Consider the following 127,291-nt stretch of genomic DNA (forward strand, 5'->3'; position numbering starts at 1 on the left):
TATCAAGCCCTACAAGACAATTGAAGCAATACACTGGGGTTGTTGTTTTTAACATTTGCCCCACACAATTGGAAATTCTGCTTGCTTTGCCCTAAGCTTGCCTAGTTCTTACTGTGAGACTTATCAATGAACCAGTGACAAGGACTTTTGTTTTTCTTCTGGCTTGTTGCATACTTTGATGCTAATTAGAGCTGAGAAGCATGACAATCCAAGGTTACCCAACTGGCTTCTGTGCCTAAAGAGGACTATGTCAGACCTTCCCCAATCCGATCCCTTAGGGAAAAAAAGATTTTGACTCTATTTGGTTAAAGCAAAGGGTTATTTTACTAAGAGTGTTGGTTGCAGTAATGTCAATCCAACTCTGAAATTACCATGCTCGCTGAATACAAAAATAAGGTGTAGGTTTGCCCCCAGCCCACCCCTCCCCTTGTGACCAATACATTTCCAGCCAACCGAAGCTTGCCAAGGTATTTTGAGAACTCTGAGGAGTTGGGGGGTGTAATCTGCATATTTCTCAGGGTGCCTGGCTGTGGGATGCTGGTACAAACAGGATCCAGCTTCTCTGGTCCTTCTCACCTGTCATTCCCCCCTCCTGATTCCCTATCATGTACACACAAAGCTTTATTGCCCTTTCATCCTTTCCCCTTTCAACTTTCCTTCCCCTTTTTATGGCAAGATGCCTGTTAAGCCCACAAGCCAAGCCAAACAGATCTGACAGTCTAGAATCTGGGTCTCCCCAATCCCCATCTAGCATCTTAACCATATCACAACAGTGACTTTCTTGACTGAAGGAATATCAACCTTCAAAATAACCAAGTAGAAAACTGCATCACAATTTGGTGCCAAAAGAATATTTTCTACATAAGTGATATATCTGGAGGATATTCCTGCAACAGTATGCAGTTGAAGAAAAGACCTTGACTATAAAAAGTTGAGCTGAGTTTCGTTTCTTGTGACATGTTTTCTTGACAAAAAGTTTCTATCCAGGCTGCTTTTATAACTTTCTGGCTTAGTCTGAAGTCTGGGATTTCATGATGCTCTCTCATTCAAGTACATGTAGCAACCATTTAGTAAACATTCAAAGTTGCAATAGCACCGAAAAAAATAACTTACAACTTGTCTTCACATTTAACAACTGTTGTAGCATCCCCACAGTCACATGATCAAAATTTGGGCCCTTGACAACCGGCATGTATTTACATTCTAATGATTGTTAGAACCATCTGTACTTCCTTGAATTCTTTGCAGGAAGAACAGGGTATAAAGACAAATGGCTAGGGATTCTGGGATTAGAATTAGTGTTTCTCAACCTCAGCAACTTTCAGAAACTTGTGTGGACTTTAACTCCCAGATTCTTCAGCCAGTCTGCTGCATTCTTCTGCAATAAAATAATATAAACTCAAAAATAAAATTTCCGCACCTGTGACAATTTGGGCTGAGAGATTGTAATTGATCCAAAGACTGGAACTCAGGACAATGTTGGGGGTGTGTGAAACATGGAATGAACTGTTGCCATTTATATACCTTCCCCTATACACTTTTATAAAGCTATAGTAAAGAATGAAAATTGTTTGTGCTGGACTCCTTTGAATTTGCAGATCTCTTTCTGCTTTCATCTTCATTGTGATTGCTCTGGTTTTCTCAAGATTTTAACATTTTAGATATCATAAAAGATGAAAATGGGTAAAAATTTGTAGGCAGTTAGAGGTCATCTAGTGCCTTTTAGCATCTTCTGTGCACAAATGGTTATCCAACTGCATACAGCAAACTAACATGTCTGGCTGAATGCTTGTTGTTGTTAGCTGCGAAGTCGTGTCCGACCCATCGCGACCCTATGGATGATGTTCCTCCAGGCCTTCCTGTCCTCTACCATCTTCTGGAGTCCATTTAAGCTCACGCCTACTGCTTCTGTGACTCCATCCAGCCACCTCATTCTTTGTCGTCCCCTTCTTCTATTGCCCTCAATCTTTCCCAGCATTAGGCTCTTCTCCAGTGAGTCTTTCCTTCTCATTAGGTGGCCAAAGTATTTGAGTTTTAGCTTCATGATCTGGCCTTCTAAAGAGCAGTCAGGGTTGATCTCTAGGACTGACCGGTTTGATCGCCTTGCAGTCCAAGGGACTCACAGGAGTCTTCTCCAGCACCAAGGTTCAAAGGCCTCAATTCTTTGGTGCTCAGCCTTTTTTATGGTCCAGCTTTCACTGCCATACATTGCAACTGGGAAGACCATAGCCTTGACTATACGCACTTTTGTTGACAGGGTGATGTCTCTGCTTTTTAGTGTGCTGTCTAGATTTGCCATGGCTTTCCTCCCGAGGAGCAAGCGTCTTTTAATTTCTTGGCTGAATGCTACATTTGACCATCTCTCCTTGTTATCTAGGTTTGTTATGTAAAAAGGATTTTCTGTTTGATGAAGTACTCGATATATTTTCATAAAGGTAAAGGTAAAGGTTCCCCCGCACATGCGTGCTAGTCATTTCCAACTCTAGGGGCCGGTGCCCATCTCTGTTTCAAAGCCGAAGAGCCAGCGTTTGTCCGAGGACGTCTCCGTGGTCATATATTTTCATAAAGCAACCTAAACTATGCATCTACTCACATTTCCCACCTCAGTGAGAACCAGGATTTTTACCTGCCGCTGTAAAGTGGTAGGTGGCTATGGTGACTGCTGCTTTTGTCTCCTGTAATTTGAGACTCAAAAACATTAAGAAGAGGACACCATTTTCTCACATCTGCTGTATATTTTCAGTAGACCAGATCACTATTTTCTGATCACATTCTCTGATACAGTAATTCATGTTAGTTATTCTCTTGGAACAAATCCATTTCTATGTTTCTCTGCTGGAAACTAATTCAGATATGAAGTCAGGTGTTTATTTTGAAATGGCATCTCAAGAGTCACTTGACTGAAACCAAACTTTAAGCAATATGAGGACAAAAACCCCCAGCAACAATTGCTTTTGTTTAATGACAAGGTGGACCTTGGAACAATGTTCTTGGAGAATTTCCGGCTGAATGACTAAGTCAGTTTTAGGAGATGTGTTAGATATCTCTTGTCGTGCACATGACGAGTGCACTTTGTTGACCTACAGTTTTTCGATGCCTTCAATAAACTGTGAACTGGAAACTATAATTTCTTGCGACTAAAGCTGGAAGAAATATAAATATACTTCTGGAGAGTTTGTGAAGAGTAGATATAGATAAGTTATAAATCAGGAAGGTTATCACTTGTCTCTCTGCCATAATATGCACTCTGTCTCCTTTGATGGTAGCCATTTTACCTCCTCAGAACAAATTTGCTTAACAGCCAACTAAATGTGCATTTTTATGCTTAAATGCCTCTCTAAGCAGAAACACATAGAAGAAAAGATTCAGAAGACTGTATGTAAACAATAGTAGAGCACACGTGTCTATTCAGTCTGTAAGGCAGGTGGAATTATGGTAGGATAATTTTCAAGGATTTTGCTTTATGGTTCTTTATCTTTAAACCATTTGTGGATTGAACAGCTTTTCAAACTGAGTGCTGTCTTTGGTCAAGTTGGATGTAGTGTCTTCCTGGTTCGCTTGTAACAGTGGCATTATCTTTAATGAATCAACTCCTTAAAGCAGCCACAATTTTTGTACAGTCTGTTGAATGAACCTTTATTGTCAAAGTACAACCATGTATACATTGAGATTGGCTGAGCCTGTACATGGTAGAGTGGAAAAAATCAGTCTGTTTGAATAAATAGCAGAGAGTTGGTGTGATTGTGCAAGGTCCAAAGTACTTACAAATATTTTTTGAAACATGCATAGCCTTAATAATATATTACACTCTAATAATAAATTTCAGCTATAGAGTACAGTATGGGTTGGGAATTTTACCGAACTACAATTTATAGGGTGATTGTTGGCTGAACTGATAAGAATTATACTGTAGTTCAGCAACAGTGGGAGTTCCCTATTTCCATGCAAAAGCTCCAGGTGATCAGAGAAGCTCACTACCTACCTACCGTATTTCTCCAAAAATAAGCCCTAGCTTGATTTTTTTACATTTGTGCCTAATATAAGCCCTACCCCCAAAATAAGCCCTAGTTTTGGGGCAAGGCACATGAATAAAAATCAAGCTAGGGCAGAGGTGGAGCGGTGGAGCTGCCCATGCATCTGGCACCCACTTACCTTAGGAGCACTGCAGCCAGGCCTTCCATGCCACAACACCTGTCACACTGTTGCTTGAGTTCTGCAGCTGCTTGTGACTGCATGCCACATGGCGCATCACGCCGTTGCTGCCGCTCACAACAAAACACCATGAGGCTCATTGCACCAATCGCACCATTGCTGTCGTTTGTGGCAGGTGCCCACGAGGCTCATTGCGACTATCATGAGTGGTGCCAGCAGTGTGATCGATGCATCGAGGCGCATGGCCTCCTGCTGTGAGTGGCAGCAGTGGCGCAATATGCCATGTGGTGTGCAGCCACAGAAGAACTCAGGCAGCAGTGCAACAGGTGTCAGGGCCTGGGAAGCCTGGCTGTGGCAGTCCTAAGGTACGCAGGTAAGACATTCCTTGAAAATAAGACCTGGTGTCTCTTTTGGAGTAAAAAAAAAAGGATGAATCTTATTTTCGGGAACATGGTAGATGTTTATAGTATGTAGGCAATAACTGAGTAAGGACTTGTAATTAGGAGCCCACAGATATTGCTTTTTTCATTGCAAATCACTGAACAAGATTTTAGTATTCTGGAACTCTCCTTCAAATAGAGTATTAAATAAACCATCAAATAAAATATGAGATAATTAAAACAATGGTCTTGGACACTGTAGCAAATCTCCACTCTACAATTGTTAGAGTTCTGGAGGACTGTTGAACAAATTTAATTAGGTCCTTACCCACTTGGATGTTCTACATATGTGTTTGGATTGGAATTCATGCATGATCATAATTTTTGCTGATAATTTCCTACTCCAAAAAGTTGAGGTCAGTATTTGTGGACCTATTATTTTCAATTTGGTCCCTGCTAATGCGAGGGAGGGGGAAGGAGAGGGAGTTTTGAAGTTATTAAGGTGGTGGACGTTTTGGATTGTAAGTGTTCATGCATTTTAAAAGGTTCTTGATTTTAATAAAAAGCTTGGTTAAAAAAACCAGTGAGGTCCACATTATGGATTTTAGAAAAGCTGATTTTAATAAACTAAGAGAAATAGCAAGTAGATACCACAGGAAGAATATCTTAGCGACAATAAGAAGCTGTAGCAATCTAGAAGTTCTTGAAAAGGAAATTAAAACTAATATAGTTTCAAAGAGGAAAGGAATGAGGTGAAGAATTCTTGGACACCTGACAATTATCTGTCAGGAGTCCTGGAGAATTGGGGAAGTGCCAGACAAATGGACAAGAGTAAATGTATTCCCCACCTCTTCAAGGGAAAAAAAGAATTCCAGAAATAATTGACCAATGGATTTCAAAACCTGGAAAGATGTTAGAGCAGATAATAAATCAGAACATTTGTAAGCTTCTAAAGTGCTAAATGTCAGCATGGCTTTCTCAAAGATAGGTTATGTGAAATAAATTTTGTCTCCTGCTTCGACAAGATCATTATTTTAGTGCTGTTGATATAATCTATTTCAACTTCAGCAAAGGTTTTGACATTTTTCATTGACAAGTTGTTAAAATGTGGTTGGATGACCCTACAGTATGCTGGATGCACAACCAACTGATTAACCAGACTCAGAGACTCAGCATTAGACTATGTCAAACTGGAAAGTATTAATCAATAGAGTTTATTCGAATCTGTCTTAAGATCAGTATTATGAAAGTTTTATTAATAAGCTGAATAATAGGATTAATGGGCTGCTTATCAAATTTGAAGATGACATTAGATTGGGAGATCTGACAAATATCTGATATGCAGTTGTTGTACTTCTCTGTCTATTGGTGATATGTATAGTGTATTTTTAAATGATTTAAGAATTTTTTAATAATCATTGTCTATATTTTATGACTGCTTTTATATTGCAGTTTAATCTTATTGTTATATGCTGCCCAGAGTCACTTCTGGTGGGATGGGTGGTTATTTTATTTGACAGACAAACAAACAAAAATGTCCTTCAAAAGAAAGAAATGTAAATTACATTTAGGGAAGAAAAATATAAGTCTGATATATAAGATGAGGTATTCATTACTTGGAAGCATGCCATAATGGAGAGGAGCTGGCAGTATGAGAGAGCTGCTAGAAAGGCTAATGCACTTTCTAGAGATGCAAAGAGTGTCCAAAAAAGATGATATAAAGACATGACCTAGGAACACAGGCTGATGGAACTTGGGATATTTAGCTTGGGGAAAAGAAAATGAGGGCAGTCATGATATCAGTCTTCAAGCACGTGACAAGTGATTATAAAAAAAGTGGAACTAGTTTCCACTGACATAGAAATTAGGACCAGAAATAATGGGTACAGCTTATAGTTGCCTAGATTTCATTTAAATATAATGAAAATGTGTTTCTTTTACAATAATGCAACAATATTTGCAAAGCTGATGCAACAATAGGTTCTCCATCTCAGAAGAAGAAGAGACTGGATAAATGACTTTTGAGGATATGTTAATTGATTGTTCTACATGTTGCAGAGGACTGGACTAGACCAGGGGTAGGCAACCTTGGCTCTTTTATGACTCATGGACTTCAACTCCCAGAATTCCTGAGCCAGCCATGCATGTACCCCTGGACTAGACAATCCTTGTGGTCTTTCCAAATCAATGGTTCTATCATTCTATGGTCTCCAGTCAGAATGCCAGCATGCCTGGGGATGGGTAGTGAGAGTTATAGTTCAATATGAGTGGTAAATACAAATGAGTAATACAAAAATATTTGCATCAAAGGCTTCAAGGAAAAATCAATTACTTTGTTCTCCCACTAAAATATGCACATTTGTTCTTTCAAGACAACATACCTCCATGAATTCTTATCTGTTCTGGAGTTAAAAATCATTTATTCTTTTATAGTCAAATGTTTAATATTTATTGATTATTACCAGTAGTTCAATTGCTATAGAATTTCCTGTAGGCGTTGGCAGTGCTTCCCTACTGCTGCTGGTGGTGCTGCTGGTGCAGAAAAGAATCCTAGGTGAGATGTGGCTCACCTTCCCCAATCTCTACATGGGAAAGCAAGACAAAAATAGCAGAGAAAAGCAACTAGTCTGCAACTCAGTGCACAAAGCCAGTTTGACTTCTTCTTTATGGCCCTGGTGAATAGCCTAACTCTATCAGAAAAGAGAAAGTTGTGTTTGTGTGTGTGTGTATGTGTGTGCGTGCTTGCTTGCTTGCTTTGCTACTATAGTTTCTGAGAAAGATGATTCAACCATGTTGCCTCCTTTTGGTGCGTATTAAATAAAGGAAAGGCAAGAGGGAGGGAAAAGCTTGGGAGTGGTAAGCAAGTACCTGTAGAAGTGCTGATTGCCTTTGGATGCAATGTGTGCTTGGATGGTTATTTGGTAAGGGATGTATGGATTTTTTTTCCCTGTTGGCTGAGGCAAGCACACTTTTCATGGCATTATATTATTCTATGTATAAAGAAACTTCTTTTACATGAAGTTTCTACTATTGCCAGATCTTTTGTAGTGATGAAATTAGTTCTTATCTTTGAACTTTACAATTATAGCAATGAAATCATTGGCAGAAGTATTGTATACCTGTACATTTTATGAGTTAAAATGTACCATAAATATAGTAACAGGGTGCATATAAAAGTATAAATGCCCTTTAGGAAAAAGCAGAGGTTTCTTTCTATCTAGATGGGAGTCAGTGTCTTTGATAGATTGATGGCAGGACTTAAAAAAAGGTTGAGAGCACTATTATAGTAAATTGAATATAAAATTGTAGATCAAGTATCATTTATGGATCCTTAGAGCAAAATAGTTTTTTTTAATGTCAAAAATCTCATAGTGAGATCATTACATTCTCATGAAATGTAATGATTTGTTGAGTTTACGGGCATTGATTTTTTTTTAATTAAGAAATATTGTCAGTCAACTAGTGTAAGAACACACAATGATTCCTGTACTTATAAACTTTCTCCTCCCACATTCTAGATCACTACTAAGAATTAGTAATAATTTTAAATATAAATTTAGTAGGCTTGTAATATTCTACAGAAGTAAACTTTTTCATTGGTTGTATGGCTTCCTATTAAAATCCATCTAGACAACAATCCAGTCATCACCTGTGATGGTAGATGTAATATCCATTACCATATGGCTCTCCAGTGGCATCTTATCAGTCCTTTTCTGGCTAGTTGTCACATTAGCTCCAAGATATTTTGAAGAAGGGGAAAATAGTGTCACAGGTAAGTTGGTTATAGGCTCCACCATGTCAATTACAGAGAAGAAAGTGGATGAATTGAGCACTCTGGGAATTGAACTAAAACACAGCTGTTTCTTCACGGTTCTTGTAGACTCAGTGTCAAAGAACTCTGTGTTGTATTTTTCTAAATCCCCTCTGATGAAACTGACACAAGGCTGGTCACTAAATCTGCTTTGGAGCAATAAATGGATATGCCTTGACATATACGAACAGATTTCAAAGCAAAGCCCAAGACTAATGGCCAATTAGAAGCGTTCCCTTTGGATGTAGGTTTGCCCACATGATCATATCAAATGAAACTTTAGAAGTTATAGCTTCCTCCAAGAGACTCTCTGTCTTCTAACAAGTGAAGGGTTGACAGTCTAAGACATGTTATGATTCAGTTCATAAAAGAAGATGTCACAGGCCCAGCGATTGATCTGAATAAGACAACTGTCTTTTCAAACTCAGAGTAAGTTTGGAAGTTATTTCTATATATGATAATTTATGTTTGTATGATTATGTTTTTATGCCACTGTTCAGGAGCAGGTAAAGGATTACTACCATCTTTCTATTATAAAGGCCAAAGTCAGGAAATCAGGGGTTTTTCCTCTGTCCTAGTCCTATTAGACCTCTCAGCAGCTTTTGATACCATCGACCATGGTATCTTACTGCGGCGCCTCAGGGGGTTGGGATTGGGGGGCACTGTTTTACAGTGGTTCTCCTCCTACCTCCTGGGTTGTTCGCAGTCGGTATTGGCAGGAGGGCAGAGGTCGGCCTCGAGGCCTCTCATTTGTGGAGTTCCTCAGGGGTCAGTCCTCTCGCCCCTCCTCTTCAATATCTATATGAAGCCACTGGGTGAGATTATCCATGGTTTTGGGGTGAGGTATCATCAGTATGCTGATGATACCCAGCTTTTCATCTCTATCCCAAACCAACCCAGTGATGCCCTCGACATGATGTCCTGCTGCCTGGAGGCGGTTCGGGTCTGGATGGGGAGGAACAGGCTTCGACTTAATCCCAACAAGACCGAGTGGTTGTACATACCGGCATCTCGGGCAATCCAGCCTATTCCATCTTTAACTATGGGGGGTGAGGTGTTACCCCCTGTTGATAGGGCCCGCAACTTGGGCGTCCTCCTTGACTCACAGCTAAGTTTGGAAGATCACATAAGAGCTGTGGCCAGGGGGGCTTTTGCCCAGGTTCGCCTGGTGCGCCAGTTGCGGCCCTATCTGGACTGAGATGCCCTACGTACAGTCACTCATGCGCTCGTGACCTCTCGAATAGACTACTGCAATGCTCTCTACATGGGGCTGCCCTTGAGGACCATTCAGAGGCTTCAGCTGGTGCAGAATGCAGCCGCACGAGTTGTGATGGGGGTCTCCCGATACTCCCATGTAACACCTCTTCTCCGTGAGCTGCATTGGTTCCCAGTTGTTCTCCGGGTGAGATTCAAGGTGCTGGTGATGACCTATAAAGCCCTAAATGGCATGGGTCCGGATTATTTACGGGAGCACCTGCTGCCGGCGTCAATTTCCCATCACCCCGTGTGCTCCCACAGAGAGGGTCTCCTTATGGTGCCATCGGTCAGGGAGTGCCGGCTGGCGGCCCCCAGGGAGAGAGCATTCTCTGTGGGCGCGCCTGCCCTCTGGAATCAGCTGCCTGTGGAGCTCCAGATGGCTCTCGACCTTCACTCTTTTCGCCGTGACCTGAAAACCTGGTTATTCAAGCTTGCCGGCCTGGACTGAGGGATTGGGGTTTTAAATTTTCATAATTTAATTTATTTTGTTTGGGGCTAAATTTAATTTAATTTATTTTTAACTTTTGTATGTTATATTTTAATTGCCGTGCACACTGCCCTGAGTCCCTCGGGAGAAGAGCGGTATATAAATCTAATAAATAAATAAATAAATAAATAAATAAATAAATAAATAAATAAATAAATAAATAAATAAATATACAGGGGTATGGCATGGGTTGGAAAGGGTGCATGAAGGTGCACAAGAGGTGCTCTATGGGTTGGAGAGAGTGTACATGGTTAAAATGCCAGTGGAGGTTTGTGGTGCTAGTCAGGAAGGGTGTGTGTGTGGTAGTCATGTTTGAGATATGCTGTATGCTGTATGGGTTGGGGACAGCATGCAAGAATGTGTGAATGTCTGGTATGGAACAAACCCAGAGGGGTGGGAATATTTCATTGCCTTGAGGAAAGCTATCAGTAAGCATTAGAAATAACAATCATGTGACTATGGCTGAGTAGTGGCACTGAAGCAGTAGCAATGTGAAGGTGCTGAAGCAGCCGCAACTTTTTGAAATTTCATTTCCATGAAAGTAATGAGTCCTAGCATTCTGTAAGCTCATTTGAGATACTGTACCTTGATTCAGTAATTGTTGCCTATATGCACCACTTTGTCCAGTTGAAAATTATAAACAGAGTGTATATACAGTAGGTTGGAAAAGCAGTACAAGTGGGAGAAAACTCTCACAAACACAAACCCTAACCCTTTTACTCTATGAGCCCAATCACATTGCTATGAAGTTCAAAGGCAATAATTTGATTAAGCCAACTGATAATTTACAAAATAATAACAAACTATGTAGCTTTCAAGGCAAGGCAAATAAACCAGGAAAGAAATGGTATGTAGCAGAATTATTGATAAGCCTTGAACTCTAGCCTCATTTTGTCCTCTTGCATTTTTTTTACAGCTTGAATTTGCTTGATTAAGAGTCGGTGGAAATACAGAAGCTTGATATTCATTAAATCATGATATAGCAAAGAAGTTACTTTTATGGATATGGCAAGTGAAGATAGAACAGAGAAACTGAAGAAGTAATCTGAGCTGCATAAATCTAGATGGGCATTCAGTGGCAGCCTTCATTTTGCTGTCACCAAATTTTGTGCATTTATTTGCTGCCATATACAGTATTAGTTGTCTGGATGTTTGCAAACTTAATATGGTATGCCTATTGTCTTCCACCTCATTCCTTCAAAAGTAGGAATGAGAAGGGAAGCAAAAAGACAAAGAGAGATCCACTTCCAGCACATACAATTACTGGCGAAGCAGTAGCTAATTCAAGAGCCATAGTAGAAGAGGAGATGATAGTGGTGGTAGTGGCTGCCCCCCTCCCTTTCATATGTGACAGCTCCTGTGCTTGGGCTGCAAAATCCAAACAACCTTCAGAGATGACAGCGAGAAGTTAAGAAAACTCTTAACTCTTGCTGCTCTCTTAGTGCTCATTTAGTATTTTTTTCAGGCCAGATATAGTAACCCTATGCTATAGTTTTGCCATATCTAGCCCACCCATTGTATACATAATCTATAAGGTTAGTTGTAAAAGGTAAAGGTAAAGGTTCCTCCACACATGCGTGCTAGTCGTTTCCAACTCTAGGGGCCGGTGCTCATCTCTGTTTCAAAGCTGAAGAGCCAGTGCTTGTCCGAGGACGTCTCCATGGTCAGGTGGCCGGCATGACTAGATGCCAAAGGCTCACGGAACGCTGTTACCTTCCCACCATAGTGGTCCCTATTTTTCTACTTGCATTTTTACGTTCTTTCGAACTGCTAGGTTGGCAGAAGCTGGGACGAGTAACAGGCGCTCACTCTGTTACGCAGCACTCGGGATTCGACCTGCCAAACTGCCGATCTTCTGATAGACAAGCTCAGCGTCCTAACCCACTGAGCCACCGCGTCCCTTAAGGTTAGTTGTACCTAAACCTAAAACAGTTTTAGTCTTAAAATAAAAAAACAGAGAACGGTAAAATATTAGTAGAAGACACTGTTTCCCTTAAAGGGTAGACCTCATTTCCCTCCTGAGTCATGCAGAAATTCTGTGTCGCAAGTTGAGTCACTTAAGTTAACACTTGAAAAAGAACTTTCAAAAGGAGAAAATACTTCCTACTATTTTGCAAAGTAAAAAAATCATAACCCATGGAATGATGCACTTACCATACAGTACTTCAATTAAAAAAAATTCGCTTTGGAAAGCGACAGGACAGAGTTTTTAAGAAATGCTGAACTGCAAAATCTAAAAAGATGATGTCAATAACCATCACTGTTTTTTAAAAAAATGGATCTCAATGATCTATCATTCTCTAATGGCAGAACAATGGCGGAACAATGATCTGTCATTCTCTAATGGGGCAAAAAAGTCAAGAAGTGGTTGTGACTATGCAATGGAAGCCCTGTCCTCTTTTATTTGTGCTGCAGAGCCTCAGCTTTTGGCATCTTATGGTGGGAAGTGGGGCTTATTTAACGGATGGTTCTCATGAGACTCCAATTTCTGTGGTTTGGAAAGGTTGGAATGAAGCTTTTCTGAGGGCCACATTCTTTTGGAGGTTATCTATCTATCTATCTATCTATCTATCTATCTATCTATCTATCTATCTATCTATCTATCTATCTATCTATCTATCATATATTAACTTTCTTCCCTTTCTCCCTCTCTTCTTCCTTCCTTGACATCAGATATAGAGTTCTAACAATGACTGTAAATCCTTGAGGGCTAATGACTTCACTGGCAGTCCACAGTTCTGCTTTCTTAGGTCTCTCATAACCCTGGCTTGGTGCCATTAGCCCTTGTAGCTCAACCCTCCCACTCCACCCTTCTCCCTGACCCTTGGCAGCTCTCCCAGCTATAAAGGACAACTGGACGAGAGGATCATAAGCACAGGTGGAATTCCCCTAGAGAGGGGGCAGGCCTGACTTCCACTGTAGAAGCACTCTCCTGCATACTTGTTAATTTTCTTTTAAAAGTGAATGGTTGCACTCAAGGTGCAAGAAAGCAGGGTGCTATGCAGGCAACAAGTGTGAACTTTTTAAGACTGCACTTTATCCTAGTGTGTTGTGCAAACCAGGCAGTGTATGTGGTTTATGTTACCGGATACCATGTAAGCCCAGAAAATTGGGATAATTTCATATATCCAGAGTCCAGCTAACTGTGAAGAGGTACACCATACAAACACAGTTAAAATATAAACAGCAGATAGAAAGGGCTGGATTCAGTTCATGACTACAGTAGAAGTGGATTTTAAAACTGCTTATTGATATGATTCTGATCTGGACTGAGGTCACCCTCACTTTCTATTTACACTTTAAAAACATTTGCTTTTATACTTAACTAAAAGGAGGAAGATGCCGAATTTAAAATGACTACCTACTCATGATTTTGGTTATTGTTTTATCATTTGTGTTCTTTTAATTTGTTTTGGTCTATTTGCTATGAGAGTGAAGCTATTCATTATGGCCTGTTAACCATAATTTATAGCTTAGTGTCTTATGTGAATCGATCCATATTGGCTTAATCAACAATTTTAGGTTAATGATTAAATTGAACTACTATACATCCCACTAAACTCTTCAGTTAGCCTATGGTTTTGTTTTAACCGTGGCTTGCTGAAAAAGCTGTAGTGGTTGGGTTCCTATAAAGCTAAAGTGTAAATCATTGTTTAAAAGCCATAAAAACTGGGTTTATACAAAAATGAGCAGGCCATAATGCTTAGTGTTCTGTGTGAATGTAGCACAGGTAGTCATTGGTTAATGACCATTTGTTCAGTGACCATTTGAAGTTACAGGAGTGCTGAACAAGGAGACTGATTTGGCTGGTCTGTGAAGTTGTTGTCATTGCAGCATCCCCACAGTCATGTGTTTCCAATTTGGGTGCTTGACAATCAGCTAGTAAGTAGTTGGTTGCAACATCTCACAGTCAGGTGATTACCATTTACAACCTTCACTTCCAGCTTCTGACAAGCAAAGTTAATGGAGAAGCTAGATTTGCAAATGTGATCATATTACTGTGGGATACCTCAATGTATGGGGTTTGTTTAATGACCATAACTGGAATTGCCAGAGCTGCCGTTGTAACTCAGTGCAGTCGCGTCATGTCACACTTTACAGTGGCCTTGCTTAGCAACAGAGTTCCCGGTCTCAACTACTGTCATTAACCAAACACTACCTGTATATTGGTCAAACAATTCCTTTTAAACTAATATAATCCAATCCAGTCTTTGTCAGCTTACCAACAGGAACACGTAGTTTTGCTGTTATTAATATACAGTATGTTGTATATAAAGAATTTCTTTGAGATGCAGGGCATTACTGTTAGTCCTTGAGTTATGCTAGCAATTGCAGCCAGAGTTTTTGTCGCCAATGTTGTCATAAAGTGTGATGCCACATAAGTGCATTGCTTAGTGATGGCAGCAAATATGTGAACAACTGGTTCTCTGTGTGGATGCCACTTCTGGAAGTCCATTCTGGGCCTGGGCAACAAAAAATTAGCTACCGGTTCTGCCGAAGTGGTGCAAACCGGTTGAATTCCACCACTGCCCCTGTGGCCATCGTTAACTGAATCCCGCCAGTCATTAGCCAAAGACCCACTCTGATCCAAGTGATTTCCGGCTTGCTCCCTCCTCGTCCTGAGTCTTGGTTCTTCCAAGGGAATACTTCCCCTTCAGTTCTCCCCAACAGCATATTCCTCTCCCTATCTGTGCCATCTTGGCCACCCTACATCTTGCCTTGCAAGACAGTAAGCCACCCCCAGAACTGCATGGCTCTGGGATTACTTGCTGCACTGGGGCTCAAGGACATTGTGTGAGCTACAGGTCTGGAGCTGCAGGAAACCCCTGATCTGCAGCCCTATTTCAAAACTCCAGATACCCCAACCCAGCGCACCAAAACTTCAGATACCCCAACCCAACATGGAGTGAAGCCCCAGCTGCCCCAGGAAACCCCAGCTGCCCTAGCCCCAGTGCTTTTTTTGTAAAAGAAAAAGGTGCCGGAACTCACACATGTCATACAATCTGCCTTGCCTACCCTACAAGGTTCCATCCAAAAAAGGTGCCAGAACTCCGTTCTGAGCGTTCTATGAGAAAAAAAGCCCTGCCTAGCCCAATATCAAGGAAATCACCTCACCCAATCTTGGGAAGGAGGCTTTGCACGGCCTCTTTTTTGCAGCTGCTGCACAAAGGGCCAGGCCGCCCTTGTTTGGTTAATGGTGGGAGCAAGAAGGTGGTGAAGGTCAGCTAAGGTAGCAGTGTACGGGGCGGAAGAGGCACTGGAGTGCAGGGAGCCTAAAAGCAGAGTTGGAGAGGGAGATAGATGGGGGTAGGACAGGAGAGATGCCCTTGTAGTTGTGAGTGTGGGAGGATTGCCAAATGCCTGAAATTTGATCTCCCGACTGTATGGTTTGTTGCAACAACTGCAACTTCAGGGACTAGGTGTAAGCAGAAATTGTTCCATGCTGCATAACTTTAAACAGTCACTGAATGAACTGTTGTAATTTAAGAACTACAGGAAACGTCGTTTTGAAAAGAAATAGGTTTAGTTTAGCATCATTTTTTTAAGCAACTCATCCCTAGGTTAGTTATCTATTCTGTAACCTTTCAGAGTATCACTATCAAACAGGCTGACTAGACAGAAGTTGCACTGATCCTCTCATTTTTTTTTTTATTTTCCCCCTTTTGGAATATGGGGAACGTTTAACTGCTTCTCCCTAAGAAAAAGAAAACAGACTGAATGGCCAGACAGCTAGTTTGAGGAAACCACTTTGGAGACATATGTTGAAGTCTGGATAATTACTGAACAGCTTTATAGATCTTGAATTCAGTAGGGAGTTGGACTCGGTGACCTCCTAGCTCAGGGGTAGGCAACCTCGGCTCTTTTATGACTCATGGACTTCAACTCCCAGAATTCCTGAGCCAGCTTGCTGGCTCAGGAATTCTGGGAGTTGAAGTCCATGAGTCATAAAAGAGCCGAGGTTGCCTACCCCTGTCCTAGCTCTTTCCGAGTTGATGAGTCTATGAACTAACTGCATTGGCTTGCTTCTTGCTAGAGGAAGAAGGACTTCCTTCTTATGAGAAAAGACAGGAAAAAATGTCTCTTCTATTCTCTTCTGAATTGGTCATTGGTTCTGAATGACAAACTATACACAAAACTCCAAAGAGGTCATTTTTCGTTTCAGTTTTATCCTAGCGTGATTACCCTTAAACAGTAATATCTATTTCCAATCTTTTCTTCATATTCACCAACATGCCCTGAGTCCTTCGGGAAAGGGCGGTATATAAATCCAATAAAATAAATAAATAAATATAGTCTTATAACTCATAAATAAACCTCTCTTAAACATTAACAATAGTGTCAACTCAGAAATTCTCAGTATGCCATACAATGTGTCCTGACTGATTGCCATGCTGTGTATATCCAACTTTCAAGTACAAATAGGCCACAATGTGAGTTGCTCAACAGCAACAATGGCAACAGCTTTCAGGTAGGGTTTATTGTGAGAAACAGGATGTTGGAGAAAAAGGACTATTCTTTCGCCACAGAAAGAGGGCATGAAATCCCAACTGCAGCTCTATAGACCTTTGACAATCATTTAGAGATTGACACTGCTCCACATTTTCAGATAGTTTCCCCTTTGTTCAGCAAACTGGTGAAACTCTGTGCATGCACAACGTGAATGTAAAAATAGGCTTTGCATTTCTCCTTATAAAGTGTAAAAAAACGTCTACCAGGTGATTTTTCTACTTGGTCATGAAGATATTTGACTTTGAAACCTTGTTGCATGTCTGTCCCAAGATTTGTTTTTATTTCATATATTTTTTAATATCAAAAGCAATAATTCTCCAAGGAAGTCACCAGTCTTTAGAGATTAAGTTGATCGTGTGATTTCTACTTGCTCTTTTCAGCTGCCGTATAACATTAAAAAAAGCGTAAGACTTAATGCTTTCCTTAATATTACTTTCCATATTCCTCCATAGTTGCTATGGGGATGTCATGTGATCGTGACTAAAAGGGAAAGTGATCTAAGAGGAAACTGTGTCCCTATCTAGCTGTTATTCATGCTAATTAAAAGGCAGAATACTACTTTCATGGCAACTGGCATAGAAACAGCTTTTGAGTTTTTTTCTTTTTTACTCTTTGACTCTGCTGTTTGTTTGTTTTTTAACTGATATCCAAGCTTCAATTCTTAACAAAGTACTTATGTTCACTTTATGCTGCTTCCATTACTCCTTGATTCTTAGGTTACATCCCAGGAACAGGGAGGCTCTTCCAGATGTTTTTAAAAGATTCCTTAGTAAGCATTTGTAATGACTGATAATCTGCCCCAATTGTAAGAAATATCCAGCTACGTGGAAGGGAAAATTGTGAATGTAAATTAGGTTAGACAGTGTTCACTACTGTATCCATTAACAGCATAGGAATGGTTGTGCAGAGTCCTGTCTTATTCTTCCATTTCTCCCAGGGCGATGAAAACAGTTAATTGTTACTTTCCAAATTATACACTGGACTGTACTAATGGCTGTATATAAACCAGTTTTCTCTCATTAACAATCTCTGACCAGAAGAAAGGTGCAATTACAGCATAGGGGTGCCCACCAGGAGGTCAAGTAGAAGCCTAATTCCCTCCCCCTTATTTTTTGTTCACCAGCAAGAAGCTCTTACATATTTGCCTCTTCCTCCACTTACTCCCTCCAAATTCTTCCTACATTTCCAACCATTCTAGCTTCCATTCTTGCTAATTATCACTTCATGGTCTTAAAACCGCTCCTTTGAAGGATCCAGACACCCAGAATTTTTTCAGTCCTCTTGGCATATTCATATTTCCCTTTATATACTGGTAGTTCTTGACTTACCACTGCAATTGAGCCCAAAATTTAAGCGGGACATTTCGTTAAGTGAATTTTGCCCCATTTTACCATCTTTCTTACCATAATTCTTAAGTGAATCACTGCAGTTAACATGGTTGTTAAGTGAATCTGGCTTCCCCACTGATTTCACATGTCAGAAGGTCGCAAAAGCTTACTATCCCGATGGTATTTTTCAGAAACCACATATTTGAAACAGGACTTTTTCTAAATAGTTATTGAACATCTTCCATTTGTGTTCATCTTGGGGTTCCAAAAGTAACAATGGGGTTTCCTCTGCCCTACCACCCACACACTCTCTTTTAAATTGAAGGTGTCTGGGGATGGAATGTAACCAGATTCTAACAGTAAAATTAAACTGATTTAAAATAGTAATCATTAACTCTATTTAATTTTCTCCTACTTTTTAAACATTTTTCTGTATCCTGCTTCCTTTTGGAAGGTGACCTCTGTTATGTTATACAAAAGATCCCCCAGGTTTTCTACATTCATGAGCTACAATGAGAGGGGCAGGAGGGGGGAGGGAGGGAGGGAGAGAGAGAGAGAGAGAGAGAGAGAGAGAGAGAGAGAGAGAGAGAGAGAGAGAGAGAGAGAGAGAGAGAAATAGGAGAAAAGCCTATCTTTCCTCAATCTGACATCGTAGAAATATATTGGATCTGAATCCCCATGTCTCCCAGGCAGCCTGTTTGGCTGAAGAAAGTTGGGGTTCAAAAAACCGGGAAAGTTGCTTGCGTGTATGAGGATCAATAGCAACAGAAGTATTAATTTGCATTCCCAAAACAAACAGGTGAGGAAGAGTTTTACCATCTCCTTTGCTGATTACATAAATGCTTTAGTCATGTACAGCAGCAGGTATAACAACTGCTGAAGTAACTCTGCATCTTTTGAAACCACAGAATCTGTTGGACTTTTCCCCTTGATTGAACTTTTCTGCCCTCAGTTTCAGCTCTGTGTGGGAGATGTTATCTTTCACAGGACTGGAGTTTTTCACCTGAGTGTAAACCCAGGTTTATAAATGGTAGGTTACTTTCTCAACTGCCATCACTGGACACAAATGCTCAGCTATTGACTACTCAATTGAGAAGTCAGCCTTGGCATTTTTCTACAAAGATTTCATTCTGAGCTATAGCAACAGGCTGAAATGAAAGTTGCTTCTCCTTCTGGTGCTATCACTCAAAGCTTGTCTCTGCAGATAGGAATCAGTATAAGCCACATATGCCAAAGACAAGCCTAGGCTGATCCTGTTTGTGCCGTTTGACCTTTAAAATATTGCAGCAGCACTAGACAAAGTACTATATGAGAAATGCCATCTTTTTCAACAGCAAACATTTCAAAAACACAGAAACACCTGCATTTCTTAAAAAAAAAAAGCAAGTGAAACTTGATGTGGTGTTAGTCACTTGGTTTGCCCTATATGACTTGTGGGATTGAGGTTTTAAATTGAATTTTTTGACTCAGAGTGGGATTATAGATTTAATCCATCACCTCTACTATCAGGAGATCAGCACTGTCCCCTTACCCCACATTTTGAAATGACAATAGGAGGAAACAACTCCTTTGACAGCAAAAGCAGACTTCCTCATTCTTATTTATTTGCTTATTTATTAGACTTACATCTCACTTTTCCAAAGAACTCCATGCTTTTACAGATGACCATTGTTATGTACTGAGCTTGTGGTATTACACCACGTGACTTAACGGCTCTCCTGAAACCTAGACAGACCGTCTCCGGCCCTGTAATTGGTCAACCTTGGCGGGAAGCATGGGTTCCATTGTATTTGCTGCTGCTATGGGGTTTGACTGTATATATATAGTGGCTGGGCTCGGCCCGGGTTAAGCTCTGTCATGATTAATAAAGGATGTGTTGCTTTATGAACAACTGTCTGTATTCATTCCTGCTCACCCGAGCCTCCTGCTCACCCGAGCCCACGACATAACAACCATCTGATCTGTTATTTTCCTGCAACAGCATCTTTGTAGAGTAGCTTGACAGGGATGCTACCCAATTTGCAAGTACCATCCTATTTTCATAGGATGTTCACATTGCTGCCACCAACCATTCTGCCAGGTTCCTCTCCAGCACTTATGCATAGGCTGATCGGCATCTTCTCACCAGCCTTCAATTGTAAGGTTTACTACAATTGTAAAAACTGTTTAATTTGATCAATTTAGTGCAGGATGAGAATGGCTGAGAAAAAACAAACCCTTTAGTAAATCCCATGAACTCTGACTAGGTAAATGGTCCAACTCAGTATTTTAGAACCTCAGAGACTTTAAGATTTGTGGACTTCAATTCCCAGAATTCCCTGGACAACATCGACTGAGGAGGAACTCTAGGAATTGTTCCACACATCTTGAAGTCCCTGAGGTTGAGAAATATTGGTCTAGATAACAACTATGTAGCTTGGACTAAGTAAAAATTGCTTCCTCAAAATCACCCAATGGGCTTCTAAGGTTGAAGGTGAATTTGAACCTAGATCTTAAGAATTGTAGCCCAATACTTTAATCACTGTCTCACATGATTTCAATTCCATGTTCCCCTTGGGGATGAATCCTTAAAAAAATCACTATAATATTTTTTATTTAGATCTCAGTTACAACATATTTTTTTAAAAAGATTTCCCTAGAAAAATGAATAGTTTATTGTGTATGATATCACTTATAGAAATGTTGTTATAGTTGGTATTATAATAATACAGTATAAAATGCAGTAGTTATCTAGCCATATGTGATGGAAATTTGCACATGTTCCATAGTTAATGGCATCCTGTCAATTGTTTTAGGGTTGGCTGGCATCAAAATCTCTTTTGAGCTTCACTATCAAGACATTGGTGCTTTACTGTTTGTGTTGTATGCTATGAATATTATATTGTTTTAATTTTCTACTGCAGTAATTTTATTGCTTTATATTTCTATATTGTACCATGTGCATTTTAGTTGCCATTGTTCATAAGTCCCGATGAACCTGAATGGATGTCAACATCAGTTACATCTAAAATTGCTTGTATTTAATATAATTTACTTCAAATTTTATTTTAACAAATATTAAAATAAAAATACTATAAGATATGAGAAACAGAGTGATGGAGAAATAAAAGGGGATATTGCTTGATTCGTTGATTTGCCTCGGATCATAATGATGAATTAGTAATGAATTACTGTCCCATTCTGAAGGAACTTTATAGAGAAAATATATCTATGTGGTCACTAAGAATCAACAAGAACTGGATGGCACCTATTCATTCAAATTCAGACTGAAGGAACTAAATAGAAGGTAAAGCAAGGATCTCTTTGGATTGAGATTTGATATGTAAGATTGTAATGTTCCGGAAGTACTTTCTATGAACTCTGGGAGTAACTTCCTCTTCATAGCACTAGTCACAATATAGCATTAGCTGCTTAACTGTAGAATTGTATAGATAGAAGATGGCGATTATCTCAGGAATAGCCTTAATGTGTATGAAAGAAGATAAAAGGACAAAGAAAGCATTTCATAGAGGTGATTTTACAGCAGCCTTCCTTTATTTAGCAACCTGTAGAGAGGAAGGGACTACAGCTCCCAAAATTCGCAAACCAGTGTGGATGAAGCAGGGCAAAAAAGGCAGTGTTTCCTCTTAGATATTGAAAAGCTGTTTAAAACAACTTGGAAAAGGAATATTTTAAAAGCAGGAATAATAGACGAACCATGTTCTTCTCTGGTACTGACCTATAGTCACAAGTGGGGAATTGGCGGTTCTCCAGGTGCTGTTCAGTTTTTTAATTTTAATTTTATTTATGACCAAGGACCAATTGTATCAGGCACAATTCATTCAAGATAAAAAGTAAAAGTAATATTAAAATGGATTACTCTAACAATGTGGTAGGCTATGAATAATTGTTCTAAGACCCAACAACAACAAAAATAAATACTCCTTGTTAACAAATTAGAACTAAACTCCCAGCCACCTTGCAGGAATAGCAGGTGAGCAAAATGAGGTTAACCCTTTTGCCGATTTCTGTTGACAGGTCCACAAATAGAAAGGATAAGTTCTGACTTGATCCACCCAGACTAGCAGAGGTTTTGTGAATTATGAAACAGTGACTCCCTCTCTTCTGGATAAGATCAAGGATGTCCTTGAAATGGGTGTCATTAGATCTTTTCTCTAAAATTATGAAAAGCAGAATGTTAAGTTTGGCTAAAGCTGTTGAACTACAGCTCTCTGCAGCTCCAAAGAGCATGGAAAATGATGTGTTAGCAATATCCAGGAGGGTAGACTTCTCAATAATCACACTAGTTTTATTTCTGCGTAGGATTGGATTTACCATGACTCTTCTACAATACAACTTAAATGATGCTAGGAGATTGCAAAAGTTATCCCACCAGGAACTGTGTAGGAAACAAAAAATGTTTATATTGTAAAGATAGATTGCTCCCCTACCACTTGCAGTTCCTTGAAAATACACTATCTGGACTTGCTGCAAAGATAGGATTACTTTGACACTTGCAATCTAGGAGTTAGCCCATCCATCATAATAAAGACAACCACTGTTTCCAGTGAGGGGACCTTTTGGCACTGCAAATACAGTATTTTGAGGAAGAACGGCTGGTGTGCATGGAGTGGGTGGATGGGTTTTCCCTGTTGCTTTGATTCTCTAGCTTGCTGAGTTCATTTGCATGATCGTTTCATGCTACTGTTGGTGAGTGTTTATGTCTGCAATAATTTAATGCCACTGCTGGGTGAATTGACAATGTGTTATCAGTATAGAAAAATGATTTCATACAGGCTACTGCTGTGTTATTGTAAGGCAGACTGGCATGCTGCCTACAGTTTTCTGGAAAGTTTGATTTTTTAATAATAAAAAGAAAGATCAAATTCCATTACAGTTAGGAAGAAAAAAATTATGAATGAAAAGGGGCTCAGATTTGTTTTCATCCCCCTAACATTTCAGATTTTAGTCTATGGACTTTTGGAAATTTGCTTTTTGCACATTTCTATGCCCTGGTCTTTCCATACTGATCTCTCATGATTACAAAGTCCAATGGGAATTTCACAGATGGATCAAAAAAGGAATACAATGACCCAAAACTTGAGCTTCATTTTTCTAAGAGATCTCACGACATGAACTGCTGAGATCATCATCACCCTTGGACTGCAGAAATGAAGTGAGGCACATGCTGACTGTTGCAACCAACCTGAAATGAAGGGCCTCTGAAGAACTGCCCTTTTTGCCAGGAAGAACACAATGAGAAGAGGAAGATCAACTGGACAAAGAAGAGGCATTTGCAGGATACTTGCCTTGCTTCATTGCTATTTGAAAGACTATGTAACTACCAATTCTCTGGGACTAGAGAATTGAAAAAATTTAGGCAAGAAAAAACAAATGCACAGATATAGAACAGGTGGTACCTGGGTCAATAGTAGTAACTATGATAAGGATCATGGAGTCCTAGTGGACAATTACTTAAATATGAACCAGCAGTGTGCTGCAGCTGTCAAAAAAGCCAACGCAATCCTAGGCTGCATTAACAGAGTGATAGAATCAAGATCATGTGAAGTGTTGGTACTACTTTATAATGCCTTGAGTAAGACAACACTTGGAATACTGCATCCGGTTTTGGTCAAAACAATATAAAGAAGATGTTGAGACTCTAGGCTAAAACATATAAAGAACAGTTGCTGGAGTTGAGTATATCTATTTTAATGAAAAGAAGGACTAGGGATGACATGATGACAGTGTTCCAATACTTGAGGGGCTGCCACAAAGAAGAAGGGATCAACCAGAGGTGGGATTCAGCCAGTTGTTCTGTACCAGCCTGCTACCGGCCCTGCAGAAAGGCAACCCCTTTATAAACGGCAAGAGGCTGGAATGACGTCTGCCAAATTTATTACTACTGCTCTTCCAAGAAAGCTCACCTGCTGCTGAATTCCATGACCTTTTTTTTCTTTACTCAAGGCTTTTAGTTTTGATGTTACTGCTGTCTGTATTTTTTTGATCATTTAAAATTTCAGAGCCACTTCACAGAATCAAGAACTGGAAGGGATCATTTTTTATTTTTTTATTTTATTTTAATTCCATTTATATCCCGCCCTTCTCCGAAGACTCAGGGCGGCTTACAAGCTTAGTAGTAGCCTTCATTCTATGTATATGCCTGCTTATTAGGGCTTTCACACACACACCCAAGCGGCATTATTACAAAGTCAGCTTAATTGCCCCCAACAATCTGGGTCCTCATTTTACCTACCTCGGAAGGATGGAAGGCTGAGTCAACCTTGAGCCTGGTGGGATGCGAACCTGCACTAATTGCAGGCAGCTGGTGTTACTTATAGATCACTGAGTTCAATCCCTGCTCAGGATAGGGATTCAAATTAAGACATTCCTGGGAGATGTGTTTGGATTCACTTGAACACAACGCTATCACTTCTTTTGGTAACTGACTCTTAATAGTAGGGATTTTCCCCCGATGTTAAATTGGAACCTGTCTTCTTGTAATTGAAGTCTGTTTATACATGTTTTGCACTCTGAAACAATAAAAACAGGTCTTGACTTTCTTCTGTGGTCCAGGTGTTGAAATGCTCTACCATGTCCTTCCTTCTCTTTTTTCAATGCTGAATATGCTAAGCTCCTTCAGTCTCGGGTTCCGGTCTCCTGATCATCCTCAACATCAAAAGTTCCATTGTTATGATCCTTTCTTAAAGGGGGTACCCAAACTAGGCACAATATTTGAGGGGGGAGAAAATCTAATGAATGCCCCTATATAGAGGAACGATTCTTTCCTGTGATTGGAAGTGACACCCCTTTTTATTTAAAAAAAATGCTGTATTTTGCCAAACTCTGGAAGTTCACTGAATTGGAATATACAATACTAAATTTTAAACTTTTCTTAAAATGGCACTTTAAATGTTTTTAATGTTTTTTAAACAAAGTTTTTGCATTCCTATGGAGCTGTCAATTATAGTGCAAACAAGGAAAGTGAATACTGAAGACAACCAGAAGAAACATTTTTGGATTAGGAATCCTTAGTGTACCTCAAGCTCCCATGTCCTTGAAGGTTTGCCTAAATGCTTCAGTGATACTGAAAGAAGGATTGTGTAGGTGAGACTAGCATTTTGAAAGGGACTGTGTGATGTAATCTTTGAGGGCTATATGAGTATAATGGTGTATTGCATTTCCAGTTACTACTAGTGAGGTAGGTAAACTTCACTTCATTATAGGAAGTAAAACTTTTAAAGCTCACTAAGAGCTTTACAATCCCTTTTTGAGTTTAATTTTAGGAAAGATGGATAGTCAGGAATTGTTTTATCTGGCAAATAAAACTGTATTCTCTCAAGTAATCATTGATTTGATTATATGCTAACAAGTTGTTTTTAACAGCTAGTGACCACAATGACAGATTTTGTTCCAAATGATCCATCCCTAATCTAGTACACTCATCATCACTATAACTAAGCCCATACACTTTGTTGCTGGTCATCCTTCTACCTTTCCCAGCATTAGAGCCTTTTCCAGATACCTGGGTCTTTGCATATGTCCAAAGTAAGTTAATTTGAGCCTGGTCATTTGTGCCTTTAATGACAATGCTGGGTTGATTTGTTTTCTTGGCTGTTCACAATATTCTCAGAAGTCTTTTCCAACACCAAAATTCAACAGTGTCAATATTCTTCCTATCCTACTTCCTAAAGTTCAGTATTTATTTATTTATTTATTTATTTATTTATTTATTTATTTATTTATTTATTTATTTATTTATTATTAATTCAATTTGTATACCGCCCTATTCCCGAAGGACTCAGGGCGGTTTACAGGGCAAAATTTAAAAACAATGCAGTATAAAATTAAGTTAAAATAAAATTAAATTAAATATGGCCCCAAGAATTAAAATCCCAATTTAAAATCATTCCATATATTTTCTAATGGGTTATATTCTTAATTTCTTGTAATTTCCTGTTAAGCATTAACCCTCCAATATTACTCACATGCTCCCAGGTTCGGCTTATGGTCACTCATTCTCTTGGGAAACAAATATTCACCTTCATTCACTCGTTCACATACTCACAGCCCTGGAAAATTGCCATGCTCAAATCATTTTCAACTGAACACTCTGGCACGACTGGTTCTTTAGAATACACGGAGCAATACTTGTTTTGAGTTGTTCTATGCTCTGGTTGGTGTCAGCTTTGATGGTGAAGAATATGTAAGATACATCCAAATGTTTTCAGGAAGCAAAATAATTTTGTCTGGTGAATCATATCTTTTTTAATTTGTTTTAACTTTTGTATTGATTTTCTTTTAAATATCCTGTAAACCGCCCTGAGTCCTTCGGGAAAGGGCGGTATATAAATCTAAATAAATAAATAAATAAATATGATCAGGAGACCAAATAGCATGTACCTGCCCTTTCACCCTGCCAGAAGATGATGAAACTGATAGTTTAATGCACTTAAGAGAGCGCTGAACTGATTTGACCAAAGACAGAAAGCAAGACCTGTTTTGAAATTTAATGCCGAAATACATGTTCACTAGGATACATCAGTGTTTCTCAACCTCAAGTTTAAGATATGTGGACTTCCTTTCCTAAGATTCCCCATCCAGCACACTGGATGGCGAATTCTGGGAGTTGAGGTCCATACTTAATAAAGTTGCTGAGGCTGAGAAACACATGACAAATACATGATACAAGAGTAGAGGTGTATATTAGTGAAGGAGAAAGGCTAAGGTGGGGGAGGGGGGAGAGAGAGATGATTTGGAAACTTGTTAGAGAAAGACACCACCTACACTTTAAGAAATCTTTGCTGTGTAGGTGGAAGTTCTGAAATGAGTCTTGTCTAAAGGATGGTTCTGGGGATACCTTTTATCATGAAGATAATAACAAAAGAAGGGAAACGAAATCAGCAAAGACAATGGCTAAGGTTGCTTCAATCCTTCAAAGTCCCTTGTTTTATAGGAAAAAGGAAAGGACTGCCTGCTCTTCCAAGCTCTCAGATTGAAAGTGGGTTAACCAAAGCAGACCAAATGATCAATTCATGGTTCCAATGCAAGCCAAAGACCAAATGGAACTTTTATTCTAGTCCAGTGGAGGCGAATCTATGGCACAAGTGCCAGAGGTGGCACTCAGAGCCGCTCTGTGGGCATGCGCGCCGTCGCCCCAGCCCCGTCTCCCCCCTGCAGACCCCTCCTCACCAGCAGCCCCCTCAGACAAGTCGCCCCCAGGTGTGGCCCGCACGGAACAATGTAGCCAATCACATGGCAGTTGGGCAGCAGGGACAAGACTCCACCCTCATGCCCCATTGCATGCAGATGATGCTGTGGGGTGCAGGCAGAGGGCGTGGCCACCATAGCGCTGCAGGCCCACCTGGGCAATCTGTGGCGGGCCGTGGAGGTGGTGGGTGGACCTGCGGGCAGGCGGGGTGGGGGCGGGCCGGGGGAATGGGCCAGTTTTGGGGCACTTGGTCTCTAAAAGTTTCGCCATCACTGTTCTAGTCAATGATATTTTATCATTCACCAGCTGTTCCTGTTGTATTTTAAAAAAAATATATTTGAACTACTTGGACACTTTGTCATACATCTAGTCTTGTTTACAACTTAATCAAGTCAGACTAGTTCAAAGCCCTGTAGGACATAACCAAGCTACATTTTAGGGTCTCTTCCCAGTTAGCAGCTTTTTCAATCTATCTGATGTATGTACCTGTAGTGAAAAGTACACTTGGGCCACCATTCATACTTCACATGTCTTTTCCTCTACAATGATGAATGTTCACACAGGAAAATGTAAATCATAAAGCAAGCTCCAGAAGACATCCACCCTTTGTTTAAGAGCTTTTCTGCATGATCACTTCCAGACAAGAGCTGCATCACCAGGAATTTATTTATTAAGCTCAGACCTCCCCAACTCTTATTAGCTGCCACAAGATTCTTAGGCAGGCCTCTGCATCAGCTGAGTTTTGCTAACTTTTAAGATGAAAAGCACACAGATAGAACCAGCTGGCCATGCCTTTTCCCAAAGTACTCCATTCCATCCCCCCTTGAAATAGGCTGCATGCAGCTATTTTCAGGGAAGCCTCCTAAACACTGGAGATCCTTCACATTTGCTGATAATTACCCTTGTAATCTGTAGTGCGACTTTGGTTATATAAAAATCAGTTAATAATGAAGAGTTTGTTGATAATCGTTTTGGCTCACTCTGTTTTAGCCCAAATTTTCTCTAAGAAGCTCAGTTTGATAAACATGAGACCTTCTCAGATACTTTATGAGGTAGAATATGACCAAAGAGAATGTCATTGGACTATTGGTTTTCCCAACCACAGTTTACTGAATACATTTCACATATAGATTAAGATATAAACCATGTTTTACTAACCACAATGTCTCAGCTTATGAAATCATGGAATTGGGTGGAGCTGGGAGGGACCACTTGTTGGGTAGCTCAATTCTCTGTAATACACAGGAAAATCAATTAAACCATCCTTGAGAGGTAGTTTGTTTAGTCTTAAAAACCAGAGGTAGAATGTTCTACTGTTCTACAGATTTTACCATCAGGAAGTTTTCCCTTATATTCATATTCCTTATATGTACAGTAGATAGCTGCAACATATACTTATTATTCATATACTTCCCTAGGCCAAAGCCAAACAAAAGCTGAAGATCCAACACATGATTTTGTGATATGGGAATTGACGCATGCTTGCTAGGAACTTGGTCAGATGAAGTTGAGAATAATGTATGGAAAAAGAATATAATGTGGTTTTGCCAGCTACCAAGAAGATATATTCTAGCCAATCAGATTTATGGTCAGTCTTGGCATGGCTCACTTGGCACCCAGATGTTTCTTATTAAATTTTACAGTGGTTCTCCTCCTACCTCTCAGGCCGTTCGCAGACGGTGTTGGCAGGAGGGCAGAGATCAACCCCTAGGCCCCTTAGTTGTGGGGTGCCTCAGGGGTTGGTGCTCTCGCCCCTCCTGTTCAACATCTATATGAAGCCGCTGGGTGAGATCATCCGTGGTTTTGGGGTGAGGTATCATCAATATGCCGATGATACCCAGCTCTTTATCTCCACCCGAACCAAGCCAGTGATGCCCTCGATGTGATGTCCCGTTGCCTGGAAGCGGTACGGATTTGGATGGGGAAGAACAGGCTCCAGCTCAACCCGGCCAAGACTGAGTGGCTTTACGTACCGGCATCTCGACTTGTCCAAGAGGTTCCATCTTTGGTTATGGGAGGAGAGGTGTTGCCTCCCGTTGATAGGGCGCGCAATTTAGGCGTCCACCTGGACTCACGACTCAGTTTTGAAGATCATATTGGAGTCGTGGCCAGGGGGGCATTTGCCCAGGTTCGCTTGGTGTGCCAGTTGCGCCCCTATCTGGACCGAGATGCCCTACGTACGGTCACTCATGCACTCGTTACCTCTCGGATAGATTACTGCAATGCTCTCTACATGGGGCTGCCCTTGAAGACCACCCGGAGGCTTCAGCTGGTGCAGAATTCGGCCGCGCGGGTAGTGATGGGAGCATCCCGATACTCCCATATTACACCCCTCCTGCGTGAGCTGCATTGGCTACCAGTTGTCTTCCGGGCGAGATTTAAGGTGCTGGTACTTACCTTTAAAGCCCTACATGGCTTAGGCCCGGGATATTTGCAGGACCATCTGCTACCGGGGACGACTTCCCATCGCCCAGTGCGCTCACTCCTCAGGGTGCCGTCGGCCAGACAATGTCGGCTGGCGACCCCCAGGGGGAGGGCCTTCTCTGTGGGAGCACCAGCCCTTTGGAACCAACTCCCCCTTGAGCTTCGGATGGCCCCGGACCTCCGGTCCTTTCGCCGCGACCTCAAAACTTTTTTCTTCCATCAGGCTGACCTGGATTGATGATGGGTTTTTAAATATGTTTTAATTTTTAACTGTGTAGTTAATTTATTTTGGGGCTGTTATTTAATTCTTTTTTAATTTTTGTATTGTTGTTTTTTATTGTTGTTAGCCGCCCTGAGTCCTTTGGGAGATAGGGCGGCATATAAGTCCCAAAAATAAATAAATAAATAAATACTTCAATATAAAAAGGTAAAACATAGTAATATTGATTTAAATCTATCAACATGTAGCATTCTAAGTGTTTTCTATTTTTTGAGCTATAGAGAAATATGCTCTATAAGTCTATAACATCTTAAATGAAAAACGCAAGAATTTAAATTATACTAAAGACACAGAACAGGCAAAGTGGGAGAGTGACCAAAATAAAGCAGGCAATCAGGACACGAGATTTCTCCCTTGCTTTTATTAGACATCTTTCCCTTTATTTTACCTTTTCTCCTCATTGATTCTTATGAGAAAGAAAAAAACCCCTATGCCTGTTTCAGAACTGACATCATTTCCCCCCTGTTTCCATAATGACTCTGGACATACCAAATCTGTAGATCCATAACCTCTCCCAGCACATCCATAGAATGCTCCCAGATTGCCTTTCTGGTCTCTTTTATACCACTCAATTAGAGAAGCTTGAATCTCTATAGGTTTAGGACAGTGTGCTTTTTAAAAGCACAGTCAACTTTTCCCTTAAGGAGATCTAAAAATACCTGTGGCCCTTGTGAGAGCCCCTAGGAATTACAGAATTGCATCCTTAATATATATATATAAAACTATTGCTATTATGACAGTCAGTTTATTTATTTATTTATTTATTTTAAATTCCATTTATATCCCGCCCTTCTCCGAAGACTCAGGGCGGCTTACAAGCTTAGCAGTTGGTGTACAGGTTAAGGTACCAGGTTAGAAATCGGTCCAAGCACAGGCATGAAGCCAGTTTGGTAATCTTGGGCCAAACATTCCTTCTTAGCCCTATGAAGTAGACACTGACAAACTATACTGAAATCTTGCCAAGGAAACTGCAGGGACTTGTCCAGCCAATCTTTAGGAGTCAACAATGAGGCACCTCTCCCACAAAATTGCTATTACAGGTAGTCGTTGTTTTGTGACTGCCTCATTTAGCAACTATTCAGTTACAGTGCTGGTGAAAAAAATTACTTTATGATCAGTCTTTATATTTCTGACCTTTACAGGTCTCTAAAACAAAGGAAAGCCAAGTCACGAAAGCATAGTCCCGTTTGCATTAAGAAACAATTTCAGTTAACCATTGAGTTGATGTGGTCCCAACTGTGGTCACTGAACAAGGACTATCCGTATAATTGACTAAAAATGTAAGGTTATGTTTTAAAGTCCTTTGTTGACAGTAAATTCACCGAATGCAGTGAGACTCCCTTTGAACAAACAGGTAAAGCATTGGAACATAAACTGTATACTGTATCTTTTGATGGATGTCATTCTGCAATAATAAATGTATCGGTTTTAAGGTTGAAACACCATAACATTTTCTTATTATTTTTATATTGCCTATTTATGGGCTGTTTTCCTCAGTGAGTGCCAGTCTGATGTAGTGGTTAAGGCATAAGACTAGAAATCAGGGTACTGAGTTCTAGTCCTACCTTAGATACAAAGCCAGCTGGGTGTCCTCTGACTAGTCAGTTTCTTTTAGCTCTAGGAAGGACAAAGTGGCAAACCACTTCTGAAAAACCTTGCCAAGAAAACTGCAGGGACTTAGCCAGGCCCTCTTCAAAGATTGAACATGAATGGGAAAAAAGTGCATTGCACAATGTCAGCAAGCATCTTATATTTAATACAAAGGATTGGTTTTTTTGCTGCTAATGGAAGAACTACTTCTAATTTTAAACAGGCTATTTCACCCAGAGGGTGAAGTTTTTTTTTTAATTTGTTAAGAAACAGGCATGGCATTTTACCTGTCTCTGTGTGTCTGTGTATAAAAAAAAATACTATTTGCTACTTTCTTCTGCAATAGTTTAATAAATTCAAATTTATTTAAGATAACATTAATGAAGCAATAGTAAAAAAATATCAGGGGACCTTAGCAACAAAGAAATATCCCGTGGCATAGCTTAATAGCTAGAGTTCATTTAGTGCAAATCTGTAAGTAGTAATGACAAGGACGATGACTTTCTATATCCACATATAATTACGTTCACATAGGAACTAGGGAAAGAACTGGAAAAAGTGCAAGACTAAACAAAGCCATCTTACATCTACACAAACGTGCGTACTGATGTAAACATTTGCAAAGATCAAACATCGATTGCAGAGTGGTACACTTCCTTTTTTAACAGTGGCCACCTTTTTTTCCTGCTGTCTTACGAAGGTATTCGGAGCTTTTAATAAACGAAAGGCTCAAGCTGTCCTCCTGATTGGCTGCTCTTCCTGGGACAACGGCCAATCATAATAAGACTAGAGCGCCTGTGCGTCTGCGCGGGACGATTTGAATTTTTCTGAATGCTTCCTGTCAGTTACGATGGATGCCGTCTGCTCGGAGGCCACCATGGACCTCTCAATTCGCGCACGGTGAGTAACTGGAAGGGCGAAGCGAACTCGCCTCCCGCGGATTTTTGGCCGAATCTCTTCCATACTCGTTTCATACTCCTGCGACGGTCAGCCAGACTAGCAATATTTTGCCTCCCTAGTATTTTACGCAGACTCAAGAGGCGGGTTATAATTATGATGGCGGCGAGGGACTTATCTTTCTCATGGGAATTGCCCTGTGCAGGTTCATACGTGCTGCTATTAAATGTAGCATGCAAGTGAAAGGAAGTACTGAAGCACAGGGGGGATATCAGCAATTTCATACCGTTCTTTTGTTTCGGTATGATAAGCAGTGCTGGGAGAGCAACCCTGAACACATTTTTAGCTGAGGTACCAAGTTTTTGATCATCCCTGGGGATAGTAGTGCTTTGCTCTTAGTTGTGAGATAACTGGGGTTAGTTTATTTGGGGAAAAAGGAAGCCTGTAATAGTTTGGGTTTTGTTTACCTGGGCTTTGGCTTTTTTTTCCTTACTGTTATCTGCAGTTTCTTTTCCTGCAGTGCACACACACCCAACATTATGGCATATATTTATTTATTTATTTATTTTAATTCCATTTATATCCCTCCCTTCTCCGAAGACTCAGGGCGGCTTACAAGCTTAGCAGTAGCCTTCATTCTATGTATATGCCTGCTTATTAGGGCTTTCACACACACCCCAAGCGGCATTATTACAAAGTCATAAGTTATAATAATTGTTTGCTTGTTAACATTATGTTAATATTGTCCTATTGAGCCAAAAGGTTATTTTAAGAAGTAATATGTAATTTCATTTCAATAGCAACCTTGACGATATAGTTGCTATTTGATTCTATATGGGAGGATTCTGATGTGGAAATAGATTTCACTAGTGGAAGTTGATTAATCAGCTTCTTTTTTCAACTCCCTCATTTGAGGTTGTTTTTTTTTTTGCTTTGGTCTTCATTACTTTCAAAGGAAGTGTGCTGTTTTGTAGTCAGAAATATTTTAGGAAATCATAATTGGAGCTGGATGTCTGTTATTTATACATAATTATTATCATTGACCAGGATTGTGTCTTTTTCTGACTTTTGTATTTAACAGACTGCTATGCAGGGTTTTTTTAATACAGCAGTTATGATCTAAAACAAATTTAAGGGGCTGCAATCTTATATGTACTTCAAGTCAGCTGTGCACTGTGCAGCATATTGTACAGCATAGAAAGACTATTAGATTTTGGTTGGTACATTCTGACATTGGCCCTGATAATAAATGCAACATCCCACTCTACAGGAAATTTGTTTTAGAAGAGCTACTCACTGCAGATTAGCTAACTATCACTTTAGTTTCCTCTCTTTTTTAGAAGGGTGAAAATAATTAGGTTTAATTATTCTGTGAAAAGGCTTGGTGATGGAGACAAGCTTACGTTTACTTAAATTGGAAATAAATCTTATGAAACTAGTGGGGTATAGAGAAGACTTTAAAAAGTGCTTTATGGAGACTACACTTAAATTTTCACATATGCAGCCATTCATCCTAAAACATGTTCTTCCTATCAGCAAAACTTTTACATGTATTTTATTACTTTTTAATTCATAATAAAAGAAAACAAGCAGGTATAATCAATAAATGTTGTTAGTTGTGAAGTCGTGTCCGACCCATTGTAACCCTATGGACAACTTTCCTCCAGGCCTTCCTGTCCTCTACCATCTTCTGGAGTCCATTTAAGGTCACGCCTACTGCTTCAGTGACTCCATCCAGCCACCTCATTCTCTGTCGGCCCCTTCTTCTATTGCCCTCAATCTTTCTCAGCATTAGGCTCTTCTCCAGTGAGTCCTTCCTTCTCATTAGGTGGCCAAAGTATTTGAGTTTCAACTTCAGGATCTGGCCTTCTAAAGAGCAGTCAGGGTTGATCTCCTCTAGGACTGACCAGTTTGATCGCCTTGCAGTCCAGGGGACTCGCAGGAGTCTTCTTCAGCACCATAGTTCAAATGCTTCAATTCTGTGGCGCTCAGCCTTTCTTATGGTCCAACTTTCACAGCCATACAAGCCTTGACTATACGTACTTTTGTTGGCAGGGTGCTGTCTCTGCTTTTTAGTATGCTGTCTAGTTTTTCCATAGCATTCCTCCCCAGGAGCAAGCGTCTTAATTTCTTTTTTTATTTTATTTTATTAAAGAGTTTTACAAAAACAAAATTTTACAATATATCCCCAAATCCCTCCCACCCCAAACCCACCCACTTCCCCCCCCACTTCCCAGAGCTAAATACAGGATTATAGTTACAATAATATTCTAAATAAAAATTATGCATAATATACAATTAACCAAATTCATAATGTGCTTTAACTCCCCTTTAACATAACTACAAACAAAGTACCAATAACAATATCCCACTAAAATCTACTCATAAGCTAAATGGAACATTTTAGTCCCATATTTGTTCTGAATATAATTTATCCATCTCCTCCAAACTGAAATATATCTTTCCTGTGAATGATATTTCAAATAAGCAGAAATCTTAGACATTTCTGCAAGATTTGAAACTTTAAACACCCATTCTTCTATAGTGGGCAAACTATCCTTCTTCCAATATTGTCCCACCAGTAACCGTGCTGCTGTTATCATGTTCAACATCAAGTTAGTTTCTTTAACATCACAATCTACAACAATACCCAATAAAAACAATTGCGGAGAAAACTTTATCTTTCTCTTAAAAATCTTTTGAATGTTCCACCAAATTTTGATCCAAAAAGCTTTTATATTTCTACAAGTCCACCACATGTGAAAATAGGTAGCTTCTAAACTACCACATCTCTAACATTTAGACTGTAAATTAGGATACATGTTGGACAACTTGGGATCCAGATGCCATTTATAAAACATTTTATAAAAATTTTCTCTTAAGTTTTGAGCCTGAGTAAATTTAACATTTCTAACCCAAATTATCTCCCAGGTGTCCAACGAAATTGGTTCCTGAAGAGCATTATATATCCTCTTTATATGTGCACAATTTAAATCTCTAATTTGTTTTACTAAATTTTGATCTATAATTGTGATGCCAACCTTTTGATCTGACTTCCACCTAACTTTCATTTGGGTATATTGAAACCAAGAGTAACTTATGTTTTCTTGTCTTAACTCCTCTAATGATTTAAGTTGCCAATCAGTCCCTTGCAATCTAAGTAGTTCCTTATAAGAAACCATATCCATACTCTCTCCCATAGATACGCCCTCTATCGCGTGTCCAGGAATTCCCCAAATCGGTATTTTATAATTTAACTTATAATAATACTTTTTCCAGACACGCAATAAAGCACTTCTAAGAATATGGGATTTAAAAGCCCTGTCCACCTTCTTATCGTAAAGCAAATATGCATGCCATCCATATACCAAATCCCATCCCTCAAGATGAAGTATTCTCTTGTTAGTTAAATTAAGCCAATCACTAACCCACGTCAAGGCAACCGCATCATAATACAATTTCAAATTCGGCGCCTTGAGTCCCCCTCTTTCCCTAGCATCTTGTAAAATCTTAAATTTAACTCTTGGTTTTTTCCCCGCCCAAATAAATTTATTAATACCCTTCTGCCATTGATCAAGTTTGGCATCCTTTTTCAATATAGGTATCATTTGAAACAAAAAGAGAAACTTTGGTAGAACATTCATTTTAACAACTGCAATTCTTCCCAGTAATGATAATTGTAATTTTTTCCAATTATTTAAGTCCCTTTGTACCTTCGACCATAGTGTTTCATAATTATTCTTATACAATTTTACATTTGAGGCTGCAATATATACTCCTAAATATTTAACCTTCTTCACTATTTCAAAACCTGTTAATTTAAATAACATATCCCTTTCACTCATAGATAAGTTCTTAGATAATATCTTAGTCTTATTACTATTCACCTTAAACCCAGAAACCTTACCATACTGAGTTATAATTTCCATCAAATCTATAACCGACTGTAACGGTTGGGATATTGTCACAACCAAGTCATCAGCAAAAGCTCTCAATCTATAATCATTCTGTTTTATTTTAATTCCCTTTATCATAGAGGACTCTTGAATTTTGATTAATAAAATCTCTAATGTTAAAACAAACAATAATGGTGATAGGGGGCAACCCTGTCTTGTACCTTTTTCAATTTTAGAGGTCTCTGTTAATCCCCCGTTAACTATAATTTGTGCAGTTTGTTGTTCATATATAACTTTAATAGCATGTAGAAAACCTTCTCCAAAATTCATCTCCTCAACAACTCTTAATAAAAATTGCCAATTCAATTGGTCAAAGGCTTTCTCTGCATCCAAAAATATCAATGCTGCGGGGACTTGGTTGTTCTTATCCAAGTATTCAAGCAGGTTAACAATTTGTCTTACATTATATTTCATATACCTCCCAGATATAAATCCCGATTGATCACTATGAATCATTTGTTTCAAAACTTGCATTAATCTATTGGCCAATACTTTAGCAAAAATCTTATAATCTGTATTTAAAAGCGATATAGGTCTATAATTTTTAGGTTGAGTAAGGTCTTGATCCTCCTTTGGAATCAACGATACAAAAGCTGTCTTAATTTCTTGTCTGCAGTCCCTATCTGCCCAGGAAAATAAAATTTGTCATTACCTCTATTTCTTCCCCATCTATTTGCCAGGAATTGAGATGGCCAGATGCCATGATCTTGGTTTTCTTAATGTTGAGTTTCAAGCCAACTTTTGCACTCTCCTTATTCACCTGCAACAAGAGGCTCTTTAGTTCCTCTTCACTTTCTGCCATTAGAGTAGTATCATCTGCATATCTTAGGCTGTTGATATTTCCCCTGGCAATCTTAATTCCAACTTTTGATTTATCTAGCCCTGCATTTCTCATGATGTGCTCTGCATATAAGTTAAATAGGTAGGGCGACAGAATATAGCCTTGCTGGACTCCTTTCCCAATTTTGAACCAATCAGTGGTTCCGTGTCCAGTTCTCACTGTTGCTTCTTGACCTGCATAAATCAATAAATATACGCATAAAAAAAGAAAAATAGAAATAATTAAAGCATAAAGAAAAGCACACACATACAAACACAAAGAAAGTTAATACTGTACATATAAAAATATATACAGAGGTGCAAAAACCTAACCCCCTCAAATCCTGGTGTCTTATTTTCAAATAGCTCTTAGTGTTTATTAGTTACTCACTCCCCTAAATAAAATTCATTCATTCAGTTATTTTATTGCTCAGGATTTTATATTCTTATTTGTTTTTAGCTGTTTATAGTTGCTTTGTAATTTTCTATTTTATATATCTTTATATTGTTCACTTTTAGTACTTAAGCGATGTACTCACTCCACATTGGTCTTGCTGTATTGAAGTTTTAATTTTGTCTTATTTTTGTCCTGGACCACATAAATAAAGATTTGTTTTACTGTAGAGTTTTCCTGGGAGGAATGAGTGAAGAATGTCAGGAGTGTTGGGAAAATGTAATCCCAGCAAGGTCACCCAAAGTATGAAGGTCATTCCAGCTGCCTAGTTAAGGGAAGCAGGGACGTGGGGGAGATCCTAGAAGTGGATGATCATTTTGGTAGCAAGGGCAAAGGGGTCACCTCTTACTGCCTGGAAGAGAGATAAACCACTTTTATATTTTATCAAGAAAACCATATAGATAAGATAAAGTGATTGATGATGTACTGAATAATGGGCCTCTAACTTGGATCACTTTTGACATGTTACTGAGGTTCTTTTGGAATACTAATGGTGTTTATGATGCAGCTACATGAAAGCTTTTGAGGAGTTTAGTTCCTGATGTTGCCGTGTAGGAAAAGAAAATTGAAGCCACAAAGAAAGAATTACAATGGAGACATGAAATGCAAGAGGCATTAACTCAATACAGTGAAAGATGAGTCAACTACTAGTTAACATCTTAGACATCAGTGAACTGAAATGGATTTTCAAGCAGAATATCATAGTGTTTATCATTCAGGACATGAAAAAAAAGGAACGGTGATGCTTTTATAGTCAGGAAGGATATAGCAAGGACAATACTTGGGTGTGATTCTACAAGGTGATAGAACAGCTCAGTTATAATAGCAAAGTCGTGTCCAGGTGGGATGACTATGGAACATCATAAACTGTCAGAACAAAAGATGGAAATCACCAAGAAAAGAGAAGGCAAAGCCAATGGAGACAAAGATCTAGAAAGGAATTTAACAAAAGAATTAGAGCTTTTAGAAGACACAAGCAGTATTACAACAGCATCTGAAAAGACATCAGGGATGAAAACAGACATGGAAAAAATCAGAAAAGATTTCCAAATAATCTCTGAATTCTGAAGGAGGTTCCAACCTCAATTTGGTATGCTAAAGAATGCAACAGGCAGATAATCAGGAGTCTTGTAATACAAGGGTCCCCAACGTCCTGGTCTGTGGAGTGCTACCGGTCCAGGGTCCATTGGGAACTGAGCTGCGTAAGCAGCGGGCGAGCATGCAAAGCTTTATTTGTGCATGTATGGGATTAGATTGTGTGTGGGAAACCATCCCCTCCCCACCACCACTGCCTTTGCCTGTCCACAGAGCCAGAAAGGTTGGGGACTGCTGTTGTTGCATCTTTTCCAATTATCCAATTTTGTTTAAAAATATAAGCTATTGTGAGTTGTATTTCACTTCAGCTAGGTCAGGGGTGTCAAACTCAATTTCATTGAGGGCCGCATCAGCATTGTGGTTGCCCTCAGGGGGCCGGGTGGGTATGGCCAGGGTGGGCGTGGCCTACTGGGTGGGCATGGCTAGAGTGCGTATGGCCTACTGGGTGGGCGTTGCCAGCTCTACATCGTTCGCATCAAGGGTCCCTATGGGGGCCTGGGTAGGAGTGGGACAGATCTGAGGGTCTCTGGCAGAAGGAGGGTCTCTGGGCCAGGGCCAAGGCAATGGGGGCCGTTTCCTCACTGTTTCCAGGATGGCTTCGCGGGCCGCATGAAACCACTTTGCGGGCCGGATCTGGCCCCCGGGCCTTGTGTTTGACATGTCTGAGCTAGGTTAAGGATTTAAACTGAGTCGAGGAGAAGGAAGAGGATAGGTGAAATTAAATTAAGAGTTTTTGGGTAAATCATAGCTCTGCGTTCACAGAAGAAAAATGATGCTTTTAAAGAAAAGAACACCATCCCTACTGTGAAACATGTAGGACATTTCATAAAGTTATGGGAGTTCTTTTTTGCCTCCTGCAATGGGTGCCTTGAATGTCTGCCGGCCATGACATTATGAGAGAAGCTCTTTCTGGTTGCAAGTCCTAGGCCCTCTAGCACAGAGGTCACCAACGTTTTGTGTGCCAGGGACCGGTTCCGTGGAGAGAGGTTTTTCCACGGACTAGAGTGTGTGTGTTTTTGTGTACTGCCTGCATCCCGTGGATTGGGGCTTTGCTTGTTTGAGCAGACCGGTTGCTGGCATGCTGCGGCTCGGTACTGGTCCAAGGACCGGGGGTTGGGGACCCCTGTTCTAGCACAATAATGAGTCAAAATATCTAAGGGAACCCAAGAATGATTAAAAGCAAAGAGCATTATTTTGTTTTCAAGTGGCCTGCTATGAGTTTAGATCTGAATCCAATGGAAGTACAGTGGAAAGAGCTGAAACCCTAGTTGAGAGAAGAACCCATTAAATCTAAAATTTCTGAAGCAGCTTGAACAAGAGCAGGACAAACTGCTAGTTGAGAAGAGTAAAATTCTTATGCAGAGCTACAGAAAGCTCTTATGATTGCAATATTTGATTCAAAACGATGAAATATTCAGGTAGGGTACCAACAATTATGGTCATGCTAGTTTCATTTGCTTTATTATTTAGATAAATATATTGAATCATACTTCAAAAGCAAGGTATCTGCTCTATGGACTATGTGATGAAAATGGTGGATGCCATGTTCGCCCAGGTTCGTCTGGTGCGCTAGTTGCGACCCTATCTGGACCTGGATGCCTTGCGTACAGTCACCCATGCACTTGTGACCTCTCGTCTAGACTACTGCAATGCTCTTTACATGGGGCTGCCCTTGAGAACCACTCGGAAGCTTCAGCTGGTACAGAGTGCAGCTGCACGGGTTCTTTTGGGGGTCTCCCGATACTCCCATATTACATCTCTGCTCCGTGAGCTGCACTGGCTTCCAGTTGCCTTCCGAGTGAAATTCAAGGTGCTGGTAATGACATACAAAGCCCTACATGGCATGGGTCCGGATTACCTATGGGAGCACCTACTGCCGGCGTCAACGTCCCTCCGTCCTGTACGTTCCCACAGAGAGGGCCTCCTCAGGGTACCTCCGGTCAGAGAATGTCGGCTGGTGACCTCCAGGGGGAGAGCATTCTCTGTGGGTGCACCAATCCTTTGGAACCGCTTACCAGCTGAACTCCGGATGGCCCCCAACCTTCGCTCCTTCCGGCGTGATCTAAAAACTTATCTATTCAAACAAGCCGGCCTGGCCTGATGGATTTGGGTTTTAAAATTATTTAACTAATGTATTCTTATTTTATTGCCCTGTACACCGCCCTGAGTCCTTCAGGAGAAGGGCGGTATATAAATCAAATAAATAAATAAATAAATAAATAAATAAATAAATAAATAAATATTTGTGTTGAATTTTAGGCAAATTGGGATTGCTTAGGAAAAAGGGAAGGGGCACCAATACTTTTGGCCTCATCTGTATACAAGAGATAGCACTTGGTAGAATAGCAGTGAAGACCTTGGAAAAGATATTCAGATGCCATAAAGGCTAAATCATACAGTCAGTAGTTTCTCCTACAATGGGTCTACGGAAGCAAAAGTTGGAGTTCAAAATAGCAGGATAGAAATAGTATTGACAGTTCTGAAATTTTGTGTTGGAGAAAACACCATGGCTAGTCAAAACAACAAAAACAGAAACGGATCATAGAACCAAGCAATCCAGAGTTCTCACTCCAGAAACAAATGACCAAATTATCCTATTTTGGATGCATATATGAAAACCTATCTCTCTGAAGACGTCTATAATGTTGTAAAAGGTGAAAGGAAAGAGAAGCTGATCAACAGCGTGGTGGATGAACTCAGTTACAGTGATGATGCATGCACTTTTGGAAGACTTGAAGGACCAGGTTAAGGACAGATTGTCACTCAGAAATAACACTAATGTGATGGCAAATACTGATTCATGCTTCAACAGATTCCATGTTTTCAGGAAGTAATTCAGCAAGATTTTTACAGAGGTGCTTTTCATTTCTGAGTGTGATTTTTATTATTTTTATCTTGCATTTGTCAATATTTTTATATTTTTCTGATAGTAAACCGTCTTTGGATTCTGGTGGTATATTTTATGTATTTGTATTTATCGCGTGACACATTCAAATCACATTTTGATTAAATACATTTTAATCGAGATGTAATCTGGTGGTATATATACCGGTATCAGAGAAATAAATAAAATGTCTTCAGCCTTAGGAATATTATAACAATGCCATCTTAAAAAAAATGAAACTTATAGTCATCAGTTAGCAGGTTTCTCTTTCTCATTGACAGAAAGAATAAGCATTATGGGAGCTGTAGTTCAGCATATCGGGAACCACATCTTACTGATTTTAGGGAAAGTTGTTTTTTTTCTAATATTTTTAAACTTCTGTACTGTAATTACAAAAGCTGATATGACATCGTTTTTTTCACAGAATGTTTGAAGCTCATATACAGAACTACAGTGGCAATGATCCACTTGATCCCTGGTACAGGTTGGTCTTTTCTTTGTCTTTACTCTTTAATATAGATCCTTAAATTACTATAAGATACTAATTAACTCACTTTGGTTTTAGATATTTTCAGTGGGTAGAAGGAATGTCAGAAGCAGAAGGAAAGCAAAATTGCCTGTCATCTTTACTGGAGAGGCTTGTGAAAACATTTCTAAGTGATAAGAGGTATCGTCATGACATGAGGTTCATCGACTGCTGTGTCAAATTTGTAGGTATATAGGTTGTAAACAATATTCATAAAACTTTACCAAATAGTGATGAATAAAGTAGTGGTATTGTTGATGTTAGAAGTGGATTTTTACAATTCTGGAATTAAGCTTTCTTAAACTTTCCGTTTTTGTTTTGATCATGGTTGGTGATCTCCACAAGTTTCTATTTTAGCTTATCAAGCTCATGCATTGTTTTTATACATCTTGGCTGCCTTCTCTTGTGTGAACTGAGATACAGGAGAATACTTATTTGACCATTTATGAAGATATTTTTCCACCTGTATGTTAAATCAGGGACAAGTCCCATCCTATAAAAATGTTTGTTTAGTAGGCAAGATAAAGCAGACAAGATCGGGGAGAGGCATAGGAACATGTTTCTTTCTCATTAAGAAAATTTCAGGAAATTCTAATTTAGTGGGATAGCTAAACATAATCAACATTACTGAATTTTCAATCTATTCTACTCCGAGTAGATGGACTGAAATCCATAGGACTACTTAGTCATGATTAAACTAAATTCTATTGAATTTGTGGAAGTAACTAATTCTGACTCTAAAGTCCAGTTATGAAAAATTACTTCATAACATTTATGGAATGGTATTTTGCAAACTGGTGACTATTTTTTCTTCTGTTTTATTACACGTGTTTACCATACTGTAGTTGAGATAACCGCCTTAAAAATAGTGTGCTAATGAGGTTGTCTTGTTTTTTCCCCTAGGCTGACTTCATTGATAATCCAAGCCAGTTTTTTAATTACATGTACAGCCAAGGAGTTGGTAGCAAATCATCTATTCTGTATATTTCTTGGGCACAACAACTTGGACAAGGAAATGTACATCAGGCATGTGCTGTTATTCAGAGAGGTATCCAAAATGAAGCCCAGCCAATTGAGAAATTACATCAGCAGTTTCAGTACGTTTCTGTTGTATGGCCTGTGTTTGATAGCAATGACTATTTTATCTACAGGATCTAATCAAAGGATATTATGTCTTTTAAAAAAAACTGAGTTGCCATTACTTGCTTTAATTTTCTCCTGAGCTATGATTTCTTGCTCCATAAAATTGAAGGCAAAATGTAAGTGGTCCAGCAAGGAAACAGTGTGTTATAGCCAGCCAACAACACTGTCTTTGCTAAATCTATTTAGAACATATCTTAGAGATGTTAGCAAACATTATTGTCATGTAATTGTAGTTAGCTAGAGCCAGAGGCCTTTGAACTGTGGTGCTGGAGAAGACTCCTGCAAGTCCCTTGGACTGCAAGGCAATCAAACCGGTCAGTCCTAGAGGAGATCAACCCTGACTGCTCTTTAGAAGGCCAGATCCTGAAGCTGAAACTCAAATACTTTGGCCACCTAATGAGAAGGAAGGACTCACTGGAGAAGAACCTAATGCTGGGAAAGACTGAGGGCAAGAGAAGAAGGGGACAGAAAATGAGGTGGCTGGATGGAGTCACTGAAGCAGTAGGCGTGAGCTTAAATGGACTCCAGAAGATGGTAGAGGACAGGAAGGCCTGGAGGAACATTGCCCATGGGGTCGCGATGGGTCGGACACGACTTCGCAACTAACAACAACAACAGTTTATTCATTCATTTATTTAAAAGATTTAAAGAGCAGTGACTCTGGGAGACAATGATTGAAAAGCACCATCATAACATATAGCCATTGAAGGACAGGAAGGCCTGGAGGAACGTTATCCATGGGGTCGCAATGGGTCGGACACGACTTCGCAGCTAACAACAACAAGAGCCAGACAGACTTGTTAGCCATTATTATTTGGAGAAGTCCAAATTGGATGACACTATCTTAGATAAAATAGACTAGAAGAGGCAAGGGCATTTAGCAGCTTAGAGGTAAAGGTATCCTCTCCTCTCCTATCAACCAATTGTTCAGCCACCGTTCAGTTATGACACTGCTGAAAAAATAACTTTAAGGCCCATTTGCAACCTTTACCCTGTCCCTCAATCATGTGATTGCCATTACAGTCAATACTTACGCTGTGCTTTACTTGTGAGTTTTTTTCCTTTTTTTTCCCCTCTGCCACTTGCTCTTCGATTAGGAGTCGCAAGTCCAGGAGTTGCAACTCCCTCTCAAAGAACAAGGGGCTGTCATAGCTAGGAGAGTCTTTGCACAGCTTCGGTTTGGGTTTCCCAAGCCCACCCGAGTCATGCTAGCAGAAGAGGCCTGCTGCAGATCCTGTCAGTAGGATCCAGGAATTGGAGGGTTAAATAAAAATTTTAAACTAAAAAGGAAAGAACATGATTAATGAGTAAATATCTTTGACCCAGGAGACAAAAAATAGGTGTGTACTGTGAGTTCAAACCACTGTGTTACCTGGTAAGCATGCTACAAAACAGAATTACAAATAGAAGGAGCTTAGATACTGTTCTTTTAGTGTTCATCTTATGGGAAGGCTTAAAATAATTCAACATCTCAGAATGATTGGTGTATTGAGTACATTTTCTGTTCATTATGTTGGTTTCCTTTATTGAAAAACGTAGGAGATTAGCCAGCATTTTCAATGTGAATAGCGTCGGAAACTATGACTGATTGTTTAACAACTGTCCAAATTTACGATGACCTTGGAAAGCATTTCTGACCATCATCATAATATGTTGCGCTCCCCTCTCCCTGCAGTCACATGACCACATTCCAGGCACTTGGCAACTGGTTAAATTTATGACTTGTTGCAATGTCCCATAGACACAAAACTACAATGTGATAGTTTTGGGTGGTTTCTGGGGGTAAAAATGCCTACTTGGGGGAATGGATTTGCTTAACAGCTCTATGATTCACTTAATGACTATCATAAAAACAGTAAATCAGGTCTGGTCATGTTGGTCCTTTCACTTATGACCACGATGACTTATAACCAAAATCTGAGTCCTAACTGTGGTCATAAGTCAAGTTACCTGTACTTGTAAACTGCCTTTTAACACTCTTCTAGTTCTTAAATTAAATCTTGTTTAATACAGAAAAAATGAGTTTCTTCTCTTAGATTTCTAGCATTGGTTAATACATTTTCACATTAATTCTAGGTTGTTACAGAATAGCTTGCCCCAGAATGAAATTTCAACTCCAGGTAGGTCTGATTCCATAAATATATTCCATGTAATGTAATAACTTGATTTTTTTTTAAAAAAAAAACACTTGATATTTCTTCATCATTCAGGAAACCATACTTCCTTCAAGAGTGGTACCAAATTGTGTTATTTTAAAAACTGTGTGTGTGTGTGTGTGTGTGTGTGTGTGTGTGTGTGTGCTCCCCAGCTTTCCTTGGACTTTGAGATTTCTAAAAATGGAGTATTGCATTCAGAGGCCTTGGGTGATCTCTTGTAAGGGAAGAAAATGTTTGTATAATGATATCAAAAACTTGATATATACAAATACTTCAACGTATGGCTGCTTCCTTCTCCAAAAATTCACTCTGATTACTTTATAACAGTTCGACTCTGTTTTTGAAACACTACATCTGAAAAATATTATCAAATGCATCTGCTTTCATGTGGATTGTGTGTGCACTCAGAAATCATAGAAGTCAATTAGCTTTTTAATTGACAGGTGAACGTTACAGTTAAGCATTATGTTTGCATGTTGGTCGAATCCAGCATTTGTATGTATAAAGTGAGATTGCTATGCGTGAAGTAGGTAGGGCTGTGCACAGCATTGCTGATAGGCTTTGAAGGCCAACAAGGATTATAGAAAACAAGAGATAAGAGAAAAGGTGGAAGGAGTTTATGAGCATTAGACTGGGGATTAGCATGGTAGCCGTGGAGGTGGAGGTGGGGAATGCACTGGCCAGATACCTGAAGGATTGTCATAAAGAACAAAACAAGATTTGTTTCTGTGTCCAAAAAGGCAAAACCTGACCTAATACAGTAGCATGAAGTTAACAGAATAAGATATTTCAATGTTAGGGAAAAAAAGGTCTTGATAATTATTTATTTTGCCCTCTTATTGAGATCTATAAATGAAGAAGCCTGATAATACTTCAAGGTGTTTTACTATGGATTTCAGACATTGAGCTAAGTGAGCTAAATCCCTTGCAAGGTCACCATTCTGATGTTGGGGATTAAAACCAAGTATGAAAACTGGACCAGGACCATATATTTTGAGTTGATAGGAAAGTATATCTAAATAAGAGTATGCCAAAAGAAAGGGAAACAAGTGGGAGTTGGACAGAAAGAAAAAAAAACCAATTTTGTGGAAGTTTAATGTATGAGATTAGAGATGAGATTTAACACATAAGATGCATTATGTTCATAGAAGGTAATTCTTCTTCCTTCAGTATTGCAATGCAGTGCAGAGCAGGCTGCCTGGGAAAGTGGGAGAGTGTTTAAGAAAGGCTTTAGGGCTAGGCAGACTTTTTAGACTGGTAGACTTGCCTATGGGACAGTATCCTTTTGCCTCATTCCACTCATTATTATAATGCAGGAATTGTATGTAGAGAGACATTATATTGTGTCCACTTTATCTTAATTTAATTTAATTTAATTTAATAATATTTGTATACCGCCCTTCTCCCTGAGGACTCAGGGCGGTTCACAGGGCAGAATAAAATACTAAATACAAACATTAAAAAAAAGATTAAATGGTTGCCCAAGTTAAAACAATTGGAATAGAATTCTAAAACACCAAGTTAAAATTAAGACACCAAAAATAAAAAACCCCACCAATCCCCATCAGGCTAGGCCGGCTTGTACAAATAGAAACGTTTTGAGATCGCGACGAAAGGAGCGAATCTTCTATTCTAGAGGTTTTCAACCTTTCTGGGCTTGCAGACCGGAGGGAAGGAGAGCAGCTCCAAAATTGGTGCACGGAGCCACACACACCGGTGCGGCACTAGTGGCCCCGTTTGCACATACAGTATATGAATGGCCGTGCACACAGACACATCCCACAGCGGCTAGCGGCCCCGTTTGCACATGCGCAAATGGGCTACGCAACCCACCCGGGGTAGCTGCCCTGTTTGTGCATGCAGAAATGGGCCGTGGACACCTGCCCCATGCTAGCAGCCCAGTTTGTGCCCACGCGCATGTGCAAATGGGGCCACAGCCGCTAGCATGAGTGGGGGGGAATGCACGCCCACGTGTGCGTGTGGCCCACTGGACAAGAGCCCAGGACCCAGAGGTTGGGGACCCCTGTTCTATTCAATTGTATTCAATTCTTAGATTCTGTCTCTGCAATTTTCTTGGCATACACATTATACATTATTTCATACACTGTACTTCTCAAAATTGATTTTTTCTTTCTGTCCAACTACCATTCGTTCCCCTTTCTTTTCTTTGGCATACTCTTATTTAGATATATACTTTCCTATCAGCTCAAAATATTTGTTTCTCTCCAGGTCTCACACCTAATTTTAATCCCTATCATCAGAGTGTTGACCTTGCAGGAGATTTCGTTCACTTAGCTCAATGTCTGAAATCCATAGTAAAGCATCTTGAAGTATTATCTGGCTTCTTCATTTATAGATCTCAACAGCAGAGCAAAATAATAATTACCAAGACTTTTTTTCCTAACATTGTACTGAAATATCTTATTCTATTAGCATGGAGCGTGGAGTTAGCATAATAGCATGAAGTTATTCTATTAATTTCATGCTATTAGATCAGGTTTTGCCTACTTGGGCACAGAGGTGGTTTGCCATTGCCTCTTTTCTAGAGAGAAAGTGACTGGCCCAAGATCATGCATTGTATCTAAAGTGGGACTAGAACTCAAAGTCTCCTGGTTTCTAGACCAAGCGGATTCTTCATTGTGCCTGCTAAACAGCTGTTTTTGGTCTGTTCTTGACTGCTTCTTACTTCACCATATAATACAGGTAGTCTTTGACTTACAACACTTTACTTAGTGACCATTCTAAGTTACAACAGCACTGAAAAAAGTGGCTTGTTACCATTTTTCAAACTTATGACCTTTGTAGCATCCCCATGATCATGTGATCATCATTAAGATGCTTGGCAACTGGTTCATACTTATGAACGTTGTTGTGTCCCAAGGTCATGTGATCACCTTTTGCAAACATTTGACAAGCAAAATCAATGGGGAAGCCAGATTCACTTAATAACCATCTTACTAACTTATCAAGTGCAGTGATTCAATTAACAACTGTGGCAAGACAAGTTGTAAAATAGGGCAAAATTCACTTAACAAATGTCTCATTTAACAACAAATTTTGGGCTCAATTGTGGTTGTAAGTCGAGGACTACCTGTGTATAGATGTAATGAGATTGCAATCTCTCCTTGTTTAAAAGGTTTAAAAAAAATCTCTCTTGTGTTGGTCTAACTTGAAAATGTGAACATAAAGAAAAATAGATTCTTCTCTGAAATCTAGTTTAGCTCTCTGTAATCTTCCTTGGGGAATAGGCCCTAACCCGGCTCTCTGGATGCATTGGATAAGGACTACCAACATCTTCAACCAAAATAACAAGCAGGCATGTCAAGTGTAGATGATGGGAATTGTAGTTAGAACATCTGGAAGGCCTTGCATAGGGTAAAACTGGTTTTGAAATTTCCAGTGTTTTAGTACAGTGTTACTTCCGATAATTGGTGCCCAACTTTACACATCTAACAGTATATTTTTCTGTAGTCGGTGTTTTGCAGCAACGTAATCCTCAGCTGGCTAATCAGTTGGCTTCTAGAAACGATTCGGCCTGCCCCTACCAGAGTCAGGTAACTAAAAATATAATCTGTTATTAAATATGCCATGATATTAAAAAAAATCCAATTTATACATGCATTTTTCTTTGTTAATTGTACAGCAATAGATCAATATGTGATAAGTTTTATGTTTAAACAGTTATGATTGATGTTTTCTTTTTACATTTTAATGGCATTAAAATATGCCATTATTCAAATAACTACTGCTTGGAATTCTCAGATGCTGTTAAGATCCAGCTCGCCAAAGCATTGCCAAATATAACTTCCCACTTGCATGTTTAAAAATGTCCACATCAAGGAAAAAATATTGGCTGAACATTTATAGCTCTGCGCTTTCCAATGTCCTCACCACATCACAAGATGGCCCTTTGAAGCCTGCAAGCAGGTTGTGATGCTATGTTTTGGCCCCACGCAAGTAGCAATTGCCCACCCCTGGCCTAAAACTTCATTAACAATGTTTTTCTAAGTTTGAAAATGCTGAAAAACCATGGCTCTTCAAAAGAAACTGCAGTCATTTAAGAGGAAGGGGAGAAGAATTGCAAGTCAAAAGACTTCAGCAACATTCCTTTAGACTTCATTTTAACACACATTGCAATCCTTTTCTGAGCTAAAAGTGCCCTGCCAGAGAGTAAGACAAGGCTAAAGAATGCTGGGGGCTTAAAAATTCAGGACGGCCACAGGGACTCTGACTTGTGTTATGCTTGAATATGACCAATATGGTTTCTGGGTTTTTTTTGTGATGAAACCCTTGCAAATACGTTGATATTTCAGCATACTGGGATCATCTTTCGGTAAATTCTACCTGCCTGCCACATTTCTCTATCATTTAGGGCAAGCTATTTGATAGCACTTCACTTCTTGATTTTTTTGGAAGCTACACCTCCCCAACTCTCGTTTAAATGAACACCTGTATAACAATAACAAACATCTATATATCAGATGTCTCTTAGAGATGATATGCAAGTATAGCTTTCTACAAGATGCTTCATTCACTTAGATTTAGAAAGTACTCACTTTGAACTTTTATCTTATTTTTTAGAATCCAAACAGTTCTGAATTACAACCCACCACTTGTGGGGGACAAGAGAATATGTAAGTAATCAGTGTTTTAGGAATACAGTGTTCAGTGATTATAGGTAAATTCATAATTTCACCATTAGTTCATTTGTCTAATCCAGATCTGGTATGTGTGAGAGGACATTTTGCCCATATGTATTTATTCTTTGAATCTAGGAGAACAGTCCCAATGTTTTCACTGACTTTTAGCTGAAGAAAACAAAGAGGTCCAAAGAAATTAAGGTTCTTTTTAAACTCTAACCCCTCTTATAGACACCACTGAATAAGAATTATTTTATTCGTTATTGCACCCACTTTGAATTATCCCCCCCCCCAAAAAAAAAATCTTATACCTGCTCAAATTTTTAATCTTCCCTAAGAAGCATACTAAGCATATTGCCTGTACCATTTTTAATCATGAGAAAATTACTGGTCCAAATCAATAAATTTATTATGTGAATGGGGTTTGGGGCCTTGATTTCCCAAGGCTTATGTCCTGTGATCTAACTACTGAATCTTTTAATAGCAAGAAGCATTTTTCAAAATATTTGTATTACTTTATTGATTGGATAGAACATTGCTTGGGCTTAAGCATAATTGCTTGGTGTGTTGTTTCTGGTTCTTCTGTAAAAGGCCCTAAATTCTTTTTTGTCCCTAGGGAAAAACCCAAGTACATCACCACCATTTCCAAGTCAGAAGTTGTACCAATACCATCAAGTCATGCTGCCTTTGAGCAGAAGTCAATGTATGTCAAAACACTTCTTGATTGTGAAGGTTCTGAGCTGTGTTTTGAAGAAGTGAGAGCCAAAGCATATTTGAAGAAGGCAGAATGTTTGAAAAGGCAAAAGGAATTGGGTAATTACTTCAGTTTAACCTAGCTTCATGAGATCAAAACATGGAACATAATACTTTTAATGCTTCTACATGTGCTAAGCCAAGATTGGATTTAAATGGCTTTTGTGGAAATAAGGTTTCAGTCAGTGCTGTATAGGTATAGGCCTTTGTTTAGTAACCATTCAAAGTTACAGCGGCACTGAAAAAAAGTGACTTGTTTTTCACACTTATGATTGTTGTAGCATTGTCATGGTTACATGATCAAAATTAGGGCACCTAGCAACCGAAATGTGTATATTTTATTTATTTATTTAATTGGATTTATATACCGCCCTTTCCCGAAGGACTCAGGGCGGTTTACAGGGTATTTAAAACAAGAAATACAAAAGTTAAAAACAATTTAAAAAATTACATCAATCCCTGAAAAAGTAAAAAACCCAAATTAAAATTAAAATTCTCAGCCTGGGCCAGAGAGCTTGAAGAGCCAGGTCTTCAGGTCCCGGCGGAATGAACGGAGGTTGGGGGCAGTCCTGAGCTCCACGGGCAGCTGGTTCCAGAGGGCAGGCGCACCCACAGAGAAGGCCCTCCCCCTGGGTGTTATCCGCCGGCAATCTTTTACCAGCGGCACCCTGAGAAGACCCTCCAAGTGGGAGCGCACTGGACGAAGGGAACTTGATGCCGGCAGCAGGTGTTCCCTCAGATATCCCAGACCCAAGCCATTTAGGGGTTTATAGGTGATCATGTGATCACCATTTGTAACCTTCCCAGGCAGCTTCCAAGAAGCAAAGTCAATGGGGGAAACCAGATTCACATGATTCACTTATCAACTGCAATAATTCACTTAACCAGTGTGGCAAGCAAAAGAGGTTGTAAAATGGAGCAAATTCATTGAACAAATTTCTTGCTTAGCAATAACAATTTTGGGCTCAATTGTGATAGAAAGTCGAGGAATACCTGTAGATGAGCAAAGCATTTCCTGATTTGGTTTCCTTTTTCACTGCTTTTGTTTTCTATGCCTGTTGAGCAACTTAAGATATGAATATAAACCAGGAATAAGTGAAGATGCATTGGAAAACAAGTGATGAAATCAGTAGAGTAACGCATCATAGCTTTGTTCCTAAAAACAAGCCATGGAAATTTCTCAGACTGTTCATTTCTCCCTTACTCAAGACACTCATAAATAACATTATGACTTAGGTTATCTGCAGCCAGGTCTTACCTATTCCAGTGAGAATAAAGTCATCATAACTGATTTCAGTAGGGTGTAAATGCGAGTAAATTAGCCCAAATCCATCCTACATGCATTCATACCCTTTTAACTGTGGTAGGCTAAGATCTCATGCCACACACAAGGGAGATGACATTCTGGTCTGTGAAAGGTAGCACAAATATAAGACCATACATTACTTGTGTCCCAAATATGCCAGATATGGCAGTCTGCAACAGCTACCTTATAATCTGCTACATTCCTGAATTTGGCACTGCCAATGATCAGTGCTCAAAAGTTTTCTGCATTCAACTTTGTTAGAATAAACGCATATTCAAAAACTGCATCTGAATGCTATAGTTGGAGATAGCTTGGTCAGCATAGTGCAGTGGAATTTTTACTGAATTCCACCGTAAAGTTAAACAATATTTTGCCCCTATTCTTGTACACAAAATAAGTAAGGAAATGGAACTATTTCCTTTTTGTAATTAGGGAAAAAAATCTAGCTTTTAGCTAAACTATCAACTATGTTTCTCAGAGAATCTGTATCCTATATTTTTCCTTGTTGAAGTCTTTTCTTTATATAGGAGAATGTTCTGTGCTGTCATAGTAACACAGCAATCAGGATTACTGCTCCAAATGCAGTGCAGTGTAGATTAATTATGTTGAAGGCATTGGTCATGTATTTTGTCATTCCTAAAACCTGTTTTTATTGCTTTACCCACGGATAAATATGTTGCTGCGGATGGACAAATGGGTGAAAATTAATAAACCGACACATTTCAGGGTATTGAAAACAAATGTTATTTGACATTCTGTTGTATTTTCCTGCCTTGATGGGGTGGTGAGGGTCAGAGTTACTAAAAATATACCAGCTTTTAATGTTAAAGGAGAGGAGAGAATTATTTTAACAATATAGTTAATGCATGGGTTTTGATACTTTCAGAGAATGAAGACAATGAGTTAATGAAAAAGAAAGAAAGTGACCTCCTTGAGCTACAGAAACTGCAGCAGAAATTGGACCAGCTCTCTCAATCCTCATCTTCATGCCAGAAAGATGCATTACAGCCAATTGCTCACCACTCCTTGCTAAGCTCGACAGGGGTATATTTGCAATATGATTTATTAGTATGCATGTGGGGGTGCTATAAATTGGTCTTCTCCAGCTGGTACTTCCCAGGTTGGAACTACGGTTCTTATCATCCAGAGATAACATGGATGAACAAAAGCTCCCAGCTCTTCTCATCATTGGCCATAGTGGCTAAGGCTGCTGTGAGATGCAATCCAGCAACATCTGGACAAAATGCTCCTGGAATACTTGGATTGAAAAAAGACCTTGCCCTAGTATCTACCTATATCCCTCTATGAAGAATGATCAAGAATGTCTACTTCATAATATCCACTCATAAGCAGAATTTTAACTGTAAGGGTTTCAGAAGCTCTTCTAGAACTATCTAACTCCAAATCTATATATATGTACTTTACCTGTACAAAGTAATTTTCCTGCTATTTAGTGAACATATGCAACTACAGTAGTTCCTCTAGGTAAAATACTCTTAACTGAATAATACTACCTTCCCAAGATATTCCTGTTTAAGTAGAAAAGCTGGGTTAGAATCTTGGATCTTCTTTATCAAATAGTTCTTTTTATGAATGAAATAAGGCTGTTCCTTTAATTCAATAAAATCAGTAGGGTTTTCTATTTGAAGCGTAATTTAATTAAAATGTGTGCCAAAATTTGTTATTTTTATAATATAATGAAACACTTTTCCGAACTACACCTTCAATATAGGAAGGAATTCACATTTGAATTAGTAAAACCTTTTTTCAATCCCTTTCAATTTTAATGCAACTTTCCTCAATCTGGAGGCCTACAGATCTGTTTGACTGTTGTGAAACTAGAATGGGCTGGAGTTATAGTACAATATAGCAAGTAAGTTGTAAAATATTGATAAAGTATGTTATGCATGCAAGTATAGTTAGTGTTTCTAAAAAATAAAGGTGTTGCAGATAAGTTACCAACATTTCTCTATGAGTATATTAGAGCAGGGATCTCCAACCTCGGCTGTGGACGGCTACTGGGCCATAGACTGTTGGGAACCAGGCTGCCGAAGAGACGGGCGAGCACTTGAAGCTTCATTTATGTATGCACAGGATTTAGGTTGCAATTGCGAAACCATTCCCCTGCCGCCGAAGCTGCTGCCACCACTGATCCATAGAATCAAAAAGGTTGGGGACCCCTGCATTAGAGCATGGAAACCAGTAAATGATTAAGTATACAGATGACAAGAAATCACTTAAAAATACAAGTATACAAATTTATATTTTGTTCTTCATTTAATAAGGGTGATCAGTGTGTACAAATGAGAACTGCACAGTGTTGGCCAGAATGGATAGCTTCTTCTGTAACTCAGAGTGCTCCGAACTTGGGAACAGAACATCAAAGTTTATCAGGAGATGCTTTAACTTCACAGCCTATTGGAAATCACCTACAAAGATCTGCTTTTGGGGAGACTGGAGTGTCTTCAACTTCTTTGGCAATGATGAGCTATGTGGCCAATACTGATGAAACTCTCGGGCAACAGTCAGTATTTAATCCTCCAATGACAGCTGTAAGTGAGAAAGCTGCATTTGAAACTCACCCTGATTTTGAAGAGCATGCAGATAGTCTGCGTAGACTTCAAGTCAGCAGTAATGATTCTGTCCAGCCACCTCAGAAGTATGCTATCTTCCATAATTGCCGTGATGGAGAAATGTAAGTAAAAGTTTAGATTTCTCAGGTTCAGCTGGTTTTTTTTTAATCCAAGAATGAACCCTGTGGATAAATGGGAACCAGATTTATTACATCTTATGGTTGATGTATTGGTTGAATTCATATATCATTTGAACATATATGGTTTGATTAATTTTTGTTATATATAAATCTAGCTATTGGAATTTGTAGTTTATAACTTAGGTTACTGGTAAACCAAATCACCATAACTTGTTCAACAAACCATGGTTAAACAAGCCATAATTTAATATGTGCAGTGCTGCTACTGGGGATGTTTAGATAAACATATATTAATGAGCTGGGATAGGAATGAACTGTTGATCTCTGATGTTTGTATTCCTAAGATCTTAATTAGTCAAAATTAGTATTAGCAACAATCTCTGATGCACGTGAACCTGTTCTGCACTATATGCCACTACGTATATGCGCTAGGAGAAATGTATGAATAAGATTTACTCTTTGAATAATTATGAGGATATTTGAAATCCAATTTTAAGCACAGTGTTAAAAATATTGAAATATTAAAATTTAAGTCTTCCGAGCTGGCATGTAGACATTTGTTTGTTTAAACTATAGGCCACCTGACTCCTAAACAATTTTGGGTAGCTTGCAACTAACTAAAACTAAAAGAAAAGCAGCCAACTAGAAGAGTACAATACCAAACAACAAAACCTCCAAAACCAATTGGGTCAAAATAAAACAAGCAAAACAAAAAGAATCCCTAGGGCCAAAGATTCTTTTGGTGTCAGCAGATGATTAACAGGTCTTCTGGAGCTTGTATCCCAAGGTGCATTGATAAAAGTCAATCTGTGTAGTGGGATTGGATTTTATGTAATGCAGAACTACAACCACTCCCACCATCCATAATAGTATCTTATTTGTGGACAGCCATTACACATTCTTTAAACAAGTGTTCTCTCTCTCTCTCTCTCTCTCCCTCCCTCCCTCCCTCTCCCTCTCCATGTATGTATATATATATATATATATATATAGGTCAGTACAATTTTTGTTCTTATAATAATTAGAAGCAGATTAATGTGGGAAAATTTATATGATTTTTCTGGGCAGGCACATAGATCCTTCAAATTGGAAAGAGCGGCATTCCCTGGAAATGAGAGACGGTAATATATTTTCTGGCTGTCTTAATATTCTGTGAGTGCTCTAATGGGTTACTAATCCATACGTAAGGAGATTGTACAAGGTATAATTGTTTCTACATTAGTCTTCTGCAGCCTGTATGTAGTCTGAGATCTAAAAACGGTCAAGATCTTTGAAGCACAGTGTCATGGGGTTAGAAGGGTTCTTACAAAACTTACAGTCCAAACCTCTGCCCAAAAGCAGAAATCTTTATAACATCTCAGGCAAAAAACTACCCAACCTTTGTCTGAGGATGCACATCAAGGATGAAACCTGGATTCCAGAAGGCAGGCTGTCTTGCTTTTTATTTATTTAAGAAACATACATGACCAAATCTCATATTCTAAGCCACAGGTCTGCAACCCGCGGCTTTAGAGCCGCATGTGGCTCTTTCAGCCATCTCCTGCGGCTCCCAGTCCTCTGCCATGTGCAGTCCAAAAAAAAAATGGGACTAAAAAAGTTCAACCAATCAATTCAAATATGCAGGGTAGGTGCATATCTCACCTTGGCTCCACTCCAGTCAAACCCTGTTCGTCACATGTGTGCATGTACGCGCATGCGCACACATTTTTTGCGGCTCCCAGTTTTTCCTTTTGTGAGGGATCCGGTTCCGAGTGGCTCTTTCACTGTTTCAGGTTGCTGACCCCTGTTCTAAGCAGTTTAAAGCAACCAGTAAAAACAAGGCCCCAGACCAATAATTCTATTAGTCTCCTGAATCAGTCTCCATTCTAACCCAGCACCTGAAGGACAAGAGCCAGGTCTGGAAAACTAAAAGGCTAGGAACCCCATGGATCTCAGGTAAGAGCCTATTCCAGGGCTCAGCAACCTGAAACAGTGAAAGAGCCACTCGGAACCGGTTCCCTCACAAAAGGAAAAACTGGGAGCCGCAAAAAATGTGTGTGCATGCGCGTACATGCGCGCATGTGCAGAACAGGGTTTGATTGAAGAGTGGAGACAAGGCGAGATATGCACCTACCCTGCATATTTGAATTGATTGGTTGAACTTTTTTAGTCCCACTTTTTTTTTCTGGACTGCACATGGCAGAGGACTGGGAGCCGCAGGAGATGGCTGAAAGAGCTGCATGTGGCTCCGGAGCCACGGGTTGCAGACCTGTGGCCTATTCTAATGTGCTGAGGCAGTTACAGAAAAGGCATATCTTCAAGGTCCAAAGAGATGATGGAATTTAAGGGAAGGGCCCACCTACCCTATGTGACGTAGTGGGATAGGAAGATGAATAACTCAGACCTTTGGGATGTAGGGCTTCAAAGATGATAACCACTATGTCGAATTATGATGGAAATTCTGGTCACCATTATGGTTGTAAATTGAGGACTATTTGTACAACTTAAATACTTCATCAGTTTTGGGAGCTATCTTTTTTTTTAAAAGGAGATGAGGTATCAATCTAAAATTCAATTTTTTTAAAAAAAACACCTCTTTCTTCCTTTGTTACTATTGCATTAAATATGCATTAGCTATTATAAGAATAATCTGTAACAGTTCCTATAAGTTTAAACCTCTTGTGTGCTTCTGTCAAATTCTCATATTGCCTTTTTGGTACTAGATAACAGAAATACGTCAGGCTTTTTTGATCAACGTCATACGACTCTAAATGCATCAAGCATAATACAAGCAACCCCATCTAAAGTACAGCCTTCTCCTACTGTTCACACAAAAGAAGCCTTGGGTAAGTATAAAGCCAACTGAGGAACATTTATTTTTATAGACTCTTATATTTAGTTTTATAGACTCTTTAACATTGATAAGTATACTTGAAGAGACCCTTTCAGGTAAATATGTAGCTGCTTTACAGTGTACACAATGGGATATCCAGGAAAAGAATTCTGGAAGTGGTGATTAGGTGGATTAGAAAGGGCACATACGTTTATAAATTTTTATACAATAGTTTCAGTAAAAGATGGCTGTACTTCATTGCAATATCCATAAATACAATTTGTGCCTGCGAGCAACTCATTCATAATTCACAACTAATATCAAGTCTTCAATTTACAGAATAATTGGGCCATAAATTTATCTTCCCAATGTTGAAGGACTAGTCTCACTAGACTCATAGCAATAAAATGACATGGAGAACCCACCTTTGCTATCCAGCAGTTTCCTAATATTACTAGCATGTCCATCTAATGTATATATTTCAAAAGAAAAGGAATGTCCAAAAACATTAAACCTTATCTCAAAGTCTAATATAAACAATTCTTCACGGAATTTAACAATATTAGAATATACATGTGTGATTTACTTTTCTTCTGTTTAAAAGCAAAACATTAAAAATAATTAGAAATGCAATTTCTTTAACCCAAAAAGCTCGCTTTCTTTCTTTCTTTCTTTCTTTCTTTTTCTTTCTTTCTTCTTTCTTTCTTTCTTTCTTTCTTTCTTTCTTTCTTTCTTTCTTTCTTTCTTTCTTTCTTTCTTTCTTCCTCTTATCAGAAAATGTAGCTAAGCATTTTGTTCTCCTACTTCGTATTTACTAACATCTGTTAGCCAGTACTGAGTTGCAAAAGAAAGGTTAGATTGGAAATGATAATTTTGTGTGCACTTTGTTAGTGTTCCATAGCTAACATACTAAGTAAATTTACTAAAGATGACAATGTCTATGTATATACATATACAGTAGTTTCAAAATATATCTTGATTGAACAAGGAAACTGATTATCCAACTAATAAAAAGCACACCTACAGTCCATAAATACATTTAAATAACCATGACAAAATTTCAATAAAAATGTGGGTTAATTAAGCAGTTTTTATAAAACAGTAACCATATATTTACTACATGAAAAATATGGTCTGTATTTTTCAGCAGGAAAAATAGGTTTAACTGGTAACCTATTTTTACCTTGCACATTACTTCCCCTGATTGCAGTTAAGACAGTTAAAATCTCCTTAAATAGAAAATGTCACTATAAAGTGAAATGGTGTGGCTAAAGAGGAAGACCTTGTTTCCTGAAAGGAAAAAGAGTGGGGCTGACAAGAATACGTTCCACCGAGTAGAAGCAATTAATTACAATTTTATGTTAACTCCTTGAATCACAATAATAATCTATATTATGCAGGAAAATCTGGAGTTACATGATTTATATGTAATCATTTGTCTCATCATTTCTCTTATCTCTTACTGCACTTTATTTTAGTACTGGCAGTACTCACAACTATCTATTTAACAATGGTGCAGAATTACAATGGGCTCGGACTGTCGCAAAACATTGCACCAACATCCCAACGTGATTGCACTCCGGGTGTTTGGCAACCTGTTCACACTTACAACAGGCTGCCAAGCACCCCAGATTCATGTGATCACAATCACATTATAGTTTAGGGCAGCATATGAGCTCAGCCTGCATGTAAACCTCCTGAGAACTACTCGGATTAAAACGCAAGCTTGGACTTGGGATTTTATGAATTGAAACCAATAGGTCAAAATACCACCAATGGTTTTGCCTTCCTAAGTGTTCTTAGATATTCTTTTTTTTTTACTTTACCTGTCCTTTACTTTGATTTTTTCTTTGACTTACCAAGGTTTCATCATGGATATGTTTCAAGTGACCTCTCTAAAAGATACCACTATACTTTCAGAAAATGAGGAAGACGATGTTGAGGCTTTCTTCAGAAAGAAAGGTAAATGTCATTGCCTACAAATGATAAATAGGTTTATCTTCTCATTTGTCTTCCTCAGTTTGGGAATCTCCAGATGGGTTGGGACTGTAGCTTTCATTATGCTGGCAGCATGGCTACTACGTGACATTGGAGAGTCCTCAACATTAAGTTGGAGCCCCAAGTTCTGCAAATGCTCAGGAATTTGTCTTGGATTATAAGATTTATTAGGCAGACATAACTGAACTAATCTCTGCCAAAGTGATTTCAAGATGCTAAAGCTAAACAATAGATGGGAGTTCTTTTTTTTCCTGCCTCATTATTGTTAAATTTATTCTGAGCTGTTTAAGGAGCTCCCTTGTGAGCTACAGAACAGATCCAATAAAGATACATCTCATATTAGCAAAAGTGAGGATTAATTTTAGGTATAGCTGAGGATTTTTTTTAATAAGTAGCAGTCAGATACCATAATATTACCAAAGGTATGTTTTTGTCTGTTTAGTTTCTTGTAGGGACAAACCTCACTTAATCAGAATATCTGTTTAGGTTTATATTTTGACATGAAGGATATTTATTTAGTTGCTGATTTCTTGTGCTTATATGCCATTCCATTCATATGCAATGGATTAGCTAACATTCCTTCATGCTCTACCAAAATTAAAAACAATGAAAAATGTAGAGGAGGAAACAGCAACAGGGAGGGTCATCCTTCATGGTACCTGATAGAAGCAGTTCTTAGGAGTAGAGTTCTGGTGGACGTCCTCCATTCCAGATCTTAGGGAGCATGCAGTTACTAATGGAAGAAGGTGGTCTTGAATATACCAGGCCCTGGTATATCATGCGGGGCATGGATATCCAACCATTTTGCTTGCCTGGGTTGCACTGAGTGAAGAGGAATTATCCTGGGTCGCATATAAAATATATAGTTAATGTATATGAATAATAAACTTCCTTTAATTTTTTTTATTATATCTTGTGGAGTCATATTACTAGCTGTCTAGGACCCATGCAGCCCTTGGGCTGCGGGTTGGACATGCTTGATATAGGGCTTTAAAGATCACAACAAACATTTGGATCCACCGCTATTGTTTGAATAACAGAGAGCAGCTGAGGTCAGGGAGTTTTACACCATTAGAACTTGTGTACCAGTTCAGATAATTCTTGTATCAGGAGATTCTCAGTTACCTATGTGACTTCAACTGCAGCTTGGTTTACAGCTTGTAGACCACTTGGAAGCTTCAGTGGGTTCAGCAGGCAATAGCTCCAACAGTTACAGGATATATACATTCTGCTTGTGTAACACTTCAGCCATAGGCAGGGAAAATGTAAGCCTATCACATCTTTCCTTTTCTGTTCTCCTTTTAGATCCAGGTGAGGCTGTCAGCATTAAGCCTAGTGTTCCTGCTGCATTACCTGCTTTTGCAATTTTTGAAGATGAGAATATGGAGTAAGTTGAAAATTGTCAGATAGCCTTGTAAAAAAAAGTCAGTATGCAATTACCACAAAGAATACTCTTTGTAATTGAGATTAGTTTGTATCAGATTGCCCTGTAAGCCTGTTTGTAAATTCTGCAATGAAAACTGTTACGAGCACATCTAGTATCCTTGTTGTTGAATGAAGATTTCCGTTTCTCATTAATCATTTTTATCTGTCCCCTTTTTCTTCACGTTCTTGCATCACAAGCTACGGAAAAAGTCATCTTTTGATTCTTGAAAGAGCTAATGTGTACTTGTCCTATAGTGTGTATTGTTACAGCTAGCTGATTTTGGCTGATCTTGAAAAACCTATGGAAGGACAAACAGTGATTGGATGGGAAATCCCACCTATACTACTTAGGAAACTGTGAGAATGTAGACTAGACTAAGAAGCTAAAAAAGAAAATCTTGAAAGGAGGCAATGGCAACTTACCATGTTATTGTGAAGAAAACAATATTCTTGTAATCAAGAATTTTGATTAGAATTTCCCTGTAATCACCAGTTATTTGCACAGGAATTTTGGGCAACCTGGGGAGCCCTCCAGATGTTTTGGGCAGCTCTTTAAATCTCTTATCTTTGGCTTGTGTTGGTACATGAGAATCCAAAACATCTTGAGGACTTGCATATTACTTATTCTTGACCTTATTAGATTTTGTTATAGCAGATCTGATATCCGGAAAATAATTGCTCTCATGGACAGTTAAATCTACTGTATGTAAAATGTTTCATTTGAAGAAAGACTCTGAATGTTCTTCCTGTAATTTTTAGGGTCGTGCAGTCAGTCCCAAAGTCAACATCTATCAGAGTATTTGGTGAACGTCCCACAGGCACTCTGACTGTTTCTAAACCAAGAGTAAGCAAATCGCATTTTAATTTTTTTGGTTTATATATTTAATCAAACAAATCAGAATTAGAAAAATAAAATATTGAAAAGAATAACAAAAAGGAAAAAATGCAAAACATACATTTTTGTATATATGTATGTATACATATACACGTATAAACACACAAACACATATCCAGGTAGCCTTCAACTTACAACTGTAATTGGAATTGATATATTGGTTGTTTGTCATGATAGTCATCAGTTGAGGTACCTCCGTAGCTGGGCACAATTTATTACTATTTGTTAAGCAAATCACTTGTTTATATTTCAGATCCATTCTCTTGAATGGAAACCAGCAAAAAATCCCAGAACCAGCAAAGAATGTCACAGATAGCAGTCACATGACTGGGGTGATGCAACCAGTTGCAAATGTGAACTGGTTGCCAAATGCCCAAATTGTAATCATCTGGTCATGGGCTAATTAGGGTCATAAATTTGTCTTTCCAGTTTGAAGAACTAATCCTGTGGCAATAAAAAAACATGGAGAATCCATTTCCAAGTCCAATAATTCATTCGTTCAATTTCTATAGCCCACCCAACTCAACCAAGTGATTCTGGGCAGCTTACACTTTAAAATTATAAAACAACTAAAACAATTTAAAAGCATTAAAACAATAAAAACTTTCACAAAAAAAGTACAAACTTCTGCTATGATGAGTAATTAACTACTGGTAAAGCCAAGTAACAAGAGTTCTTAATACATTCTGAACCCCAGGCTGAGATACATAGCCAGGTTTTTAAAGCTTTGTGAAAAGCCAACAGCATTGGGGGGTCATTCTAATCTCCAGTTACCATGTAGTAAGTATATAGTTCAAAAGAAATGTGTGCATTTGTAAATATTAAACTCCAAATCAGGTCAGTATAAGTAGTACTTCTTTCTAGGACATGATCATTTTAGGATATTACAAAAAATATATTTTAATGAAGCACTCTGGTGCATCTCATTCATTTTTTATATAAACAATACAGTTCAAAAAGTCCAAAATGTTATATCAAATAGAGTCCTTGGGAGTTTGGTTGTTTTCTTGCAGATGTTTCATTTCCCAACGAGATAACATCAGTGCTTGAAAGGAGTAATTTCCTCTCTGTTTGATCACTGCATATGTAGCTGTTGTTTGCTGGCAAGGAGGTGTCTTGATTTTTTTGTTTATTTTTTGACTGTTTGATTGTCTTTTGAATGATGTGTAGATGTTGTTTATTTCTATGTGCCTATTGATGACTGATTTGTTTGCCAGACTTCCAGAAATTTTCCAGTGCTTTTGCACTTAGGATGGTTACAGTTTCCCAGTTGAAATTAAGGTTAAGTCTCTCCATGTATTGTGAAATTAAGGAATTGTCATCGTATCTGTTGACTGCTAATTGATGTTCGTGGTTGTGCTCTGTTAGTCTTCTGCCTGTTTGTCTTACATAGTGGTTGCTACAATCCTAACATTGTATGTTGTACATGACTCCTGCTTTTCCTTCTGGGGCTGCTGGCTTTTTTGGTTTACTTAGGATGGTTTGAAGGGCTTTAGTTGGTTTGTGTGCTACAGTGATGCCATGTGGTTGTAATGGTCTGTGGTTGTTTCTCAGATGTTTTGATGTACGGCAGTATTATGCTATATCATATAAGCCATAATCTGAGATTTAGCCAGGTTTTTGATATTAAGGTGAAAATCTTACTCCATTGTTCTGACAGAACTGAGGTCTCCCAATTTCTTATTCCAGTGTTTCTCAGTCTTAGTAGCCATATTAAAATGAGTTGACTTCAACTCTAGAATTCCCCAGCCAGCGACAAAACATTCAAAAAGAAAAAAGAAATAGATACTTTTGATTTCTTTTGCAGCAAATATAAGCACACTTATAAAATTACCTTTTATGATTAGAGAAGAAAACTCACGCTCTTATATTATCCAGGTGTTTTTTTTCCTGATCACCAAAACTGCAAATCATAAATAATTTTTTTAGAGTTAATGCAAAAAGTCTACAAGGGGTTTCTAGTCAGATATTGTTTTTTCTTTAAGCAAAGAAATTAATTTAGCCATCTCTGCAAGTTCCACCATCTTCACCAACCATTCATTCCTCTGCTCTATCAAAGTTTTCCACTTCTGACCATATAGTAGTCTTGCTGCATGCACGCACGCACGCACACACGCACGCACACACACACATATACACACAATATAAAATAAGCCATATTTAGTGTTTAAAGAAAAGGGAAAAAAAATGATTGTTAGGCATATGGTGTTAGCCTTCAATGTTGGGTTGAAAATATATTAACCATGATGTTATGTCTTTAAGATGTTAATTGGCCAATGGGTGTGTAAGTGTTCTCATGGCCATAAGAAACGTAGCTTCTTTCTCTCTCTGAATTCACTGCTCTCTACTATTACTGTTTTTGCTCTGTTACCTGAACTGTGTATTGATCTCTGGACCAGTAAGAAGACTTTGTATTTTGGATTACTTCTTGGACTGTTGCTATTGTCAATGACCTGGACTGTTTATTTTTGACTGTGCATTTTTGTTCTTACACCACCTCAAAAGTAAACTGCTTTTTGCTTTTACAACTCAGTGTACTCTTGTGTTTACTGTGTGACTCTTGCTGCTCTCAGTACCCTTCCTTGTCTGTGCAACTCTTTGGTAGCACAAGGAGACCTCTGCACAACAAAATCTTTATCAATGATGATGATTTTGGTTTTCCCCTTTAGGATGAAAGCCAGCCAGCAGAGGGCCTGACCAGTGACTATACAGTATGGGCTAACCCATGTAACCAAACTTTTGCTCCAAGTCTGAAAAGCCCAGAAGATTTCGTTCAAGCTGCTCACCTTGCCTCCTCTACACCATTCAATACCATTTCAGGGCCTTTAGTCCAAGAGATGCAAGCTAAAGGTAAAATGTTGCATCAGGAAGTACCGTATATACTTGAGTATAAGCCGAATTTTTCAGCCCACTTTTTGGGCTGAAAAACTCCACTTCGGCTTATACTCCAGTCAACAAAAAAATTTTACCGAGAACTTGCGCGCGGCCGAGGCTTCGGTGCTTCCCTCCAGAGGAAGAAGGCGCTGGATGCGGCCGGCTCTGCGGGGAAGGGGGAGCGGCGGCGGGGGCGACGGAAAAGCCGCAAAAACGGTAGGAGAGATGCTGACTGGCGGCGGCCTCGGAGGAGGCGGAGGGGGAGGAGGGAGGGAAGGGTGACCGGGCGGGGGAGGGGGGGGTGAGCCAGAAGGAAAAGGGAAAGTCATCCCGCAGAGCGGTTGCGAAAAGAGGGAGGAGATAAGCCAGCCCGGTACCTGGATCCGCTTCCTGTGTCTCCTCCGCTCTGCCATGATGTCCCCGTTTTGGTCTCCTGGTGACGTGGGGCTGAGCCGGAAAAGGGGGAGGGGGAGACCGAGGGAGGGAGGAAAGAAGAGAGAGAGAGAGACGAGCCAGCGTCAGCCAGCGGGCTCACGCGGGGCAGCAAGCCATTAGGAGCCCTTGGGGAGGCAGCGCAGTCTGGCCGCTGGGCTTCCTTTCCCTCTTGTCCGCATCGCTGCAAGGAATTGCATTGTTTGGGGACGGCGACGCTCGCCCATTCACACGCTGTCCAAACGCTGGTCATTTGCTGCGGGGCTCCCGCTTGGAAGGGAAGGGAAGGGAAGATTTGTGAGGGGAAGATGCCCTATTGGGGTGGACATAAGGATCCTCCTCCTGAAAAATGTTACCCCAAGTATTCAAGCCAGTCTGTCCCAATAACCTGGGAAGCCTTTCCAAATCCCAGGCTGGTTGTAGTCAGGGTGACCTTCGCGCATCTGGAAGGCACCGAGAGAGCGTTTTTTGTTGAATTGGAGCCATGGGCTAGTTGTGGTTAAGGCACTTGTAGGCGAAGCAAATCACAAAAGCCCCCAAATCCTTCTAAATGCAGCCCACGGGCGAGCTTCCCAAGTTGTTTTAATTTAGTTTGCACGTGGCAATAGAAATAAGCTTTTTTCCTCCTCAGCGGATCGGTGCGGTGAAGAGGCTGGGCTTCCTTCGGGGGGCCTTTCATTCCTGTACAAGGGGGAAGGGGAACTCTCTGCTTTTGTGTGTGCGTGTGTGTGTGCGTGTGTGGCCCATCTGCAAAGCTGCCGAGGAAGGAGAAGTGGGATACTGGTTGGGTGGGGGAGCGGCAAAAGTGGGGGGGGGGAGAGAGAAACGGCTCCGCCTTTGGTTCCCCCTCCTAAAGCACAGGGGCGCTAGAGAAAGTTTGGAGTTGGGTAAGGAAGGGCAAAATTCAGGAAGAAAAGCGGGGCGGCGGGCAAACGGGAGACCTGTACAAGGGGGAAGGGGAACTCTCTGCTTTGTGTGTGTGTGTGTGTGTGTGGCCCATCTGCAAAGCTGCCGAGGAAGGAGAAGCGGGATACTGGTTGGGTGGAGGAGGCAGTGGCGGCGGCGGAGGCGGCCGCAGCACCGGCAGCCTTCCGCTTTTGCCGCTTTTGAGTGTGTGTGTGTGTGTGTGTGTGTGTGTGTGTGTGTGGCCCATCTGCAAAGCTGCCGAGGAAGGAGAAGTGGAGGAGGCAGTGGCGGCGGAGGCGGCCGCAGCACCGGCAGCCTTCCGCTTTTGCGTGTGTGTGTGTGTGTGTGTGTGTGTGTGTCCCATCTGCAAAGCTGCCGAGGAAGGAGACACACAAAGACACACAAAAGTGGCAAAAGCGGAAGGCTGCCGGTGCTGCGGCCGCCTCCGCCGCCGCCACTGCCTCCTCCATTTCTCCTTCCTCGGCAGCTTTGCAGATGGGCCACACACACACACGCACACACAAAAGCGGCAAAAGCGGAAGGCTGCCGGTGCTGCGGCCGCCTCCGCCGCCGCCACTGCCTCCTCCACCCAACCAGTATCCCGCTTCTCCTTCCTCGGCAGCTTTGCAGATGGGACACACACACACACACACACGCACGCACGCACGCACAAAAGCAGAGAGTTCCCCTTCCCCCTTGTACAGGTCTCCCGTTCACCCGCCGCCCCGCTTTTCTTCCTGAATTTTGCGCTTCCTTACCCAACTCCAAACTTTCTCTAGCGCCCCTGTGCTTTAGGAGGGGGAACCAAAGGCGGAGCCGTTTCTCCCCCCCCCCGCTTTTGCCGCTCCCCCCCCAACCAGTATCCTGCTTCTCCTTCCTCGGCAGTTTTGCAGATGGGACACACACACACACACACACACACGCACGCACAAAAGCAGAGAGTTCCCCTTCCCCCTTGTACAGGTCTCCCGTTCGCCTGCCGCCCCGCTTTTCTTCCTGAATTTTGCGCTTCCTTACCCAACTCCAAACTTTCTCTAGCGCCCCTGTGCTTTAGGAGGGGGAACCAAAGGCGGAGCCGTTTCTCCCCCCCCCCCCCCGCTTTTGCCGCTCCCCCCCCAACCAGTATCCTGCTTCTCCTTCCTCGGCAGTTTTGCAGATGGGACACACACACACACACACACACACACACACACACAAAAGCGGCAAAAGCGGGGGGGGGGGAGAAAGAAATGCCTTGTTCTCTCGTCTCAGCGGAGACTTGTTTCGGGGGATCCAGGCTCTGTCACCCCCTTCTCTCAGCTGGGCAGCTGACAGAAAGGGGCGGCAGAAGCTGCATCCCCCGAAAGAAGTCTTCGCCGAGAAAATGGGCGCTGAGATTTTCTCGGCGAAGACTCACCTTCTCCCGTTCATCACATTCTTCGGTAAAGAGATTCACTCGATCCATGGTTTCAAGGTTGGGGTAGAGAAATCCCGGTTTGTTTCAAGAAACTGGGGTGGTTTATGAGCCTATAGATTTTAGACTTTGCATCTTGTTTTGCTTCCTCGGTTCCCACGAAGCCCGAAATTCTTTTTTCCCCCCTCTGGTTTCTGCCCAACTGTCAACTCGTGGTAAAACAAACAAACAAACAGAAAGCCCTTGCCTCTGGTTCCTGAGGAAAGAAAAAGTTGAGGCGAGAAGTGGAGAACATTCCCTTCTTCATTGAAAGCTGAAAGCAAACGCGCTGCAAAATTCGTTCATCCTCATCCTCTTCCTCATCCTCATCCTCATCCCCCCCCCCTCTCTCTCTCTCTCTCTCTCTCTCAAACGAATTGAACAGGCACCCAAGCTATCAGGTGATGGCGTTCACGCTTGGGTGTTTGCGCGGATCAGAAACGGAAGGAGAAATTCATTTCTGCTTGCAATTCACTATCTCGGGCATCCCTGAGAGAAGAGAGCTTTTAAAGAAGCAGCTGCAAAATTCGTTCATCCTCATCCTCTTCCTCATCCTCATCCTCATCCTCTCTCTCTCTCTCTCTCTCTCTCTCTGTGTATGTGTGTGTGTGTGTGTGTGTGTGTGTGTGTGGTGTGTTATCTCGAACCAGATGGGATGGCAAAGTCAAATGCAAATGGGGATCTTGCAGATCTTGCCCTGCCTTTCCCCCCACGGTTACCTTCTGTTCTTGATGAGCTCACGAGTGCTCAAGGACAAAATAGGGCAGGGCAGAGCCGGCAGTTAAAAATAGGATGCAGATAAAAGGAAAGGTAAGGAGGGGTTCAGGTTGAGAGGAGAGGCTGCGTAGCCTTAGTGTAACTCCTGTTTGGGCTGACTGGGTTGCCTCCGATGGGCTCTGACAGTGGAACAGAATGGAATAGAAAATATGGAATGGAATGGAACAGAACGTAGAACAGAACAGAACAGAACAGAATAGAATAGAATAGAAATATAGAAAGTGAATGGAATAGAATAGAATAGAATAGAAATATAGAAAGTGAATGGAATAGAATAGAATAGAATAGAATAGAATAGAATAGAATAGAATAGAATAGAAATATAGAAAGTGAATAGAATAGAATAGAATAGAATAGAATAGAATAGAATAGAATAGAAATATAGAAAGTGAATGGAATAGAATAGAATAGAATAGAATAGAAATATAGAAAGTGAATAGAATAGAATAGAATAGAATAGAATAGAATAGAATAGAATAGAATAGAATAGAATAGAATAGAAATATAGAAAGTGAATGGAATAGAATAGAATAGAATAGAAATATAGAAAGTGAATAGAATAGAATAGAATAGAATAGAATAGAATAGAATAGAATAGAATAGAATAGAATAGAATAGAATAGAATAGAGCTGGAAGGGACCTTGGAGGTCTTCTAGTCCAGCCCCTTGCTCAAGCAGGAGGACCTATACCAGTGGTGGTGAACCTATGGCACGCCTGCCAGAGGTGGCACTCAGAGCCCTCTCTGTTGGCACATGCGCCACCACCGCTGCCAGCAGCAGGTCCTTGTCGGTTGGTGGACTGGAAGAAAAGGGAGGGGGAAGCATTTTACATGCGTGCATGCGCGCACAGGGCCACGAGCAGGCACATGCTGCAAAGGGGGCGGGGCTAGTGCCTGCGTGATACTCACTAGCCCAGCCCCGTTCTCACGTGGTGCGGTGCCTTGTATCTGCACCCTGCGGCGCGGCGGTTGGCATTTTTGTGCCTTGCGGTACGGTGGCCCATTTTTTGCTCCCCCTTTTTTTTGTGCCAGAGGCGGCACTCAGAGGCGCCTCCCTGTCCCCTCCCCCGAGGGCACCAGAATGCCGATGCTGCCTTGGCACTTTGTGATAAACAAGTGGGTTTTGGCTTGCGGTTTGGGCACTCGGTCTCTAAAAGTTTTGCCACCACTGACCGATACCATCTCAGACAGGTGAATGTCCAGTCTCTTCTTAAAAACCTCCAGTGATGGAGCACTCTTGATTTCTGGTGGCAAGCTGTTCCACTGGGCAGCTGAGAGAAAGGGGCGGCAGAAGCTGCATCCCCCGAAAGACGTCTTCGCCGAGAAAATGGGCGCTGAGACGCCTCATTCTCTCGCTCAGCGGAGACTTCTTTCGCGAGATCCAGCCTCTGCCGTGCTGCACCGAGAGAACAGCAAGCCGCCCCATTCTCTCGGCAGAGCACTCCACCGCCCCATTCTCTCGGCGGCTTGCCACCCCGTTCTCTCATCTCAGCAGAGACGTCTTTCGGGGGATCCAGCCTCCAGCTTCTGCATTTCCCAGCCTCGGCTTATACTCGAGTCAATAACTTTTACCAGTTTTTGGGGGTAAAATTGGGGGTCTCGGCTTATACTCGAGTCGGCTTATACTCAAGTATATACGGTACATTTGCTGTAATGGGGGAGAATAAATAATTGTAATGTTTTTCTTAGATAAAGTGGATGAAGAGGTAATCCACATAGTGTCTGAGAATAGTTTACGGGTAGTCCTTGACTTACAACCATTCATTTAGCAACTGTTTGAAGTTACAACAATACTGAAAACAGTGACTTGTGACCAGTCCTTGCACTTATGAGTGTCATGGCATCCTTGAAGTCATGGGATCAAAATTGGGGCATTTGGCAATGGCATGCATTTACAACAGTTGAGCGTCCCGGGGTCACATGATGGTAATTTGCCACTTTTCCAGCTGGCATCTGGCAAGGACAGTCAATGAGGGGAGCTGGATTCACTTAATGGCCATGTAATTTGCTTAATGACCAAAAAGGCAAAATCGGATGTGACTCACTTAATGACCACTGAGTAATGGAACGTCTCTGTTTCTACTAGTAATTATAGTACTGTTTGACTTGTTTTTAAATTTAGCAGTAGCCAAGTTTTTCTTTTTTTTAATTGTTAAGATTATTGTTTTGTACAAGTAATCCTTGGTTAAGAAAAGTAAATGGGACTGGATTTTTCATTGCTAAACAATGTGGTCATAAAGCACAACTTCTAGGAGTGGGAGGACCTGCAAGTGGTTGTTGCTAATGGTGGGAGGGTATGCAGGTGGCTATTGTGGCACTGCATAAATGCAACCAGGCAGATACATGCTATAAAGTTTGTGATTATTCGGGTCTCATACTCCATACCCAAGCTCCTAAGGACAAAAAGTGGCAGAAGTGGAAGTGATTTGCAAGAGCGACATGTATCCTTCCCTGCTGGCTTCCCCATTGACTTGGCTTGTGGGAAGCCAGTAGGAAAGGTTGCAAATGGTGATCAAGTAACTGAGACACTGTAACCATTCTTAAGTGCAGGCCAGTTGTCAACCGCCTGGATTACGATCATGTGACTATGGGGGTGCTGGGATGGCCAGAACTTTGAAATCTGGTCATTAAGAATCACTTGTTCAATGCCATTGTAACTTAGAACAGTTGTTGAATATGGTTGTTTACTGAGGACTTTCTATATTGTATTTGCATGTCATCTCAAATATTTTAGAGAGGAAAGATCAAGGTAGAAAATACTTAAATAATTATTTCTTGCTTCTTAGCAAGGAGTGGGCCTTCTTGCATCTCAGTACCTAGGAATATGTATTTCATTGGCTCTGGAAGTTTATGTTGGTTGTCTCCAGTCTGGTCCCTCTCTAGATGTATGGACAACTCCAAAGAATTCCCGAATCAGTATGGCCATTGCTGAATTTTTTTGGGAATTGAAACTCAAGATATCTGAAGGGTGGTACTCTTTTCTGTTTTCTCTTGTTTTGGTTTAGCTCTCTAAATTTTAATAATGCCTATCATTAAGGATTTTTTTGTATTTTCCCGATTAGTGTTCGTAACGTGACTATTTTTATTCTCTTACAAAGTCATTGAGAATCCTTGGGATGAGAGTTTAATCTTCCAGCTTCTGTCCAGGGTGCCAAAACCAATAAGTGCTTATCCCAATACTTTCCAGTGGGCAACGAATCTTCCAGTTGTCAGACCAAAAACCGTTGTCAAATTAGGTAGGTCCCATTACATGTTTGGTGTTATTCTTTTCAGAGCTTTGAAACTTTAAAAAAGTTTTACTTACGGTTTTATTGGGCATATTTCAGTATAAAAGAGAAACTGGGACCCTGCATTGTATTTCTGTTCATTAAAGCAATACAGTTTTATGGAAGTGTTTTATTACCATTAAGTCAACATGCCAACTGTTTTGGTTGTGTTCATCCATGATTCTAAGATAAAATTTGTTTTAATAATGGTAAAAATTCTTGCCAAAGCAAAAGAATTTAAATTGTGAAATATAAAGAATTGTAATTGAAAATGATACTTTTTCTTTTTTCAATGGAGTATAGTGACTATAGTGGTTGGAAATTATAGAAGGCAAAAGACAGCAGATTACTCTAGAGAACTGATAAACTATAAAAGTAGTCCAGAGTTTCATCTCATTTAAAAACTGGCTAGAAATTACTTTAACTATCAGTCCAAGGGAAGAATCTGCTAAAATGGAAATATGTTCCAATTCATTTTTCCACTTGAGGGAGGAAAAGTTAGAAGAAGGGGTCTAACTTTATTGCATGATCTTTATATGATTTTCCATTACATGCAAGCTCAGTACATACAGTTGTTTGTAGGGCAAGTGACATGCTTAAAGAAATATTAGGAATTAAATTCTATTGTGCTCCTTTGTGGGAAGGATAACTATTGATAACCCACTCATTCTGTTCTCTTAGTATAAGCCACGGGTCGGCAACCCGCAGCTGCGGAGCCGCATGCGGCTCTTTAAGCCGTCTTCTGCGGCTCCCAGTCCTCCTCTGCCATGTGCAGTTCTGGGAAAAAAGTGGAAGTAAACAAGTTCAATCAATCAATTCAAAATGCTCACAAAAGGGAAAAAAAACCTCCCGAAGTTTGAATTGATTGGTTGAACTTCTCAAGCTGTTTGTGGGACTACCCACAAACATCTTTGCTTCTTCGGACTGCAAAGGGCGGCAGCGGAGGAATAGACGGGAGGACTGGAAAGGTGAATGGGCTCTTTTTCTACCTACTGCACGGTTGGGGGCGGCCAGTCTTGGGGTGCCCCGGGCCTGCCTCTTCCCTGCCCCTTCCCTGCCCGGCAGGTCTCCCCTTGCCCTGCTCCGATGCCACCTCTGCTAACCTCGGGGGGGTCCCACCGGGAGTCTCAGAAGCTTCCCCTGTTGGTCCCCGCCTTTTGGCCGTCTCCTCTCAGCTGGCTTGCCCGAACGAAGCAGCAGCTCTGCAAGCCTCCGCCACCCCATTCTGAACGAAGGGGGTGGTGGAGGCTTGCAGAGCTGCTGCTTCGTTCGGGCCAGGCAGCTGAGAGAAGGGGGCAGCAAAGGCTGGATGCCCCGAAAGAAAAGCAGCTGAAGCAAGCCTTCACCGCCCCATTGAGAAAATGGGGCGGCGGAGGCTTGCAGAGCGGCGGATCCAGCCTCCGCTGCTGGCAGACGCTGGATCCGCCGCTCTGCAAGCCGCCGGCAGAGACTGGACCCGCCGCTCTGCAAGCCTCCGCTGCCGGCAGAGGCTGGATCCGCCGCTCTGCAAGCCTCCGCCGCTCCATTGAGAGAATGGGGTGGCAGAGGTTTGGAGAGCTGCTGCCTTCGGCTGTTTTTCTTTCGGTCCCGAAAGAAAAGTGGCCGAAGGTAGCAGCTCTCCAAACCTCCGCCACCCCATTCCCATTGAGAATGGGGTGGCAGAAGTTTGGAGGCCTTGGGTGGCTCCGATGGCGCCCGGGTTGAAGGCGGCGCTGCGACCCAGCGCCCGTCGCCAGGGAGACCCGCCGCCGTGCAGGTGCCTCCCGGCTCGAGGGAGCTGCGCTGCGGGAGACGCTCGCGAGGCTTCCTTCGGCTTGGGAAGGGCCCGTTGCCTCCGAGGGGGGGCTGGGCGGGATCCTCTGAAAGGCCGTTTCCTTCCTCGTCTTTGCACGGCCCTCTGCGGTTGTCGTGGCTTGCGAGTCTCCCCCCCCCCAGTAAGCTGGCAGCACCGGGCGGTGACAGGTGCGCGCGGCTCAGGATGTGGCGCGGGCATCGGCCGACTGCGGGGCTCCCGAGGATCGGCGCAGTGCAAGCGATCCAGGGCAGGAGCTGATCCCGAAGTGGGGCTGCCTTGGGGGTCCAGTGGGGGGGCTTGAGCCTCATCCACCTCCGGGCCGGTGCGCCGGGGAACCGCCCTCCCTTCAGCGAGGTCTTCGCACCCGCTGGTCTGATGGTGGGGAGAGAAAAAAGCAATTGATTTTTGTAGGCATTCTCTCCTATCCCTGATCCTTTCCATTTCCATCACGCAAAACCAGAGTGGAGAGAAAGAGACTCCAAGAGACTGCTGTAAGCGGTCTGCCCACTGCGCCCATGACTTTCAGCCCCCAGCTACAGTGTGGTCACACTGCTTTCTCTCAATGGGAATGGGGCGGAGGAGGCTTGCAGAGCTACTACCTTCAGCTGCTTTGCTTTTGGGGCATCCAGCCTCTGCCGCCCCCTTCTCTCAGCTGCCGGGCGGGCTGGGCATGTGCCGAAGCGATGGCAGGGAGGATTGCAGCGAAAAGGGGACCGAGGGAGGGGCGGTGGGTTTGTGCCGTTTTTTCTGAGGGAGGAAAAGCCAGGACAGCTCATACTAGAGGTGGACGGGGGCAGGGCTGGTGCACGTTTTGCCTTGTTCTGCGCATGCGTGCACGCATGCGTGCACACATTTTGCCGCTCCCACTTTTTTCTGTGTGTGACGGAACCGGTTCCGAGTGGCTCTTTTGCTGCTTCAGGTTGCCGACCCCTGGTATAAGCTCTATGTGTATTTGGCTGAATTTACAGAATTAGAGGCAACATACTTGTCAACACTAGTTGTTGGTGATCTTGAAAAAAAGACCATTCTTCGCCAATGGTTGGATCCTGCTTCTGCACTTCATGCTTTTCTGCCTGATGTGCTTCAGCACTCGTTTTTCACTGAAAATTTTAGAGCTGCAATTGCAGATCGATTTGAGACAAACCCTATTTAATTGGAAATGGGTAATTTGGCTATAATCCCAAGATTGTTCTACATGCTTATCTCTTCCTTGTCCTCATTCAGCATCCACATCCTTCCACGTTGATTGCTTACTTGGAGAAGGAGCTTTTGCACATGTGTATCAAGCTTCTGCCCTTGATATGGACAATTGTAAGAATAATCAGAAAGTAATACTGAAGGTATATTTGACTCTAACTTCCAGAATCTTGTTTAAAATTAATTAATCCATCTGCTTTACCAGTAAAAACAATGTTTTTTTTGAATTTCTGATCCCCATAATCTCTCCTGTCTATTGCTTAGTTGATGTCAGATTAGAATTTAGCAGTGGGGAAATGGGTGCCTGGAGAAGCTGGATATGTATGACCCTGCATACTGTATCTAATCTATAGAGCCAGAGATGTTCTATATGTACCTTAGAAACATACTATATAGCATTGACACACACTACTTTTTATGCAGTGTGGGGTTTGCTGTATTTCTGGCAGGATCAACAATTATATAGATTTAAAAACATGTTCTAACATAATTTGGGAGAGGTAGTCAGTGTATCCTCTTGATATTTTGTAGTGCCCTTCAAATTTCAGGTAGTGTTATGGCCAATAGAAAATGTCAGATTTTGGTTTAAACTATTAACATTAAAAAATTTTCTATATGGTTAGTGGCTCCTGTGCATTTAAGCAAAGCAGAACTGTTTATTGTCTTTATAGGTACAGAAACCTGCAAGCCCCTGGGAATTCTATATAGCAGCTCAGCTGATTGAAAGGCTGAAGCCAAGTATGCATCACCTTTGCATCCAATTCTATGGTGCTCACTTCTTTCAAAATGGAAGTATTCTAATAGGGGAGCTTTACAGTTATGGAACTTTACTGGTAAATGTGGCTTTGATCAGCATGTATATTCTTGTACAAATGTCATCACAGTCTGAAAGACTAGAAAGTGAGATGGGGTTGTAGTTACAGACATCTGTTGGGTGGGGGGGGCAGGAAGGGTTAGAAACAAGTCAAGAAAAGGGAGCTGTGACCACACAATTGAAGGACCACCCCCTTTTTTTACCTGCATTGCAACCATGTTGACCTTTTACATCCCGCCCCCAGCAGATGAATGTGTTACGACTTGCAAGTAGAATTAGTTGTCCTTAACAGAAGATATTTGGCTAAATTAAAATTGTTTAGAAAGCATTGTTTTGCCGAATTTATGTGTGAAATCTTTCTAGCAGGGTATAATTTTGTAAACCAGCTAGGTGCATTTTTCCCTCCAAGGTCTAAGTGGAATTTGCTATTTGATAACCATACAGCTGATGTTCTGATTTTTTTTACATCTCAAAAACCTGGCATTTTAACTGGGGTGTATAGACTTTTTATATCCATTATACGCAGGATTTCAGGCATATTCATTTGTCCACATGATCATCTGCTCCTCATCTGTTTCCTCTGTAGAATAGCATAAATATATACAAAAAACTAACAGAGAAGGTGATGCCCCAAGCTCTGGTTATCTACTTCACCATAAAAATCCTGCACATGGTAGAAGAGCTTCACAAATGTGGAATAATTCATGGTGACATTAAACCTGACAACTTTATATTTGGTGAAAGGCAAGTATCTCACTTGTGAATGTTTGAGATCTTTTCCTGTTAATCTGACCTGGTGCATTGCTTAATAATAATCATTGTTAATTGCTTTTAAACAAGGTTTTTGGACAATGACACATGTGATATTGATGGTACATCTCATGGTCTGACAATTATTGACCTTGGCCAAAGCATAGACATGACCCTATTTCCTGAAGGAACCGCTTTCATAGGAAAGTGTGAAACATCTGGGTTTCAGTGTATTGAAATGATTACAGGCAAGCCATGGAATTACCAGGTATGGACTTACACGTATGATTTTCATATTATGCTATGTAGCCCTTTACTAGTAATTACAGACTTTGCTGATCGTGGAGGGGAATTTAATTCAGAGATGTAAGTTTTGATTCAGATGTTACTATTTTTTCTTTAGTACACCTGTTACACAGAAGTTAATAGTGTGATTATCAATGTACCTAAGATTCTGCATTCAGATCCTGTTCAGGCATGAAGCTCCCTGCTTGATTTGGCCCAGAAACCTGGTTCAATCTAATCTATTCCAGAAGAGCATCAAGAATAAAGCTGGGAAAGGAGACTGTTTGCAATTGGATTCTACTCGTAGGAGGATGGGATTAAAAGCAGATATTTTTAAACAACTGAAAACTAAATATTTTTATAATGTTTTTATTTCTTAGACTGATTATTTTGGAATTGCTGCAACAGTGTACTGCATGTTATTTGGCACATATATGAAAGTAAAAAATGAGCAAGGAATCTGGAAACCTGATGGTACCTTTAGGAGGTTGGTCCATAATTATTTTATTTCAATAATAACGTTCCAGAGCTTTTCTCTACTTTAGAATTGTTCCTTGCATGTTACAGAAGATGCTATCAACCTTTGTCATAATCGGAGTTGGAAAACACAAGATATGTGGACAATTTCTATTTGTATTCTTCAAATCTTGTGCAAGAATATGCAATTTATTTTTGAAATGAAGAGTGAATTTGGTCTAAGGATATTCTCCAATAAACGGAGACAGCCAGTGCAAAATATAAATATGTTCCTTAGATACCACTAATATTATATCCCCCAGATATATAATTATTTCTGTGTTACATTAAAAACTGCTCTACAGAGACTTTAAGGCACTTTTAATAAAACCTGATTACGCTTGTAAAAATACTTTAAAGAAGGTAACATTATTAGGATTTTTAGTTGCATTATAGCTGAAGTTATGACACGTTATTAATGGAATAAATGCAAAAATGTTGATTGGGGCATTTATTTTTCATGTAAAGGTCTCAAGGTTAGAAATACAGTGGGGTTTTTTTTTTTTAAAAAAAAATCATATTCTATAGCCATTCAATGCAGAATGTCACTGAAATTACAAAAAGGGATGGAAGTCTGAAAGTATAGAATGTATCTGTTTCTGAAACCTAGAAAAAAAAATCTGAAGACAAACTGAAATGTTTTATTGTTGATACAAAATCTCAGAGCTGGTATTGACCAGTAGGAAATCTGATTTGAGATTTGTTGTACAGCCTGTTTTGGATAAAGCTCTAGTCCATCTTCCAAAATAGTTAACAAAGCTTTCCACTTTTGATGCTGGTTCTGAGAAACATCTGGCTACATCTGCAGAAGGTTGATTTAGTTTTTACTTCCCCCCCCCCTTTTTTTTTTTCTTAGGATGCCCAATGGAGACGTCTGGATTGATTTTTTTGTCACTTTGCTGAACATACAAGACTGCAGCCACTTGCCTTCTTTGGGAGCTTTACGGACATCACTGAGAGACTTATTTTTAAAAACTTACTCCAATAAAATAATAGCTCTGCGTAACAGGCTTGCGGTATTGCTTGTTGAAAACAAACGATCGCGGAAGTAAATGCTGGACTCTTGAATCAAATAAAAGGTTTTAAGATTGTTTGATCAAGTCTTCATGACGTTTCAATTTGTTTCGTCAAGCGGCAGTTTAATTTTGGCTTGACTTACAAAGGTTGGCACTGCACTGCTGGTGTTTAAATAGTGCACTGTTAATGATTTGATTTCACAAACAGCTTCCATTTGTTAACACCTCAAAAATATTGACATGGGAGATGAACCCTCTTTTTGGAACTGGACAGAAGAAAAATAAGGAAGAGGGAGTGGAGTGCTTGAGAAAAAAAATTGACATGGAGATCCGAAGCTTGAGAACAAATATTGAGATGGATGAGGAAATCGGCATTTGTGGAACTCACATCTAAATATCTAAATGCTCTGGTATTTTTTTTCCTATGGGTATATTATAAACAATAAAATGTGCTTTCAAAGGAAAATTGTCCGGTCAAATCCATTCATTTTAATTTTTCAGGTAAAAGAATAGAATAATAGTAAATAACAGAAGGCATCAAGTGTAATAGACAAATGTAATATTGACACCATATCTTGAGTTAAAAGTACAATTATATTGTAATTAAAGCTAGTACTTAGCTATTAAGTACTGATCATGGATCAAGTTTCCTATATTTGAAGCTCTTCTACTATAGTAGGTTTCCAATAAGACTATGATGGGCATTGTAGTCACCGGACAGTTTCTTATATAAATATATAAAAGCCGAAACCAAACTGTCTTATAGTTACAACCATACCCTTTTATCACAATTCCTTATTCCCAAAAGTAAAAACACTACCGCTGGTCCCTTTGCCATTGCTATCTCAGACAGCAAACTAAGCCCACCCAAACCCCCAAACAAAAATATGTATGTATCTTGTATGTTTTCAGAGGTTCAGTAATAGACGGGTAGTCCTCGCTTATTGATTTTTAATTCAGCAACTTTCTGAACTTAAAGATAGTGCTGAAAAGGAGATTTAGAACTGGCCTTTCAACTTGTGACTGTGTCCGTGTGGTCACATGATTGCCATTTGCAACCTTCACAGTGGCTTCTGACAAGCTAAATCGATGAAGTTGGCAAGCTGTCGTCATGTGACCTTGAGCTTATTGACTGGAAGATTTATCTAACCACAGCTGCAACTGATATAAGATGGTCACTAAGCACGTGTTGTTTAGTGATAGTTGATGGTCCCAACTGCAGTTAAAGTGATAAATATCTGTATACTTATAAGCTGAAGGGAAAAAAAATCAAGATTTTGAGAATTATAGCAGGGGAACAAACTATTATCCACTGCGTAGTTTTGAAAGCTTCCGTCAGCAACCAAACAATGACTTGAGGTGAAAGTAGTTCATCTAAAACATGTCAGACTTGTTATGTCACACGACGTGCAACGTATCGGGACTTTTGCCATTGCCGGCAATGGGGCGGGCGTGACTTCCACATGACGTGTCTGACCCACGGGCTGGTAGTTTGACACCCCTGATCTAAAACATCTGACAGATAGTACATTGCTATATGGAGGGGTATAGAATACATCAGTTGAGGGCAAACCCCCAACTAGCGATGGGGAAGAAAGACTTGATTTGCTCAAATCAGTAACTGTTTAGATTAAAATTGTTTCCCTCTAATTGGCAAGGATTTTCTAGAATGGAAATGAGCTTCATTCTAGAGAAAGCATGCAGAGTATGGCTTCTAGAATTATTTCCAACATCTTAATAGCTGTTCCATCTAGGTGAAAAGAGAGAAGTGGGTTTAAGCCAAACAGTTCCTTCTCACTCTCTCTCATAATAAACCTTTATTGTCAAAGTACAACATGTGTACATTGAGATTAGCTGAGCCTTCCCCCCCCCCGTGCTCTCTCCCCCCAACACACAGTGACAACAACCCTCCATCCTACCACACCATGTGAACCAACTACACCACACACCGGCCTCCCAAGTCAATTCTGCATAAGATTATGTCCCATTTAAAAGCCTAACAGCCCACGGATAAAAGCTATTTTTCAGCCTGTTGGTACGGCTGGCTATATTCCTATATCTCCTACCGGATGGTAGGAGAGTAAAGAGATACCGTCCAGGGTGTGAGTCATCCCTCATACAGAGTCACTGGTAGATTCTTTTTCTTGAAGCCATTTTTGAAGAACACCAGATCTGAATTTTGAAGAGCGGCAAATTTAGTTCCATTCTGATCTCAGAGCTGAGCTCAACCTCAGAGTCTGGAGCTTCTTGTATAAAGAATTACTTTGTAATTTCTTTCTCAGCCATTAAATCGCTAATTACTTCTCCCTCTCCCAGAACATAGAGTACAGTACAACACATACAGTAATGTGATAAACTACTTTCCAATAAGTACTATACCCAGAAACCTAAGATGCAGAAGACCAGAAACATTCCTGACAATAGATATCATTATATCCCAACTTTCAATTGAATCATTCTTAAAATGGCTTATACTTCAACTCTATGCAAAAAATAATGACTCATTTAGTTCATTTGAACATATCTTAAGCATCTCCATTTAATTTCCACCCCAATCTGATTCTTTTAAAGTGAAGCATACAAATACTTATTTTTCAACCTAACATTTAATCTTTTCATATATTTAAAATTTGATACTGTACACAATTTGAATCAGGAATTACACTGTAACATTCAGATACTGTGGAAAGTTCAAGACTGATCTGTTTAAAAAAAATATCTGATCAAGTCACTTCCCTTTTCTTAATTTCCATCTCTGGATGGATGGAATGTAAGAAACAACACTATACATCAGAGAATGGAAAGAGCAGGACCAGTGAGGCAGAATCAGCCCCTTAACTATGTGAATGAGTGCTTGATATTTAGGACTCGGATACTACTATATTTAAACTGACCATGGTAAAGTAATCCAGACATGGATCCACTTTCATCAGTCAAGTGCATCCATGCACCCTGCTTTCAGAAAAGAGATAAGGTCTACAGTGTTAAGTAAAGGCAAAGGGTTAGCCCACCACAACTTTCGATGGAGGTGGATGAATGAGGAATAATAGAAAGTAGCATTGGATCCCCACCCCGGATTGTAGTGGACAGAGCTGCATTCAGTAATATAACTTTCAATATTACATATCCAAGCAATATGTTAAGCATGTAGGAGAATTCAAAGTATTTTGAGCATATCCAATATGCTTTCCATTTATAAGAAATACTGCATTTCATCTATTATATACTGTATATATTAAAGCTTTGAGTACTTGATTCATTGGAGGGAAGAACTTGAACACAGCACCAATAATCTTTCAGTTGCAAGTAACAGAAGGGAGCGGTGATGGCTTAAAGCTGGTACCTAGTGAGCTAGAGAACAATTAAAATAGGAGACTTGCTTCAAAAAGATTCCAGTTATTTCCACTCGTTCTCCATGTTATGCAACCTGGTCAAAAGCTGGGTTCCCTGGATACATCTCGTCTGGGGACAGATTTAAGATCTCATCAAGAGAAGGGCCTTCTTCTTCTGGAGCTATCTCTGATTCAAACATGCGTTGGAGTAAGGCATCCACAGTCCTGTATCCTGGGGCCAAAAACAAATCAATTAGCTGAACCTCGGCAGGTACAGATGTATATGTAAACATAAGCTACTGATTCCCACTTGATCCACAAATATGAGCATGGAATGCATTTTTGGGGGTTTGTGCAAAGCTACGTTGTGGACTAGAACAGCCTATGCTGTCAATAGAATGACTGTTCTTTGTACCCAACACTAGAAGCCTTAAATACAACCACACAGTATCAGAGAGGATAGGGGATATCTACCATTTGGCTTTGGCTGGATCAGCCTTTCTGATCTCTTCCTTTTGTGAAGAGGGTGGACACTGCAACTTACATTCCCACTTACACTAAACCAGGGGTAGGGAACCCTGGCTCTTTTATGACTTGTGGACCAACTCCCAGGATTCCTGAGTCAGCATGGCTGGTTCAGGAATTCTGGATACTGAAGTCCACAAGGCATAAAAGAGCCAAGGTTCCCTACCCCCGCACTAAACCTAGGTTTTAAAGTTTGAATCCTTAGTATTAATAAAGTACATCAAATAAAAAGGGGTAAAAAAAGGAAGAGAAAGAGTGTAGAAAGTGTAAAAGACAGTAGCCACAAAAACCCCATTGACCTATATGTAAGTGAAATTGCACTTTTCAGATAGTATGGGTTGGTCATGGCTGTATTAAAATTTACTATCTAAGTCTAAGAAATTTACCATAAAGCAAGGAAGAGAGAGTTGTAAGTCAACATAACAAAAACACTATCTTTTCCTATATCTTGAAAAGCAGCAAATTGAGAAGCTATACAGAACACATTTGACATTACTTACATAGGTTTTTCCAGCTTACTCTCATCTAGAAATTCCCTGAGTTTTCAACAATCAAGACTCTTGGCTGAACTAAGAATTATAGGAATTTTCCAAATTGTCTGGAGCAATGTAATTAAGGAAATAGATTTATGTTTTCCACTTAGGCTCATAATATATTACAATATGCACAGCATGATGATTTGCTCCTAACAGTAGTTATTATTTCTCCATGCCCACCAATAAACACAATAAACGCAAGTTCTCTGACAGTGCACTTACTTCTGGAGGCAATTTTAAACATCAGCCCCTTAGGTTTCTTCTTCACTGCCATTCCCTCTTCACTTCCAAGATCATTTTCAGTGGTTTCAAGGTTGTCTATCAATCTACCATCAAAAAGGTCATCCCTAAAAATAGAACCCATCTGTTTAATATACATATACATTTTTAAAAATGACCTTTTTAAAAGTGTCTCTTTGATTTCAACTTCTTTCATCTGCATGTATCATGGATACCTCTGCAGGGGGCAAACAAGTGAAGAAGGGGGAAAGCTATTATCTGTCATGCTGACAAATGATATAATTTGTGTGATGTCATGCATGTGACATCATCATAGCGTCTACTGAAATCTTATGCCAAGAATCATTTAGCAGCTAACCCAAATAGCATAAAATAAGGCTATGCTCACAAAACGTGCTAAACCTTAATGTTGTTTCTTTGATTTGGTTAAATATATTACGTAAATCTAGTCATTTTAAAAATACATCATAGTTTATGACTACAAGCATGTTATGAATACAACAGTTGATGTTTATTCCATAAAACAATAGCCAAATGTACCACACTTTAGAATGATATGTGAACCAGGGTCCATTTAAGAAGAAGTAAATATGCAGAACTTAGAAATAATTTTGCTGCCTTGTTCTGTAGTAACTCAGGTTCCCACATAGTCTAAAAAAGCCACCCAATAGAATTGATAATACTGACTCATCTAGACCACAGGTCTGCAACCCGCGGCTCCGGAGCCGCATGCGGCTCTTTCAGCCATCTCCTGCGGCTCCCAGTCTTCTGCCATGTGCAGTCCAAAAAAAAAAAGTGGGACTAAAAAAGTTCAACCAATCAATTCAAATATGCAGGGTAGGTGCATATCTCGCCTTGGCTCCACTCTTCAGTCAAACCCTGTTCTGCACATGCGCGCATGTACGCACGTGTGCACACATTTTTTGCGGCTCCCAGTTTTTCCTTTTGTGAGGGAACCGGTTCCGAGTGGCTCTTGCACTGTTTTAGGTTGCTGACCCCTGATCTAGACTAATCCTAAGCAGGTGTTTTATTTGTTGGAGGACTGCTTTTTCTAGGTAAAGCCTCAGCTGGTAAACTGCCTGAAGCTGGTTTTTAAAAAGGAAGGTTTATGACTATCTACTCTAGTGACATCTATAATTTCATAGAAAGCACTATATCCAGCAATACTTAAGCAGTATACCTGGCCTTGCAGGGAGACTGTTGCTCTGCCCAAAGCCAGTTACATGTCACAATGCAGATAGGAGATTACCCAAACTCAAAGATTTCCATAACATGATATAGCCTCCACAATCTCTACTAGCCATTTTGCTAAGGCTACCAGTTCTTGGTAGCTACAATTCAAAGAAGCCATTAAGTGGCAGCAAACAGCAAGGACTGTTGTGTCTTCTTTCGCCATCCAGTGATCAGTTGTAATTTTTGCAGCCAAAATCTGGTAGCCCTATATTTTGCAGCAGGCTTGCTCTTATAATACTAGTGCAGAATAATATTGCTATTGTACTGATGTCTAGCTAGGTAGCCCTATATTTTGCAGCAGGCTTGCTCTTATAATACTAGTGCAGAATAATATTGCTATTGTACTGATGTCTAGCTAGTGAACTTCTCTTCAAAAACTAGCTGCCCATTCTGGGAATAGAATGTCAGATAGAAAAGTCTTAGTTTCATAACATTTAAAAAAGTTGTTTTAATTATTACAGATTATAACAGAACATTTTAGATAATGAGATGGTGGAGCAGTGGGCTAATGCCTCCTTAAGTAACACCAGCTGCCTGCAATTAGTGCAGGTTCGCATCCCACCAGGCTCAAGGTTGACTGAGCCTTCCATCCTTCCGAGGTAGGTAAAATGAGGACCCAGATTGTTGGGGGCAATTAAGCTGACTTTGTAATAATGCCGCTTGGGGGGTGTATGAAAGCCCTAATAAGCAGGCATATACATAGAATGAAGGCTACTGCTAAGCTTGTAAGCCGCCCTGAGTCTTCGGAGAAGGGCGGGATATAAATGGAATAAAAATTAAAAAAAATAAATAAATGGTTGGGCCCAGAGTAAACATTCTACCAAAACCACTTCATAAATCATCTGCTTTGGGCAATAAAAAAGTATTTTTATTTACTTACTCTTGTACCCCTATACCAAGTTCTTGAATCTTCTTCTCAATGGCAGTTTCAACTTCACTCTTCTCAATAGAATACTCCACAAAGAAAGCTTCCAGAATGAATGCTACAAAGATGCTGGAAATCAAACATGTCACATGGCACACTGCATTTCAAATGCCACAAATCAGTATCTTCCTGGTTTGATACAGTTTCTTTCTGAGGGAATTCGCACAGACATGAATTATCATTGGACAAAAAGGTAGGTTTCTCCAACCTACTATTTTTGGATATGTGAAACCCCATCAAGCAACACCTGCCTATCCCACACCCTTGGGAAGGACTCCATTGGTTGGTAAAATGCCAGGTCCAGTGTAAACATAGGATTGATTGTGGGACCAACCCTAATTTAGTACTAGAATGAGCAAAAATAGTGTAAAGTAAAAGATAGCTTCTTATAATCTGCTATTAGCATGATTTACTGAAATCTGAACAGCCCTCACAGTGGATGAGAATTGGAGAATAGGTTTGCAAAGCCTTTATCTCTGCTTACTCAGCAAGAGGTTTTACTATATTTACTTAGGTTTTTTTAAAGGATTAGTCACTGTATTGCAACCTCAATACATTATATAATCCTTCAATTCTTTACAAGAATGTAATTCCAAAATATGGAAAATAAAAATTTATGTAAATGGGTTAAATTTTACATACAGATTTATCCTATTTTGGCAAACAATAAACCTGGCAGATAATACATGGAAAGAAATACTTCTCCTGTACTAACTCCATGGTATATCACAAAAAGGATGTTGTTTCCTCCATTATGCTAATCAATCAGAGTTTGGGAATAATTTTTGTATCAAAGGTTCATGACCTAATATGGAAGGAAATATGCTGATGACTATAGCAGACAACACAACATTCGCTTATGGTTGTATCTGAATTTGGAAGACAGAAAACCAGATCAAGACTCTGTGACCTCTCAGAAATATTGGCTACTCTTCTCCAAATATCAAACTACTAACTAATATTCTCATGACCACACTCCCTTACCCCTGCTTGCAAATAAACCAGACAACATATTTACTCCCAAGTAGCCATAAACATAGGTCCAGAACTTCAATACTTGGAGTACACTGTGAAAACGAATAAGAATCTCCCCCCAAAAACAATAGCCTGTCTTTAAGAGAGGATAGGTAGTCTCCCATTTAGCATATAGTTGTATATGCTAAATATATAAAAGTTATATTGTCCACTTAGCATATAACTGTGACAAATTTGGGTGGTCTATAAATTCCATAAATGAATACAATTTAAAATTTCTGAAAAATATGCATGCAGAAATAAAACTTTCCAATGTTATGACTATAAAGAGGTAGACTTACTTAATAATCATAATCACCACAACAATGTGAAAGATGATGAAAAACAGCTTTGCACTCTCATGAGTCACAAGGGCAAATCCATTGGCAATAAGTACAATATTAAGGAGAACAAGGAAAGTAGCTAGTATGTGCATTTCATAGTTATATAAATCTATCAAAACTTCTTTTGATCAAAAGCCTAATTCTAGAGAAACTACATTCTCACAGGACAAGGGATGATCAAACAATGATTCTGAATGCCTTTCATTATCCTCTTCTCTAACAACAACTTTCAGACCCCTTTTGTGAAAGCAGCCCTCTGAGCTTTATCACAAACTTCTGCTCACTATCTTCAAAAGCTGCTTTATAATAAAAAAAGCTGGGAATTCCAGGGAGAGCTTAAAAGAAAAGATACATGTGCACCTACATGTACAGATATAACACACACACACACACACACACACACACACACACACTTTTTGCCAAACATTCTAGTTCAGGGAATAAAGACTGCATAAACTGATTTGATGAAAACATCAAAGTACTTCTTTTGGAAGCTTCTTTCACAAATGTACCTACTATGTTTGGCAATTCAAGCCTTGATGGTAATGTTGCTTTTTCTCAAAGCTGTATATTTATCTCTGTAGTTTGCAATGATGGTCAGAAAAGGATATCATGCCACTGGTTGACAACAGTTAGTTCCATAAGGACAACAAAAGAAGACACAATGTCGTTGAAGTTATTCCTGCAATATTTGGCTCGTGCAAATGTAGTTCCACTCAAAGCAGGATTTCCACAGTACATGGCTTGCGGTGAGGTGGTGTTTCCAGCAAAGAATTGGATTTTCCCATGAAAGATTTCCATCCCAATAATGGAAAATACATAATATACTACCTAACAAAAAATAAGATATCTACTTGTTTGTTTCTTATATTAGCTTTTAAGTTTATATTAAAGGCAAAGTGCATTGAGCAGGAGAGGTAGTTCTTATTGTCACTAACTATCACTAAAATTTTAGAGCAGGATTTAGAATTTTGAGAGCGCATACCATGGGCACTCTTGCAAAACAAGAATTCACAACCAGAACTTGGTTATAAATAGTCACAGAGACCACTGTATTACAATGTCCTAAATCACCCCTTCTAATTATCCATTCAGAATGCTCCCTCCATTTTTGCTGCTGTTGTTTTTTCCTTGAGTAGGCAGATTCCCAAACAAAACAGCCTGACACCACATTTAGTTTTCTAATGAAAATGCCATTCACTCCATTTACTGTGGATAGGTTTCTTCAAAAAATGAAAAGGAATTTGTATATGTTAAAACTGTGATCTTATGCTGGGTGCACCCTCTCCGATTCTAGCATTTCTGCTTCCATTGTTCTAGTAGATTTAAGGATCCTCCAAATACGATTTTGGTGGGACATGAGGATATCACTTAAAATGGTGATTAAACTGGTTTCTGGTTTCACACAACACTGTATCACACAATACAGTGAGTTTAGTTTTGACTTAGTATGTTGTGGTCCAAACCTGTTTATCAGTCATGGCTTATATCATGGCTTAATATGCTTTATGAACTCAACCAATTTTTATTCAGCAAGCTATAAGCAAACCATGGTTACAATGACTATGAACTCATTCAATATAGTTCATCTTCCTTTCCACCAATAAGTCTCAGAAGACTTATTCCAGATGAAGTTCTTACATCCATGATAAATGAAGTATACTTTTCAGCCATAATTATGAATTACTCCTGAGTACAAGAGATGTCACAGTCTTTACCATTTTCTTCTGGCATATTATAATGGCATTAAAATAATTGATTTTAATTTAAAAGGGGAACTACTCTTGATACAGTATGATGCTATGCATATCTACTCAGCAATCAATCTCTACATGACCAAGCACTCCTAGGTAATTATAAATACTTGCTCAATTTTAACTCAAAAGTGGAGCATCTTGTATTCCCTATCCCTATCTCTAAAAAGAAAGTTGTTCATCACAATTTCCTGTAAAACAAACACAATCATGGCAGAACATACTACTGGCAAGCAGGAGACATTAGGTTTAATCTCCAGATCTTTAAATAGAGCCAAGAACAGCAACAGTATCCAGAAGGATACTGAAAAGCTATAAGGACAATACATAACATTTAAAAACTTGACCTGTAGTCTATATGCCATGAGCCAGTTTTATTAAAAATGAGTCATACTGCAGATGGAGCTATGGTTGATTCAAGCAGATACATAAGCCAACACGTCACAATTTTTATCTGGCAACATCTGACATAATCAAGCAAGCAATAATGATGCACAGAGATTATCTATTATTGAGAATATCTTTATGTCTAATCAATTACTTTGGCTGGCAATGCTATCTAGGAAGTCAAAGATCTTTCTCCATCATTTGCTGTGGATCTTCCTTTAAATGGGAAACATTGGGGATTGAACCTAGGACCTGCTGAATGGATTGAATGAACTCTGCCATTAAAACAAGGTTCTTTTTCAGTTCCCAATGCGTTTACTTATATGGAAGAAACAAGGAAAAGTACAAAACCATGTACTGCTTACCAGAACTAATGCTCCAAAGGTTAGCATCGTAGGCACAATGTTTATTAGTGTATTCATAATAACACGGAACCTGGAAGGAAATACTGCATAAAAACACCATGGAAGAAGAGGTAAGATTTTTTTAAAACAACTATTAACCAATTCAGTGAAAACTCTCACTCAGTTGAGGACATCACTTTTTCAAACTTTTTATCCATGTAATTGCTTTCATTCCTTTACTACAGATTGTGCCATCTGTTGCCCTTCATCATTCAGCTGTGTTCAATCAACAGGTCACTAACTGAACTATCCTTCTCCTTCCTCATATAGCTGCATTTGACTGGAACTCCCTTATTCCCAGCCATGATGCCAATTGATGGCTAGGAGTCACAATCCAACACATCTGCAAATAATCAGGATGGAGAAGGCCAATACCTGTTCTAATCTGCAAACCTACAATACATGTGTTCTTTTAAAAAGCACTTACCTTTGGATGCTGTCGATAATTCTTATAAGCCTAAGAACTCGTAAGACAAACACAATGTCCAGTATTTGCTGGCTATTATATGCAGTCACTAAGGAAAAAAGAAATATGCCATGTAGTTTACACAGTAATAAAAATGGTGCCCTGATCCTCATCACTAGCTGTAGCCATCTACTTCACACAGAACAACAGCACTCCATCTTCCATTAAAATTTCTGTATTTTCCTGAATGAACCACTGATTTTGAAATTACTTGTAGTTAGGCTGTAGGTAAGTATCAGTGAAATTCATTTCTGGATACTCTGCTTAAATTAACTAGTAGAAAATCATCCTAAGATGTTAAACTATCTAACCATGTTAAACTAAACCAGGCACTAGGCCTGAACTCAGTTTAGATGTAATAATTATATCACAGTTGAAAATCATAAGAATGAGAGCCCCTACTCTTGGTCTTCAGCTGTGAACAGCTTGAACTATTTTTTTTTAACTATAGCTTCAGTGTGGTCTGAAATTAATCACCTGTGATTAACCTCATTTAATTCAATGAAACTAGATAATGGTAATTAAGGATAAAAAGGTAAAGGTTCCCCCGCACATGCGTGCTAGTCATTTTCGACTCTAGGGGCTGGTGCTCATCTCCGTTTCAAAGCCGAAGAGCCAGCGCTTGTCCAAGGACATCTCTGTGGTCATGTGGCCAGCATGGCTAGATGCCAAAGGCGCACGGAACGCTGTTACCTTCCCACCGGAGTGGTCCCTATTTTTCTACTTGCATTTTTACGTGCTTTCGAACTGCTAGGTTGGCAGAAGCTGGGACGAGTAACAGGCACTCACTCTGTTACGTGGCAATCGGGATTCGACCCGCCAAACTGCCAACCTTCTGATCGACAAGCTCAGCGTCCTAACCCACTGAGCCACAAAATTTGAAACAAGTACAATGGGAAGAATTTGCAACAAAACAGGGACTTTCCAAATTCCTCCTCATTATGCTTCTAGGAAGGGCCTGAACAGAGAGAAAGAGGACAGCATTTAATGTACAGACAGGAGAAATTACACTTGTTCCTGTTGTACCAGAATCTGGTCTGCACTGTGACTGAATGTAACCCATGTGAGTTTTCCCCAAACTCTGCAGTTTTGGAGTTGCACTGTTTTTTTTTAAAAAAACAAATCTGATTCTTATTTGATTAAAAATCCCCACAGCTCTCTACTAAAATGGAGAAAGTGTATTTGTCAAGTTTCCGACGTATGGGCTTTTCAAGTGACTCTGAGGCATTGTTTACCTGCTGCTAACATCTAATGTTATTGCTTGACAGTATTATTCTCTATAACTTTGTATCTCTTCTATAGAAAAATGAGAATAATACTGTCAAGCAATAACATTAGATGTTAGCAGCAGGTAAACAATGCCTCAGAGTCACTTGAAAAGCCCATACGTCGGAAACTTGACAAATACACTTTATATATAGTAGAGACGCGGTGGCTCAGTGGGTTAGGACGCTGAGCTTGTTGATCAGAAGGTCGGCAGTTTGGCGAGTCGAATCCCGAGTGCCGCGTAGCAGAGTGAGCGCCTGTTACTCGTCCTAGCTTCTGCCAACCTAGCAGTTCGAAAGCACGTAAAAATGCAAGTAGAAAAATAGGGACCACTACGGTGGGAAGGTAACAGCGTTCCGTGCGCCTTTGGCGTCTAGTCATGCCGGCCACATGACCACGGAGACGTCCTCGGACAAGCGCTGGCTCTTCGGCTTTGAAACGGAGATGAGCACCGGCCCCTAGAGTCGGAAACGACTAGCATGCATGTGCGCGGGGAACTTTACCTTTTTATATATATAGTACCTGATTTAAGTGCAGTGTTCAATACTGTTGCAATCAAAGCAGCAATAATGATAGAAGTATCAAACCTAGGAAAGATGAAAAGGTGGCTTATCAAATAGTCTGTTCTTCCTCTTTCACCTCCCTAATGCTGACCTATTTTTTAAAAAAAATCTGTCCATATTTTGAAATCTTTAATTTGAGACAAGCATTAAGTGCCAGTCAGATCTTTCGTTAATCATAAGAGAGCAGTTGTTGATTATTAATAGGCATTTTAAAATATGTTTTCTAGCATATGTCTAAGAGCCTTCATGTGATATGTTCTCCAGTGAATGGATGTAAAGTAGGTGGAACTGGTTTGCTCATCATAAAAAGACCAAGACTGAGGATTACTTACCAGTTCCAAAATTGGTTTCTTGCAAAAAAAGTCCTGGGTTCAAAGACATATAATTTCAGGAGTATTTCAATTATATACAAACATAGAAACACCCACTCTGCATAGGAAATATAGGGATTCTTCTCATCCAGTGCAATGAAGATTGCATTAATTAGTATGATAATATCATATATCCAAATGAATGCTCTGCAGAAAAATGAAATACAGATCAATTTGGTATATTGTCTACCAGGAGTTTACATTTCATAAAATACCGTATTTTTCAGACCATAAGACGCACCTGACCATAAGACGCACCCAGTTTTTAGAGCAGGAAAACAAGAAAAAAAATATTCTGAACCAAATAGTACCAGTATACTAAAACAGGGCTTTTCAACCTTTTCATCCATTGTACCACTTTTAGGACAAGGCAGTGTCCGAGTACCACCAGTCGCCCAGCAAGGTGTCAAAAACTTGACACCCCCCAAAAAAGGAAAAAAATGATAAAGTACAGGTAGTCCTCGACTTACAACAATTCACTTAGTGACTGTTCAAAGTTACGATGGCACTGAAAAAAGTGACTTATGACCATTTTTCACACTTATGACCGTTGCAGCATCCCCAGGGTCATGTGATTTATATTTGGATACTTGGCAACTGATTCATATTTATAATGTCACATTGTTCCAGGGTCATGTGATCGCCTTTTGCAACCTTCTGACAAGCAAAGTTAGTGGGGAAACCAGATTCACCTAACAATCATGTTACTAATTTAATTTCTCTCTCTCCTTCTTTTTCTCTCCCTCTCTCCCCCTCCCTCTTTCTTTCTCTCTCCTCTCTCTCCCTCTCCCTATTTTTCTCTTTCCCTCTATTTCTCCCTTTCTCTCCCTCTATTTCCCTCCCTTTCTTTCTCCTTCTCTCTCTCTCTCTCCCTCTTTCTCTCCCTCTTTCCCTCTCCCTCTCCCTTTCTTTCTCCTTCTCTCTCCCTCCCTACTTCTTTCTCCTTCTCTCTCTCCCTCTCTTTCTCGCTCTCTCTTTCTCTCTCTCCCTCATCTCCCATTGTCTCTTCCTTCTTTCCTTCCTTCCTTTCTTCCTTCCCTCCCTCTTTGTCCTTCCCTCTCTGCGTTAGAGCAGTACCCGCAGAGGCGGCCCTGGGGCCCGGCTTTCTCTTGCAGAAAGCAAGCTGAAGCGGAGCGAGGGAGATTGCCAAGAATGCGAATTGGCCGATCTCGCGTTCCTGACAATCTCCCTCGCTCCGTTTCAGCCTGCTTTCTCTTGTAGCAAAGGAAGCTGAAACCGAGTGAGGGAGATTGTAGGAGCGCGAGATCGGCATTTCTCAGCACGTGCCGATTTGTGCTCCGGGCAATCTCCCTTGTTTTCCACTTGTGGAGATTGGGGCAGGCCATACGGATCACCTTCGGACCATAAGACGCACCCTCGTTCCCCCCCACTTTTGGGGGGGGAAAAGTGCGTCTTATGGTCCGAAAAATACGGTACATTTTGAATATTAAAGCAGCTGCTAAATGTGCCACCCACATGGACAAATAGAAATAATATACTGGGGAGGGAACTTCCGGTCCTGCGCAGCAGCGCAGCAGTTGAGGGGTTCGGGGCTCCGTGAGTTTCTTCCTGTTAGGGGACCCTAAATGGGCCAGAAGCCACCCTGAAGAGGCAACAAAGAAGGAAGGAAGTCCAGGGGACCACGGAGAGATGGTGGTCGACCCGACTGGTTCAGGAGAAGCCTTCCAGAAACCAACAGGAGAAAGGCTAGCCTAACTTCAGAGTCTAGCCCCTATGGCACGTGTACCACAGGTGGCACGCAGAGCCCTCTCTGTGGGCACGCGCGCCATCACCCCAGTCCTAGGCCTTCATATGGGTTTTATAAAACCTTTTCACTTTAGGCCTCCACCGCCGTGTGCAAAAAAAAAAGGTTCAATCAATCAATCAATTTCAACTTCTTGCAGGGGGGAAAAAAATTAAGATCTTGCAAAGTTGGAATTTATTGGACTTTTTAGTCCCTCAAGTAACATAGTACTTTCTTTTTCTTCTTTCTTTTTATTTTATTTCTTGATATGAGTAATATAAAAGAGTTGGAATGGCTTATATAAAGGAAATGTTTTAGATATTTAAAGATGATTGACTTTAAGAAAATTACAATGGATTAAAAAAAGTTTTGAATAAGAGTTAAAAGACTGGAGGACTAGATTTATGAAATGGAATATTTAAAGATTAAATATATTTTTAATTATGGTAAAGAACAATTTTTTTTGAAAATAAATATGTATTAGCTTATAGGAAATAGGGATTTTAATAGCATACTATCCTTTTTATTCTTTTTCTTTTTTCTTTTTTAGTGTTATTTATTCCTTAAGAAAGGTAAAAGTATTGGGTTGGCTTACATGAGAAAAAACAGACTTAAATATTTAAATATAATTAACTTTGAGAAAATCTTAGCCAGTAAGAATGTTTTGAACATTGTGGGAAAAACAAATATAAACAAGAACTGTAAACAGGATCTATGATGAGACAACCAGAACGACTAGATAGAAAAGGAATATTATATTGATGTGATTATTATTTGTAGAAATATTAGGAAATTTTTATACTCAATCGTCATTCACTAAAATAACAAGAATTGTATTAACTTAAGGTTGGTAAAAGAGAGCATTATGGGGAAAAAAGGAAATCAAGTAAAGTTATGTGGATTATAGATTATAGAAATCAACTGTTAGCGAATCTTTCTTAAATGTAAACTCAGACAACACACTGTTTACCAAATATTAAGGTGATTATGTTAAAAAATTAATAAAACATATTTTTTTAAAAAAGAAATAATATACTGGGACTGTTGCAAGTCATTTCCTGAACATAGACATACCTGTGCTGGACCATACTGCGTAAAACCAGGCTGGGAGTGGAGTTGTATACCTGTGGAAACCAGATGTCTAAAGGGTGGATGTGGGCCTTCAATGTGATCACCTCTATATTCAAAAGATCAGCCAGACGTACAAAGGATTTTTTGTCTGTCATACACAAAAGGATAAAAGAATCCAATTAAGAAGCAGCCCTAATCAAAACTTTTTATTAAAATGATCATAATGTGTTACAAAGAATAGCAACAATCTTTGCTCATTGCTCATACACAATAGGGCAGTGTTTCTCAACCTTGACAGCTTTTAAGAGGTGTAAACTTCAACTCCCAGAATTCCCCTGTCAGCATAGGATATGCATCCAGAGGTGGAACAAGGGGAAAAGGACAACTGGTTTTTGATGACATCATCAGGCAATCCCACAACCTACACATTTGCATCTCATATCACCACATCAATATGCCCCTGTGGTATTTGCACCATGATATCATCAGTTTGACATCATTATAGTTTGACAGAGAGATTGATGAGCATGCTTGCTATGTTCATGAGAGACAATAATAGTTTGCAATAGTTTAGCTATGTGTTTTGCAGAATGTGCATGGAATGAATCAGCCAGATTCTATGAAGATAATCCTGATCTGTATTAAAAATGTGCATTAGCCAGGGCTTTTTTTGTCATAGAACGCTCAGAATGGAGTTCCAGCACCTTTTTTGGACGGAACCTTGAAGGGTAGGCAAGGAGGGTTGTATGACGTGAGTTCCGGCACCTTTTTCTTTTACAAGAAAAGCACTGGTATTAGCTATTTCTATGTTTAACTTTTAAACCAGAAGATAGTGTCAGAAAGTAGTATTAGAATCAGAATGTAAACCTTTCACTAGTTTACTGCGTAAGAGACTCTCAACTTGTCACCCATTTTTCTTTTGTGGGAAACAACTCAATGGGGAAAGGTGATCTCAGAATAGGTAGATCAGACTTTATCTATACATTCAATCATTTTCTGACACAAGTGTGCAAGAGAGAATTCAGGATAGAACTTGATCACATCTTGACTACATTTATTCTCATCAAACCATAAACAAATGACAACTAAAGTTGTGTCCAAATATGGGTAGTCTTTTTTTCTTCAATATATATGGGTTAAGTAGGGCTTTGTTTCAGTAGAATTAAAGATGTATATTAAAAGCAATCTACAACTGGTTCTTCCTTTTAAAAAAAATTCACCAAACAATAAAAAAAAATAATTGCGAACAAAACTTTAACCTCCATTTAGAATTTTTTTTTTTTTATTGTTTGGAATAATTATAGATGTGCTGGAAGAGGAACGGCCGATTACAGAAGAGTGGACTTTAAAGTTTTCTGATTTGGTTGAGGTGGCGAAGATTTTGGTTAATTTGAAAGATTATTTGTAAGAACGTTATATCATGGAATGGACAAAATGGATGGAGTCTATTTGGGACAAGTATAGGTTGAGAAGTATTATATAGTATTTGAATAATTCTTTTTTCCTTTTTTTTCTGTTGTTTTTTTTCTCTTTCTATTTTGGGTTTTTTTTTTCTTGTTTTTAATGTATATTTAATATTATTAAGGTTTGTTTTATTCTATATAAGCTAGAAAGTGTCTCTTTTTTATCTTAGTTTTTTATATATACTTAATATTGCCGAGGTTCGGTTTATCCTATATAAGCTAGAGAGTGATGGATTTTAGAATTTATAGTTGTTAGTACATGGTTGCGTATGTTTGCCTTTCTTTTTTTTCTTTTTATATATATACCTTGTATTCAGCTCTGGGAAGTCGGGGGGGGGGGAGGGGGGAGGGGGGGAAGTAGGGGGGGGGAGGAGGGAGGGAGGGAGGGGGGGAGGTAGGGGGGGAGGAGGGAGGGGGAAGGGGGGTTTTTTAAAGGAAAATTGTATTTTAAAACTTTTCAATAAAAAAAAAAATTCACCAAATTCTTGGGGTAAGTATCCTCAATAATGCTGATATTTCTTTTGCTTTCTCCATAATCTTTAGAGTCACATGGACTCAAGGGGCATATTTGATCAGCTTGCATCAGAATGTGAAGCAATTAATATATGCAAAGCATCTTTAACTGATATTCACCCACGTAGCCCTTCTGTTCTTCATCAGATAGCCTTAAAAGGAGTTCTCGATGGGATGCACTGATTTGAGGTGCCACCAATTTTACCAGACTTTTCCACTGATCTTCTTGGATAACAAATTCATCTCTTTCTTTGACCTTTAGGAGGTTGAAGGCTTCTATCATTTTGTGATGTTTCATGTAAGCAAGCTTGCGGATCTCATTCTGGAAAACATGAACAGCTGTTAAAGAAGAAAAGTTATCATATAAGCTTATAGGGAAGCTCAGAAGACAGTTTTGAAACTCAGGGACAATAATCTATAGGAAATCCACCATATCTCTCAAAGTCTCTGTAACAAAGACTGTTTTCTGTCTGTCCTATTTCAGATATGCAAGCCGTGAATATTCACTCCAGTTCCTAAACAAGATCTCCCATACATAAGGGGGAAATATCAACAGACTTGGAGACCAAAGATTTGCAAAAATACCATTTACTTTTAAATTAGGGAAAACTCTGAAACAGACCAAAATTCTAAATCCACAGCTTAGGTGAAGTGGACAACATTTTTGTGGCTGGAATAATGCTTTCAAAAATGGTTTTCAAGTTCTATAGTTGTGGTATAGCAATTGCAGTGGTAGGGAAAACGCTGTTCAGTTCCTTTTTGTGGAATTTTGAGAGGGTAAAATTGAGGCATTAAATTTATCACAGCCTTCATATATCTATTTTGTGGCTTATTTCCCTGCCCCATCTCTCAGTCACATTGCCAGATACAGCCGCATTTCAGGGGTATAAACTGGAGTCGTTCAGGTGTAAGCTCAGTAAACAGGCTTAAGGGCAGGGGCTACCTAGATGTAGAGTTTACCTTTAAGTGTTTCCTGTAGTTGTTGTACACAACTGCTAAAAAGACTGACATGAAAATGTAGGTGTTGATTATCACATATATTATGAAAAATAAACTGTACCACCAGCTGTAGTCATAAGCCGGCATCCTATAAGGAAGAAAGAAAATTTGCATTAAATATACTAAAGAGAAGGCCCTAGTGATTTCCAGAGAAAAAAAGCAGATATTTGGTAATAGATGAGAATGGTGAAAACATTTTTCCCATAACAGAATCACCTAATCTCAGGCTTTTTAATGGGATTTATTTAGTTTTATACCATGACATCTAGCCGTTGTAATTCATTGCTTACTGGGATAAATGAACCCAGGCAATTTTGGCTGATTTAAGATAAGAGGTAAACCATGTTTGCACTCAGTCACATAGCTCTATACAGGTGAATGTCTTTTTCCACATTTCATTATCCACAATTTTGTGTATCTAGTTGATAAATATAGCCGAGAAATTGTTGTCTGTGATGAACAATTTCATGTATCCATGGTTTTTGATGCATGGTTCTGATCTGAAAAGAGTTCCATCTATAATCATAACTGTTGCACAAAATTGAAGCAATAGTCATGTATCTGCTCTCCACGGATAAATACCTACAATACACTTCCAAAAGTTGCCTAGGTAACTACTACTTCTTCCCAATGGCCACCCCTTCTAAAGCAAAATCTTTCTATATCTAATTTCCAAATGAAATACAGGGAGCCTGGAAACAGCAATTCACATTTATTACGTACTTATCTCATTTCCCCATCCTCCAATATAAGCTGAGGATTCAGATTAGGGCTGGTTATTTTAGACTGTTCCACTGTGAAAATGGCAGGGGAAGGACAATGAATTCCTGCACATCATGTCACCTCAACTTAACAATTACTTCTGGTCTGAAGAAAAGAGAATTACCTACATGATGTCTGGGCTATTTGCTGTGGTCACCAGCACGTACATATCAAATACGACTTCAAGATAATTTGTAAAATAGGGCAAGCCTTCCAAGGTCTTCAAATTCCTTCAAACAAAAACAAACATGCATTTAGAAAAATGAGGGCTAGCAATCAAACAGAAGAAATTAAAACCAACTGTTTGAGTATTATTTATTATAAGACATTACTTCCCACCCACTCACCCCTGCCCCAAAGCAATGGCAGTAATGCTAACCTGAGCCCCCCTACCTGTCTCCAAACAGCTTCAGAGCCATGAGAGAAAACATGAGGACGCTGAACATGAACAGCAGAAAGACATAAGTGATCTCAGGCAGAGTGTTCCGGATGCTTCGAAAGGCTCGCCGGATCTGCCAAAAAGAACATCCGTGTTCTTCTATTACTTGTGTGATTACCTTTTCCTAAAGAATTAGATCCAGCTGCAAGATATCCAGTAACACATATTTTGCAACTGGATTCCCCCCCCCCCCCAAATCTGGGAAAAAAAATCTTGGAACCAATCTCCAAAGTTGAGATTTTTCAGATAATTGACAGGTTCTACTGTATATTCCAGGAAACAAATGAGATGAAGTACCATTCCCTACATCCTTGGAAATGTTTTTTCCTAAAGGATTACTAGAGCCATATCACAAAAATTGATCCACCTTCAAGACTAGTTTAGTGGGTCACATTCACTCTATGCATGCAAAGGAGGCTACCATCTATCAAAACAGAAGTTTCTTCAGTACAAGTCAAATCTTCGTACCTACTGGCAGAGGACACAGCAATTTTGGATCCATGTTTTGTTTACATACTTGAAACTCAAAGCAGCCGTAATGGTTATTAACTGCAGCTTAATTAATTTGGTCCTGATTGCACACATACATGCATTAAGTAGAACTTTTTTGGAAGTAGCAAATGACAAGCCTTGTGCCCTTTTCAGTGTTCTGTAGTACACAACAATGAAGCTTATTCAGTTTTCAAATTTTCTACAAAAAATTGCTCTCTTACAATTATTCTGCCTATAGAGGAGAGCCTGCATACATGCAGCAATTATAAACACACAGAGTTATCTGCTATAGGCATTTGCACAGACACCAGGAGGCAGGATTATTTGGTGAAATCTAGCCTGCTCATATGTCAACTGAAAATATGGATGCAGCTTTTTAAGGCAGACTTCAGTTTTTCATTAAACTAGAAAGGATGATGTTGCCATGGAGATGGGCATTTTGGGCATCACATCTCAGGTGCTCCAACAACTAAGCTTCATGCTCAGAGCAGCTTCAAATACAAAAGGAACAAACAACACAGAGAAATCACACTTCCTGTTCCATTCATTATCTGTCAGGTATAGCTGACATGCATTTTTTCCCCCACTTGTCCTTCCTGGGGAAAGTACAACTTTTTAAAATCTATGTTTTTAGTAAAAGAAACACAGAATGATGCATAGGGAATAGGACCTGCACTTTCTGCAGCTGCCACCTCAATAATGCTCTAAAAAGTAAAGGTTCCCCCGCACATGCGTGCTAATTGTTTTCGACTCTAGGGGCCGGTGCTCATCTCCGTTTCAAAGCCGAAGAGCCAGCGCTTGTCCGAGGATGTTTCCGTGGTCATGTGGCCGGCATGACTAGACGCCAAAGGCGCACGGAACGCTGTTACCTTCCCACCATAGTGGTCCCTATTTTTCTACTTGCATTTTTATGTGCTTTTGAACTGCTAGGTTGGCAGAAGCTGGGACAAGTAACAGGTGCTCACTCTGTTACGCGGCACTCAGGATTCGACCCTCCAAACTGCCGACCTTGTGATCGACAAGCTCAGCGTCCAGCTGCTTCCACCTCCACATGCAAAATTCTCAAAACCCTCACAGGTCACTCCAGAATGTTCCCTGAATTTCAGGGGCTCAACAATACCTTATTTAATGCTTCAGCTTTCCCAAAGGTAGGCCAGGTTAAGCCTGCCTATTTGCACAGGAAAGAGAGAGAGAGGAAGAAAAACAATTTCAGAAAGAAAGATGAAAATAGCCTCTAAAGCACACAATACACATAACAGCAACATTATTTACTAACTGTACAGTTAATATTAACTGTATTTAAGACTGTCAAACAAGAAAATACCCCCTCTAGTTTCTTACCTGACGACTCTCTGCAAAGTTTATTAAGAAGATGGGTCTCAATGGCCTGGACCACCTAACACCACGAATGTTCAAGGCTCTAAGAGTGCCATAGATAATTAGGTCAATCAATGTCACCTAAGATTTGGAAAGAAGAGGAAAAAGTGACTTACATTTAAGCAATTAAATTTAAACAAACACTTAATGACAGGTAGGAGTCTCTTTTCCAATAAGCTGAAAATAAAATCATGGTTGTGCATTTAGATTTCATACACAAGATATCACTGTGTAAGAGTGAGAATTTGACCTCATAAAATGGTAAATTTGGGTCTTCTATGCCAGAGATTTGTGCTGGTATCCACAAAGGGAGCAAAGTATAGGCCAAAAGCGTTAATGTTTAGTTGCTGGGTATTTAGACTCAGAGGGACACGGTGGCTCAGTGGGTTAGGACGCTGAGTTTGTCGATCAGAAGATCGGCAGTTTGGCGGGTCGAATCCTGAGTGCCACGTAACAGAGTGAGCACCTGTTACTCGTCCCAGCTTCTGCCAACCTAGCAGTTCGAAAGCACGTAAAAAATGCAAGTAGAAAAATAGGGACCACTACGGTGGGAAGGTAACAGCGTTCCGTGAGCCTTTGGCATCTAGTCATGCCAGCCACATGACCACGGAGACGTCCTTGGACAAGTGCTGGCTCTTCGGCTTTGAAATGGAGATGAGCACCGGCCCCTAGAGTTGGAAACGACTAGCACGCATGTGCGGGGGAACCTTTACTTTTTACCTATTTAGACTCAAAGCTGTATTGTCATTCTTCATGTCTTCTCCTTTCAAAAATGTGCAGAAATAGAATGAGATAAGGACTGTAACTTAGTTTACATGCAGATTCTGGAATCCAGAATGAGCAGGTTGCACCAATGATTCTCTACATGACTAGATTAAAAACCTTTCACTATTATTGTACCAGGTCAACAGTTTAAAACAAGGGTTTGTATAAAGATTACAACAAAATGCGTGAGAGGTTCACTTGAGACCTTATAAAGCAGTCTCCTTGCACATGCATGAATCCAGCCTAGATATTTTAGAAAAATTTGAGTTCCAGATAATGAAAAGTGATAAGCACCTTTGAGTAAGCACCTTTATGCAACCAAGGTCAATCCAGCTTCAATCCACTACTGAAATTATCACTATTGCTTTCATTGCCATTAACAGAAACTTCTTTTGAAATGTAACATTTGCAAGTACAGTGTTTGTTAGACTAACACACTTCTCTCTTATCCCAAAGCACAGTAGTTACACATGCCTAATCATGCTAGTACAATACACAGTATTATGCACCGTACTATATGCATGTACTATATAAACAGTAGTTATATGTGCTGAATTGCAGCAGTTTAAGCAAACAAGAACTGGTGTACAAACATTGCATCAAAAACTATAGCAAAATAGCTCTTTTATGGCTGTTATCAAATAATTTTAAGTAGTTGGTCTAGTTATCCATCACTAAGCCTCCATAATCCATAGGCAATGTTTGGAACTGATATGGATCAATTCACAATATATGTATAATAGATTGAGTGCGGCCACGTTTGTTGGACCCGTGTCCCTCCTGGCTAGTTTATGCGGCTCGGGAGGTCACACGAGGCTGGCTCCAGGCAATGATTAATGCTTCTCTGAGTGAGGGGTGCTTCCCTGCCGCCTTGAAGGAGGCGGTGGTGAGGCCCCTCCTCAAGAAACCTGCCCTGGACCCGGCCATTTTGAATAACTTTCGTCCTGTCTCCAACCTTTGCTTTCTTGCAAAGGTTGTTGAGAATGTGGTGGCACGGCAACTCCCGTTGGTCCTGGAGGAAACTGAGTATCTGGATCCGTACCAATCGGGTTTCAGGTCCAGGTACAGCACGGAGACTGCATTGGTCGCACTGGTGGATGATCTCTGGCGGGCTCGGGATAGGGGTTATTCCTCTGTCCTAGTCCTATTAGATCTCTCAGCGGCTTTTGATACCATCGACCATGGTATCCTGCTGTGACATCTCTAGGGGTTGGGAGTGGGAGGCACCGTTTTATGGTGGTTCTCCTCCTACCTCTCGGGCCGTTCGCAGACAGTGTTGGCAGGAGGACAGAGGTCAACCCTGAGGCCCCTTGATTGTGGGGTGCCTCAGGGGTCGGTCCTCTCTCCCCTCCTGTTCAACATCTATATGAAGCCACTGGGCGAGATCATCCATGGTTTCGGGGTGAGGTATCATCAATATGCGGATGATACCCAGCTTTTCATCTCCACCCCGAACCAACCCAGTGATGCCCTCGACGTGATGTCCCGGTGCCTGGAAGTGGTACAAATCTGGATGGGGAAGAACAGGCTCCAGCTCAACCCGGCCAAGACTGAGTAGCTTTACATATCGGCATCTCGTGTAGTCCAAGATCTTCCATCTTTGGTTATGGGGGGAGAGGTGTTGCCTCCTGTTGATAGGGCGCACAACTTAGGCATCCTCCTGGATGCACGACTCAGTTTAGAAGATCATATTGGAGTCATGGCCAGGGAGGCATTTGCACAGGTTCGCCTGGTGCGCCAGTTGCGACCCTATCTGGACCGAGATGGTTTACGTACGGTCACTCATGCACTCGTCACCTCCCGGGTAGATTACTGCAATGCTCTCTACATGGGGCTGCCCTTGAAGACCACCCGGAGGCTTCAGCTGGTGCAGAATGCGGCCGCGCGGGTTGTGATGGGAGCATCCCGATACTCCCATATTACACCCCTCCTGCGTGAGCTGCATTGGCTACCAGTTGCCCTCCGGGTGAGATTCAAGGTGCTGGTTCTTACCTATAAAGCCCTACATGACTTAGGCCCGGGATATTTGCAGGACCGTCTGCTGCCAGGAACGTATTCCCATCACCCTGTGCGCTCACACAGAGAGGGCCTCCTCAGGGTGCCGTCGGCCAGACAATGTCGGCTGGCGACCCCCAGGGCGAGGGCCTTCTCTGTTGGGGCACCTGCTTGGTGAAATCAACTCCCCCGGGAGCTCCGGATGGCCCCAGACCTTCGGTCCTTTCGCCGTGACCTTAAGACATATCTTTTCCAACAGGCCGACCTGGACTGATGATAATGGGGTTTTTAATTATGATTTTAAATGTTTTTATTGGTTTTAGTGGGACTTTGACACAATTTAATTCTTTTTTAATATTTAATTCTTTTGTATTTTATTGTTGTTAGCTGCCCTGAGTCCTTCGGGAGATAGGGCGGCATACAAATCTCATTATAAATAAATAAATAATACTAGTGACACCAGCATGCCTTTAGTATAGGCAACATGCCAATACAATCAAAAGATGTGGTGGTCAACCCAGCTACTACAGGCAGGTCCTAGATCTATTTTTATTTATTTAAAACATTTATATGACCACCCATCTGAAAACCAAATTTTAGTCGGGTCACAGCAGATCGTCTGGTAGAATTGTGCGATTAAAATTCAACAGTATGATCTGAGTCATTGTACACTGAATGACAAGCTTATATATATTAACTTCCCAAAATCTCAAACCAAAATAGGCTGCCCACCATTTGTCCACGGTGATGCAAAATATCGTAAAACAGCATGAATTTTCATCCATTTTCCATTATTATGTTATGATTAAATTTATATCCCATTTTTCTTTAAGGAGCTCAAAACAGCACATGGGAGGGGGTGGTGGCATGTTCTTCTCTCATTTCAATCGCATAGCAATTACAAATATGGGTCAAGAGGGGACTTAACTCATCCAAAACTGACTGCAGCACCATCAGCATCCAAGCAGAGAACCACTATATGATGCTATAGATCTTTCAGTGTCAACCAGTGGATCCAAATGTAGACATGTTTAAAACAAATTTAAGTCAATAACATTATTTGTTCATTTTGTATTATTTCTAAGCTTCCAAATTCCAACATAGTACCTTAGTTTCTATTGATTTCAAAAAATGATTTCATCTAAAACTGAGACAACCAACTATTTGCAGAAGGCAAATGCTGTACAAGCTAAAACCCACCAAGACTGTCATCATGATGCAGATGTTCTTTGTATCTTTCCAGAATGTATTACGATGTGTAACGTGTGCAAAATGGATGAGTCTTCCAAAGAAGACAAAAAGACATAAGACTTCAATCAGTGATGTCATCTATTGAAAAGAAGAATAAATTCAGAAATAAACAAATACTAAATCCAAGTTAAAGGAGGAAAATTGATTATCATAATGACCATGCTTAAGATTGCTTTAACACACACACTTCTCTGAAGTTCTTGGTGCTCTTTGAGCTTTGTTGTTGGTTGCAAACATTTTATTACCTCACTTGGTAACATCATCAGTGCAAGTGAGTGTTTGCATAGAATAGCTTGTTCTGCCAGTTTTGGTGGAGTGTGGTTTCCTCTTTAGTGCCTTGATTAGAGAATTGTTTTCTTTTGATTATTTGTCTGATGCTGATCTCTACTTATCTACTGGCTGCTAAAGGGAAGGCACTCTAGCCTTGTTTGCTTCCTAAATTTGTTATTGTTTTTTGAATGATGTGTAAACGTGGTTTATCTCTATCTCTACACACACTGTTACACCTTCTAACTTTCAAGTGTTGCCTGTTATATGTAATCACATACTTACCAAGAAAGGAAGTAGGTATACAGCTGGCTCTTCAAATAGTGCAAGTGCCAGGTCTACAAAAATGAAGAAATAAGTACCTACTTGCATGGCCCAATGGTTATAGAGATAATAAAGCCTGAGTAAAAAAAAACATATGGAAATTGGAACATTGGTAAAAAAAAACCAAGTAGGTTCAAATAAGAATCCTTAGCTTGTTCTAACCATTAAAAAACTGTAACTGTAGATATTGCAAAGACTATGAACTTGTTCTGCAACAAAATATGAGACATTGCTCTCAACATGTCATAAAAGTGACTCCTTGATATTACTCTGAAGTCGTTTCTAGGTAAATAAAAACATGTCCTTTCCAAATTTAGGAGAAAAACTACAAGAAAAGCTGAGATTGCATATGTAAAAGATACCTATAAGAAATATTACGTAATTTCTGTCCCAGATTTGATGTTACTTCTGAAGGATTCTTAAGTCAAATAAAAGATCTTAATCCTATTATTCCAATACTCAGAATAAAACAACACCACAAACCATGATTTAAAAAGAATCAAACTGCACATTTAAAGGTCTGGAAAGGTCTGGATGGAGGAGGTCTTCTCTGACCCTGCACATAACAGCAAAGTATAGAGTATCTTCAGTAGAATATGGCACCAGCCTTAGCTTAAGACCTCCACAAAGACCTTGATTGTGAATAATTGAAAATAACAGGGCCCAATTATCCATTAATATCTTATCCACTGTAGCTGAAACCCACTAGATCTAAACTTGCAATAAAACACAGGACAAGCTATGGAGAACTTGCTCTGGCAAAACACAACAAAATAGACATTAAGCAAGTGTCCTTGGGAAGGATATCTAAAGCTGCAGCAGCCCTGTTAGTTATTCATCCCTCTGACTCACAAAGAGGGGTGCAGTTAGGCCTTGAACAGTGACTTAGCTATGCTACCAAGTACATGGGGCATATTTAATTTCTGGCCTTTCTCAAACACTTCAAAACCTCAGAATCGTAGACCTTCACATTACTCAATCAAACTATACTGTATACAAACACAGAGAGAGACTCAGAAAAAAGCGAGCAAGTACTTTGAGTGATTATTACTTTAACTTTACTTTAAAAGAGTAGCAATTACGTTTAACTACATTTGAACCCAAATGTGAAGGAAACTTGACTGAGACAAATCAAGCACCAAAAGTTAATTTCATTCAATATGAGTAATGCTTATTCAGTTTAAAAACATCTTTAGTGATGACTGAGTCTTAGGATGCTTATGCTTAATAATATATATCTTTACACTACACTTCAGCATTGTTATAACCCTGGTTTTACCTGATCGCCTTTGATGAAGTCTCAAATGGGATGTTCCTATTATATTGGGCGTCATAGACATATGCTGCTGCCAAGAGAAGGCTCTATCGATAAAATGAAGAAATAAAGTATATTCAGTGTGGGTGAATTTTGAGGTAGATTAGCTTCTTAACAATCTTCTATGCATTTTTTTGTCCCTTCAGAACCTGCTAAACTCAGCATTGCTTATTACTGGCTACTCTATGAAATGCAAGTTGTAATTCAGCAATTTCTGTAAAGCTGTAAGTTCCTCACGTCTATCCTACAATAGCATTTCATTCTTTTGTTACTAGAAGGTAGTACGATTACAGCATAGTATATTTCAGCCCCAGCCTTGCTATAGTTAATGATATGACTCAGTGATGGAAACATTTATTCACAATATAAATGTGGTGGCTATGTATGAGTGATGGCAGAGTTTATTTTCTATAAGAAAGAGTTTGCTGAATATGTAACATTAATCCCGCGTCCACATCATGAGTAGTAAACTTCATTAAATTCAACAGATCAGATTCATAATTCAACATTCACAGGACTGCATGATAAACTAACTTTACCTATGTCTTCTAAAGTTTACAGCATAAAAATACAAAGGATTTAGAGCCCTTTGTGATGTTTCTTGGAAATCAGTCTGAACATTTAAGACTGACATCCTGTCCTAATTCAGAGGGATCACAGCAAAACATTTACTGATGATTTACAGTCCTATATATCAGCAAGCACTATGCAAGACAATAATAGTAGAGATTGCTTTACCTGCATGGTTTAGTTATTAAAATGTAATGATTAACTTTTTTATTACCTAAGTAGTGGTCTTGGGGGAAAAAAAAGTCTGGCACAAAAGTTCTGACTGTTCAAAGAGGTCATCCTATTTAGAATGAGAGTACAAAGCAGAAGATGGAACTGAGCATAATTTTGTTTTGTGCTTTTTTTTCATCAATGCAATATGTGTGGGTGGGTGTGAGTGTGTGTATCTGAAATATATTGGACAATGCAACCATTCCAGAGACACCTGGTTTTAGTTTAGCCCAGCAACCTGGGGGACTTTAAACTAGAAATTGGAATTTAGTCCAGCTGCTGTTTCAACTCAGAAACTCCTTGAACCAGCAACTGCCAGAGAAGAGTGGACAATCTGTGACCCTCCAAATTTGGCTGTACTTTAACTCTCTGTTGCTTCACTCAGCATGAACCAATGTGAAGAATGCTGGGAATCAGAATTCAGCAACATCCAGTTCATTATAGAGCTGTGGTGGAGTATTGCAGGCTGAATCTGCTCACTGCCAGGAGTTTCATCCTGACCAGCTAAAGATTGACTCAGCCTTCCATTCTTCCAAGGTCAGTAAAACAAGGACCCCAGATTGTTGGGGGCAATATGCTGACTCTGTAAACTGCTTAGAGTGGGAGGTAAAGCACTATGAAGCAGTATATAAGTCTAAGTGCTATTGCTATTACAGCTTCACTTATTAGTTTCTGAAGAAAGAGGTCTCTCTTGAATGCAGTGAAGAAAGTTTGAAACAGGAGCTGCAGATAATGTTCTCATCTACTGTGGGTGTAAAAACCCTGATTTTTTTTTTCAACCAAAGGAATACGCATTTTAGAGCATGGGTGTCAAACTCGCCACGTCACGTGATGTATCGCGACTTTTTTTACATTGCCGGAGCTGGGGTGGACGCAGCCTCCACATGATGCAACTGGCCCACAGGCCGGCAGTTTGATACTCCTGTCTTAGAGGAATAAAGGTATCTTGTTCATTAACTAATCACACTCATTAGTCACTTGGCATCCTTAATGGAAGCATATGGATTCCCTTCTAGATGAGCCCTTGTCACTGCAGAATGATGTAGCATCTTTCTATGAGCATGCAATACTGTAGAGGTCAACCCCCAGTTCTTCTATAGCTACAGTCTCTGAGAAAGATTCCAAAGCTATTCCAGCAAAGCCCCATTTCAGATGTCCAGAAATAAGAACCGGGAGGAAAAAATCAAATGAATGCCACATCTGGCTTCTTTAGATTACAAAGACAGCTATTATTGCACAATTATTTTTTTTTAAAAAAATACCCTTCTTTTAGAGCAGAGTTGGAAAACTCCCATCCACTCTTTCTACCCTATTTTGGTTCTCGTTTAAAATGTCAAAGGCCTGCAGCTTAACTCATCAGACTGAATTCTCCCCCAACTTTGTCGCAACCTTCTGCTCAGACATCACTCCCACATTTGGATGTGTACCTGAAGCTACCCAAGCACCCAAGACTACGTTAAGACAAGCAAACATTCATGCTATATCTCAAGCTTGATGACAGGGAACAGAGCATACATGTGATGTGTAAGACCAGCAGTCTTACCAGCAGTCAAGTGCTTGGAATACCTGTGAAATTCAGAACTATTGATAAAACCCATATCTTAAACTCCAAAGTAATCTCAAATTGTATGTCTGATTTAAACACTACTAAACTAGGGACGCAGTGGCTCAGTGGGTTAGGATGCTGAGCTTGTCGATCAGAAGGTCGGCAGTTTGGCGGGTCGAATCCCGAGTGCCGCATAACAGAGTGAGCGCCTGTTACTCGTCCTAGTTTCTGCCAACCTAGCAGTTCAAAAGCACGTAAAAATGCAAGTAGAAAAATAGGGACCACTATGGTGGGAAGGTAACAGCGTTCCGTGCGCCTTTGGCGTCTAGTCATGCCGGCCACATGACCACGGAGACATCCTCAGACAAGCGCTGGCTCTTCAGCTTTGAAACAGAGATGAGCACCGGCCCCTAGAGTTGGAAATGACTAGCATGCATGTGCGGGGGAACCTTTACCTTTTACCAAACTGACAAAAACCTTTAAAATAAGGAACAAAGTAACAGAATAAAAGAGTTGGAAGAGACCTTGGGAAGTCTTAATAGTCCAATCCTCTGCTCTGCTCAAGCAGGAAACCCTATACCATTTCAGATGAATGGTTGTCCAATCTCTTTTTAAAAACTTCCAGTGTTGGAGCACCTACAACTTCTGGAGGCAAGTCTGTCAACATCCAGCTTGAGTATCCAAGTCAATCCACTGATTAATTGTTCTAACTATCAGGAAATTTCTCCTTAGTTCTAGGTTGGCTTGCTCCTTGATTAAAGCAACAGTTTTTGGAGATCCAGTATATGTAAAATATTTGCTCATACTTTTGCTTTATTGGCCTCTTTTCATTTACAGCCTCATTGTCAAGAACAAATTACATTTTCATCAATGATGGACCTCAGAATGAATATATATTAGCTTCTGTGAAACTTTATGCTCTGATCAGATTTCAAACTTTACTGTATTGTGGAAATGTATTGTACCATAGTATATCATGCATATTATCCGTTTACTTTTTAAAATATCCCATTTATTGAAGCTGCCAGAATACAAACCATTTCAGTTGTTCCTTTGGAAGCACTTCAGTTTGAGAAAATTGCAGATATTAGTATTTGGGTGGTAAATTTCACTATAGTCAGAAGCAAGGGGACACAATTAACACTGTCTATGCACTGTCTTGGGTCTATGACAATCCGTCATGGCCATCTCACCACGGCCAATTTGCCACTATCAATTTACTGTGGCCAACTCACTGCGGGACAAAAGTTACACTAATATCAAAGAAATGGTGGAATAGAATCTTTTAAAAAAGGATGCAAAAAGAGGAACAGAACAAAATGTGAATGACAAAAATTAAAATAAATGTTTATTTTAAATAATTAAATTGAATTGTTAAACTGTCCCGCAGCAAGTTGGCTGTGGCGAATTGTCCCATTCTGCATTGTCTTTTCTCCCTCCCCTTTACAATAGTTACTATTTAATTTGAAAAAACCCCAGAAATATTAATTTATCACATACAACTGTCTTATTAAGTGAACTAATATTGCCTTCTTTGTGAGTTTCCAATAATTCAGTAGGTAGCTGTCACAACGATGCCCATGTATATGTGGCTTTTTCCCCACTGGAACAATATAGGATTCAATCCAGGACCAAAACACATGCTTCAACCTATGGCCCTTGCCTAACCAAGCAAGACAATGGTGAGCCAGCAACAGTCTGATTTATTTGTCCATTCTATGTTCTTATTAAAGTCAGTTTGGTATGGGGGTTAAGACATCAGGGTAGAAACCTGAAGACCACGAGTTCTATTTCTGCCCTAGGTACAAAAGACAGCTGGCCAGTCATTCTCTTTCAGCCCTTGGAAAGAGGTAATAGAAAATCACTTCTGAAAAACCTTGCCAAGAAAACTGCAGGGTTTTGTACAGGCAGTCACTAGGAGTCAACACAGATTTAAAGGTACCCCCAGAAAAAAATTAAAAAAAATGTTACTATTATATTTTGCTATAATAACAATAATACTCCACTAGTTACAATTGATTGAACAGTCTTGAAAGTGATGCAAATGTCCAGGTCTGGATATGGGGCTTCAAATGGCCTGCATCACAACGTGACAAGAAAAAAAGCCAAGTGCAATTGGGTTTTGACTCTATCAAGAGACGTGTAGCTTCCCAATCACTGAATCTAACATGCATTTTATAAGAGTTGGTGGAACCCCACTTTGAGAATTGCATCTGAACGCCACTCTTTAAAAATGAATAAAAACACTAAGTTCAGAGAAAGGCGATGAGAATGTGCAAGGGATTGAAAAACCATGTCCTGAAAGGTGATATAGACAGAGAAGAACTGTGTGTGATTTTGAAATAAGGCAACCAGAAGGTATATAACATTCTGAAGAGGTATCACAAAGAACTATCTGAGAACTCAAGACAGAGCTTACAGTACTGCGTGAATTAAACCAATAACAGCATCCCACCTGCAACATGAAACAGTGCAACCCATTCACATTCAACAAGGTCAGGCAAATGCCTAGGGCAAAAGAATCACACCGGTCTCATCAGTCTTTTCTGTGATTAAAGGTAGTCAAATGCCTATTTGCTGTTTTATAGTTTGAAAAAGATCACCCTTTAAAAAAAAAGGAATCTGGAAAAGAAAGTTATTTTCTGTGGTGTAAACAAATCAAACTGCTGAAGAAACGTTTGACAAACTCCAGTTTATTGTAAGAAGGAAGCATTCCTGTGATGGAGAAGGCATTTTTGGCCTTTGTGGCAGTTTCTGCTTTCAGTTAAGACCTTTGCAAAACAACCAGCAAAACAATAAAAGAATCTTAAAGTATTTTTAAGTAAGTAAATAAATAAATAGCTGTGTTGGCTTACAGGGGAGAAAAAAGCCAGCAACTCATTTCAACTAGTCAAAACGCATAAGGCTATGGGTGTTTCTGAATTCATTAGAGATGTTCCTTTTTGGGGCATCTTCAGTCTGCAGCACACACCCCTGAAATGAAGGTGAATATACATATATCCCAGGATAATGCTGCAGGACGCAATCTGGGTCGGTCACTGAGGCCTTCGGACTCATGCTGAAGCCCATCTTCAGGGAACTTCTTTCTACCAAAATGTGTCTCACATCTTGGGATAGGTACATTCTGCTAGACCAGGGGTAGGCAACCTTGGCTCTTTCATGACCCGTGGACTTCAACTCCCAGAATTCCTGAGCCAGCTCATGCTGGCTCAGGAATTCTGGGAGTTGAAGTCCACGAGTCATGGAAGAGCCAAGGTTGCCTACCCCTGTGCTAGACGCATTCTGCTAGAGCAGACATGTCAAACACAAGGCCCGGGGGCCAGATCCGGCCCACGAAGTGGTTTCATGTGGCCCGCGAAGCCATCCTGGAAACAGTGAGGGAACGGCCCCCACTGCCTTGGCCCTGGCCCAGAGACCCTCCTTCTGCCAGAGACCCTCAGATCTGTCCCACTCCTGCCCAGGCCCTCATAGGCACCCTTGATGCGAATGATGTAGAGCTGGCCACGCCCACCCAGTAGGCCATACACACTCTAGCCACGCCCAACCAGTAGGCCACGCCCACCCAGGCCACACCCACCCGGCCCTTTGAGGGCAACCGCAATGCTGATGCGGCCCTCAATGAAATTGAGTTTGACACCCCTGTGCTAGAGGGAAGTTCCCAGAGGATGGGCTCCAGAACGAGTCCAAAAGCTGGAAAGACTAAACCTCTGGTCCCTGCGAGCGACCCAGATTGGATCCCACACACCCCTGGAAGTCTATGGTGGGGCAGGATCTATTACAAGCCTTAGAAGAATGGACTGTCAAAAGAGGCACCAAAGGCAGGCCGATAGCTTTCTTTACCTATGCCAGACCTCAGTTCCCATCCTTTGTAAACTGGATGAGAAAGGCCAAACCGACTGTACGGAATAATAGGAGGCTGCCCGGCAAGGAGCCTCGAGGAGCCTCTTCACTGTTCCTTTTACTGCTAAGCTTGTAAGCAGCCCTGAGTCTTCGGAGAAGGGCGGGATATAAATGGAATACAAATAAATAAGTAAGTAAGTAAGTAAGTAAGTAAGTAAGTAAGTAAATAAATAAATAAATAAATAAATAAATAAATATTCGGCCCACCCAACCAAGGGCTCCGGCAGTGTCTCTACTTGAGCCAACAATAGGACCGAAGGAATGCGGAGCAAATCTCTCCTTCGGCTTGTTGGAACTCTAGTACTACGGCTGCAGAAAAGTAGCATCGAAAATACAGAGCAACAACGGAGCCCTCCAATCCGACACAGGCCTCCCCCTTCACCCCCACTGAAGGGCAAACTTTTCGTCGTCCGTTAAGGGCAAACCTTTCGCGGCATCCCCCAACGAACAAAAGCTAAGTTTTGCTCGCCTGACAACCGAAGCGGAGGACGGCCGGGCACCCGACACAATCCCATCCCAAGTGCGAATCCTCTTCAAAGGCGCCCCGGGGGATGCCAAAGAAACGGTACTATATTAGGGTCTTCAAACTTGGCCCTTTTATGACTTGTGGACTTCAACTCCCAGAATTCCTCAGCCAGGCAAGCCTGGCTGAGGAATTCTGGGAGTTGAAGTCCACAAGTCATAAAAGGGCCAAGTTTGAAGACCCCTGCCTGAGCTGCTCTGTGCAAAAAAAAAAAAAAGGACGCTGCCTAGGAGAGGAAAGTAGCTTACAAGGCATTTACAGACGCTAAAATAGCACAGCCCCGGGGCGGGGAGGAAGGGTTGACGAGAACCTTCGGCGTAAAGTCGGGCTAGCCGAGCGACGCAGAAGCTGGAGCCCCTCGAAGCTGTGCCCGCCCGCCCCCCGTTAACAGGCACTCCGACGTGGGCTACCTCCTCCTTCGCCGCGTCGCCCATGGCTGCTTTAGGCGGGGCCGCGCCCGGCCTCCCCGACGGCAAGGCAGCAGACGGCAGAGGCGTCGCCCGCGTCGGAGGAGCCCCCACTTGACTTCGACCCAAAGGCTCCATCGCGGAGCAGCCCGAGCCGAGGAGCTTTAATTCCCCGGGCGCACGTGACTCGGGACGGCGGAAACAAGCTCAGAGCCTGTTGCTGGGGGGGGGGGCGGGATGGCGGGAAGGGGGGGGAAAGGAGAGCGCGGGTGAGGGAACGTTGTACTCCGTGCAACTTGTGAGTGTGTTCGTGTAAACCAGGGGTAGGCAACCTCGGCTCTTTTATGACTCATGGACTTCAACTCCCAGAATTCCTGAGCCAGCTTGGCTGGCTCAGGAATTCTGGGAGTTGAAGTCCATGAGTCATAAAAGAGCCGAGGTTGCCTACCCCTGGTGTAAACCCTAAGGCAAAAATTGCTATTCCAAACCAGACATTCTTTAGATCAGGCGACTGGATTTCTTACCGTCTTGATCTCCGAGGCGCGGGATTAGGATTGTTGTTCGTCCTCTAAGCCATCATCGATAGTGGATTAGTTTTCTCTTCTTCAGAAGAAAAGTTGGCGGGTAGTCAACTACTCGGGGGGGAAAAAAAACCCGACAGTGGGGACAATTGATTCCAGACTTCATGTATGTAAACCGTACTTGAGCGCTCTTTCTCCTACCTTTCGCCAAAATGGTTAAAGGACTCCGAGGGGACCAGAAATTGTAACATGAGGTTGAGATAATAGAGCCGATCACATAGAACGGCTTGTGGGGATTGAACTGCAAGGGAATTTGAGAAAGGGAAGTGAAAAAGAGAAGTGTCAAATCACTGTAGGCAATTAAACAGATTTTTTAAAAAATTGTGGTTGTATGTTTCAGTGTAACAGTTGACAGCCTTCCTCAAGCTGCAGCCTTTCAGCTATATGGATCTCTCCTAATTTCCCTTAGTTGTTTCCTACATTAAGCCCAACTCACTTAGGAAGTGAGGACTAACCAGAAGATATGTACCTTTCATTCTTTCCTGGAATGTGAAAGGATGAGATTCTTCATGCAAATGAAAAAAAAGTGTCAAGTATCACCTCTTGCTTTTTATTTTTATGGCATTACAGTAAAACTACTTCAAAGGAGAGTTCTGATGGATCGGCTCAAGAGATCCATTCATTCAACATCCTGATCCCCAAAGTGGGATCAGCATCAGTGTTCTCAGTAGAGATGGTGACTTGTTATGCCATCACACCAATTTGCGTCATGTGGTGATATGTTACTAGATGCATGATATTGTTGTGGATTCTGCTGGATAGTTAGTGGTCTGCCTAACTGACATACTTCTGGCAAAGCAACAGACACATTTTGCAGGCAATATCCCCCCCCCCTTTAGCTACTTAGCCACAGTTTGTTTTGCTTATTGCATTAAACCTCAATTTTAAAAAAATGTTTGAATAAACTAATGTAATCTATGTTTATATGGTAGTAAGCAGTCGTAAATAGTTACAAACCATCACGAGTGTGTTTGCATTAGAGTTAAACCATGAAGAGTGCATTAGAGTTAAACCAAGTTATAGTCTGTTTAAAAGCAATAGATATACAGCACAGGCATACTTGGCAGAAGGCCACACATTACATTTCTGTTGTCTTCTATTTTAAGAGGGCCCAGAAAGAGGAATTCCAATATCTAGCATTAATTATACTAATCAATGACACAGCTTTCTGTATTTCTTTCCAAATGACTACATTTCCCTTGTATCTAAGAGCCAAGGCATGATTGAAATGCAGGGTTTGCAAGTTCTCTTTCCATAGATGTGAAAGGGATTTAGCATTACCTGTTGAATTTCTACTTAATATGGAGCCATTAATGGCATAAAAGACTGCCTGAGAACAACTACAGAAGTTGGTTGTAGGATAAAGGGATGACTACTAGCTGCTAGGAATGTATGCATGTATTTGTTTTAACACACTAGATGCTGCATTATAGCAACATTCTCAGTTTATGTACCCTGTAATACTGGACATAATTGTGCTTACCATTCCCCATAGGCTCAGGTCTTTTAAAAATGAATATTAATTATTCAGTTATGAATAATTTATTTCCTATTTTGAGCATCCTACCACTTAAAGGAAAAGATTCCTGCTTCAGAAATTTTATTTATTAAATATATATGCTGCCCATCTTACACTGAAAAGCAACTCTGGGCAGCTTGGGTGAAAATGTTATCAGAGTTATTTTACTTTTAACTCAGTCTTCAGATAAAAAGGTTCTTCAAAAGGCTTGCAAAATCCTGTAATAAGGCTCTCTGCTTTTATGTCATTTGATATAATTAATCTAAATGAAGTGACAGAAAAGGAAAAAGGATTGGGAACAACAAGAGATAAAAGAAATTCAGTAACTAAGGCTTTGTACAAATTCCTTGTAATAACCAGATGGGAATACTCTAAAGAAGAAGAGTCAAAAGTTGCTGAACCCTTTGCTGCTGGTTCTACTTTAGTCTATTCCTCTGGTAAAAGAGCTGCCTTCTCAGTAGAGCTGATGGGAATGACCCGATTCCTCTTTCTAAGGCTACAGCAAAGACTTAGAGCAATTTACCAATATATTCTCTTTGAAGAAGTAATAGGCAGAGAGATAAAAAGTAGAGATGAAAAACATCATGTTAAAAAGGTGCATCTTTTTATCTATCTACAAGAATGAAAATAGCGTTCAGTACTATGAAAAGCATGGATAGCATTAGAACAAAAAGCCTGAATGTATATTATGTTGTGTATGTGAAGCGATAATTAGTGCAGGTTCGCATCCCACCAGGCTCAAGGTTGACTCAGCCTTCCATCCTTCCGAGGTAGGTAAAATGAGGACCCAGATTGTTGGGGGCAATTAAGCTGACTTTGTAATAATGCCGCTTGGGATGTGTGTGTGAAAGCCCTAATAAGCAGGCATATACATAGAATGAAGGCTACTGCTAAGTTTGTAAGCCGCCCTGAGTCTTCGGAGAAGGGCGGGATATAAATGGAATTAAAATAAAAATAATAATAATTGAGACATACTCTATTCTACCTGTGTCATGGTTCCGACAGATGAAACTCTTCAAAGAACTTCGAGGCATTGTGTACCTTAAAGAATCTTTACTTGAGTAGCATAGCACCGGCACTAACATAATCGAAGCGAAAAACTGAGTTCCCCTCCCCTGAGCACATAGTATCAAAGTACAATTCCCTCCTCCAGTTAACAGTCATAAATCACATTCCCCAATTGGTTTGAAGTGTGGGCTTCTCCAGTTCTCCAGCCCACCAATTCTTATCATCTCTTATTTCAACAACCTTGGTTCTTACACTAGATTCAGTGTTATGTCTAGCTAGACTCTCATGCACATCCCCCCCCCCAGCATTATCTAACTCTAAAATGAAAAAGAAGAAAATGGCTGCATCTCCATCTGTTGTCAATGCAAAAACATCCGATGTTAGCAGTGTTGACAACATGTTTATGTACAAGTATGAAAAGCAAAGATAATTCTGTAAGGCAGGGTCATCTGGCAGAGAGGTTAAAAAGTCAAGAGGGCAATCAGTTTCTGGATTGAACCCTTGCCCCTATTTTAAAAGGCAGAAGAGTGTGGCTATGATCATGGAGATGAGACTGTCACCTTGACTTTTTTGACCCCACCCCTCTATGTACAGCCCTGCTATAGATGGTCTCTTTGTGGTTCAGTTACTTCCACTTCTTTGTTACTTGAAGGACATTGTTTTGTCAGGAATATCTGGCACTAACTTGAATTTTTGTAAGCTCATGTTTGTGTTTAGTAGAAAAAAATATCTAACCACTTTGTCCTCTCTCAGCCTCTCAATTCCCCATGCATTCTGGTACTTGGATTATGTTCATGGCCTCCATGACGGCCATGGACCTGACTCAAATTACTCAGGACCCAACTCACGAGGGAGGAAACATGCCTGATCTTATTTTTGTCTCTGGGCAATGGCTAAATGGACTGGGTGGGGTTACTCCAACATCACAACCCCTTTCATGGACAGACCATTACCTCCTGCGGTTGGGCCTCCGTCACGTCACCCCCCGCTGTCAGGAGGCGGAACCGACCAGGTGGTTCCGCCCCAGGCGCCTGATGGACCCAGATAAATTCCAGATGGCGCTTGGACCGATTCCTACCTCCCTCTCCCACAACCCGGTCGAGTCCTTAGTTAATGCCTGGCAACAGGCTGCTTCGGAGGCTCTCGACCGCGTTGTCCCTTTGCGGCCTCTGACCCGGCGCAAGTCCCGACTCGCTCCTTGGTTCTCCAAGGACCTGCGGGAGATGAAACGCCAGAGAAGGGGCCTAGAGAGCATTTGGAGAACCAGTCGGTCTGAGTCTGACCGAACACAGTTAAGATCCTTTTCTAGATCTTATCTTGTGGCAATGAGGGTGGCAAAGCGCGCCTACTTCACCACCCTCATTGCGTCCGCAGATAACCGCCCGGCCGCCCTATTTAGAGTGGTCCGCTCCCTTTTAAGTCAAGAGACGGGAGAGGACCCCCTACATGGACGGGCTGAGGAATTTAGTAAATATCTGGTGGACAAAATTGCTCAGATTCGGGCTGGTCTGGACTCTGACTGGGCAGTATCTAACGAGAGGAAAACGATGAAGTTGGCCGAGTACATTTGGGAAGAGTTCGATCCTGTGACTCCGGATGAAGTGGACAAGATCATGGGGAAACTAAAAGCCGCCACATGTTTGTTGGACCCGTGTCCCTCCTGGCTAGTCTATGCATCTCGGGAGGTTACACGAGGCTGGCTCCTAGCAGTTATCAATGCCTCACTGAGTGAGGGGTACTTCCCTGCCGCCTTGAAAGAGGCGGTGGTAAGGCCCCTCCTCAAGAAACCGGCATTGGACCCAGCTGTTTTAAACAACTTCCGTCCTGTCTCCAACCTTCGCTTCCTTGCGAAGGTCGTTGAGAGCGTGGTGGCACGACAGCTCCCTTTGAACCTGGAGGAAGCTGAATATCTAGATCCGTACCAATCGGGTTTCAGACCCGGGCACAGCACGGAGACGGCATTGGTCGCACTGGTGAATGATCTCTGGCGGGCCCGAGATAGAGGTTATTCCTCTGTCCTGGTCCTATTAGATCTATCAGCGGCTTTTGATACCATTGACCATGGTATCTTACTGCGTCATCTTGAGGGGCTGGGAGTGGGAGGCACCGTTCTGTGGTGGTTCTCCTCCTACCTCTTGGACCGTTCGCAGATGGTGTTGGCAGGAGGGCAGAGGTCAAGCCCTAGGCCTCTTAGTTGTGGAGTGCCTCAGGGTTCGGTGCTCTCGCCCCTCCTGTTCAACATCTATATGAAGCCGCTCGGAGAGATCATCCGTAGCTTCGGGGTGAAATATCATCAATATGCTGATGATACCCAGCTATTCATCTCCACCCCGAACCAACCCAGTGATGCCCTCAATGTGATGTCCTGTTGCCTGGAAGCGGTACAGATTTGGATGGGAGAAAACAGGCTTCGACTCAACCCGGCCAAGACTGAGTGGCTGTACATACCGTCATCTCATTTAGTCCAGGAGGTTCCATCTCTGACTATAGGAGGAGAGATGTTACCTCCCATTGATAGAGCACGCAATCTGGGCGTCCTCCTAGATTCACGACTCAGTTTTGAAGATCATATTGGAGTCGTGGCTAGGGGGGCATTTGCACAGATTCGTCTTATATACCAACTGCGCCCCTTTTTGGACTGAGATGCCCTACATACAGTCACCCACGCACTCGTTACCTCCCGTATTGATTATTGTAATGCTCTCTACATGGGGCTGCCCTTGAAGACCACCCAGAGGCTTCAGCTGGTGCAGAATGCAGCTGCACGGGTTGTGATGGGAGCACCCCGATACTCCCATATTACACCCCTCCTGCGTGAGCTGCATTGGCTACCAGTTGCCCTCTGGGTGAGATTTAAGGTGCTGGTACTTACCTTTAAAGCCCTACATGGCTTAGGTCCGGGATACTTGCAGGACCATCTGCTGCCGGGAACAAATTCCCATCGTCCAGTACGCTCACACAGAGAAGGCCTCCTCAGGGTACCGTCAGCTAGGCAATGTCGGTTGGCGACCCCCAGGGAGAGGGCCTTCTCTGTCGGAGTGCCAGCCCTATGGAATCAGCTCCCCCCTGAGCTTCGGATGGCCCAAAACCTCCAATCCTTTCGCCGCGGCCTCAAAACACTCCTGTTCCACCAGGCTGACCTGAACTGACAGGCATTTTAATTAATTTATATTTAGAATTTTTAATTTATTTTTTAATTCTTTAATTTTAATTTATTGCACAGATGATTTCAATTTTATTTTTATCTTGATTTCTGTACTTATTATATGTTTTGTTGTTAGCCGCCCTGAGTCCTTCGGGAGATAGGGCGGGATATAAATCCCATCAATCAATAAATAAATAAATAAATTATGTGCAATTCTCTACTACATTCAAATCCATGCATTTTAAGTGCTCCATTAATATGGCTAACATGTTTCAGATGTTGCACTGAGCATGCATTAGAGCAGGGGTGTCAAACTACCGGCCCATGGGCCCGAGGCATCATCCAGAAGCCGTGCTCACCCCATTGCCGACAATGGCAAAACCGTCCCGATATGTTGCGCGACGTCACGTGATGTAGTGAGTTTGACATGTCTGCATTAGAGAGTCAGCTTAGGCGTTCAGGAAAGAGAAAGTAGGAGATGCAGTCTTTTCTTCAAATTTCTTAAACTAACCAACTAGGCTATATTTTAATGTGCAGTGTCATAGAAATAACAATTTCCAAATACTTATTGTCTAATAGCTGCTCCCATTAACCATACACAAGTAGGAAAACAATTAGTATTTTTTTTGTTTGCAAACAATTACATTTGATCAAATGTAATGCCTCACAGCAAACAGGTTATGTGAAGAGCATCTAATGCAGGGCTGTCAAACTCACAACGTCATGTGACGTGTTGCAGCGTATTGTGACTTTTTTCCATTGCCGGCAATGGGGTGGGTGCGGTTTCACCATGACACATCCAGCCCACAGGCCAGCAGTTTGACACCCCTGATCTAATGCAAAGTAACCTAAATTCATATGCCAAACAATAAGCAAGTACTGTACAATTTCATCATTATAAGATGTAATAGTTTTTACTACTGATCTTTATGAATTTACCTTTATATTTTCCAGAACTTACTATTTAATATTTTCCTACTAATGCTGATGCCATCTCTAACAGCAAGTGAGCAAAACTGGTGTTATGTATACAGGGGCAGAAATATTAGAGGTTGCTTTTGCCAACCTTACATATGTAGTTTTCTTAAATGTGAGCCCTACTTTGGGATGTTATCCCAGGAAATTATTTCAGGACAGCGATGTTTATTTTTTTATTTTTTAAACCCATATACATTTATAGCTTCCTTACACATGGTTGCATGCATAGGTGGTTGGCTGTTCTCAAAGACATAAGATAGCTGCAGAGTTGGCAATTTTTGGAGGCTGTGGTTAGTACTTGACTGCAGTTCCCTGTTTTATTTCTTTGCCATTGGTGGGACTTGGCTTTCCCAAAAAAGGAAGTTTGACTTGCAGTGAGTATAATGTTAATTCTCCATGGAGTACTTTGGGAATTCTGAGGAAGCATTTTAGCCACATGAGACCAGAACACAGGAGATACATAGGAATAATACCAAAATGTTACTCACTTGTATTTAAGGAGAGTAGACCCCGCTCTCCCCGATTACTGTAGATTATTCCTGATCTTATTCAGCTGATCTAAGAATTATAGGGTTGAAGGCTAAAAATTAATACTCTTAAATGCATTTAGCTAAGTTATCTATTGTGGTAGGGAGAAAAACTATTATTGCAAGGTGAGGCCAAGTATCCCAGTGCACCAAAATGTTTAGAAAAATTGAACAGCTGTGGTTACAGGGCCATTTACCCACATCTTACATAATAAATTGTAAATCTAATTTTCTGAGTTTGCATGTCACATTGAACCATAAATTAACCATATGGATTGGATTTGCACAACACATTAGGCAAAATATGGTTAACTAGTCTCTAAACTCAGTGAGGACTCACAATCTGAATTTAGTCTATTTGTGTATTCAGGATTTCTATTAAGTCTCATCAAATTAAAGTAAATTGCATAGGATTAGATTTATCTATAATACTGCAAATAAGATTTAGGGGAAAAGAAATAAATAGTCATAATGAGCATAGCCAGTTTGAATGGTATACTGGTCTTATCCAACTTGGGTCTATTTAGAAATGTTAGATTGACACAAAACATCTGCATGTCATCAGTCTGAGGAAAGTTGATAGTCATAACAATTTGTAGGAAAAGGGTGCACATGTCAGCAGTATAAAACAGCTCTGACTGTAGAAACAATTCCAATCCCTATGTCAATTCTACAAATGAGCATGGCTGCAGTCATTTTTCCTACTCATTTTTGGTTGCCACATAGAATGGAGAGGGGGGGGTTGCCCAGGTGCTTTGCTAGTCAAAATAATCTTTTGTCCTGTGGGAACCAAGGTTATCAGCTGCTCCCGAAACTGCAGGTTGGGCATTGTGTAAAAAGCCTGCCAAGAAGATGTATTGGGGAACATAGTTGCTTGCATAGTTTTAGGGGTGGGATTTTTAAACTTTGTATTGGGGAATTGTTAAGTGTGTCTCCAGACTTGGTTTCACTTTTGACTGTCAGTACTTTGTAACTAAGGGACGCGGTGGCTCAGTGGGTTAGGACGCTGAGCTTGTCGATCGGAAGGTCGGCAGTTTGGCAGCTCGAATCCCGAGTGCTGCGTAGCAGAGTGAGCGCCTGTTACTCGTCCCAGCTTCTGCCAACCTAGCAGTTCGAAAGCATGTAAAAATGCAAGTAGAAAAATAGGGACCACTGCAGTGGGAAGGTAACAGCGTTCCGTGCGCCTTTGGCGTCTAGTCATGCCGGCCACATGACCACGGAGACGTCCTCGGACAAGCGCTGGCTCTTCGGCTTTGAAACGGAGATGAGCACCGGCCCCTAGAGTCGGAAACGACTAGCACGCATGTGCGGGGGAACCTTTACCTTTACCTTTACTTTGTAACTAATAAACATGTTCTTTGAGGAATTAGCAAGCCTCTGAGTTCTGCTTTATTCATTTGTCTTTCATCTCTTCTAGAACATGGCAAGTATATGAAAAAGTTTTCAGTAAAGTCTCATGCTGTTGGAGAGTTTTTTCACTGGAAGTAAATTGGAACTGGCTTGAAACAGTTTCAAAACTTTTCAGATCTGCTTTAGAAAAAAATTCATTTTTATAGTTCACACTCACTGCAGTTATGTTAAACATATTCAAACAGGGTTTAAATCAGGTTCATAGTTCAAAAGATAGCAGCGCCAGGCTGGCCTTGTTAAGCAGGGTAGGTTTGGGTTAAGATTTGGTGGGGAAAATATCAGAGAAAAATAGAGTCATAGGTTACATTGGGGACTCTAAAAGATATTCTGAAAGAAAGCCAGTGGCGTAGCGTGGGGGGTGCAGGGGGGGGCGGCTGCACCGGGCGCAACATCTGGGGGGGCGCGCTCGCACTGAGCTGCTCAGGGAGCCCCAAGGGCTGCACAGAGTCGGCTTGGCTCCGCTCTCGAGCTGCTCTTTCTTGCAAAGCGAAACGAGTCCGGCAGGTGAGATGGGCGGCCACATAAACTGAATAAAATAAATAGAAGCGCCCAACTCTCCACCCAGGCTCAGGCCAACCGCAAGCGCCCCGCAGGTGCCCCGGCAGGCTTGGCCGAGCGAAGATGGACCCGCCGGCCGGCTGGCCTAGCTTCGTGCGCATGCGTGGCTTTATTTAGCAGGGCTCACGTGCGAGCTTGAATGCAGCGGCTCTTGCAGGTCGGAGCCCCGCCCAGCCGCCCTCGAGAGGGACCCGGAAGCATCCCGCATGCGCGCGACTCTTCTTGGAAAGTCTACGCCGCTGCGGGGCGCGTCTTTTCGGCGGTGCCATGACGTCACCGGGTTAGGGGGCGCAAATTGCCCCGGGTGCTGACAACCCACGCTACGCCACTGAAGAAAGCAAAGAGAGACCACTTCTATATTATTGCAAATAAATTGCAAAAACATGTTCTTGAAATCAAGAAAAGTTGACCAACTTTTACACCAATACATTCTTGCTATGAAGTGATGCAGCTTGGACACATTTTCTCAGATATAAATTCCAACAAACTTAATCAGCCCATTCGATCAATTTTCAAATTCCTCTTTGAGACATTGTGCTAAGCCATAATTAACAAATTCTGGTTTGTTGACAACTCCCAAATACTGGATTCACATAAAATGATGAGCCAGGCAGTAACTGTTTTGAATTGTGGATACATTTGGGATTTTGAAAGTACATGGTGGGCATATTCATAATATAATTGCAATATAATATATTGTGACTTGTTTATTTGCAAGATAGCTGCCACAGTCAGTCCCACACATGTAGCTACCAGATTTTTTTCTATCATCACATAGGAATCTTTATAAGTTTGAAAGTATTTTCATAAGTAGGCTATAGGCTGGTACTTTGTTTTGCAGTTGGCTGATTTCTAATGTAATGTAATATTTATTTGGGGGAAAAAAATTAAGAGGGATCAGACAGTTGGCACCAAACAGCACATGCATTGGTGGCCAACAACACTTTATCAAATTGTGGTTTATAAATCACTATTTGGATTCACATTTCAAGCTACAATATGCTGAAGCAATCATGCTATATTTAAATTAGTGCTTTTCAAACTCAACAAGATTAAGATGTGTGGACTTCAACTCCCAGAATTCCCTAATCAGCAGGCTAATTGGAGAACTCTGGGAGTTAAAGTCCACATATCTTTTAAGTTGCCAAGTTTGAAAACCACCGATTTAAAGCCGTCTGTTGCTGAGTTGTATACAGTACGCGTAATTTATACGCGTAATTTTGCTTACTCAAAGGGAAACCTCACTGATTTCGCTAGGAATTGTCCGCGTCAAGGATCACTGCAGCCTAATAGCCGCTGCGCCAAGAACACTCTTAGCTCCTTTTTTCACTCGGCGCGAGAGCGAGATAAAAGTAGATTGTCCTCTAGTGGGCGCCATACCAGATTGAAGGAGAATGAGAATGGCGCTGAGCTCGGAGACCCTGTCAGATCGCTCTGTAAAGCTAGCGGTGTTGCTAGCCTTCGCTTCGGGAGTGGTGGTGGGATGGCAGGCGAACAGAGCGCGGAGGTATTACCTCAAGTGGCGGAAGCGACGGCTGCAGGACCAGCTAGCAGCAACTCAGAATAAATTGGAACTCGCGTGAAGCGGTGAGGAAGCGGCTGCAATAGCCCAAGAATGGTGGTCGGCAGGGGGACATGCTGACTGGGGGCTCGTACTGACTGGCAGCGCTCTTTTATGACAAAACGCTCGTTTGCCTCTGGCCTTTTAACCCTGGACTGGGGTAATGAAAAGATCAAGCGGTGATTCCTGCGGGTTTTTCAAAGCTGATATAATGAGAAGTAGGCCACAAAATTAGCACGCTTAAATTTTATTCTGTTTTACTTGGCTTTAAAAAACAACAACAAAAAAACAACAACCAACTAACCATTTATGACTCTTTGTATCAAAATAAAGACACAAAGCCTTAATGTTTAAATTTGTACCCTTTTCCTTGAAGGGCTTTTGTGTTTTAATACTGGTTGTAGATCCTGAGGAATTCAAGCACACCTTATTTTAGGGAGAGAAGAAGACTGGTTTCCGTAGAATTTTTGCTTACTGAATGTTAGTGTTCTGGGAGACCTTTGGGAAAGGAAAAAGGTAGTTATCTCACATTTTGCAATAGTTTAACAGCAGTTTGGAAATTCATAGTGTTTTCAAAAGTGATTGAAATTACTTTGTGTTATAAGTTTCAGCCTTCTTTATTGCGTGACAATCATAGTTTTTTCAGAGCAGATGAACATATTACAGGCCTATTTTTAATTAAACAATACCTTTTGCTTCTATTAAAAAATATGCTGATTTTTAAATTCAGGGATTTTTATCTCAGTTTAAATACTTAATATATAGACATTTTGTCAGGGTTCCTGCAACATTTCAGTTGACAGTTGTACCAAAGTCAACAAACTTCTCAGTGGATGGAACTGTGCCTGATTTCCTTAATGCTGTTCCCACTCAAATACTAAAATTGCATCCTTTGCTATATATTTTATTTTAACTTGTACTTTTCCTGTTTTATATTTTAAATTTTGAGAAAACTAACAATTATATGGAACTGATTTTCATTTTTTTCTACCTTTCAACAGCTGAATACAAATAGAAGCCTCAAAAAGAACTACAATCAAAAGTTTCCTTATTTGATGGATATTAATGGACTTCTTTTTAAAAAATCCTCATGCATAAACTTGATTTGGAGATATCTATGGAATTACCATCTATTCCAGGGGACTGATATTTACAAAAAAGTTTAGCATCTGCAGAAAGATGTCATCTATTTGTTGAAACATATCTGTATGAACAGCTTAACATGCCCTACTTGGATGGCTAATAACTTAAGGATGTTTTATGAAGTGGATCTTCCTAACATAGTTTAAATATAATAAACACCAAGTGCAATACAATATATTCTGTTAGTTTTTTAAAAAGTTCTTTATTCTGAGTGTGAAAATGAAAACAAGCTTATTTTATATCCTAATATGATCATTTATAAACATTAAAGGTTGGTCCTAAATTTATTGGCCTGATTCACGCAACATGCTAAACCATAATGTGGTTTCCCCAAAGTTGTTTTTTCAAGAGGCAACTGGACTTCCTTGTTTTTCTTTGAAGATGTTTCACTTCTCATCCAAGAAACTTCTTAAATTCTGACTGGATGGTAGGGAATGGAAGGATTTATATTTCTTGCAGACAATTGGTCATTTACATTCTTTTAGAGAGTAATTGAGGCCACTTGGAAGTTTATCTGTGTCCTCAAGGTCACCTGAGTAGTGCAAATGGGTGTGGAGCCTTCTTGGAACTGTTGAAAACACTGTGTTGTAGACTGGAGATAGATGAATTCTTATCCCTCCCTATTTAGAGAGGGCTGTTCAGTTTTGACACAGATGGTCTCTTTGGCCCTTATTTCAAACCAGTGGTCCTCTCTGCCTAAAATGGACCATTTCTCACCATCCAGTCAGAGTTGAAGCTTCTTGGATGAGAACCAAAAATCTTCATAGAAAAACAAGTCCAGTTGCCTCTTGAAAAAGCTCCTTTGGGACAGCTGTGACCTGGATGACTGAGAATCTCCATAGACATAGCATGGTTTGGGTTTACTGTATTATGTGAAGCCACACATGGCTTATTTAATAAATCATATTGAAACCTAGAACAATGTATAAGCTAAACTTTATATAGAATGTGATTTTAAATCTGAACTATTTATTTTGGTGTGATATTTTATAAGAAACAACCTGCCTAATCAACTATATAAAGGAACAAGAAACTAGAAATGGTACTTATGTATGGGAGTTGAGATGCAGTACATCAGGGGTGTCAAACTGCCGGCCAGGAGGTAGGTTGCATTACGCCCACTCCAGCTCCAGCAATGCGGAAAAAAATCATGATATAATAATAATAATAAGTTGGAAGGAACCTTGGAGGTCATCTAGTCCAACCCCCTGCTCAGGCAGGAAACCCTATGATGTCATGACACATCATGTGATGTAGTGAGTTTGACACCTGTGCAGTACATAATGAACCCTTAATTTGCTACAAATTCTTACAAACTGATTTTCTAGTGCAGCCATGAGAGTTAATGTACCTACCAATTGACTCATACTGAAATTTTTGTTACTAGTCTTAATAAGGTAAAAATCCAACTGAATTGAATGAGTACAGTAAGGACCTATCTGGTGGCAAAAAGATAATTTAACTGCTCATATATTCAGTTTGGTGAGGCCTTCATTCTGGGATGTTTGTACCCAGGTTGAAATAATAAAAGTAATTGTTTATTTTATCAAGTTTATAATAGTTAAACTTTTTTAGTTTCAGTTTATTGTTAAGCACCTTAAGCATTCAAGTAAAAAGCTGGGGTATAC

The 127,291-nt window shown here is 40.4% G+C and overlaps 2 protein-coding genes across 2 annotated transcripts; one reads left to right on the forward strand and one right to left on the reverse strand.

Moving 5' to 3' along the window:
* Nucleotides 1-32,259: 32,259 nt before the first annotated feature.
* BUB1 (BUB1 mitotic checkpoint serine/threonine kinase) lies at nt 32,260-78,394 on the forward strand (the record flags this gene model as incomplete). The annotated part of the gene is made up of 23 exons (XM_081314838.1): nt 32,260-32,309; nt 41,939-41,998; nt 42,080-42,224; nt 42,944-43,137; nt 45,260-45,303; nt 48,811-48,893; nt 49,921-49,973; nt 50,596-50,792; nt 52,925-53,082; nt 54,324-54,733; nt 55,820-55,872; nt 57,454-57,576; nt 59,427-59,525; nt 60,867-60,948; nt 61,746-61,830; nt 64,551-64,731; nt 71,400-71,537; nt 74,587-74,702; nt 75,231-75,392; nt 75,960-76,117; nt 76,214-76,391; nt 76,789-76,895; nt 77,781-78,394. The coding sequence occupies 23 exons, from the start codon at nt 32,260-32,262 to the stop codon at nt 77,974-77,976; spliced, it is 3,072 nt and encodes a 1,023-aa protein (XP_081170964.1). The 3' UTR covers nt 77,977-78,394.
* A 2,882-nt stretch (nt 78,395-81,276) lies between these two features.
* Nucleotides 81,277-113,371, reverse strand: LOC308659512 (two pore channel protein 1-like; the record flags this gene model as incomplete). The annotated part of the gene is made up of 19 exons (XM_081313167.1): nt 81,277-81,504; nt 82,556-82,680; nt 84,687-84,800; nt 86,048-86,168; nt 86,701-86,920; nt 88,596-88,665; nt 89,062-89,149; nt 90,889-90,953; nt 91,262-91,447; nt 94,119-94,263; nt 96,212-96,413; nt 97,052-97,178; nt 97,981-98,082; nt 98,246-98,364; nt 100,125-100,241; nt 104,121-104,249; nt 104,724-104,838; nt 106,042-106,124; nt 113,237-113,371. The coding sequence occupies 19 exons, from the start codon at nt 113,369-113,371 to the stop codon at nt 81,359-81,361; spliced, it is 2,409 nt and encodes an 802-aa protein (XP_081169293.1). The 3' UTR covers nt 81,277-81,358.
* Between the last annotated feature and the right edge of the window lie 13,920 nt (nt 113,372-127,291).

Source organism: Vipera berus (genome assembly GCF_964194415.1).
Source record: "Vipera berus genome assembly, chromosome: 1".
Taxonomy (NCBI): domain Eukaryota; kingdom Metazoa; phylum Chordata; class Lepidosauria; order Squamata; family Viperidae; genus Vipera; species Vipera berus.